This window comes from Arvicola amphibius, chromosome 10, assembly GCF_903992535.2.
Source record: "Arvicola amphibius chromosome 10, mArvAmp1.2, whole genome shotgun sequence".
Lineage (NCBI taxonomy): Eukaryota > Metazoa > Chordata > Mammalia > Rodentia > Cricetidae > Arvicola > Arvicola amphibius.
This window is the reverse complement of record NC_052056.1, coordinates 2370200-2514378: the sequence shown is the minus strand read 5'-3', so window position 1 is coordinate 2514378 and position 144179 is coordinate 2370200. Positions and strand designations below refer to the sequence as shown.

The 144179-nt window shown below is 43.8% G+C and overlaps 2 protein-coding genes across 2 annotated transcripts; both read right to left on the bottom strand.

The window, feature by feature from the left end:
- Positions 1 to 39368: 39368 nt before the first annotated feature.
- On the bottom strand, positions 39369 to 51848 carry Psmg1 (proteasome assembly chaperone 1). Its single transcript, XM_038346256.1, has 7 exons — positions 51678 to 51848; positions 50364 to 50470; positions 48285 to 48436; positions 47635 to 47697; positions 43741 to 43939; positions 42074 to 42210; positions 39369 to 39576 (listed from the first exon to the last, which is right to left on the bottom strand). Exons 1-7 carry the CDS (start codon positions 51806 to 51808, stop codon positions 39502 to 39504), a joined length of 864 nt encoding a protein of 287 aa, XP_038202184.1. The 5' UTR covers positions 51809 to 51848; the 3' UTR covers positions 39369 to 39501.
- A 6703-nt stretch (positions 51849 to 58551) lies between these two features.
- Brwd1 (bromodomain and WD repeat domain containing 1) lies at positions 58552 to 142440 on the bottom strand. Its single transcript, XM_038344584.2, has 40 exons — positions 142237 to 142440; positions 142103 to 142161; positions 141982 to 142011; positions 141822 to 141881; positions 126745 to 126895; positions 124824 to 124922; positions 124406 to 124566; positions 123134 to 123355; positions 113590 to 113690; positions 111667 to 111737; positions 110772 to 110872; positions 108721 to 108761; positions 107158 to 107256; positions 104135 to 104285; positions 103366 to 103500; positions 101560 to 101688; positions 101180 to 101405; positions 100458 to 100646; positions 97291 to 97474; positions 95412 to 95505; positions 94145 to 94276; positions 89786 to 89880; positions 87831 to 88020; positions 86026 to 86151; positions 85828 to 85935; positions 85165 to 85289; positions 84370 to 84452; positions 80900 to 81011; positions 79945 to 80006; positions 78918 to 79073; positions 78693 to 78813; positions 76491 to 76616; positions 74638 to 74710; positions 72191 to 72337; positions 70383 to 70535; positions 68353 to 68519; positions 66957 to 67183; positions 64725 to 64883; positions 63621 to 64463; positions 58552 to 63133 (listed from the first exon to the last, which is right to left on the bottom strand). The coding sequence occupies exons 1-40, from the start codon at positions 142283 to 142285 to the stop codon at positions 62001 to 62003; spliced, it is 6690 nt and encodes a 2229-aa protein (XP_038200512.1). The 5' UTR covers positions 142286 to 142440; the 3' UTR covers positions 58552 to 62000.
- Positions 142441 to 144179: the final 1739 nt, after the last annotated feature.

Here is a 144179-nt window from a genome sequence, read left to right as displayed (position 1 = left end):
TGCAAGCTCAAGAACCTGAGTTCGATCCCCAGAACCCACATAAAAGGCCAAGCAAATTGGTGTGTGTGTCTATAACCCTGACACTTAGCGGTGAGGCTAAGCAGACCTTGGGAGCCCAGTGGTCAATCAGTCTGGCTGAACGGTGAATTCCAGGACAGACCCTGTTATCAAAACTTCAGGGGTGGGTGCTGGAGAGATGGCCCAGCGCATTTGCTGCCCCTCCAGAGGCCACAACGTAGCCAATGACTGTCTGCAATGCCAGTTTCGGGAGGACCAGCGCCCTCTTCTGGCATCAGACGCATGTGGTATGCAATCAAACACATACACATGAAATAAAAATAAATAAACCTTTACAAAAAAATGAGGTGGTGGAGTGACATAACCCAGACCCAGAAAGACAAATATCATCGTAATCACTCATAAGTGGTGTTTAGACATAAAGCACAGAAAACCAGACTACAATTCACAATCCCAGAGAACCTAGACAGCAAAGAGGACCCTAAGAGAGACATACATGGATTTAATCTACATGGGAAGTAGAAAAAGACAAGATCTCCTGAGTAAATTGGGAGCATGGGAATCATGGAAGAGGGCAGAAGGGGAGGGGTGAGCATAGAAAATATATAGCTCAATAAAAACAACAAAAATAGATAAAATTTAAAAATTAAAAAAAGAAAACACTACCTAAATAATGAGGTGGAGAGTGACTAAGGAAGACACTCAACATCAATCTCTGGACCTCTCTCTCTCCTCCCTCCCTGCATGCACGCACACACACACACACACACACACACACACACACACACACACACACAATCTGCAGGGCAAATTCAACCCCAGACCCCCACGTGTGCACAGCAAGTACTCCGGTGACTGAGATGTCTCCCTTGCCCCTGTCTTACCCATCAAGAATGTCTTCAACTTTGCAGTACAAGAAAGTGACTTCTATTCTAAGGGACAGACAGTCACACAGGTTTACAGTGCTTTCTTGCCCATCTGTCCACATACATGCACATATAACACACACACAGAGAGAGAGAGAGAGGGGGGGGGGGAGGGAGAGACTCTAGCACAAAGAAGTGAACTTTTTGTTGAATTTAAGGAAAAACTGTATTACCTGAAATATCAGAGAAAATGAATTCCAAATATTATCAGCAGCCCCTTCCTTACAGCATTTCTGTCCAGACACTACACATATGCACTCTCTGATACTCACACCGTGTCCGGAAACAGGTAAGGATGTCCCTTTACAGATGGGGGAAATGAGGCTTCTGAGGTCCCCATAGGGGAAGCAGGGCCAAAACCAAGTCCTGTAGGAGTGCTGTGGATGTTTCCCAGCCTTAGAATGTGCTACCTTGGAAGGCAAGGAACCGGCTCCACATCAAACCCATGCTCATGCAAGTGCCCGTGGACTTAGAGGCATACGGCTCAGCTGACACAGAACCCATTCTGTGTGACTCTGAACTTCCAGAGAAGGATGGCCGGTGGGCAGTTCCCCTCCAGGTGGCCATACTGAACTGAGGGAAGTTCAGAGTCTGCAAGAACAGAAAACAGAGGCTGCTGCTCAGGGCTAGAGTGTGCAGTCAGCATGCACGAGGCCCTGAACCAGAATCAAAAACAGCAGAAGACTAAGGTATCACTCAGACGAGAATAGGTGTCAGCATGTGAGTCTTAATTTTCTTAGTCTACTCCTTACTCATTAAATCTTGGTCTGCTTTCTACTGCCAGGCTCTGGTTCTATCCCAGCACCACAACAAACCGTACTATTAATGATCAACACTCTAGCTGAGAAAGGCACTGCAGAGCACCACAGACAGTAACCTCGGGTACAGGCTAGCACAATGCATCTTCCAGGGATTGACTCTCCGTGGAGACAAAGGCACCTTAGGTGTTCACTCTTTTGAGTTGACCCCCAACTCCAAGCAATGCAACCCCTCTCTCAGAGCCACCAGGTATGTGTGCCTCGGGGCCAGACATCCAGGAGTTTACATTCCTATCCAGAACACAAGAGCCAAACTGGCCACTTTGCTTCCCTTCGAAAGAATGTTGTCATTTAGCGCCATGTATGCATGTGCACAGGCAGATACACACACACATACCCCCGCATGTGCATACGTGTGCATGCACACACAGTGTGCACTTAAAGGGTAAGCATTTAAGGAATGAATGAATACCTTGTTTTCTGGGGGTTCTGTCAGTGAAAAATAGACCTTCACTCTTCTGAAGGGATTGATCAACCTCCAAATAACACAGGAGAGCCAAAGAGCCACAGCCAGCTCCCAAGACAAGACGCCTCTGCCAGGGCTGCTCACTTCTCTAAATTCCACATCTGCAGAGACCCGGGTGTCTGGCTGCTCAGACAGAGAGAGCAAGCTGCCCACCAGGGCATGGTGTCCTTCAGCAGGAATGTTATTCCTAACTCCACTCCACTAGGAGGGGTATGTTCTACCCCTCGAAGGCAAGAGAGCTCAGGAATGCCCAGGCTCTGGGGAGCTGGGCGGGTCTCTGGACCTCTCTGGGCTTTATACTGCAGCTGAAAAGTGTGTGTGTGTCCCCAGAAGATGCCGTAGGTGACATCAATGTGAACTTCCCCGGGAATCTTCGTCTGGTTTCTACTGCTACAGAGGATATCTGAGAATGAAAGAAGAATGCTGGATGGGTGCGGTGGCTCACATCCATAATCTCAGCACGGGAAAGACACAGGCAGGAAGATTCCAAGTTCAAGGCTTGCATGGGCTATGCTGTGGGAACTCCTTCAGCCAATAACCTTTAAGATACTGGCCCACTTTGGGCGTGGTCTTATGTACTGTAAATACAGATGAAAAATGTGTGCGGGCCTCTGGGCTGCTAGATTCTGGTCCAATCCCCAGCGCTTGCAGAGGAATGCGGATTGCTACTCTTTCTGTGAGTTTATACCTAGATAAATAAACCTTTGTTATACTCCATTCTGGGTTATTGTGGAACTCTTTTGTACGCCAACAAATTGGCGCCTACGTGGTCCGAATCCACGCCACTGCCAGGCCCTGACCAGGCTGGCACAGCCTTCTAACACCCCATGCAACTGAGCTACCCCTCTGGGCAGTTGCACAAGGTTTGGCTCTACCGACGCACCATGGCAATTTGGCAATTTCCCGCCGGCCCGCCCATGTGGTTTGGTCTGGCCTGATGATACTGCTGCCTGCTGCTTTCTGCCACAACTCCTCTGTGGCTTCTCTGGCTTCTGCCAGGCCTGCCCTGATCCGATCAGGCTCGGACTCCAGAAGCAGGGGCTCCAAGTCTGCACCTAAAACACAGGCTCGCGTTCCCAGTTTGGATCCCCAGATGCCTGGCTTGAGCTTCCGCTAGTAACCTCGTGACTCACGACTGCCTGCAAGCTCTGGGTTCCTGGATAGTCTCCGTCTGCGGATGTGCTGCTCATAAGTAATTAACTAAATTTGTTAGTAATTAAGTCTCGGGCAATTCAGGTCCTGATCAAGGACCTGCCTTTCTGCCACAACTAAGACACCTGCTGGCCAATCAAGATTATTACTCCTACAATAATTTTCTAAAAATTATAATGGAGGTAAGTTAATATGATTAATAAATAAATAAATTTGAAAATAGTAAACCAACCCCAAGATAATTGCAGGCAATATCACCATCTAGGAATTTAACAACCTTTTTTGTTTCTACTATGGATGGAATTCTGCAAGAGCTATCTGAGCTAATTTGTACATATATTTTTGTGATCATGGCGGCTATTGGCTTTGTTCTAACTATATCCTTAAAGAAATGATTTGCAGCTGGCACCCCACTCTCTAGGCCCTCAATACCAGGGCATAACCCCGGCCCCTCCCCCACCCACCTCAGCTTCACTAACCAGCCATCAGGTTAAGTTTCCTGCAGGTAGGCTGCCCCAACACCCCCCCCCCATCAATAGGATCTTGTAAGCTACAAGGCCCACTCTACCCCCAAACCCACCCTTCCCCTGTGATCTCAGAGGACTCTGAAGCTCAGGCTGCAACTGCACAGAGTGAACCAAGAGCAGCTCCCTAAGACACAGACAGCAATTGCACAGCATAGACCAAGAGCAGCTCCCTGAGACACAGACAGCAACTGCACAGCATAGACCAAGAGCAGCTCCCTGAGACACAGACAGCAACTGCACAGCATAGACCAAGAGCAGCTCCCTGAGACACAGACAGCAACTGCACAGCATAGACCAAGAGCAGCTCCCTGAGACACAGACAGCAACTGCACAGCATAAACCAAGAGCAGCTCCCTAAGACACAGACAGCAACCACAAGGATTGGATCAAGATGCAAAGACACTGCCATCACCAATTGGAGGAAGAGACAGGTAGATGCCAATTCAAAAATTCATTGTACAACCTAAAAAGCAACATGGTAACCCCAGATCCCAGTGGTCATACAACAGGAAAACCTGATCATCTTAACCCAGAAGGAGAAAATGATCTTAAATATAATTTTATGAAGATGATAGAGACCCTTAAAGAGGAAATGAAAAAATCCCTTAAATAAATGGAGGAAAAGACAAACAAAAAAATTGGAAGATATCAATAAATCTCTTAAAGAAACTCAAGAAAACCAGGAAAATACAGTCAAGCGGGTGATGCAAACAGTCTAAGACTTAAAAGCCGAAACAGAGGCAATAAAGAAAACACAAACTGAAGAAATTCTAGAAATGGAAAATCTGGGTAAGTGAACAGGAACTACCAATGCAAGCATAACCAACAGAATACAAGAGATAAAAGAGAGAATGTCAAATGTTGAAGATAATATAGAGGAAATAGATTCCTCAGTCAAAGAAAATGATAAATCAACCAAATTCTTAACCCAAAACATCCAGGAAATCTAGGATACCATGAAAAGGCCAAACCTAAGAATAATAGGAATAGAAGAAGGAGAAGAACTCCAACTCAAAGGCACGGAAAATATATTCAACAAAATATAAAAGAAAACTTTCCCAACTTAAAGAAAGATATGTACATGAAGATAGAAGAAGCCTACAGAATACCAAATAGACTTCATCAAAAAATGATTCCAGTCACCACACAATAATCAACACACTAAACATACAGAATAAAAAATATTAAGAGCTGCTAAGAAAAAATGGCCAAGTAACATATAAAGGCAGACCTATCAGTATTACACCTGACTTCTCAATTGAAACCATAAAAGCCAGAGGATCCTGGATAGATGTTCTGCAGACAATAAGAGACCATGGATGCAAGCCCAGACTACTATACTCAGCAAAGCTTTCAATCACCATTGATGGAAAAAACAAGATGTTCCATGACAAAACCAAATCTAAACAATACCTATTCACAAACCCAGCCTTACAGCAAGTTCTTGAAGGAAAACTCCAACTCAAGGAAGCTAACTGCACCAAAAAAAAAAAAAAAAACCCATAGGCAACAGATAACCTCATACCAGCAAACCCCAAAGAAGGGAAACACACAAACATTACCACCAAAAAATAACAGGAATTAACAATCACTGGTCATTAATATGTCTCAATATCAATGGTCTCAATTCACCTATAAAAAGACACAGGCTAAGAGAAGGGATATGAAAGCAGGAGCCATCCTTCTGTTGTATACAAGAAACACACCTCAACCTCAAAGACAGACATTACCTCAGGGTAAAGGGACGGGAAAAGACTTTCCAACCAAATGGACCCAAGAAACAAGTGAGTGTAGCTATCCTAATAGCTAACAAAATAGACTTCAAACTAAAATCAATCAGAAGAGATGGAGGAGGACATTTCATATTCATCATAGAAAAAAAAATCCATCAAGAAGAATTCTCAATCCTGAACATTTATGCCCCAAATACAAAATCACACAGTAAAATAAACATTACTAAAGCTTAAATCACACATCAGACCCCACACACTTCAACACCCCACTCTCCCCAATGGACAGTTCAACCAGACAGAAACGTAACAGAAATAAAGAACTAAAAGATGTCATGACTCAAAATGGACTTAAGGGACATCTATCAAACATTTCACCCACATTAAAGAAGATCCCTTCTTCTCAGCACCTCATGGAACCCTTCTAAAATTGATCATATACTCAGTAACAAAGCAAACCTCAACAAATACAAAAACATTTGCAATAACCTCCAGTATCAGATCAGAATTCAATAATAATACTAATTGCAGAAGTGCTACAGACTCATGGAAATTGAACAGCGCTCAATTGAACCACCCCTGGGTCAAGGAAGAAATAAAGGCTACAATTCAATGAAAACGAACAGCATTACCCAAACCTATGGGACACTAGGAAAGCAGTGCTAAGAAGAAAGTTCACATCACTAAGCGCCTACATAAAGACAGGGGAGAAATTTCACACTAGTGACTTAACAGCACACCTGAAAATTCTAGAACAGAAAGAAGCAGACTCACTCGGGAGGAGCAGACAATAGGAAATAACCAAATCGAGGGCAAAAATCAATAAAATAGAAACAAAGAAAATAATACAAAGAATCAATGAAACAAAGAGCTGGTTCTTTAAGAAAATCAACGAGACTGACAAACCCTTATCCAAACTAACCAAAAGGCAGAGAGAAAGAACATAACAAAACCAGAAATGAAAAAAGGGGGCATCACAGATACCAAGGGAATCCAGAGAATCATTGGGTCATACTGCAAAAACTTATACTCTACAAAATTAGAAAATGTAAAAGACATGGACAATTTCCTGGATAGGTACCGTATACCAAAATTAAATCAAGACCAGGTGAACATTTAAATAGACCTATAACCTACAAAGAAGTAAAAGTTTTCATCAAAAGCCTCCCAACCAAAAAAGTCCAGGGCGCAATGGTTTTAGTGTAGAATTATACCAGAACTTCCAAGAAGAGCTAATAACTATACTCCTCAAAGTGTTCTACGTAATAGAAACAGAAGGAACAATGCCAAAACATATGAGGCTACAGTTACCCTGATACTGAAACCACATACTCAACCAAGAAAGAGAATTACAGACTAATATCCCTCATGAACACTGATGCAAAAATACTCAATAAAATACTGGCAAATCAAATCCAAGAACATCAAAAATCATCCACCATAATCAAGTCAGCTTCATTCCAAAGATGCAGGGATGGTTCAACATACAAAAATCTATAAATGTAATTCACTATATAAATAAACTGAAAGAAAAAAACATATGATCATCTCATTAGATACTGAAAAAGCATTTGACAAAATCCAACATCCCTTCATGATAAAGGTCTTGAAGAGAACAGGGAAACAAGGAACATATCTAAACATAATAAAAGCAACATACAGCAAGCTGACAGCCAACATCAAAAAAAATGGAGAGAATCTCAAAGTGATTCCACTAGAATCAGGAATAAGACAAGGCTGCCCACTCTTTCCTTATCTATTCAACATAGTTCCTGAAGTTCTAGCTAGAGCAATAAGACAACAAAAGGAGATCAAGGGGATACATATTGGAAAGGAAGAAGTCCAACTTTCACTATTCGCAGATGATATGATAGTATACATCAGTGACCCCAAGAATTCTACCAGGGATCTCCTATAGCTGATAAACACCTTCAGTAATGTGACAGAATACAAGATCAACTCAAAAAGATCAGTATTCTCCTATATACAAATGATAAAGAAGCTGAGAAAGAAATAATGAGAAATATCATTATTCATAATACTAACAAATAACATAAAATATCTTGGGGTAACACTAACTAAAGAGGTGAAAGGCATTTTTGGCAAGAACTTTAAGTCTTTGAAGAAAGAAATTGAAGAAGATACCAGAAAATGGAAAGATTTCCCATGCTCTTATATAGGTTGTATCAACATAGTAAAAATGGCAATCCTACCGAAAATAATCTACAGAATCAATGCAAACCCCATCAAAATCCCAACACAATTCTTCACAGACCTTGAAAGAAAAATATTCAACTTCATATAGAAAAACAAAAATAACCAGGATAGTCAAAACAATCAAGTTCTATTATAGCGCTACAATAATGAAAACAGTTTGGTATTGGCATAAAAACTGACAGGTGGACCAATAGAATTGAATCGAAAACTGAGATATTAATCCACACCTATAAACACCTCATTTTGACCAAAAAAAAAGCTAAAATTATACAATGGAAAAAAAGAAAGCATCTTCAACAAACAGTGCTGCCATAACTGGATGTCAACATTTAGAAGAATGAAAATAGAGCCATATCTATCCCCATGCACAAAACTCAAGTCCAAATGACCAAAAGACCTCAATATAAATCTGACCACACTGAATCTGATAGAAGACAAAGGGAGAAGTATCCTTCAATGCATGGACACAGGAGAAAACTTCCTAAATATAACACCAGTAGCACAGACACTGAGAGCAACAATGAATAAATGGAACCTCCTGAAACTGAGAAGCTTCTTTAAGGCAAAGGATGCAATCAATAAAGCAAAAACACAGTCTAATGAATGGGAAAAAAAAAGATCTATAACAACCCTACTTCAGACAGAAGACTAATCTCCAAAATATAAAAAAGACCTCAAGAAATTAAACATCAAAATGTCAAATAATCCAATTAAAAGTTGGGTTACAGATCTAAACAGAGAATTTTCAACAGAAGAATTTCAAATGGCTGAAAGACACTTAAGGAAATGTTCAACATTCTTAGCCATCAGAGAAATGCAAGTCAAAACAACTCTGAGATACCTTCTTATATCTGTAAGAATGGCTAAGATCAAAAACACCAATAATGACTTATGTGGGAGAGGATAAAGAATAAGGGAACACTCCTCCATTGCTGGTGGGAATGCAAACTTGTACAATCACTCTGGAAATCAGTATGGCAGTTTCTCAAAAAAAAAATTGGAAATCAACCTACCTCAAGACCCAGCAATACCACTCTTGGGCATATACTCAAAAAATTCTCAACCATACTACAAGAACATTTGTTCAGCTATGTTCATAGCAGCATTATTCATAATAGCCAGAACCCGGAAACAACCTAGAAGCCCCTCAACTGAAGAATGGATAAAGAGAATGTGGTATTTTATATAATGTAGTACTACTCAGTGTTAAAAAACAATGACATCTTGAAATTTGCATGCAAATTGATGGAGATAAAAGAAACAATACTGAGTGAGGCAACTCAGACCCAGAAAGATAAGCATGGTATGTACCCGCTCATGAGTGAATACTAGATGTAAAGCAAAGGATAAGGAGCCTATAGTCCAGGACCCCAGAGAAGTTAAGTAACAAGGACAACCTTAAGAGAAACATACATAGATCCCCCCCCCCCTGGGAAGGGGAAATAGACAAGATCTCCTGAGAAAATCGGAAGCATGGGGGTGGAGAGGGAAGGGAAGGTGGAAGTTGGGGAGGAGGAAGAACTAGAGGGAAAGGAATGGTTGAGATGGGGGAAGGACAGAGACAGAGAACAAGGAAAGAGATACCTCGATTGAGGGAGCCATTATGGGGCTAGCAGGAAACCTGGCACTAGAGAAATTCTGAGGAATCCACAAGGGTGGCCTCAGCTAAGACCCTAATCAATAGTGAAAAGGATGCCCGAACTGGCCTTGCCCTATAGTCAGATTGATGACTACTTTAAATGTCATCATAGAACCGATATCTAGCAACTGATGAAGCAGATGCAGATAACCAGATGAAGCACTGGGCTGAGTTCCCAAAGTCCAGTTGAAGAGTGAGAGAAGTGAGAATATGGGCCACTGGCCACTGGAGTTGGACAGTGGCTATCCTTCTCTAAATCCAAGCATGTTGTTAACAGAAAAAGTCAGAATTTCTGTCTCAAATCAGGAGCCTCCTGGCATGGAATTGAATGAAGATAAGATTTAGTGACTACCATTATCAAGCTCTGCTTTCAGAAAATTTTACTTCTCCCCATACCTATTTTTTCTTGTCTCTATGGCACCTTTTGTTAAATATGTCTATATGAATAATGTTTAAGTTTTCCACAATGAACAATAAATTTTCCTGCAGTAATCTTTGAAGTTTTCAGGAAGATGGGATAGGGTACATTGTATTCTAGAATTATTTCCAGCTGTCAACAACAACTCCACCTGGCTGATATGATGTCATTATGCTGACAGCACTACTTTAAGATTGGTTTGGGATTACAAACTGTTCAAGATGATTCTAACTTGGCTAGCTGAGATGGTGCACCTTCTTACAACATTCTGGCCAGAACTCCAATTAAGAACTTCAGAAAAACCCTACCGACTACCCAGAGACTATCTACAATTGTACCAGATAGTAATCTTGAAACTTAACCATTATTTTAGTTTTCACGGGATCCCATAGAAATAACATTGCCCCCATGACAGCTGGAAGTAATTCTAGAATACGATGTACCCTATCCCAACAAAGTTTGTCGTCAGGGATAGGAACATTATTAGGGATTGATTATAACTGGTATAGGATTTGGGGGTGGAAAAGAAGTAGGCTCAGGAATCTCTCTTGAAAATAAAAAAAAGGAATGGATGGGATGAGATAATAGGAAGATTAGTGTAAACTTACTCACACTAATAACAATAATAAATAATAGTGAGATTACTTGTAAGCTACAATTTATAGATAATTTACATTGGCATAGATTATTGTATATTGATTCAAATTCAAATCACATTTCTTATATCGAATATGCTCCTATTTCTGTTTACAATATTTGTGCACCTATGCAAAGTTATTTTGTCAGATTGTATGCATGCATGTCCCTACCTCTATTTAAGGCATTTTGTATATTGATACAATTTTAGGATATATTTATCATATTGCACTATACGTTTCTACCTCTGATCAAGATACTTATACATTGTTTACATTTTGAGGTTGTTGTCCTCATTTGCTGCACATTTATTTAAGATTATTTATTTTTTTAATATGAAGCCTTAGTCTTTAAGCTATCTAGGTATTAAGAATTACAGGTCAATAGTCATTTATGTTTGCCACACTTATAGTTAGACTACTCATGTTCTTTAGATGCATAGAAATTGTATTCTGCATAGGTAAGTAATCTTCAAACACTTCAAAGAGCTGTAGAATATGGCATTTAAATAGCATAGGGTTTTGTTGGCATGAGACACTATTGCTCCTGGCAGCACTGATCTATTCCTGAGAGAATGTTGGGCACCAAGGACACTCTACTTGGAGCTTGTTTCTTCTTGACAAAACTGGCTTTGGGGTGAAGAAATGTCCATGCCTCGACCACTGGCAAAATGCACGGTGTCCAGACTGGACAAGCAGGATACAAACAAACAGGCTGTCAAATCTTGCTAAGACAGGATAAGAAAGATTTGAAAAAACTTCCTGCCTCTGAAAATGGTCTGTCAGTTACTCTAGTTATTAGCCAAAGTTGGTTGCCCCAATATTGCAAATGAGACTTTGGGTGATTGCCCAGGTAACCAGTTGTCTCTGACATTTGTTGCACATTTTAGAAGTTGTTTGATTGCACTTCCTGCCTACTCAAGTAATACTATCTCCCTTCTCAAGTATTCAATGGGGTTGAAGACTAGATAGTCATAGTTACTTTTCTCTCATGACTTAGCCAAGCCATTTTTATTATAAGACTCAGAATACTTAGGATAGGATCACTATTGAAACATTTAGCACATATTTCTTGTTTGATGTTGCTCATGCTGGTTGTAATTCTAATTTTTATGTATGTTTTTGCCTCTTCTTTTCCCTGGACAATACTTAATATTCGTTCATATTGTATATAGTTTTGTATTAGGCTTAGAACTCTCTTACTTAGACAAAAGGGGGAGGTGCTGTGGAAACTCCTTCAGCCAATAGCCTTTAAGATACTGTCACACTTTGAATGTGGTCTATTGTACTATAAATGTAGACAAAATGCTTGCATGGGTCTCTTACCTGCTGGAGTCGGCTCCAGTTCCCAGCACTCACAGAGAAATGCAAATGATTACTCTTTCTTTGAGTTTATCCCTAGATAAATAAACCTATGTTGTACTCCATTCCAAACTATTGTGGAACTCTTTTGTATGCCAACAGGGTCACAAGAAACAACAACGTGGTGAATAAAGACGGAGGGAAGACAATGAATTTTAAACCTTGCAGAAGGAACCATAGATTACCAACATACCCATCACCTAGGGTCATCCACAAAGTATCAGAAACAGACAGCTTGAAGGTGGAGTGTCCCATCTGTCCCAGAAGTTGTAGAGGGCAGAAGTCAAAGGCACGGTGTCAGCAGAACAAGTCAGGGCCAGCGGCAATGCATCTGGAGTCACAAGCCATCTCTGGCCTGTAGATGCCTCATGCTGACACCATTGTCTCCTGGGTATTCTCCCCGTGTCACCAGACATAATGCACGAGATACTGCTCCGCAGTGCCCTCATCTTAACTGGTCTCATCAACAGCAATGCTATTTCCAATAAGGTACTGGCTCAGGTGCTAGAGACTAACGCTTCAACATATGCCCTTGAGAGGCTGCTGTGCTGGTAGGTAGCCCTCTGCCCATGCATGCACTGGCAGCACTACATGGACTCTGTGGGAAAGAAGGAGGGAAGGGAGGGGATGAAACTGGGAAGAAGAGAAGGAAGAGATATGAAATTGGGAAGGAACCGTGTTGGGGTATAGAGGAGGGGAACAGAAGGGAGGGGATGGAGAAAGAGGGGAGGAAATAGGCTTGATCAAAATGCATATATGTACATATAAAATTCTCAATAAGTAGAATTTGGGGAGCTTCAACACAGCCTTTCAAAGGAACTCAATTTAGCCCACATCACCTACAAAAAGGTGAAAATGAGATTTTCACTGAACCTCTCAGTGGCAACAGGATGTAAAAAAAAACTATAAAGAAATACATATTTTGAAAGAAAAGCATTTTGATCTAAAAGAGGCATAAATCAAATTATTTCACACAGTGGAGTAATAGTGCCATTCTCACACATTTACCATTTCAGAGAATTTGTTCCACAACGCTCTTCTGAGAAAATCTTTGTAAGGCTTAATGTGGCCAGAAGAAAAAGAAAATGAATCCAAGGAAGAGATTAAATAAGCAAGGCTCTGTATACATTTCACCCAAAAATATGTTTTTAAAGTTAACAAGTCAAAAATATCAGATTTTCAGACTGCAAATACATCTCAGTTGGCAGACGGGCATGCCTGAAGCCCTAGGCTCAAACCCTAGCATACGCCAACTGGGCGTGGTAGCTTACGCCAACTGGGCGTGGTAGCATACGCCAACTGGGCGTGGTAGCATACGCCAACTGGGCGTGGTAGCATACGCCTGTAAACCCAGCACCTGGAAGGTGAGGGCGGGAAGAACAGAAATTCGGCTACATGAGAGTCTCTCTCAAAGAAGAAAATATTAGGTTTTTGCTGCCTTGGGTCAGGCAGAGGTTTGTAAGAGAGGGAGGTTCACGGGGGTTGAGGGAGAAGGGCCTGCTGCTGGAAATCAGCTCAAGCAAAGGTCTTGTGGGCAGGTAAGCAGCGAGATGGGAAGCAAAGAGGGAAAAATGCCAGTGCTGGGATTCTTGCGTCATTTGGGGAAAAAGAAAGAAGGAATGAGCTTCAAACAGTAAAATACAACACTAGGGTGTGGAAGCAGGGACTTAGTGAGTTAGGGTGACAGGCAAAGTCAGACAGGAGTGTCCACCTCCAGCGTGAATGTAGCTGGGGATGGCTGTGGATATGACCCAGCATGAAGTCATAACCTACTCAAACATTAGGAGGGGTTTATGGTGTCTTTGTTACGTACATTTGTGGTGTTCAGTTATGGTTCTGTAGACAACAACATCGGGAATGTTGGACATGTCTCGCTGACATTCCAAGAAGCTGGACCCTGTGTAACCCTTTCAGTTTAAGTCAGGTCCAGCAGGGCTGTGTCCAGGAAAGAGTGAAGGTCACATGCTTTGTAGGAGAGAGCCCACCACCGGTGGTCTGTAGTGGCATTTCAACTGTATTTTAGTAAATGAAGACTGCCTGAAGATCTGAAGGTGAAACAGTCCCACTGGTCAGCCTTACAGACCAGGTGGTGGTAACACACACCTTTAATCCCGGTTGTCTTTAAACCCTAGTTGTCATAGAAATTGGGTGGTGCGTGCTGTTAATCCCAGTGGTGCACGCCTTTAATCCAAGCCCTAGAGAGGAATATAAGACTAGGGGTGGTGTTGGGAGAGGCAGCTCTCAGACACAGCCTCATTCTGAGATTCCGGGAGGTAGGATCGCCATTTTCGGACTGTGGTTGAGGTAAGAGCCAGTGGCTGGCTGTTTTGATTTTTGGATCTTCAGGTTGAACCCCAGTTTCTGACCCTGAGTTTTTATTAATCATGCTTCAGTGACCCACACGTCTTGTGGACTCCAGGGAAGATGCTTCCTACTCTGCCCCGATCCACCTCTGTCTACCAACTTCCCATCCCAAGGGACAGGTTACCCGAGGCTCGTGCACACTGAGTTGACTGCTCCTCGTGATCCTCTGTTTTTTAATCCCAAGCCTTATGTGTATTCACGGTCTTTGACTCAATGTTTCCACTTCCAGAAACTTCTCCCAAAGAAACGGCACTCTAGCCTTTAATGACAACTTTCCCAGAGTCACTTCCCAAGCAGAACCAGGCCTCGCTGAGCACACACTCCTGACTTGTGACTGTACAAGGACGCTCTTCCGAGGATTAGGCTTGAATCTATAAATAGCCCTGGAACGAATGCCAAAGGAAAGAGTCATGTGTGCCCAAGACCAGGACCACTGACCTTCTAGAATGTTCTTGATTTATTGGCAGCAAGATGGCATCTCTAACATAAGGGAACTGCAGAACTGGCAGGAGTCCACACAGCCCAGGACTCCCCCAAGCCCTCGTCTACGGCATGCTTTCTCCAATAAGTCTGCTCCTCCTAGATCTACCCAAACACTACCACCAGCTGGGGACTAAGCATACAAACACCTGAATCTATGTTGGACATTCACACCACCAAGGTGCTGAATTTGTTTTTTGACCATTTGAATAATAATGTTGGAGAAGCCAGTCTTATTTATGTATAGAAGCATCAGTAGTATGAACATGATATGCGCACACATCCACATATGCGCGCATACACCAACATAACCATGGGATACACTCCAAGTAGAAAAATCTTTGGCTCAACGGTATAATCATATAAAACATCAGATAACCTGCTTTTTAAATAAAAGTTTACTGTAACAAAATTTAAACATCCAAGAAAATCATTAAATGAAAAGTAAAAACACCACCCGAGGCCCTGACATTCTACTCACAGGTTAAGAGATGTAATCTGCTGACTTCTGGGTGTAGAGGTGACTATTCATATTCTCTAATTACGGTTCTATTGCTGTGAAGAGAGACAGTGACCAAGGCAGCATATAAAAGAAAGCATTTGATTGGGGCCTGTGGTGGTGTGAATGAAAATGGCCCCATAGGCTCCTAGGCAGTAGCCTTGTTGTGGCCTTGCTGGAGTAGGTGTGGCCTTGTTAGAGGAAGTCTGTCACTGCGGTGGACTTTGAGGTTCAGAAGCTCAAGCTTGGCCCAGTGCCTCACTCTCTCTTCTTGCTGTCTGCTGATGCAGATATAGAATCTCAGAACAGAACTGTGGGAGAAAGAAAGCAGAGTCAGGCAGACAATTCAGGCAGACGCCATAGCTCTCCTCTCTGAGATGGACACAGGCTAAGATCCTTCCCGGTAAGACACCACCTCGTGGTGCTACACAGATTACTAAATATGGGTTAAAGCAAGATGTGAGAATTAGCCAATAAGAGGCTGAACCTAATGAGCCAAGCAGTGTTTAAAAGAATACAGTTTCCGTGTAATTGTTTTGGGTAAAGCTAGCCAGGCGGGACGAAAAGCAGGCCTGCTCGTCTCCTCTCCAGCACCATGTCTGCCTGTACATGGCCAGGTCTCACCATGATGATAATGGACTGAACCTCTGAACTGTAATCTGCCACCTCAATTAAATGTTTTCCTTTGTAAGAGTTGCTGTGGCCACGATATCTCTCCACAGCAATAGAAACATTATCATAGCAGGGAGCATAATGGCGCTCATGGTGCTACAGAAGTAGCTGAGGGCTACATCCTAATCCACAGGCAAAGTGAGAGACACCAGCCCTGGACATGGCCTTTTGAAACCTCAAAGCCAACCCACAGTGACACACTTTCTCCAACAAGGCCACACTTCCTAATCCTTATAATCCTATCAAAGAGTTCCACTCCCTGGTAACTAAGCCATTCTCACTAAAACCACCATGCAAGCCCTTGGAGGACTAGTGCTTTGTTGATGGGCAGCAGCAGCGCTTTAAAAACAGTCTTCTGAGCAGATCTCAGCAGTGGTCTTAAAGTGCGTACGCTGCCACTTGAGGAGCAAGGCATGTTAGTGCTGAAGGTCCTGGAATATTCGGAATGTGAAGCTCAGCTTCAATTCGAAGTCAGTGCCTTCGCTTCCAACAAGACATGCATTTAGCTGCTGTGAGCCCACGGGCTGGCGTCTTCCCTCTGTGCTCTGACAGCCCTAGATCCCCTTTACTCCCAACCGAAGGCTCCTTCATCACTCAGTGTAGCCGCCTTCTCCGTACAGAATTTGTGCAGCCCACACGGGCCGCTCCTTCTGTTCCGTGGGGATTCATATTATTGATGTGATTAGAGTTAGGATTACCAAGGGGACATATACTGAGGCACATCTACGGGGGAGTCCCGGAGAGGAGGGAAGACCCACCCTGCATGTGGACAGCATCATTCATGGGTTGGGGGTCCTAGACTTAACAAAAAGAAAGTGGGCTGAGCAGCAACTGCCTTCATGTCTTTCTGCTTCCTGGCTGTGACACAGTGTGACCAGCTGCCTCACGCTCCTGTCGCCATAGCTACAGCCTTCCTGCCACCCTGCTTTCCCCACCATGATAGAGACTTGAAGTGTGAGCTTGGGGATGCTCGGGTCATATTCTCCCTGCAGCAGCCTCTCCTCTCCACCCTCATAGCCGACTTTGGAGATTCCACTGCTGCAGGGGAAAGACAGGTGCTCACGAGGGCATCTGACAATGATTCTGAATTTTTTCCATTCCCACGAGAAATATTCCTAAGCAATTGGAGGCTACAGGTGCCACATCTCACACGACAGGCACTTCCGTTCCCTCCCATGCTGCTTGGAATTCAGAAGCAATCTGACTTCAAGTATATACGATGGGCTCATCATCACATGGTGGAGGATCTCTCTCTCTCTCTCTCCCCCTCTCTCCCTCTCTCTCTCCCCCCCTCTCTCTCTCTCTCTCTCTCTGTGTGTGTGTGTGTGTGTGTGTGTGTGTGTGTGTGTGTGTGTAAGAGGATCCGTCACCTCGCCCCACGGCCCCGCACTCTGCTCAGAGCTCCCACCAGGATACTCTACTTCTGTAGCATTTATAATTCTCTTGATAAATCTCTGACCCAAAAGGACACTCTGCCTCAGTGTCCCCTTGAGACCCTAATCTGAGAACTCATAATTCACAGTTTGGCTAACTGGCACAAGTCCAGCTTTCCATTCTTCTTCAGTCTTCAACCTGCCTTTCTTGTTAAGGTTCATCATTTGGCTTTTAATTTAAATAAGACTCATAAGATCCCTTCACTTGCAGCTTTGTTTAGAAGCCATGGTAGGGATAATTAATTAGCCTAGTTTCAACATTACCTATCTCAGGAAATGGGTAAATCCTAAAATGAGAAGAGATGAAATGTGGCACCAACTGGAGTACACATCCATTAAGTTCGTCACCTGGGTCATGGCAATGCCATCCTCAGACCTCCAGTCTGGGAGTCATAGTCGCCCTGAGATATAACACAGGTCCCAGCCAAGGGGAGGATCCCTCTGCACATCCCACCATGGCATAGTCGCCCTGAGGTATAACACAAGTCCCAGCCAAGGGGGGGAGGGATCCCTCTGCACATCCCACCTTGCCTAGATGCTGCAGGGTGCAAGTAAATCCACCACCCACAAACACTCAAGGAGAGGAGAAAGCGTGGGTGGGCATGAGGAGGTGGAGCTTACAGGCCCACGGGAGGTCCACCTCAGACCCCTTAGAAATCCACCACAATTGAGAATGCAAGGTTGCAGCCAGGCGGTGGTAGCACACACCTTTAATTCCAGCACTCAGGAGGCAGAGGCAGGCGGATGTCTGTGAGTCTGAGACCAGACTGGTCTACAAGAGTGAGTTCCAGGACAGGCTCCAAAGCTACAGAGAAACCCTGTACCCTCCTCCCTCCCCCCCCCCAAAAAAAGAAGAAGAACGCAGGATGGCAAGGAGAGCTGGCTTCCAGCTGCCACTGCAGTGCGCTTTGGCTATCTCTCTTAGCAGCGGGAAGTTACTAGACTGAAGATTGGCTTTGTATCTTAATTCAATGGGCTATTGCACAGTTGGCTTTTAAAATTTGCTTAATAGTATACTTGACATATGGAAGCCTTTAATTTGTGTCAAGCTTATCAATATTTCCCGTTAGCCTCTTGTTTTGTTACGCTCTTGAAATTTGGGGCACGGCATGAGAGAATGCTGTCCTCCTCGATTAGCTAATATCTCATCCCCACTGCCTCCTAAGATAACCGTATTTTTACGGTCACATGTCCCATTTTTTAGAACGCTTCACCGCTGCCAGGGTAATTTGTTTATATAAACTGTGCTGCTGCTGACTGGCTAGAAAGCAATTTGTTTACCGTTTTTGCTAATCAGTGACCTTTTAAGGGGAAGAAGTGAGATTTCAGCAAATTATTTCACCCTTTAATATGCAGTTCATCGCGCAGCCCTGAGATAAGCAATGAAATTCCACAGGAAGCTGCTTTTTGACGCCACATCAGCACGATTCATGTGCACACAACACACTGCATTCAGGTTCTAGCCGCTTTCTTGACTCGGAGAACTCCTTTAGTGACCCCAGGTGTGAACTCCGAGGCCACTCTGACGCTGACCATCTGCTTTCTTTGAAATAGAAAGCTATGATTGGCCAGGTGGTGGTGGCGCACGCCTTTAATCCCAGCACTCGGGAGGCGGAGGCAGGCGGATCTCTGAGTTCGAGGCCAGCCTGGTCTACAAGAGCTAGCTCCAGGACAGGCTCTAGAAACTACAGGGAAACCCTGTCTTGAAAAACCAAAAAAAAAAAAAAAAAGCAAGCTATGATTGTGCCAACAATATCCAGTCACAGCCTGCTCACCACAAAAAGGGGGGTCAAAGTCACTGGGAAATCCCAGCGATGCCCACACTGCCTCTTCCTTCCGCACAGTCAAGATGGTCCACACCCTGACCGTAACACTCTGCAAAGCGGGGGGAGGGGGGGGGCTGTGAGCCAACACCACAACCAGCACCGTAAAGGCCTCCGTGTTATTTCCACATTTGTGGTGACAGCACCTTACTCTAGTGTCCATCAAACGGCCAGCATTGAGACTTTCAAACAAGGCCACCTAGGGCCCTCATTGCCAGAAGGAGGGACACCTATGCATCTTCATACCAGCAAGTTCTCCTGCATCTGCCATGCCTGGTACTTTACCCACCCAGCCTTGACGCCCACTCACACCTGCAGTGGACACAAACCTCTGAGGAAATGTGATATGTACAAAATGAATCCTGGTGCCTCCTCTGCCGCTTCTCCTCACGTCCACCAAGAGCCTAGCCCTGCCGTGTTGTAACTCCTAACATAAGATGCTATGAAGCCTGGGTGGCCCGTGGCTTAGACTGGTATTTCTGCCGACTGGTGTGAAAGCAAGGGTTCACAACTTTGCTGGCCAGTGACGTTTTAAGGGGAAGAGGTGTTTCCGTCAACCTTGAGTCCCCACTTTGGCCTGAGTTGCAAGAGAGCTCCAGGGGACTTACAGGCCCTTAGTGCTGGGAGGAGAGAAGAGACCTGAGCGGCCTCTAAGTCAAGCCCTCTGAGGGACCTCACTCCCTTCATTACCGATTCCTGCCTCCCCGGATAGGGGTCTGTGCTTGCCCACTACCCCTAAAGGTTGGGCTTTTGAAAGTCAAAGCCCAAAACTGACCAGTTTCTTCTCTCTCTCTCTCTCTCCTCTCTCTCTCTCTCTCTCTCTCTCTCTCTCTCTCTCTCTCTCTCTCTCTCACACACACACACACACACAGAGAGAGAGAGAGAGAGAGAGAATTGCCTGTAAGCAAGGATGTCAGGGTAGCATCTGGGAGATTCAGATTAGAGAACAAGCCCGACTGTCAATCAATCCTGGTGCAGGAAAAGAGGCTGAAAAATTAGGATGCACTGGCCTAGGTGCAAATGACTTGAGTAGCTTTAGGCTCTGCTGGAAGCTTATTCTTTTAATTGTAATATAGACTCATAATAACAAAACTATAGCCAAAATAAGACTGGGTTCGACTAGAAAGTCTTCATTTCTTTGACCTAACATCTGGGTTCTGTTTCCTTCCTTCAATTTCATCATACCACAAGTCTTAGGACACTGCTTCCCACCCCCAGGGTGCTGAAGGAAAAGAGAGCTATACCTTCCATACTCTATAGACACTTCCCCTCCTCTGGCTCTGCTCTGTGCCTAGCTGCAAGGGATGCTAGGAAAGGCAGCCTCAATCAATCCAGAACTGAGGCTGCAGTTACTATGGATGATGGAACAAGGGACTTTAAAAGACAGCTAGCACTGTTTGACGCTCTCATGAAATAGCATAGGTTCTCTCTCTCTCTCTCTCTCTCTCTCTCTCTCTCTCTCTCTGCCTCTTTTCTCTTTTCCCCTCCTCCCTTCCCCCTCCATAACCCACTAAATAAATGTCCAACCTCACTCTGAAAATAAAAATAAAAATAAATCCTACCTACTCCCTGTAGACCAAGTGCCAGACACTTCTTCAGTGATCAGAATACCCAATGGTGTCTCCCCCTCCAAATCACCCACTGGAAAGTAATCTTATCTGACTGGCCTCCCAAAACGGACCCCTGAATCTCTTCTCTATCCTCATATGGCTATACACTCTTCTGCTTCCACACTGGTGGGTCTACACTCCTGACCAGCTCACTATGTTTCTTGCCATTAAAAAAAAATGTATTTGCCTTGACTTTGCCTGCAGATTCCCTCCTCCTTCCTGCATCTTTATTCCACCAACCCAAGTCCTTCTCAGGCTGGAGATCTAGGAAGCAATCCCCTGAGTCCGCACACCCATGCCCACTGCCTTGTAGTCTCAGACAGACTCGACTTCTCTGGAGTTAGGAACCAGGTGGCTCTGATGCAGCAGGAACAGAGTTCTCTGTGTCCCTATGAGCCTGGGGCCACACAGAATTCATTTCTCTCCAGGTCCAGCCTTCTCCGACCAAATCCAAACAAGGTTAGTTGTGGTCAGGCGGGTCCCAGAATGCAGGGCGAGAGCTGCCTAGACTGCTGTGGAGCATCAGAGAACCTCCCAAGAATTTCCACGCGCACTTATTCAAAGGAAATACCAAGAAAACACAAGGCTCTCTGGCCTGCCTCTATGTTTGGCGGCTACCTCAGTTTTCAGCTGGCTTTTCACCAAGACTATATACAAAATCTGCTGGAATTGAGCTTCCACCAAAGAAGGGACACTGGAGAGAGAGAGAGAGAGAGAGAGAGAGAGAGAGAGAGAGAGAGAGAGAGAGAGAGAGAGAGAGAGAGAGAGAGAGAGAGAGAGAGAGAGAGAGAGAGAGAGACAGACAGACAGAGACACAGAGAGAGAGAGAGAGCCCAGCCCCATGACTACCGTGCTGCGAAGATAGTCTTCCTGGGTGGGCCAGGGACCAACGGTCCTGGGTGACAGCCCTGGAAAGCTTTTGTACTCTTGGGCAGTCTTGGTGCCTGGGATCCAGAGCCAGGCAAGTCACTGTTTGTCACGGGGAGGGCATAGAGGCTAGGATCCTCACAGGACCCCAGGGTTCAGTGTCACATCCATTTCCAGGCAGGGGAAGCAGAAGCCTGGTAGTGAGGCAGGTCAGGGTGGCTTAGCCATTAACACAGACATGAAGCCTCCTTGTGAATCCACAACAGACCACATTCAAGGAGGAAGGAAAAGCCAACACTGCCATGGCTGGAAGGAAAGACATTTTAAAGAGAGACCACACAGACATCCAACCAGGGTGTATAACCTAAGAGCCTTCTGGGAGTCCTCTAACAGGGGAAACCAAGGCAGCAACCCTGCCTTTTCCCCACAGAGCAGCTGCCGCTCAGAGAGCAAGCCTCCTGTTGTGCCTGTCTCCAGGGCAGTGTGTTCCAACTGTGCTGGCAAAGTACTACATCTTCCAGGAAAAGATCACTTTCCTATCTATAGAAACAGCCATCCCCCACCCCATTAAAACTGGGGGGGGGGGCGGTGGACATTTTATTTTTCAAAGTCAACATTCTTTTATAACATTGTTTGTTTATGGGGGTATGCGTGCAAAGACCACAGAATGTCTTTCTGGAGTCCATTCTCCATCCCCACCACATGGGTTCCAGGGATCAAACTTGGGTCAAAAGCCTTCTCAGAAAGCACCCTTAGCCCCTGAACCGTCTTATTAGCCCTCAACAGACAGTCTTAAAAGTCTAGTACATACAGATGCCTTGCTGTGTTTTTAATTGTTTGTGGGTGGCTGTGGAGTATTAATAGAGTCAGACATTTAGGGAGACGGGCTATATCCTCAGATTAGACAGGCCCTGAGGAAAACCTTTGTTGAGCAATACTGCCCCCTTGTGACCAATCTTTACTCACACTGTCTACAGGTTAGGGAGGGCTGCTGGTGGCCCACAGTAACATATGACTTGTTCGCTTGCACCTTTTAACACTCGTGTATGCCTGAAGGGGACATTTATATGAAATATCACTCCTGAATGGGAGAGAGTTTGATTTAAGAATACTTGTCATCAATACCCACCACAGAGTCCACAGCAGCTCTCAGCAAACGTGGGCTGCTGACGTGACGACAGCTTCACCCTGTCCCAGCTCTCACAGCGGCCCCCGGAGCCAGAGCGTGGCAGTGTCCAAGGGATTGCATGTGTGAATTCCTTCCAGCCTGGGAATCCCACCTGACGGATTTGTTCTGCAGTAACAAGAGACGGCTACTTGAAGCGTTTGTGGGAACTCTAAAAACAGCCCATGGGGGAAATGGACACATAACTCGGGGTAGGATGTGTCTTCTTGGCCTGAATCCTCACGTTCACCATAGATCACCCAACCCAACAGTACCTCATCTCCTATATAGGCCATGGGTAGGTCCGGGACTCCAGCCTCTGGCCACACACCTGAGGTCTTTGTCCAGGCAGCCACAGTCACAGCTGGGACTTTCTCAGTCCTGCTCCAGATGTGAGTTTAACTCTCTAGTTTATGGCGGTCCCACATGATGCACACTAAAGTGGCCTCAGACTCACCTGGAGGGTGCGTGAAGGCACGGCTTGTGAGATGCCAGCCGGCGTGTGAATCCCCGGTTCCAAGCCGAGACTTGAGTACGTGGACTTCTAACAAGCTGATTCTCAAACTTGGCATGACCAGAGGGCTGGAGTAATGCTGGGTCCCACCTCCAGATATGGCATGTGTGTGGGGCACTGAGCATCTGAATGCTCCCCAGAGTTCTAATACCCAGCAAAGTTTGGGACCACCATCTCTGAGAAGCAGAGAGGGGGGGGGTGGAGAGAGGGAGAGAGAGAGAGAGAGAGAGAGAGAGAGAGAGAGAGAGAGAGAGGAGAATGAGAGACCCTTTATCAAAGAGTCTCAGTAAGCTGTGTGACCACTTGATGTAGATATTTTGATCTACATTTTGGGGTGGCTCTGTGGAAGCCTCCATGTGCTGAGAGACTGCATTAAACAAGACACTAATAGAAGATACTGGGGCATGTCCAATGGGGAGGAACAATCGGATTCTCCAAGATCGCTGAGAACTTGCATTGGCTGAGGTTGCCTTTCAGCCTGGATCCAAAGCTGGTTGGGATGCCCTGGGGCAATGAGTAGGCTGACTTCGAGACTCCTTTAAGCCCTCTCAGCCAGGAGTTTGAGAGAGCCATTGAAAGACCCATGGTCATTGCCTGGAAACTGCAGTGAAAATCTCTACTCTGGACACTGTCTTCCGAACATTAGCAAGTTGTGGTTCTTGTCCTTTCAGGTAACCACATGTTCAGCCAAGGACAGAGCATCAGGCTTTCCTAGTGAGCCTCACACAATGCAACAATTCTTACTTAAAAGGTAAAGATCCAGGCTGGAAAGATGACTTAGTGGTTAAGAGCATGTATGAGGCTGGGCTAATCCCAACACTTGAGAGGCAGAGGCAGGTGGATCTCTGTGAGTTTCTGGCCAGCATGGTCTATATAGCAAGTTCCAGACCAGCTGAGATATATACTAAGACTTGGTCTCAGAAAAATAAAATAAAATAGAAAGAGTGTATACTTCTCTTCCAGAGGACCTGAGTTCAGCTTCCAGCACCAGTTTGGAGTGGCTAACAACCAAGGAATAACATCCTCTTCTGGCCTCCGTGGGTCCCTGTGCCCATGTTCACCACAGACATACACTCATGCACATAAATAAACCCTTATTCTTAAAAAGGCAGAGATTGGATTATTTGGAGTCATGCTGCATGCTGTTTACAAGACACAGAGGAGATAACAGTCAATTCAGCCCAGGATGAGCAGAGAGCTGCTATCTGCAGAGACCATCGCTGGCCTTTCTCTGGTGCTCTTCTCTCCCACAGCTGTGTGGCAGCTCTGAGGGGAAGGCTTCCCCAGTGCAGTGTCACAGCTCTGAGGGGAAGGCTTCCCCAGGGCAAGTGTCACAGCTCTGAGGGGAAGGCTTCCCCAGGGCAAGCGTCACAGCTCTGAGGGGAAGGCTTCCCCAGGGCAAGCATCACAGCTCCTCACCATCATCTGTAACAGAATCTGATGCCCTCTTCTGGCCTGCATACATGTAGACAGAGCACTCATACATTTAAAAAAATTAATTAAAAAAGAAGTATGGTGTGTTCATGCTTGTTTTCTGTGGAGTGCCATCCTCTCTAGGGACTGAGGTCCTCTTATCTGTTGAAGTACAGAACAGAAAGCTACTCAAGTACTCAGGCTAAGCAGTGGGTGAGTGAGTCAGCTCTGACTGCTGTGTGGGAAACCATGGAGATTTCTCGGTAGGGTGCTTTTTGTAACAGATCCCAGCAAACAGAATGAGTCCCAGAAGACAAGAAACAGTCTTTCTCATCAGGGAACTGGAACACAACAGGCAGCTTAGGCAGGTTTGCTCGTCTCCAAGACTGTAGAACTGAGGTGCTCCAGCCATGGCAGTGGGATGGATGGCTGTCACCAGAACCCGTGCTCCAGGCATCCTCACTAGCTGTGGCAGTGGGATGGCTGTCACCAGAACCCGTGCTCCAGCCGTCCTCACTAGCCGTGGCAGTGGGATGGCTGTCACCAGTACCCGTGCTCCAGGCGTCCTCACTAGCCGTGGCAGTGGGATGGCTGTCACCAGAACCCGTGCTCCAGGCGTCCTCAGGAGCCGTGGCAGTGGGAGGGATGGCTGTCACCAGAACCCGTGCTCCAGGCGTCCTCACTAGCCGTGGCAGTGGGATAGATGGCTGTCACCAGAACCCGTGCTCAAGGCGTCCTCAGGAGCCGTGGCAATGGGATGGCTGTCACCAGAACCCATGCTCCAGCTGTCCTCACTCACACCTACAGAAAACACAGTGGTTGCTTTTCTGCCACAGGACGCCTGATGCATTTACTTGGGCTCATGGCTTGGTCCAGTCCACCATGATGGGGAAGGAAGGGCAACCGACCAAGCGTGAAGCACTGGCCACGTTGCATCTGCAGTCAGCAAGCAGAGGGAAGTGAGAACCTGCCTTAGAATGACCGCTGCTGTGATGAAACGCCTTGACCAAAAGCCAGGTTGGGAAGAAAAGCGTTTATCGGGCTCACACTTCACAGCACTGCTCACCACTGAAGGAAGCCAGGGCACGATCCTGGAGGCAGGAGCTGACGCAGAGGCCATGGAGGAGGCTGCTCACTGGCTTGCTCAACCTGCTTTCTTATGGAATCCAGAACCACCAGCCCAGGGATAGTGTCACCAACCGTGGACTAGGCCCTCCCCCATCACTCACCAATTAGGAAAATGCCCTACATGTTTGCTGCAGCCTGGTCTTACAGAGGCATTTTGTCATTGACGCTTCCTTCTCTCAAAGTCTGTGTCGTGCTGACATGAAAGTAGCCAGCACAGCAGTGAAGCTCTACGTTCTTCTTTTATTCAGTCTAAGGCCTTCCCCACAGGATAGCTCAAGCCACATTCAGAGTGGGTCTTCCCTCTTTGGTTAAAGCATTCTGAAAACAGCCTCACAGACACACCCTGAAATAAGTTCCTCCAAGGTCTGATGCAATCAAATTGATAATGAAGATTAATCACCACAGAGAAGAGCCTAGAGAATCTTCTATTCCTCAACCACTAGCACAAGCCTTGGGCTTCCTACTTTCTGGCCCAATATTCTAATATCTACAAAGAATTCAATGTATAGATGACTTGAATTGATTTGTATTGGTCCCATCCAACCCTATACCCCAGAATTTGTGGATCCTTTGAGAAAAGAGTAGAAAAGCAGATACTGGAAAACTTAAAACAGAGAACTAATACTAATGCTGAGATCCAATGGTAGACTATCTATATATTTCCCACAAAAGGAAGGAAGATAGAATCACTGCTTCAGTTCAGAAGGTAGACATCCAAGGTCCAGACATAGGTAAGACTGGCTTCTAGTGTGGGACATCTCTGTGTCCTAACATGGCCTTTGCTCTATGTGTGGAGAGGTCAGATGGGTTTCACTCTTGAAAAAAACCCCAGACCCACTGCATCAAGGGCCCACTATTCCAGCCTCATTTGACCTTAATTATACCTTGTCTTCAAGTCCAGTCACATTGGAGGTTAGGAGTTTCAAACTAAGAATGTTAACCTGCCACCACAACAGATGGTGGGTTGGGGCCACCACCTCCTTGCAGGGCTCTACAGAGCCCTCATTGCTGCAAGGCTCAAGGCTGACCCTCAGGTTTTGCAATGGATTCCCAGCTAGCTTGGTAGAGAAAGCAAAGCTGCAAAACCCAGAAGTTCTGTAAATCCCCTACCAAAGATAGGAGACTTGGAAAAGTCAGTGCCTCGTTGGTAATGAAGGGATAAGGCCAGAGATTGGTACCTGTGACCCGGGTGCAGTGGCCACATCCCAAGAATTGTCCTTCTAAGATCTAAAACATCCATGCATGAGAATGTGATCGCTGGAAATTATAAGAAAACCGTATCTATGACTACAGGAGGAGACTTGTTAGAAAGACGGGGTTCAGCAGGAGTGGGGGGGATGAGAGAAGGGAATGGGAACTCCAAATGACCATAATACATTCTATCCATGAAAATGGCAAAGAATAAAAATTATTTAATTAATTTTCAAAAAGAAAAATATGTCTAAAATGACCCCAATGTTCAATAATAGAAGAAGGAGCTATAAATAAGATTGGACTTCCTGCCCATAAAATGCAAGTGTAGTACCCACCAAAATGCATCCCCTACTACAGACACTTGGGTTGGTCTCTCACAGTCAAGGCTTGCCCTTCTGCACCTTTATGTTTCCTCAAACACTGCATGATCATTAACAGTCATGCAGCACAATCAGTATTAGGCTATCTTAAATATCTCTTTATTTTTCTTTTGTTTGTTGTTTGTTTGTTTTACAAGACACGGTTTCTCAGTAGCCAGTCCTGGAACTTGCTTTGTAGACCAGGCTGGCCTCGAACTCATAGAGATCCACCTGCCTCTGCTTCCTGAGTGCTGGGATTAAAGGCATGAGCCACCATTACCCAGCTAAAATCTCTTCTGCTAATGATATTAATCTAAAAGTCTTCAATTTAGTGTAGAAGGAACGGCGGGGCTGCATCCCGCCACCCGGCTAGCTTTACCCAAAATAATTACACGGAAACTGTATTCTTTTAAACACTGCCTGGCCCGTTAGTTTTAGCCTCTTATTGGTTAATTTTCATATATTGCTTTAACCCATATTTAGTAATCTGTGTAGCACCATGAGGTGGTTGCTTACCAGGAGAGATCTTAACCTGCGTCCATCTCGGAGAGGAGAGGCATGGCGACTGCTTATGGCAACTGCCTGAAGCGTCTGCCTCACTCCCAGCATCCTGTTCTGTCTACTCCACCCACCTATGTTCTGACCTATTGGGCCAAGCAGTTTCTTTATTAATTAACCAATGAAAGTCCTCCATCATTTCCCCTTTTTCTGTTTAAACAAAGAAAGGCTTTAACTTTAACATAGCAAAATTGCATATAACAAAACAGTTATCAAGCAAGAATTACAGTTACAATTATGTATATATATTTTATCTTTTATCATAACTAAAGACAATTATAACTATCCATTCTTCAACTCCATCAAAGACTCCAGAAGGATATATTACCTAAGTAAACAAGAAATATGCAACTTTCAAACTCCAGAAATGACAGAGACAACTTGCTGCCTGGACAGTCACCCAAAGTTCCTCTGTACCATTGGGGCATCCATCTTTGGCCTACAGGCCCATAGTATCCAGCAGACTTTTTCATGAAGCAGGAAATTTCAAAGACAGTTCAGTCACTTTCTGCTGTGTCCTGCAGAATGTCTCGCAGACTCTTTCACGAATCAGGAACCCCGAAAGACCATCTCACCTTTAGGCAAGTTCAGCAGTCCTCTCTCTGCGGGTTCTTTGTGTCCAGTTTATGCAACAGTCCAGGCAAGAACAGCTTCTTGCCCAAATGGCTATCAAACTCCGTAAGGAGCCTCTTCGATGCCCATCTTCCTCTTGAAGTAGATTGGTGGTGCCAGGAGCAGATGTGTCTCATTGTCATGAAAAACCCTAAGTTATTAAAACATTAAATGCCATGTTCTGTAGTCTTTGAAAGATATGAAGAATGCCTATTTAACTAAAATACATCTTTATATATCTAGAAAATCTAACCAACATGACTACAAGCTTGACTATTATCGATGATTATAAAGCCTTTCTTTTTTGTTTAAACAGAAAAAAGGGGAAATGATGGAGGAATGTCTGTGTGTTACTTTCATTGATTAATAAAGAAACTGCCTTGGCCCTTTAATAGAACAGAAAATTAGGTGGGTGGAATAGACAGAACAGGATGCTGGGATAGAGAAGGCAGATGCCTCAGACAGTCGCCATGCTTCTCCTCTCTGAGTTGGATGCAGGTTAAGAACTCTCCTGGTAAGCAACCACCTCGTAGTGCTACACACATTACTAAATATGGGTTAATTAACCAATAAGAGGCTGAAACTAAAGGGCCAGGCAATGTTTAAAAGAATACAGTTTCTATGTAATTATTTTGGGTAAAGCTAGCCGGGTGGGGGGATGCAGCCCTGCCATTCCTTCTACAATTAGCTTTAAGATCTCCCTGGGAAGGAGAAATAGAATATATTTTCTGGGTGGAGTAGGGCCAGGTGGGGTAGGGAATAGGAGAGATCAAGGTTGGGGTGGATACTGGCTTAAATGACTAGAACTGGGGAACAAGTTTGGGAACAAGGTGGAAACCTCATGCAAGGGAAACTCCGTGGAATCTACAGGAGTAACCCTAGCACAGACTGATAGTAATGGGGGATACCGAGCCTGACCAGCCATCTTCTATATTCAGGCAAGGCCTCAAGGGAAGGAGCTGGGACCCCCAACCCAGCCACAAAGCCTTCAACCTACAGCTAGTTCTACCCGCAAAGTGTTCTGGAATACGAGCTTAGCAGAATCCTCATCAAAGAGACCAAAGAGACTTCATCCAGCAACTGATGGGAGCAGATATAGAGTCCCACAGCCAACATTAGGGGGAGCTCAAGGAGTCCTGCAATGGGGTGGGGGATCAGAGGAACCAGAAAGATCAGGGGCACTAAGAGAACATATACCACAGAATCAATTGACTGGGATTCATGGGGGCTCACAGAGATCAGGGAGTCTGTAGGAGCCTGACCTAGGTCCTTTGCATAAATATTATGGCTTGGTGTTCTTGTGGGATCTCTAACAGTGGGAGCAGAGGAAGTCCCTAACTCTTTTGCCTATTTGCGGGACCCTTTTCCTCCTACTAGGTCGCCGCATTCAGCCTTGGTGTGATGGTACCTGGTCTTATTATGCTGTGTTTGGTTGATGTCCCAGGGGAGATGGAGGGATAGGGGGTGGATCTGGAGAGATGGGGAAGAGAGACTGAGCAGAGGTGAGGAAGGAGAAATTGCAGTTGGAATGTTATATATGAGAGAAGAATTTTTCAAAACAGTAACCAGGCAAGCCCAGGGGAAGGAATAAGCAGCCTTCTTCCATGGCATCCGCTTCAAACTCCTGCCTTGACTTCTTACCTTGGTATTCCCTATGATGGATGGTGACCCGAAATGTATGCCAAATAAATCTTGTCCTCTCCCAAGCTGCTTTTGTTCATGGTGTTAATCACAGCAACGAAAACCAAACTAGTACAGAAATGCATAAGATTCAGCAGCTTCAATTGTTTCGATTTAGTAAATTGTCAGATAGCTCACCTACCCCAAGAACTTTGCCAAGGCAGATACAGGTTTTTTTTTATTCCCCTCTTAATTAGTAATATTAACTCATAGCATCAGTCAATATAATATACAAAACACATAAGCATATCTGTATGCGTATATGTGGTTTACAGAATGAGTATCAGTTAAAAAGGCTGTAGCAGAGTTTAAAACATTTCAGAAGAAGAGGGGCTGAAAGTCATCTGTATTGATAAGATAATGAACCAAGCCCGTGATGGGAGGGGCTGCTGTGGGTCTGAGACTAGGAAATAGCAGGTTCACATCCAGGTCCAAACAGGCAAACAGCCAGGCATCTGGGCAGTCAGGCATCTGCCACATCAACAGCTGGGGCCAGATTTGAGCTGAATCCAAGGAGAGTCAGGAGTTTCCTGCCTGTCTGTCTGTCCCTGACACACACTGGGTGTCAGGTAGGTGGGGGTATGCCATCCTTCTGCTAGATGTCCATCTTTGTATGGGGTTCAGTCAAGAGAGTTGTACTCCTTTTTTTCTGTCTGGCATGTCTAATAAGTTCTTTTTCTTGATATGATTTTGATATTACCCCCCCCACACACACACACACTGTGTCCCTACAGTCTTACCTCACCCAATATACCCAACAGAAAAGCTGACTCCCTTTCTAGTCTCAGGAATATGTCATTTATCCGTCCATGATATACAGGTAGTGCCTTGCAGATGGCGCAGTTTGTGGTCCAGGAGCTGCAGTCATCATCCTCCTCAAAATGGAGTCAGAGCTGCTTGTGAAATGCAGTCTCCCAGGGCAGCCTGAAAAACACTGCTTTATACAATCTGGACTCAGAGTAGGGCACAGCCTGATCTCAGCAGGTCCCCTAATTATACTAGTAATTTAGGCTCAGCATCAAAAACTTTGAAAGTAAAGGCTGGAGTGTGGCCCTTCCCTGACCCTGAAGAGTCTGGGTTTTGAGGATGCTGGAGATGATGATCAGAGACAGCCCAGCAACTTCAAAGAGTCGCAGCAGAGCAAGTAGGTAGAGGTTCCTAGAACAGGAGAAGAGAACGTGTTGGTTGATTAAGCACAGAAAGGCAGAACGGAGATTTAGCCAAAGCTACCATCCTTGGGCATTCAGATATATGTTACTTTAACTCCTTTGAAAGATTTCAAGTCTTGGTATCAGACATGCTCAGTATTGGTCTCACTGTGTACCGCCATAGATACCTGAACAATCTCACCATTTCATTGTGAAGAGCCTGGACAGACATGGGGCTAACACCCAGTCTTCTCACCACTGGAGAACGTGCATCAGAATTCCTGAGTGTTCTCTAGACCTACGCAGCATCTGGTAGCCACATGGCAACAGGAGAAGCAGGTAGTTTTTCAGTAACATTAAAGCCCCACTTTGGCTACACAGAAACAATGTAACTCAAAGCACTTGCCAAGTCAGCCCACCCACCGTGAGGGAACTCGGCACCCAACATGAGCTAACCTATGAGAGGATACAGAGATGTGGCATGCCATGCTTCACCTGGACCATGGTCCTTCTGGGAACTAGTTCAGGCATAGTACCCGGGGCTAGTACTTGGTAGACAGAATGGGCCAGATGCCTGCTTAATCCAGGTCCTTTGTCAAGGCCCATGTCTTCTGAACCCAGGGCATTCTGGACTGAAAACAGAAATCTAACCTCTGCTAGGCCAGCCCACCAGAGAGCAGTTCTTCCTAGCTGTGTAGACACATAGTGTTGTTAAATGTGTCAACCAGGCCTGGCCTTTGAACCCACTGGATTCTAACTTGCTATGGAGGGCAGAAACTAACACACCCTGGGCCTCCCTCAGTGGCCCTTCAGAAATTTCTGGCCACACCTCTAAGACTGTCAGGCAGGCTGAGCTCCCAAAAGGCAGGTTTTCAAGTACCATTTTTACCTCAAACATGAGACTCTGCTGCCAACTCCCTGGTGTTCAGTTTGTCTAACTCTTCAGGACACATCCGCCAGGAGCATTCACCTGACCTGACCTGCTTCCGGGCCAGGGACCTGAGATTTCCTTCCCAGGAAGGCTGGAGGCTGGAACTTTGTTTTTTTGGGTTTTTTTTTTGTTGTTGTTGTTTGTTTTTTTTGAGACAGAGTTTCTCTGTGGCTTTGGAGCCTGTCCTGGAACTAGCTCTTGTAGACCAGGCTGGTCTCGAACTCACAGAGATCCATCTGCCTCTGCCTCCCGAGTGCTGGGATTAAAGGCGTGCGCCACCACCGCCCGGCGAGGCTGGAACTTTGAACTAACTCTGCAGCGCCTTCTGCCACAGACTTGAAGTTAGCACAGCAGAAGACCAATTCTGGAAACTTCTGAACTCAGGGGAGAACTTGTGTCCAGGGGGCCAAAGACATACTATGGTACCGGAATGTCTGCACTCATATACATGCATATAAACACAGTCACATACATCAAGGAGAGAGAGAGAGTTTTTTTTTTTTTAAAGAAAAAAAAATATCCAGGTCCAGCTAGTAGTCCTACGAGGAGAGGCAGTTTTGCTTGCTTTGCAATCCGACAGATCTTACTAAGCACCTACATACGCCATCCACTCCAGTACATAGGCATTTAGAAAGTGTCGGCTCCCTTCTCCCTGGACTTCATAGTAGTTCCGTCTATGATGGATGAAGAAGTTGCAGAGAAAAGAACATTATTTGTTCTTTTTCAATTAACTAAAGCTGACACTTCTGGCATGGAAAGCCAGGGTTTCCCACAAGTATTGTGCTGAGCTGAAAAAGCCAGGGTTTCCCACAAGTATTGTGCTGAGCTGAAAAAGCCAGGGTTTCCCACAAGTAACAAAGTAACAAATAACTATGCTGAGCTTCTTCATTCAACATTTTCTTCTGCCCTCTCACAACCTGTTGGGAGTCAAAAGCAGCATACAGGTCAGCCTGCAGATGGCTCCAGACTGCTTTCATGAAATGCATGACTGCAATCAAAATGTTCCCACTTGCATCTTCTGTGTCAAGGAGTGCCATTTCCCTGGAATTTCACTAAAAACAAAACACAACTTGTGGGAAACGTTGGACAAGGCTTTAACTTGCAGTCATGGTTGTTTATTTAAGCAAAACCAGAGAGTTCTTAGATTAACTAAGTCACCAGAGAGAATGTTGACATGTCTCACAAGCAAAGCATGTGTGGTAACTATAGTCAGTATGACAGAAATAGGCCCCAACACGAAGACCTAATACCAAGGCATTCTAAAGTTGCATTATTGAAAGACTGCACAGAATCAAGTGGGTGGCATGCAAATGAATCCTTTCTGATATGGAAAGCTCCTCACGCCATTCATCTGATCTCTTCTGAAAGCCTGGTTCATCAAGGGAACCCCAGCTGAAAATCCACGCCTTCTCCACAAAGCCAGAATGCCACGGAGGCATCCGTGTTCTGCTTCACTTTCTGCTTTCAATTTTCTACACATCTACTCTTCTTCTTGCAAAAGCAAGGCTGTCTGACTTGAACATAGCTTAGAAATGAGTCTCCATTGGCATAGGAGAGAGAATCAAAATTTAAATGTCAATGCTTGTCTTGCTCTGTTTACATTGCTGTAACAAAATACCTGAGACTGGGTAATTTACAGCAAACAGAAACTTACCTGCCTTGACACTGAGTGTATCATTCAGACTGGAGGAACACCACCTCTCCACACAGCAGAGAAGGGGATAGTCAAGAGAGATCAAGAGGGGACCGAGCTCTACACACCAGGCCCACCCTCAAGGATGGAGCCTTCAGGGCTGAGTGGATTCATCATCACAATAGCAATTAAATGTTGAGAGATTTCTGTCCCACCTGGTCCTGCAGTCATTCCGTGTCCCCCCCCCAAAAATACACAGAGGTCTACATTAATTATAAACTGGTTGGCCTAGTAGCTCAAGCCTCTTATTAACTCTTACATCCTACATCTTAACCCATAATTCTTGTCTGTGTTAGCCATATGGCTTGGTGTTTATTATCAGCAAGGCATTCTCATCTTGCTTCCTCTGCACCTAGGTGATGGCTGCAGACTGCATCTTTCTTCTTCCCTGAATTCTCCTGTTCTTGTTGCCCTGCCTCTACTTCCTGCCTGGTAGCCCCACCTATACTTCCTTCCTGGCCACTAGTCAATCAGCATTTTATTAAACAAGTACAAGAAACAAATTTTTACAGGGTAAAACCATTGTCCCACAGCACTCCCTGTCTCTTTTTTTTTCAAAACAAGAACTCTGAATTGAATCCTCCCTATTTAGCTGTCTTCCTGACCATTATCCATAATACCTTGTAACCAACACTCTAAACAAAGATAAATATTCATAATCCATTTTTTGGAATGTGGGCATAGTTTTCCAGCTATGGTTGGGGGTGCTGATAATCTTATGGGGACCTAAGGAAAATTTAGAAATATGATCAAGTCCTGACTGGAATATCCTGTGAGTCTTGATCACCTCAGGCAGCAGTCTTGAATCTGTTCTGGATGTAGAACTCTGACATCTGGGCCATCTGTTCCTACCAGAGATTTCTTAGGTGGTCTTCTTTGATCAAACCTGATTTTTCTTAACTCAGATTGAATCTACAGCTTCACATTTCCTGTGGAAACAAAAGCAAAACCTCTTCTCCACAGTAACATACCTTTTGACTTATATTTAAAGTAAAAGTATTTTCAAAATATATAAATCCAGCAGCATTTACAATCAAATATCTTTTAGCAGCTTTTGTTCCTTCCTCAGCCATCAAACAATTTAAAGACAACACAATAGCATACAGTATCCAGACTCTCTGTGTATTTTTCATCTTTATGTGGCTTTATTTTAAATTCATTTCTTGTAGAGGGAAGGGCGGGCTGCGTCCCGCCATCCGGCTCCTGCACGGCTAGCTTTACACCTGAAATAATTACACGGAAACTGTATTCTTTTAAACACTGCTTGTCCCATTAGTTCCAGCCTCTTATTGGCTAACTCTTACATCTTGCTTAACTCATATTTAGTAATCTGTGTAGCACCACGAGGTGGTGTCTTACTGGGAAAGATCTTAACCTGTGTCCGTCTCAGAGAGGAGAGGCATGGTGACTGCCTCACTGCCTTCTTCCTCCCAGCATTCTGTTCTGTCTACTCCACCCACCTATTTTTCTGTCCTATTAAAAGGCCAAGGCAGTCTCTTTATTAACCAATGAAAGTAACACATAAACAGATGACCCTCCTCCATCAATTTCTTTTATTTTTAATTTTTGACTTTTTGAGACAGGGTTTCTCTGTATCTTTTGCTGTCCTGGAACTCCCTCTGTAGACCAGGCTGTCCTTGAACTTACAGAGATCTGCCTGCCTCTGCCTCCCAAGTGTTGGGGTTAAAGGTGTGTGCCACAACACCCAACTATTCTCTTTCTTATTTTAAGGACTTTATTTTTCTTTTCTACACATATTTTTAAACACACTGTAAACTATTTAGAGGCTTTTTTGTTTGAAACTATCTTTACTGTATCTCTCTTTTTCTGACCATGAGTCTTTAATTTGCCCAATGATACGGCTAGCATTAAAGCTGTGGCTTTGATGACTGGATCCAGCCCATTGCTTAGCTTTTTTTCTGAGAATCTAGCCTCATGGGAGAGGCACTGGCCAGAGTCGTGTTTATTGCCACAACTCTATGGAGTTTCAAGGTCCCTGCCACCACCAATAAGCATGAAGTCAGCTTTTCATCAACACCATTTAGGTGTTTCATAGCAAGACCTCTTAAAAGAGCTGCAAGGTTTTGCAGCTAAAGCTGAGTCAGGAAGCCTCTCTTAAATGACAGCACTTGCCTCTAGCAAGCAGAGCCCACCTGAGAAGATGTTGCTATCAAGAAGCCATGCTTAACTCTATTCTTTTCTATCTAGAATAACTTCTCAAGCTCTCTCAGGCTTTTAAGTGGATTTGGTCAGCCCCCACATTGGCAAGATTTCTGTCCTGCCTGGTCCTGCAGTCATTCAGTCCCCCCCAAAATACACAGAGGTCTACATTAATTATAAACTGGATGGCCTAGTAGCTTAGGCTCCTTATTAGCTCTTACATCCTACATCTCAACCCATAATTCTTGTCTTTATTATCCATGTGGTTTGATACCCATTATCAGAGAGGCATTCTCATCTTGCTTCTCATCACCTGGGTGATGGCTGCAGACTGCATCTTTCCTCTTCCCAGAATTCTCCTGTTCTCATCACCTCAGCTCTACTTCCTGCCTGGCTACCAGTCAATCAGCATTGTATTAAACAAGTACAAGAGACACTTCTTCACAAGGTACACACGGTCTCGCAGCTAAGGACATATTCTACAACTGTATTTCAGTTCATTCTGCTTCCTTTCCATCATAAATCACCAGCATTCAAATTAGTAATTTACACCATCCCAGCACTCAGGAGGCAGAGGCAGGTGGGTCTCTGTGAGTTTGGGATCAGCCTGGTCTTCAGAGCGAGTTCCAGGACAGCCAGGGCTACACAGTAAGACCCTATCTTCAGGGTAGCACTGGGATGGGAGTGGTAGATCCAACAAATTAGTAACTTAGTAGCAAAATGATGTCAAATCCTATACTATCAAATAATTGCTGACCTGACACCCTCATCCTCAGTTAAAAGGAAGAATTGAATCAATCAATCAATCAACCAATCAATCTGCTTGGTGCAGAGCAGTCATCAGTCCTCACTGTTGCTGGAGCTTTGGTCACACTACTTTTGCTCCAGAAGCTCATTACCTGGTCCTTTTTCCTGTCCATACTCATTGCCTGGGGCATCACCCACACTCACTGCTCAAAGCAGTCCCTCTGCAGATGCCCTGTGTATTAACCTGCAGCTGTGACCTCCTACCACCCTGGACTCTGCACACACCCACCTAGAGCAGACATCTCAAGCTTGACAAAGCCTGAAGCATGTTCCAACTCCCCTCTAGCTGCTCATCACCTGAACCTACCTCTTTCATTTTTATGTTGAAAATGCTAGAAAATCCTACTGGTCAGATGAGTGGCTGATGGAACAATGAAGACACAGGGTGAGGATTACCAGGGACAATGTAATCAACCTAGGAGGTCACTGGCTGGCCACAGTGGGGATCTGGCACTCAGCAACAGCTATAGCCAGGTCCAAGGTGGTGCCCAGTATCCCTGGTACTGTGGTCACTTTATTCATGAACTGGAGTAGCTGGACCAAGACACTGGCCGCTGCACAGAAGGCATCCTCCAAACCCACATAACTATTCAATGTCTCTGTTGAGATCATCTCTGTTTACCAGTCTGGTCTACAGAGTGAGATCCAAGACAGCCAGGGCTGCATAGAGAAACCCTGCCTTGAAAGAAGAAGGAGGGAGGGAGGGAGGAAGAGAGGGACGGAGGGAAGAAAGAGATCACCTCTGGTTACTAACAATTTCAAACCACATTCCTTCTAATTCTCTTACCATCCAGTCAAGCTACTGGAGGAAGCCTGTGAACTGATACCAGACATTCACCCAAGTATATCACCCCAGATTCTTCCCGCAAGGACAGTCACCATCCTTCAAAGATGTCCCAGCAAGGGGCCGTGGTGCTACAGTATCTGATTTGATATGATAACTGTGTGTCACACTGAGCCAGGTCTCTTCTTCATTGTCAATTGATGGTAGGGAACTTGCAAGTGGCCATGCCCACCACACTCTGTACTGTGACATACCACTTAACTAGTCCTTAGGAACTGAGAGGACACATCTGTCAGCTGCACTGACTGAGAGGACACATCTGCTGGCTGCACTGAGAGGACACATCTGTCAGCTGCACTGACTGAAGAGGACACATCTGTCAGCTGCACTGACTGAAGAGGACACATCTGTCAGCTGCACTGACTGAGAGGACACATCTGTCAGCTGCACTGACTGAAGAGGACACATCTGTCAGCCGCACTGACTGAGACGACACATCTGTCAGCTGCACTGACTTAAGAGGACACATCTCTCAGCTGCACTGAGAGGACACATCTGTCAGCTGCACTGAGAGGACACATCTGTCAGCTACACTGAGAGGACACATCTGTCAGGTGCACTGACTGAGAGGACACATCTGTCAGCTGCACTGACTGAAGAGGACACATCTGTCGGCTGCACTGACTGAGAGGACACATCTGTCAGCTGCACTGACTTAAGAGGACACATCTGTCAGCTGCACTGAGAGGACACATCTGTCAGCTGCACTGAGAGGACACATCTGTCAGCTACACTGACTGAGAGGACACATCTGTCAGCTGCACTGACTGAGAGGACACATCTGCTGGCTGCACTGAGAGGACACATCTGTCAGCTGCACTGACTGAAGAGGACACATCTGTCAGCTGCACTGACTGAAGAGGACACATCTGTCAGCTGCACTGACTGAGAGGACACATCTGTCAGCTGCACTGACTGAGAGGACACATCTGTCAGCTGCACTGACTTAAGAGGACACATCTCTCAGCTGCACTGAGAGGACACATCTGTCAGCTGCACTGAGAGGACACATCTGTCAGCTGCACTGACTGAAGAGGACACATCTGTCAGCTGCACTGACTGAAGAGGACACATCTGTCAGCTGCACTGACTGAGAGGACACATCTGTCGGCTGCACTGACTGAGGACACATCTGTCAGCTGCACTGACTGAGAGGGTGAGAGGGAAGGAGGAAAAGAGGTTGGGAGGGTGGCTGGAGAGAAGACTTGGCAGTTAAAGCACTGGGGGCTCTTGCAGAAGACCAGGGATCATTTCTGGCACCCACAAAGTGGCTCACAACCATCAGTAACTCCAGTTTCATGGGTCTGACCTTCAGGCTTCTGTGGACACCGCATACATAGTACACAGACATACATGCAGAAGAAATACTCACATGCATAAAATAAGAATAAATGCTTAAAATTTTTTTAAAGAAAGAAAATGATCAAACAATAGTCCACTTAATAAAAAAGTACTGGCTCGTTAATATTTCAGTTGTAGACATATCACCATTAAGAAAAAATAAAATTACAGTCAAATTTTTTAATTTTTATTGTGTTTATCACTATCAAAACACCCCCAACCCAGAATAAAGTACAAAACAGTAGTGGCTGCCCTCTGGAATGGGCAGGTTGTGGTCATGGCTCACTGCCTGTGGGGGTCACGTGTAAATGTTGCTCTGAATCTCATTTGTTGTCATCAATTTCTTCAGTATTTCTGTGCTTTCAGGAATGTTCTGGAAAGAGAAAAAAGGCTATCACAAATACACCCAAAACCCCATACTCACAACAGAGGAGGACGGTACCAGGCATGAGCTGCCTTTCACCTTGTTCAAAGAAAAGGTAAACAGTCCAGTGGTTCAGAGCCCCACCGGGCTGGACAGCTGAGTTTCAACTGAAGGTTGCCCAGATCGACTGGGTATGTCTGTGGGGGATCGTCCTGACTGGCAGTGGTATGGGAAAGTCCAGCTTACTGTGGTGGCACCATCCCCAGGGCAGCTGAGCACGAGCCTGTGCGTGAGACAACAGCCGCCATCCTCCACGGTTTCTGCTCAGAGTCTGCAAAGCTCTTGCCCTGACTTCCCTCTGCTGACTGTCGGCAGCCATCTCTCACCCTCCACAGCCCTCACACAGGGCTCGCGTTCTCCTCACTCTGCACACTGCCCTCGCCCACTTCTCACCAAATCACCACCACCTTCTGGAGCCATCACCCGACCCTCTCTCAGGTGCCTCTCCTAAGGCTGACTTCTTGCTCCCACCAAGTGGGCCACCCTATGTGCTTCCCAGCATGTGCCTGCCACCACCCAGAGCTTCCCTATCTGTGGGGCTGCCCCAGGTGAGAACCCAAGGTAACTCCTGCATGCCATGCGTTAACTCAGGCCCAGTGTGTCCTATAAGCCATGCGCTAACTCAGGCCCAGTGTGTCCTATAAGTTATGCGCTAACTCAGGCCCAGTGTGTCCTATAAGCTATGTGCTAACTCGGGCCCACTGTATTTAGTCTTTAAGATGACGGCTGAGGTCAGGGAGACAGATGGCTCGGCTGTAGTGTCACAAGACAGATGGCTGGGCTGTAGTGTTACAAGACCGTGAGGACCTGAGCTGAGATGCCCCAGAGCCACACTGACAAGCACCTGTAATCCCAGTGCTGAGAACGGGACAGGAAGTCTCCTGGGACCCACAGGCCAGTCAGCCTGGCCTAATCCAAAATGCCAGATCTCAAAGAACTAGAGGGGGACACCGGCCGCTGACCCACACCTCACACCCACACTGCCACACACACAGTGCCCCTCCACACACTAATTTTGGGGGGGGGGGGTGCGGTGGTTTTTTAGACACGGTTTCTCTGCAGCTCTGGAGCCTGTCCTGGAACTAGCTCTTGTAGACCAGGCTGGCCTCAAACTCACAGAGATCCACCTGCCTCTGCCTCCTGAGTGCTGGGATTAAAGGTGTGCACCACCAATGCCTGGCCACACCAATTTATTTTTTCAAAAAGAAAACAGTGCTCAACAGGGCATATTAGCACACGTCTCTAATCCCAACACTTGGGAGAGGACAATCTGGGCAACATGGTGAAACACCAAGTCAAACAAAACATTCCCCAGAACGATCATTCTACCGAACAAGTCATTACCTTAAGGGCAGGAACTGGAAACGCTAAAAAGTGATTTAAACTAAATGTTCATTTCAAGTTGATATGACAAATGACTTTTAATCTCTAAACAAGTAAGTCTAGATGTTTCCTGAGAACACCATCCACAGCTGAAACAAACAGCCCTGCCTGCCCTCAGGGACACAGCCCTCAACTAAATGTGAAAAGGCAGCCAGTTGAATGGCAAACCCAATGAAAGAGAAGCTAAATTTGAAACAACTTAACAGCACTTACTGCCCCTGCAGAGGACCTGGGTTCATTTCCCAGCACCCAGATCAGTGGCTCACAACTTCAGCTCCAGGATCCAATGCACTCTGGCCTCCACGGGCACTTGCATGCCTGTGGTGCACATAAACTCTCACAAGCACACATGTAAATAAGAAAAACAGTAAATCCATCTTTTAAGAAATAATTATAAATTTCCAAATAAATTAATTGCAGGAACTTGCTACAGAATATTATTCTAGGATGAATTACATTGTTTATGCTGTGGAACATTTGTTTAAGAGGCAAAGATGTGTTGCATTCTTTTATGTTGCATTTGTTTAACTCTGTGAAGCTGTGTTACTTTACCTGTCTGAAACACCTGATTGGTCTAATAAAGAGCTAAACAGCCAACAGCAAGGCAGGAGAAAGGATAGGAGGGGCTGGCAGGCAAAGAGAATAAAAAAGGAGAAGTCTGGGAAGAAGGGGCAAGAAAAGGGGCCAGGCACACAGTCAGCCACAGAGTAAGAGCAAAGTAACAATACAGAAGAAACGAAGAAGAGGAAGCCCAGAGGCTAAAGGTAGATGGATCGTTTAAGGAAAGCTGGCTGGAAACAAGCCAAGTGAAGGCCGGGTACTTATAAGCAGAAATAAGACTCCGTGTGTGATTTATTAGGGAGCTGGGTGACAGGCCCCGCAGGAGTAAAGAGTAGAAACAGCCAACAACAGGACAGTGTCAAGCAGTCCATCTCTCTCCATAAGCACACGTAGGATGTGACCGCGGTACAAAGCAGTCACATCACAGAACACCTGGGGCACAGGTAAGTGCCGCACGGGGAAGCTCCTCGGCATGGCTATGGGGGAAGCACTGCAATCTTACCTTCGCCAAGCACTTCAAGCCACTGGAAGAAAGTACAGGCTTAAAAGCTTCCACAGTGACAAGGTCCAACTTCATCACATCGGTGTAGCACAGATACAGAACTGCGGGGATTTTCCACACTTGGCAGTAGCTCAGAACTTCAAACACAGAGGAAAAATGCTTGTTTTCTATGACATGATTTTTAAGTGGGACACTTTTAAATAATAAAAGCTGCTTTGGAAAAGTCTACTTTCTGCATCTTTTAATCAAGGCACCTACTGCCATGTTAATCCATTTATGGGTATCTTCTCTAAATTCATCATAACTGTAAGAACAAATGTATCAGGATAATGGCCACTTGCAGGAGGCACACGTGAAGGGTAACATATATAACGCATCCTAGTAACTGTAACACAAAAGGGAAAGCATTGGGCTTAAAAATGCATCTAACAAAAAGCTACATACTATCAAATACCGATGTGGGATTCCCCTCTGCATGCTCTCAATACCACTGGTGAATAAAGAAGCTGCCTTGGCCTGTGATAGGGCAGGGTAGAGCTAGGCAGAGAAAACTAAACTGAATGCTGGGAGAAAGAAGGCGGAGTCAAGGAGAAGCCATGGAGCACTGGAGACAGACCCGACAGAACCTTGCCAGTAGGCCACAAGCCTCATGATAAAATATAAAATACTGGAAATGGGTTAATACTAGATGTAAGAGCTAGCTAGCAATACACTTAAGTGATTGGCCAAGCAGTGATTTAAATAATATAGTTTCTGTGTGATTATTTCAGGAGTCTGGGCCAGGAAAACAAACAAGTGGCTTCCTACTACAAAATACGAACCACTGAAAACAAATGTCAGCTTATCCTTACATAATATGTGTGCCCAGCAGTATGATGGTTAGTAGAGACAAGCCTCTAGACTATCGAAATCAGGTTAACTGAGGTGGCAGACCCACCTCAACTGTGGGTGCCACAGCTCCAAAGGCTGGTGTCTGGACCACATATAGAGGAGAGACGGAGAGCTGAGCATGAGCATTCACTTTGTTCTACTTCCTAACGGCTGACGTAACGTGGCCTCAGCTCCTGCTGCCACGCTTTCCCCACCATGATGGGATATGCTGCCTTCCACTGTAAGCCACAACAATCCTTCCTCCCATAAACCACTTCTGCTAGTGGCCATTTTGTCACAAGAGAAGTAACTCATATGTAAAACAGCATGATAAAAACATTAAGAGTTAACAACCAAGCCAGGCAGTGATGGCGCACACCTTTAACCCCAGCACTAGGGAGGAAGAGACAGGCAGATCTCTGAGTTCTAGGACAGCCAGGTCTACACAGAGAAACCCTGTCTCTAAAAACCAGATAAATAAATGTAAAAGCCAAGCTTCAACATCCAAAACTTACTTTGATAATTAAAATTCCCAATTTTCACATGCCAAAAATCTGTATCTAACATTGAGTTCCACTTTGAGATTGCAGAACCAAAACAGAAAAGAACCGTGGAAGCACAGAGCCAAGATTCTAAGCTGCTGTCCCAACCGCAATGCAGGGAAATCTAACGTTAAGCCGAGTATCCCACATGCAAGTACCTTCCACATGACTACAACTACTTCAGAAAGGTTACTAGTAAGAGCAAAAGTCATCAGCACAGCCTGACAAAGAGCAAAGGCTGCGTGTTTAGCCCACCTGCTGCAGGCAGATCATGCACAATGTTCGGCTGTTCCAGCAGTGGGCAGCAGGCAGAATCTTTGAATTTCTGAGTTTTTAGGGCTCTCAGGAAAGGAGAAGGAAGGCTGCAGGTGGACTCTGAGGTTTTATACTCTGTGACGTGTCGGCATGTGAGAACTGTTACCTGCATGTTCTTCCTGGGTCGAGAGCCAAAAACCTATGAGAACAGTGATGATGTTAGACCTCATATTTGCCATAGTGACTCCCTCCAGGCAGCAGTGGAGGAGACTGCAGTGCTGCCCTGCCTGTGACTCTGAGGACCAGCTAAATGACCTTCCACGTCATTTTCTTTCTCTGAGCTGAGAGTGGCACAGCCCAAGAGCCATGTGATGTAAACTGGTGCAGAGATCACAGGTCAGAACAACAGTGGCCCTAGGACGGCCACCCTGAATAAAGTCACAAGAGCAGACGCAACATCCCTTCCCTCACCTGCCACTGAGGACACCTGAGCAATGGTTCTTATGGAATTCAGTTTTGGTTACTGCAGCTGTAGAATCTCAAATTCCCACTGCAGTGTGTGGGTCTGACAGGTCATTAAGGGTCCTTCTACCTTTTACTTAAATTCATGGCAAAAAGAAAAAAAAAATCAATGAAAACAGCTATTTTTTAAAAAGGATTTCTAAGATAGTATATTTCGCCGAATTTTCTTTTGTTTGTCTGTTTGTTTTCCTCTATTTTTATCTGTCTGCCTGCCTCGTAAGTAGCCAATGCTGGCCTCAAGCTCACAGCCCTCCTATGCTGACCTCCCAAAGTAGATCTAAAACAAGAGCAGTGTTTTAGATCAGCAGTGCGCTCCATGGCCTCACGGTCTTCAGCTGGCAGTGCTGTTGGGGAGGCTTCAGAACATTAAGGAGGCGCAGCCTCAGGGGAAGTGTGTCACTGGGGCAGGCTCTGATGGTCTATGATTGGCCGCACACTGATTCACTGCCATCCTCCTGTGTGAGGATAAAAACGTGACAGCCAATGTCCTGCTCCTCCACCATGCCTCTCTACCACCACGTTTTTTCACCACGAGAGACTTTATTTCTGAAAGTGTAAACCAAAATAAGCCATGTTCTCCTCCACTTTGATTTTTGTTGGTTATTTTTTTCACACATACACAAAGTGACTAACAACAAGTGTGTGCTATCATGTCTAACTTGTCTGAAATACTTTATGAAATGAGAAAAGGGTGAGTGCCAATAACAGGAATGCCAAAAGTTTCCATAAATGATTTACACTATTAATTTCACTACAAATTTTTGTAAATAAATACTAAAAACGTTACCTCTTGCAAGCCTGTTATTGTGCATATCCATTTAAGAGAGAAAAATCACAGCAGCATAGTTTAACTTCCTACCTGTCACAGTCTGGTCTGAGCCTACAGCACTCGACAGCTGAGGTTGTGTCACTAGGAGGTCCCGTCACTAACAGAGCAAGTGTCTACAGAGAACATTCCTAAGGAGCACAACACTGTTAAAAGAAACTCTGCTTTAACCCTCAAATGGCAGCAGATGCCCATAATCTCAGTACTGAGGAGGTTAAAGCAGAAGAATTTTAGGTCAAGGTCAGCCTAGGCTACTGAGCAAGAATCTAAAAAAAAGCAAATAAATAAAGTAAAAAAGGAAGGGAGGGAGGGAGGCGGGAAGAAAAACAGAAAGAAAGAAAGAAAGAAAGAAAGAAAGAAAGAAAGAAAGAAAGAAAGAGGGAGGGAGGGAGGGAGGGAGGGAGGGAGGGAGGGAGGAAAGAAGGAAGGAAAAGAAAAGCAATACTTTGCTTTGAAAATGTGCAACCTGAGGGCCAGAGAGAGAGCTGGGAAGTTCAGAGCACTTGTTCTTGCCAAGGATGTGGGTTTGGTTCCCAGGACCTAGACAGCAGCCCCAACCATTAGTGACTACAGTTCCAGGGGACCCGATGCCCCTACTGACCTTGAAGGGCACCAGGCATGCATATACATACAGTACATAGACATGCATACAGGCAAAGCACTCATACAAATAAAATAAGTTTATTTAAAAGTGACTAATTTTATGTCACTTCAAGTCTAGAATATGGTCATTTTTTCTATACTACAAAGGTAGTATTTTTATATAACCAGCATCCTGCACAATTTAAAAGTAAAATCAAACATTTTGATCTTCTACCCTAGAAAAAAATATACCAAGTACCCTGAGTATACGCATATATAATCAAAGACTAGCATGCAGAACTTTGCAAACAACCCTTTACTTAATGCAGTACACTTAATGAATGTCCAATTGCTTTAAAATAGGTACACACCAAAATTCTTATTTCCAGTGAGTTATCTTAGCATCTTTGTTCAAGTGCACAGGATGTTTTTAGAGCACCTCCTCCCAGCACAGGTGAACTAAACAGTAACTGCTCAAGGTTCTGCGTCAGTCACCTCTGACGCTGCACACTATGTGCATGTAAATATGTACACCTTGCTTCTATTGAAAATAAGTATATGCCAACGTAGTAACATCTGCACTGTGTGACTACAGACAGGGAGAGTGTTCCTAACCCAAATCCAAAGCCTTTCGCCTGTCTAATGACACGTGGAGAATCTCATATCATGAAACCTCACTTCACAAATTTAAAATGTAAAACCATAACTTGTGTTTAAACTTGAGTCTTACCCCCAAGACATTGTCATATTGTACATGCAAATATTTCAAAACTTTAAAAAAAAATAAAACATTTCTAGTTTCAAACATTCTTGAGAAGGCATATTCAATATGCAATCAATGTACAACTGCCCAAATTACAGTTTTTCTCTGAAGTCCTTGAGTTCAATTTTCCAAAATGAGGATTTTTTTGTTGTTGTTGTTTTTGTTTTTCAAGACAGGGTTTCTCTGTAGCTTTGGTGCCTGTCCTGGAACTCGCTCAGTAGACCAGGCTGGCCTTGAACTCACAGAGATCTGCCTGCCTCTGCCTCCAGAGTGCTGGGATTCGAGGAGTGCACCACCACTGCCCCCAAAATAAGGACTTACAACCACACCTAATGCTAATACAGATGTGGTACTTGGGAGTGCAGTGGTGACTGGTGGCCTCTCCAAGGCACTAGGCAACTGCAGTCTTACTCAAGGATCAACAACCCTGAGTGCACTCCCGGGTACATTGCTAGGCTGGTCTTTTGCTTGTCTGTTTGTTTGGTTTGGTTTTTTGAGACAGAGTTTCTCTGTGTAGCCTTGGCTAGACTGGAACTCACTCTGTAGATCAGGCTGGCCTTGAACTCACAGAGATCTGCTTGTTTCTGCTTCCCACATGCTGGAATTAAAGGCATGTGCCACCACTGCCCAATGTAGACTGTTCATTTAAAAATAAATAAATAAACACTCCGTGCTGGTTAGTCTTGTGCCCGCTTGACATACAAGTGAGTCATCTGAAAGGAGGGAACCTCAGTTGAGTGTAAGATCTGGTTGTAGAGCATTTCCTTAAATAGTGACTGATGGGGAGGGCCCAGCCCACTGTGGTTAGTGTCATCCCTGGGCGGTGGTCCTAGGATCTTCAGGAAAGAAGCCTGAGCAAGCCATGGGGAGCAAGCCAGTAAGCAGCCCCCCTCTGTGACCTCTGCATCAGCTCCTGCCTCCAGGTTCCTGCCCTGTTTGAGTTCCTGTCCTGACCTCCTCCAGTGATGGACAGTGATGTGGAAGTGTAAGCCAGGTAAACCTCCCCAGGATGTTTCATCGCTGCAACAGAAACTCTAAGACATACTCCATAACAACTCTTAGGGAAACTCTTTCTTAGGGAAACTCTTTCTTAGGGAAACAAACTCTTTCTCATCTAATATTTGACTGCAAAAGTCTAAGAGACAACCAAGCCCTTGAGCCCACACACACAACTAACCAGCCAGGGCTTTCTTCCTCTTACCTTTTCCAGCCACTGGAACTGTTGATCCTCAGCAATGTAGCAACTACACTGACAAAGGAAAACCTGGAAAGGGAATTTCAAGCGTTCTCAAGTGAAAGCAGACACATCTGGCCCTGTCATGAATAAGCACCACGTAAATACCAGTAACTCACATTGCTCTATGGAGCCAGAATCCCCCAAAGGCCCACGTGTTGACTCACAGTGCTCAGAATCTGCAGGTTATTAGCAATATGCCCTTGAAGGAGACTGTGGTACTCTCCTCCTCTTTTGCCTTCTGGCCTGGTACTCAGTGTGCTGCTCCTGTGCAATCCCGCCATAGAGTACCAGGCCTCCCCACCCAGCAGGACTAAAAGCAAAGGGTCTGCCCAATCACACATTGGAACTTCAGAATTTCCAAGCCCAAATCAACCTCTTCTCCATGTAAGCTGAGTATTCTAGGCATTTACTCGGCAACAGATGACAGCACAGCAGTTTACCCAGAGTCAGGCCTACAATCCAGTTAGACCATTAGAAATTTTACAACACAAGCATACACTGAGTGGCTAAGGAGAGCCCTGGATCTCATGCATATGAGATCCTGAAGTGTTTACGATCTGGATCTCATGCATAAATGACTATGCTTTGAGACTACTTAGTGAAGGTCCACATACCGAGGGGTCTGATTTCAGCTGATAGAACACACAGAAAGCATCTGTAGGGGACAGATGGACAGTGTCCGTTGTTCTGCACCATTCGTTCCAGAGCTTGGCACAACCAACTTCTTTCCAGACTCCTGAATTCATAACAAATGCTGACAAAAATGCTGTGGGGGGAAAAGTTCCCATGAACTGGTGTCTGGCTATGCAAACTGCACTTCCTACTCATTGCCCCACAATCATTCAGCACCACCTAGCTGGGGAGTGGAGAGACGGAGCAGATCAAGTACTGCTCTTGTCAAGCCTCTGCCTGGTTCCCAGCACCCACCGCTGGGGACACACAACTGTCTATAAGTCCAGCCCTAGGGGATCTGATGCCTTCCTCTAGCCTGTACTCTTGAACAAACCCACACGTAGACATATATACATAATTGAATTTCTTTTGAAAACCTCTTAAACAACATTTAAAGACTGTCTAATTCAGTGTCTCTCAACCTTCATAATGCTGCAACCCTTTAATACGGTTTCTTCATGTTATAGTGACACCCCAACATAAAATTATTTCGTTGCTACTTCATAACTGTTTTTTTTGCTACTGCTATGAATTGTAATGCAAATATCTGATATGCAACCCAGTGAAAGGGTTATTTGACCCCTAAAGGGGGTGTGATCCACATTTTGAAAACCACTGGTCTAATTGGTCCATTTTGGAACAAAGAAAAATTGAGGCCAAGGAGTGAAATCCTACATCTTCCAGACATGACAACCAGGAACAGGAAAGACAGCCTTGTGCACAGAATCTATGCCAATCCCACATCCTAACACTGTTCTAATACATTTGGGCCTCAAAAAACAAAAAACAAAAAAACTGGGCAGTAGTGATGCACACCTTTCTTTAATCCCAGCACTCGGGAGGCAGAGGCAGGCAGATCTCTGTGAGTTTAAGACCAACTTGGTCTACAGAGAGAGTTCCAGGTCAGCCAGGGCTAAACAGAGAAATCCGCCTCAAAAAATAAATAAATAAATAAATAAATAAATAAATAAATGGATAATTAAAACTTAGGCCAGCAGACTTTTACATAATGGTAAACAGCTACCCACTGCTTACTTACACAACTTCTAAGTACAATGGCTTACCTTTACAAAGGCAAAGGCTCTTAACTATAGCTCACAAAGCCATTGAAAATATAAAGAAAAAAAAAATATAAAGGTCTCCACGTGTACCGATATACAATGCTGTTGCGTCTAAACTCACATTGCTCTACAGTGAATCTACCAGGTCAATAAATGCACTCAAACACCTTAGAACTGAAGTGCTCCAAAGTGTCTGCAATGATTGATAGACCACTGGACACCCCCTCAGACTGAACTCTAATTCTGAAGCTAAACATACTTCCTTCAAACCTCATTTTTTATGTTTATTACAAAGATGGAAGGAGCAGGCAATCTACTTTACTTGAAATACATTACTGTGACTGTTTACGACAGGGCTTCAGGTAGCCCAGGTTGGCCTTGAAACGTCTTCATGCTCCTCTCTACTGCCTCTGCCTCCTGAGTGCTCAGACTGTATCATGCCCAGCTTATATGGTGCTGGGTACCGAATGCACTTTACCACCTGAGCTGCATGCCCAGCACCTGCTGTGACTTTTTCATTTTTTCATTCCTTTGACTTTTCGAGACAGGGTTTCTCACTTTGTAGACTAGGCTGGACGCGAGCTCAGAGCGATCTGCCAGGCTGGAGAGATGGCTCTGAGGTTAAGAGCACTGGCTGTTTTTCCAGAGGTCCTGCGTTCAATTCCCAGAAACCACATGGTGGCTCACAACTCTCTATAATAAGATCTGGTGACCTCTCCTGGTATGCAGGTAGAACACAGTATACGTAGTAAATAAATCTTTAAAATAAATAAATAAAAAGCGATCCACCTGCCTCTGCCGCTGGGATTAATCTGCTGCTTTAATCTGCTGGGATTAAAGGTGTGCGCCACCACCACCGCCCGGAATGTTGTGACCTTTCTTAGGTATCAGCATGTGGCGTTTATGCTGCCCTCTACTCCATTCTTCCAACAGCACGTCTGTCTTGGTACTGGCACTTACCTGTTGCATTACTTCCTACTGCGATTATGAACTTGGAGCAGGGATGCTTTTCTAGCAGTGCAACCTCCAGAGATGTTTTTGTCTGTCTTTGGAGAAGCCGCACCTCCCTAACAACAAGAGACGAGAGTAAAGTCAACAAGTATTATTATGCTGCGGGAGATGAGTGACAGACTGACGAAGAATAAATGGCATTCTATATAGAGATGGATGGATGGAGGATAGACAGATGAGAAACAGATGGGCCGCAGACATGTTATTTACGTGGACAGGTGACAGGCAGGTGCCGCATACATATAAACATGTATGGATGGGTAAATGGATGGGCGATAGGAGATACAGGCAGATGAATGTGGGGAGATGCATAGATGAATGGGTATAAGGTGTTAGATGAGAGTGTCCTTACAAATGGGAAAGGTACACACTGTCCTTTTATAAAATACATACTACAGTCCTAAAGGAAGAGATTTGGGCGATGACTGCTCAATAGCAGACTCAATCAGCAGGTAAAACTACTGCAAACTTCATACTGTCCCCGTAACACGCCCATGCCAGCACCCCTAAGAGCCAGAGCCCCCAAAAAGACTAAAAACAGTTTAAACACTCCTGCCAGCAAAACTCTGTGTGTGACCAAGACTCCAAACAAACGTCCAGACATTTAGTTGTGGCAAATGCAGATGAGGAGTGTACATGGTAAATAACTGCATGGGGACACCATGGGACAAATCAGGGCTCACAGGAGTAAAAAACGAGAGGGCGCTGAAGAAATGAACTATTGAAAGGGTTTATAGTTGGTGCAAGCCGCTGGAAAATAGAATATTTGGAAAAACGAGGTGAATTTGATGTTGAAAATTTGTGATTAGCATACTTAGGGTTGGGAAGGTCCTAGGTGGCCAAAAAAAGCATGACGACCCAAGTTCTGGACCCACCTAAAAGCGCAATGGTTCTGGGGAAACGAGACTCCCTAGGGCTTGAGGTCCAGTCAGTGCAGAATAACAGTGAGCTCTGCGTTCAATGAGACTCGTCCCAGAAAGAAGGTGGAAAGAGCCACAGGGCACCCAACTTCAACCTCTGGCCCCAAACACACACACAAAATACATGTGTAGGAATAAAAACAGCATGCTTCGGGGGGGCAGCGGGAGAGCCGTGACTGGAGCTGCGTAGCAGACCTGGCGTCTGTGTGTTTAAATACAGAGCCTCCCGCTGACACACGGTGTGAGCTCAAGCGTGGGGTGGGTGGAGGAAGAACGGCAGGAGGGAGTCGGTGTCCCGCGTGACGCTCGCCCGCCCGGCGGAGTGGGCCTCCCGGAGCCTGACCTCTTCCGCGCCAGCTGCCGCCGGACCTCCCGGTCCTCCGGCGTGTCCCGCCTGCTCTGCTCCTCTTCCTCCTCCTCAGTCCCAGCTCGGCACGGCGCCTTCACCACCTCACCGAAGAACGTGGCCGCCATGGCCACTCAGCACCACGCCGCCCGACGGCGCCTGCGCGCCCGCGTCTGGCCACGCCCCCTACAGTCACGCCCCCGCTTCGCTTCCGGGCAGGGCCACGCCCCCGGGCCTGGAACTTCCGGTCCGCGGCGGAGCTCCGGGCCCCCGAGCTAGAAGGAGCGGAAGCCGGCTCGGAAGGCCTCCTGCCCGGCGGGCCCGACCTCCCGGCGCCGCCCTCGGCTTCCCTCCCCAAACCCACGGCCCGCTGGAGGAAACGGCGCCGCGGGCGGAGAGCAGACCGCTTCAGGGGTGGTGACCGTCCCGCGGATCCAAAGAACAGGAGTGAGAACGCTAGGCTACGCCTTTAATGGCCGTTTTAAAGAATATACAATGTTTTCTATTTTAATGACCTTTCATTGACAAGCAGAATGTGCGATTCTGGTTTGTGTGCTGGAAGACGAAGCTCCGCCGAACACTGCACCCACAAGATAAGAGCAGACAACCGCGAGGGGAAAGGAATTTCCATCAGTAAGAAACACACATTGTAAATTTACCTGCGAGGAAAATGGGGAGGGGTAACTGTCTGCATTGCCCACCCAGCCTTTGGGTAAATACTTGGAAACCAAAGGGACCTTTTTAAAACAATCAAAATTCTCAGGAAGTTGCTTAAAACCTCTCACAGTGTAGAAAAACAAAGTTACTGCAAAAAAAAAAAAATAGTGTGTCAATTTTAACATATAACTATGTATAGCGATAGCTCACAAACGATTCCCTCTATGGTGTCTGAAGATTCGAAGACTCCAGGGTTAGCGCAGAAGTGAGCTACTGAATAAAAAGTAAACGGGTACGCACGCCTTTAATCCCAGCACTCGGGAGGCAGAGGCAGGCGGATCTCTGTGAGTTCGAGACCAGCCTGGTCTACAAGAGCTAGTTCCAGGACAGGCTCTAAAGCTGCAGAGAAACCCTGTCTCGGAGAAAAAAAAAAAAAAAAAAAAAAAAAAAGTAAACGGGTGACCGTCGCATTTCTCTTTGTATTGTTCTTAAGCTGTTATTTCGCCAGTGAGATATTCAGTTTCTCAATCACATCATGAAGATCACATCATCACAGAAATCTGAAACATGATTGTAAGCTGTAGAGAAGTGGGGGCTTCTCGACCATACTCTCAATTCTGCACATTCTTCCAAGAGCAATTTTACAAGAGTGCTAGTTTTAAAAAGCTTACTCCATACAATCACAAACACACAAAAAAACCAAACACTTTAAAGGGTAAATAAAAATATGTTGCAATTAAACAAATGCTAAACTCGAGAGGGATCCATTACGTTACGGAAAGCTGAACAGGATCAGATGGTGACAGAAAATTCGTCCCTACCAGAGCAAATTTCAAATCAAAACCTTTGAGCCACAGCCAAAATGCATGTCTTCACAACTGAAGATTTTCATTTCATAGCATCTCTTGAGGATATAATAAACCCAGTATGTAATTTCTATGACATTTGTGACCGAACATCTAAACATTTCATTAAAGCTCAAAAAAAACAAAAAAAAATCAAAACCAAGCACCTAAAAATAGCAGTTCTCACCTGTGCTGGATACAACATACTGAAGATTATGTCAAATTAAGATACAAAAAGAACAAAGCCTACACACTATAGGTTAGAATGCTCCAACTTATGTTTTAAGCAAACATGCAACCACAAAAGTTTCTCAAGTAATCTAGTCACTTAGGCCATATATGTAACCAGAAAATGTGCATCGTTCTTAATGAAAAAAACACCCCTAGGTTCCATTTTGGTTGTTTTTTTTTTTTTTTTTTGGTGTGTGTGTGCACGCGTGTGTGGATGTACACATGCGAATTATGTCTAATGTTATAGCTGTTTTTAATTGAAAAAATGAACTGAGAACAGTTTCTCCAGTAATGTGTTAAAAAGACTTAACGGCATATTCACAGGTCACATCTGGTGACCTAATGTCAACAAACTGAAGTCCACACTCAGTAGGGAAAGCATCTGTAGCACAGGGACCAGATTCTGCACCACTAACTAGTAAAGGCCACACGGAGGCAGAGCACTGGCTTGCTGGTGGACTGCAATGAACTCGCAGGGCTCCAGTTCCTAACTTCATCTTAACTTATTTTTGGCTTTTTTAGGACAGGGTTTCCATGGTTCAAATTTCTAACTCGTAAGGTGCAGTAGAGAAATGTAATAAATAGGATTTAACTGCATCCTAAAGAAATGGCTGTTTGGATCTTGTTCTATTTTCTGACTTGTAAGTCTGGCCTCTTTATCTTTGCTGCTACATGGAAGAAATAAAAAGGTGTAATACTCACTTTCAGAACTTAGAGAAACATATTCCCTGAATTAATTATACCAGATGGTTATCATTCAGGTGAATTCCAATGCTATAAATAAGACACTAATGACTGTCTTCCCAACACTCCTTTTCAGAAGTCAATAACATCCTGCTCCCCAAGTCCTGTGTTTGGTCCCCAGGGATGTACCTTACAAGAATTAGATCCAGTTAATCAGGACTCAAATAGGCCCACTGACACCTCCTTTGGAAATAGCCTCATTTTCAAAGTGTGAGGGAAACCTTTAAGATTAGCATCCAGTTCAGATTTGGACAGTTAATCAGTTTCCCCCACATATCCCATACACTTCCTGTTTCCTCTAAAGAATCAAGCCTTTGCTTTACAGAAAGTGGACCGTTCTGCCTCCTGACTACTCAGTCCACATCCTCCTCCCACTAACACTGTGCTGTGCTGCTAGGGCTTACTGGAAGCCTTCTTCCCACTTTGACCCAGGGCTGGGAGCAGACTGAAGCTGCAGGTGTTGGAGGTGCGGCCATTTCTAGGTATCCTTTCTATCTCAGTCAGGGCTGGACTTTCCTTTCCAGAATCTGAACCGCCTAAGATAAAAACACTTGGCTACTATCTTCTAGCTCCTTTTTGTTCTCTGAGTGTATGGTCGCATCATCCTCTTTATAAACACTCAGTAACTCTTCCTTAGCCACAGCAGAAGCTTGTCGATGGGGTGGTTTCCGAATCCAGACATTCTCTGGTCCTGAGACTGTTTTAGATTGCTCAGTATCTTTATTTTGTTTGTAGCAACGGCAGCACATCTGCGGGGACTTTCTCGGGCACCGTTGTCTCAGAGTGACACTAGGCATCTACACTGCGTCCTTCTTGTTATGCATACATGGTCTCATTTTTGTATTGGGCTCTGTTTTTATGAACAGATTCTGAAAAAATGAGTGAAAATTTGCATGAACACAAAAATCTCATCACAAGAATGTACTATGTGCATTTCTCAAAAACAGCCCTGAATGATCTCAGAATTATGCATAACTAAAAAGCTCATTTGACAGGTGACTTCCATTTGCTTCCCTGAGGACCGTGGCCATTCCCAGTAACAGTCTGCAAAAATGAGAGGAGTACCTTTGCTTCACAAAGCTGCTCACCTAGCAGCACCATTTCCAAACGTCTAGATTTAAAGAGTAAAGCATGTGTTTCAATTTCCGGGCTTCGTTTCTAACTCTCCTTCAAACCATTTTTGAAATATTAATACCTCTGACACAACTCCCCACCCTAGGAGAGAACCAAAGTTCTGATATCTGACTTCAAGGGCTCAAGGTACACTCCCTAGACGAGGGTTTCCTTTATTCAAGTATTTAAGTTGCTAAGTTAGTAACAAAAACAACTGCACTTGACTCTATGAAGTTTAGCATGGCCTTGATGCTAATTTCTTTCCAATAATAAATAGAGAAAGTTGGGCAGACTGAAGCTCATACTTCTGAACCAGTTTATGACAGATACAATGGAATCCTTCCAACCATGTGTGCATGACTCTCTTAACAACTGACAAGCACCAACTAGCACCTGCTCTGGAGTCAGGGAAGGATTCTTTTGAGAAAGTGCATTTTGATGAGCTAAATATTGTGAAGGGGTTTATCAGCACCTGAGTGAGGCAGAAAGTCCACTGAAGAGGCAGATCCTTTCACAGAGCTGTCTGCCAAGCAGGTAAGTCAAGTGTTAGGCTGCCACTCGATCAGTGCATCAGTACCAATGGATCAATGCCTGTCTGTCCCTGGTGGTCTGCCGCACTAACATTCAGGACCACCTCAGAGTACCACGAGACATTACTTCCTTCTCAATCTCTGTCAGCAGTTTCAAGCTCACATTTGTAGTGCCTCCCCCTTATGACTGCTGACCCAAGACCTGTGCTCTGAGAAGCAAAGGATATAGACAGGGCTGTTCTGGCTTAAACATTACTCCGTCTCCACAATGCTAGGAGTGAGGAGAAAAATATTCTGACTTCTCTTCCTAAATCCAAAGTAAAAGTCATTACTGTGGAAGCATTTGAAAATGTTCATCTGGCCAGCATCTCTTAGTTCAAGTATTTAAATCAAATCTGACAAGAGAGGTCCAACCTAAAATGGTATGTTCCTGGTATTACTGGTGGCAGTGCGTGGTGAACACTGAATCCAGTGAGCACCCTACAGTTAGTTGTAAACTTTAACCAGAACCCACTACAGTCGCAGACTGTCTGCACTTCCTTCCACCCTTCCAGAAACATCCCGAAAACTGCCATCCCTCTAGATAATGAAATACCTCTATATAAAGTGTCCGTCCTGTGATTAGGGTCCACTTCCTGTTCTGCAGCAGGACAGGAGAGGTGGCCTGAAACCACTGAGCTCATCTAGCAGTCCAGTGGTCATCAGTGACCAACGCGGCTTTTCTTTGCAACTATGTCTAAGCTCATTATTACACAGCTGTGCGAGATGAAAAGTTGGTGGCTATTCTTTCAAAAATTTCTCAGCATTACAAACTACGGGTTTGGAGGATCAAGTGTCAAAGATAAAGGACTTTCACGAAAAGCAAGGCCGTTTCCAGCACAAGTCACTTCGGGCCCCTTGCTCACTAGTGGCACTGCAGGCCATGGCTCTGTCTGCAGGGGTGGGACCCACTGACGGAGGTCAGGGTTCTGCAGGGGTGGGACAACTGACAGAGGTCAGGGTTCTGCAGGGGTGGGACAACTGACAGAGGTCAGGGTTCTGCAGGGGTGGGGACACTAACAAAGGTCAAGGTTCTGCAGGGGTGAGGCCACTGACGGAGGCCAGGATTCTTCAGGGGTGGGACCCACTGATAGAGGCCAGAGTTCTGCAGGGGTGGAACCCACTGATGGAGGTCAGGGTTCTGCAGGGGTGGGACAACTGACAGATCAGGGTTCTGCAGGGGTGGGGCCAACTGACAAAGGTCAGGGTTCTGCAGGGGTGAGGCCACTGACAGAGGCCAGGGTTCTGCAGGGGTGGGGCCACTGACAGAGGCCAAGATTCTTTAGGGGTGGGGCCACTGACAGAGGCCAGGGTTCTGCAGGGGTGGGGCCACTGACAGAGGCCAGGGTTCGGGGGAGGGCGTACAACTGACAGAGGCCAGGGTTCTGCAGGGGTGGGACCCTCTAACAAAGGTCAGGGACCTGTGGGGTGGTGTCACTGACAGAGGTCAGGGATCTGCAGGGGTGGGGTCACTGACAGGGGTCAGGGATCTGCAGGGGTGGGGTCACTGACAGAGGTCAGGGATCTGCAGGGGTGGTGTCACTGACAGAGGTCAAGGATCTGCAGGGGTGGGGTCACTGACAGAAATTAGGGTTCTGCAGGTTGGGACCCACTGACGGAGGCCAGGGAAGCGCCCTGAGTGCTGAAAGACCTTTAGCTTGCTCCTAGTATAGCAGTCACACTCCCCGTGACTTTAGTTTGTGAAAATGTTTAATCTCCATGTACCGTGACCAAGGCCCGAGGTGCATCCCATACACTGTTTTGGTTTTGTTGTTGTTGTTTGTTTTTAATATATGGGAGAAAATTTAAAGATCTGCCCATTAGAATTCAACCACATAACAAGCCCATGATGACTGGTAGGAGTACTGCAGATGAAGCATAGCACAAAATCCAATTTTATACTTAGAAATTATACTTAGAATTACACGATTTATACTTAGAAATTAAAAATACTTTCAACTTTTCCAACACTGATGAAAACAGAAGTCCAAACTACTACATAGGGGATGGAGGTGGGGCAGTCTGCAACTGATCCTGCTAAAATCAGGACGGTTAATGTTGCCACTTCTTGGCCAATTCAGATACTTTGATAAACTTGATCCCAGCACTGGGGAGACAAAGGCAAATGGATGTCTGTGTTCCAGGCCGGTCAACACCACACATTCTCTTGAAACCGTGTCTCAAAAAATAAAGGGCTGGAGAAAAGGCTGAGCACTGAGGAGCAAATAGAAATGATTCCCAGAACACACGGAGTGGCTCACAACCCTCTGTAGTAACTCCAGTCCCTAGAAATAATCCCCAGAACACACAAGGTCACTCACAATCCTCTGTAGTAAATCCAGTCCCTGGGGAACTGATACCCACTCTTTTCTGGTCTCTGTGGGCAGGGCACACACATAGTGCAGAAACACATGCAGGCAAAACACATACATATAAAATTAATGAAAAATTAAAATATAAAAAGTAAAGGCCTTACTAATAAACTTATCTTTAACATATGCAGTGTAGCAAGCACACATTAAAATTTCAGTGGAGTCTATCAAGTCTTGCCACATTATTTACACATGGACAACAGGAACCAAAATGCCGGGACTCTGACCAACAAATTCACAAGACGACACTGGTTAAGAAGGTAATTTTCCTAGCAATGTGGTAGTATACTAGACACAAGCTTTGCAGATAATACAGAAATTGTTTAAAGCACACAAAGAAAAAAAAACCAACTCTTTTATTTTGAAAATTCCCAGGTATCCTCAGGGACACTTAAAAAGAATCCTAGAATGTTAAAATGTAAGAAAAGACAACACAGCCTCCAGCACTAATTCTTTACTCTCCCGTCCTAGTAATGACAACAGACCCTACATGGAGGACTCACACTCACTAACTAGAGTGCACACTGCCTCGTCCCACTGCATCAACAAATCTGGGTTGGACCACGTGAAAGCACTGAGAGGCCAGATTTAACTGGATCCTGTGCCAAATGGTGTCTTCTGCTTCTTTACTACTTCCTGATCTCCACAGCCAAAGGTGAGGGTCTAACCCCAGTAGTCAGCAGAAGGCAGGCTTTGCCAGGCTCCTGTACATCCTGTACATCCTGCACACTAGAGGAAAAACTCAAGGATTTGGTAACACACTGGCTGATGAAAGAATGGAGCTGGTTACTTCAACCATTAAAGGAGAAGACCACCATTTTGAGCCTGTGAATGTTGCTAACAGAATCAATACAATGGACTGAAGATGAAAACAAAAACAATCACGTTTTTTAATGTTTTGCATTCTACTGATTCACAAACCTCGTAAGTCTTTCAGCTGACACAATCAACTTCAACTTGTAGAAGAGACTAAGACCCAATTCAATTTTTATACCATACAGTACAGTGATTTAGGGAAAAACTACCACAGAAACTGGGAGAGTAGTGTGAGCCCATCACTACCCTAAGAAGGCATCAAGGAGGGCAAAGGTTTAGTGACACACCTTGCTGTCTGGGCAGCACACTCTTCTGGTGGTATGGCTGGACCTGTTTATAACCTTTTTGCACTGCTCTCCCAGGGCGTGAAGTGCTTTTTAAAAACGTGTTGTATTCAAACCCAACTTCCCCTTAGGTGAAGCCTCATTACACAAAAGAAGCCTTTGTGTTGTTACCCCTTAGAGCTAGCCACAACTGTGGTACCGCAGTTCCCAGGGTCACACTAACCTCAGGCATTATCTGATCAGAAGTTTTCCATCTTAAAAAATAAAAACAATGACCACCCTAGGATTACCTGATAATGGGACACATTTTCTTTATTCATAAATTACCGCACATTGTCAGGACACCTTTTTAAAATAGATATTGAGGGGATCCTTTTAAATCTTTCTTTCTTAATATGCTTGGAAATATTAAAATTTCAAAAGAAGTAAAAATCAAACCTAAATACTTTAAAAAATCATAAATGAATAAAATCATAGACTTTGGACATACAAAACTTGAGTGGGGAGAAGTCTACTTTTACATATACACCATTAATACTTCAAGTGCAACAGAAGCTGGAGCACTTGTCTCTGGACCAGTTCACATTCACCTTGTAACGCTCCCAAAAAGACCAACTGATCCTAAACATTAAAGTACATCTGTGCATTAAATCCCTGCGCATTTAAACACCTAGTGCTCAATGTAAACATTTTAACTATTATTTATTAATCATCCTTAATCTTTAATGGTACTTAGGAGTGTGTCACATATTCAAAGTTCATGTTAGAAATAGCACCATAACCAAAAAGAAAAAAACGAAAAACAAAACCCCACAAAAACACTTCCTCAAAACCCCTCGTCTTGACTTCACAAGTTGAGAGTCACTGTCAATCACAACCAAGGTCACCAGACTCACGTCTCTGATGAACCCGAAATACTGCTTCTACACAATTGGACCAAAGAGAAGGGGGGGAGGGGGAGTTTTAGAAAGGGCTGTATGACTAATCAATTATCAGTTAAAACTTAGTCTGAGAACCATTCTGCATATGAAACCCAAACTCACTCATGAGTGCACTTCATATTCATTTTTGGTGCCTTTTTGCAGATAATGGTAAACGTGGAGTTAAAGTCCTGAGGGACGTGACAGGAATCAAATGTATTTCTGGTCAATAGCCAAAGACCACAGGACTTCCCATCTACTCTACGGTAAGCATCTAACCTCCCAATGTGTGGTGGGGAGAGATCACTGCCCTGAGAAACTCCCAAAGCCAACCCCATCTCTTGCATGAGAACAGAGGAGTGCCGCCTGCCAAATGGAATTGTGACACCAAAGAACATAAGATGCTCTTCCTGATCTGCCACCTCAGGAAAAGAGGAGGAAAAGGGGGAAGTTTACATATAAAAGCAAACACAACTATGGTCAAAAATCACTTGAAGGTGTGTAAACCACATATCCCTATCGCTCACAGAAACTCAAGGGGAAACCTACCGGGAAGAGCTACCTACAGTAGACCAAAAATAATCAACTCAACAAAGAAATGAACCTGGCTCAAAAATAAGTGTACTATAGTACTCAGGGTGATGTGAATGTTCACTTCAAATGATTTCAAAAATCACTGTGCCTCAAACATGAATTTCTTACACTAGAGGTCACTGGTAAAGATCCACTCGGTTGTCCAGCAAAGGATGCTGACGTGGCAGCAGTAAGTTCAAGGATGGAGAAGGACTCAGGTAGGATTCAGAACTGTACTCTGAACTCTACAGTTCTGACAGAGAAAATCTACACAGAACTGAAATACCCTCTTATTAAAGAACACTTTCCCTAAATCTAAGGCACACAAACTTCTCTACTTCAGAGTAAGATTATGGAAGAGCAAGAATTTAGTAAATCCTAATGGAAAGTAAATCTTGGACAAAAAAAAATAGGAAACAATTTGTCAGTGAACAATCTAAAAGAAAATATTCTAACTATTCTCTCAACCTAGACCTTTAAATTATGCACTCCAAACATGTAAAATCATTTACCAGCACTTTATAAATTCAAGTTTATAAACATTAAAGTCATCAGGTTTTCCTTAAAAAGATAAGAGTAAGACCCAACAAGCATTTGGGGAAAAAAAAGTGGAAGCCATGTTAATAAAGATGACCAGATGTGGGTATAATGTATCCTACTCAAGTCTCCAGGGAAAATGATTAAAAAAAAAAAAAAAAAAAGTTAAAAAAAAAAAAGTGGTAGGTGCCTTGCCTACTAATCATGGTTACACTCGCCATGATTATAATGTCAGTATGCACATAATATTTATCAAGATTCTGTAAACATAGGTCACGAGGATTTTTCTCCTACTTTAACTACATGGCAGAGGTTTAGAAACTACCACTTCTGGACAAATTCAGAAAATAACTGCGTGACACTGCTGTTACAAAGTAATGCTCACTGGTTTGGGTAACCAAGTTGTCTAGTGTTTAACGTGTCTCGAACTCTTGCTGTCTGTACTCAATACTGTCAAAGTAGATCTGCCCCCAAAATGAAGCATATTTTGGCACCTGTGCTGAATGCTGCTTCAAAAACCAGCAAGTGCAAATAAAAATAACAGTCATGATTTAGTCACATTCACAAACTTCTCATAGAAAAATATAAATATATTCCCTGAATTGTAAGCCAGCTTTCACAATACATTCCAGTCGCTGTGAGCACGCTGGCTCTTACGGTCACAAGGTGCAGTCACTGAGCTCCAATGCATTTTCTATGCTTCGGTCATCTTCCCCATCATGGTACCTCACCGTTCTCCTACCCTGGTTTCTTGTTTTTATTTTTGAGCGCCGAACAACTCTTTTAGCTTTTGCACAGTCCAAGTCCTCCCAATCGTTGTCATCCACACTCAGCCTGGGACATTTACTCTGTCTTCGATGTCTCGCAGTCTTAGATGGGTGCGAGGGAGGGGCTTTGCCTTTTCTAACCATCTTTGCTTTTCCTTTCCTTTTCTCCTTCCTCGGGGTTTTTGTGTTATCAGTGCACTCGGCATCAGATTCAGTCACTGACCCCGAATCTGATGACTTAGGGCTGGTGTCAGGTACACACGCTGAGGTCTCCGTCTGCCCAGGCGTGTCCACACTGTCTAACTCAGAACGCAGTCTCCTCTTCCCTCCAACATCTGCCGATGCCTGCAGACAGTGAGTTACTTGTGCTGTCCTATCAAAAGGGGCTTTTCCATATGTCCTGAGTCTTCTGCCATTCCACCTCCGTAACCCATAATTCAGGTCTTCTTCAAAGTTATTCTCTGTGGTAGCTTTTTGGGCCAAAACTGACTCAGAAGACAAGTTAATCTCACTATCTGGGGCGTGGCTTTTGGGATCTTCCTGAGAAGGTCCAGCAGAAGAGCTTCGAGTTTTAGGAGGCATTCTTATGTCCGTATGCCTCTTCTGTATGCTTCCTGTGTGCTCAAAACTGGAAGCCCCTTCAGAATCCAAGTCTGCATTTACAGACTCACTGGCATTTTTTGCACTACCTTGGGATTCAGACTCGGGGAGGTTGCTACTGCAGGCACGCTGTGCCTCTGGCACTTCACAGTGTGCGTGTGTCTCACCACCACTCAGTATCTTCTTTGCTGGGGTACAAGCCAATCGGATGGGCTTTTTCCTTCTCCTTCTGCCTCGAGTACACACCCTTTCTAAGGTGACATTTTCTGCGTCACTTGTGAGCTTGGTTTTATCAGCAGCCACAGTAGCACTTCGAGTAATCCTGGATGACTTCTTCATAACCTGGAGATTGCTTTCTGAGTCACTGGAACAGACCCTTTTCCGGGAGCTTTTTCTACTTTGTCCATTCTCTCGAGACAGAGAATCTAAAAATTAAAGAGTATTTGTTTAATCTTTTATATGAGTAACTACTTCTAAAGTAATCAAATGCTTAACATAAGATAATGTAAATGCTGAATTCTTACTAACACAGTATGTCAGATGGTAGGACATGGCTGCTCCTTACCAGTAGTCCCCTACCAGTGACTCTCCCAACTCCTGACACTGAGTGCAGCAGAGCCCACCTGATGACAACGTGAACAAGTTTCTTTCTCAAGCAGTCACCACCACATTCCTATCTCTAATACAATGCCAATATTCAAAGTAAAATCTTTAATAGTTAAAGCCAAGACTAAATGTTCAGTGACTAACAGTGATTGTGCATAGCATGACAACAGAGAGATGAACAAAGGACCAGCACACAATCAGAAAAACACCTAATGAAAAGAAATCTAGAAGAGGGGAAACAGTCTTTTACCCAATAGAAAGAGGAGGAAGGGGTAAATTAGTGAATGGGTGAGTGTCTAGAATTACCATTCATATCACTGTGCAATTTATCTTTGGCTGTGCCGACATCGGAATCCACATCAGTCTCAGACCCAGGACCCGAGGGGCCCTGCGGCACAGAAGCAGCTTCACTCCTCAAGGCCTCGGGGGCTGGGTCTCCTTCCACCGGGCTACGCCTCTTGCTCTCTCGTCCTTGTTCTTCACAGTCTTCTGAATCGCTCAAGACAGTCGCCTTCTTAAACAAATGTGCATTCTTGCATAATTTACTGCTTCCTGGTTCAGAGTCAACTTCCTCAGAGATGTTCTCTGTCCCAAGTTTGTGCGCAGATGTTGAAGGGGCAGCAGTGCTGCTGAGTCCATCATCTGATTCGTGACATCTGGAGTCTTCCTCAGAAGACTCTATTGGAAGGAACTTTGTTTTGCCTGTTGCTGGAGTGTGGGATGTGCAGCCGTTCGCATGCCAGTTCTTCCGGGCTACTCTCAAGTCACTGTCTGAGTCACTGACACTGTCCTGGGCCGAGTGAGGACCAGACGGCAGCCGTGCTCGGCTCTGGTCTTTCAGTTCTTCTGTCTCTGACTTAAGATCGTCAGAATTGTGTAGTAACTTTCTCCGAGCTGCAGCTGAGGCACTGCGATGTGGCAGCTTACGGCCAGAGCAGAGGCTCTCGGAGCTCGAGTCTTCTTCCACATCACTCATCAACTTTATCTTGTTGGCAGCGACAGCAGCACACTTCCGGAGGACTTTCCGGGCGTTTCCAGCCTTGCCCTTCAGATCGTCATCTGTCTCCTCGGAGTTGTTATCAGAATCACTTAGGTAGGCTCTCTTCCGAGTAGCTTTTCTGCCACATCCATTTTCTAGAGAAACAGAACCTGAAAATAAAGCGATGGGGTTAGGGAACTGTTTCCTTATTCTGGACAGTCATACTACGCAGCCACACAGGCCAGGCTGGCCGCTTTCCCAATGCCCTGCCTTAGCTTGCTAAGGTGACACTAGACACTAATTCTTCCGATGTTTCTACAAGGACTGACTGAACATGTTGATGACTGTCCTTTCCAGATTAAAAAGACTGAGACATCTCGTCACATCTAGATGAGTTCAATTACACCAATCAACACTCATTAGTCACTGACCAGCTTTTCTCTGAGCAGCTCTTGTTCTCGTCACCCTGAGATTGCTGCTTCTCAAGAAGCCACTGCGCAGGGAGCTCTCTGCAGCTCTGGAGCTCTCTTTGCTGTCCTCAGAACTATGCGAAGATGAAGAGGTAGCTATGAAGTCTTCCATTTCACTTTCTAAAACAAAACAAAAATGATAAGGTCTCCACAACAAGTATGTGTTTCATAACTCAAATATTTCATAGTCTAACTTATACTAAAACCAGATTCTTGGGGTTGCACAGATGGCTCAACAGTAAGAGCACTTGTTGCTCTTGCAGAAGACACAAGTTCAGCCCCAGCACCTGTATGACAGTTGCTCACAAGTGCCTGTAGCTCTAGTTCCAGGGGATTGGATACCCTCTTCTGGCCTTAGCGGGCACCAGGCACATGAATAAATACAGAGAAAATAAGCTGAAATTTAAAACAAAAAAATTAAAAATACTCTAAAAATGCTTTGAATGTTTGCAAATAATGAAGAAAGTGACTTAAAAAGAGGTACTTAAAAACAAGTCCACTTCAATGTTCTACATTAAGTTATGCCTGTATTTTCAAAGACTGACCACCACACACTGGGCAAGATTTAGAAAACAATTTAAAACCAAACTTCCCAAAGTTACAGAGAAACCCTGTCTCGAAAAACAAAAATAAAAAGAGCAAATTTTCATTTCAAACTTAATTAGCCCCACTAATTATTATGCTTTCTGTGACATCAAGATGTTTCTATGCTAGAAGATACAATCATTCAGGACCCTTTGACCTCAAAAGGAGGAGTTTCAGGTCTCCAGCAGCTCCTGACAATACAGTTGTAACACATGAACCTCACAGTCACACATGAGTGACATGAGCACGAGACAGTGTGCAAGCCTGTTTTATGTCAACCTGACACACAATTACCATTTGTGAAGAGCAGCTTTCAACTGAAAAACTGCTCCCACCAGATTGACCTGTGTGCAAGACTGTATGGAATTTTCTTAATTGATGACTGATGTGGGAGGCCAGAGGCTGTGGGGTGGTGCAACCCTGGGCTCATGGTCCTAGGAGCTACAAGAACACAGGCTGACATGCCTGCTTTGAAGATAGGAAGAGTCACTGAGAGCAGCTGAAGCTTGGCACTGAGAGGCCAGAGGTGAAAGTGCGCCTCAATCACAGCTGAGCCCCGGAGAGAAGTTGAGGCTTGGTACCATGTGGCAGTGACAGAGTCACTAAAGGGAGCCCAGGGAGGCTACTGGAAAAGTGTGGCCCAGCTGCAGTGTAGACCGCAGCATTTTAAAGATGCCAGGGGACCACCAAAACCAGCAGTAGCTGTGGAACGGACCTGCTCTGAACCTAGGAAGATAAGTTGCACATGCTTCAGACAATGAGTGCACCCCAGGCATACAGCACTAAACTTTTACACTGGGAATTTTGGTTTTGCTTTGGTCTGAATATGAAGGTATGTAACTTATTTTTGATTTTAAAGGATCCCACAGTTAAGAGAGTTTGGAATTCTAGAAGGACTTTGAACTTTGAAAGAGACTTTGGATGTTTTAAAAAAAGACTTAACTTTAGAATTTTTAAAAACTGTTGGGACTTTCAAAAAGTTGGGTTGTTTTATACTGTGACATTAATTTAACATGCCATCTTAGGGACAAATGAGAAAAAGGATCCAGTTGAACGGTGATGTGTTTGTGTGTCAAGTTGACATGGAGTCAGTGCTGGCTAAACACACGCTAGAATCATTTGGGAAGAGGGAACTTCACCTGAAAAACACCTCCATCAGATTGGCTGCATTATCACAGCAAAAGAAATCCCAAACAGATTGGGTATCCCAGTTTCCCGTTCTTACACACTTGTTGGTGTAGGTGTGGGTGTGGCCTTGCTGGAGGACGTGTGTCCTGCAGGCTCTAGGGTCTGACGTGTGCTCAAGTCACTTCCCATTGCCTGTTAGTCAGATATAAGAACTCTCAGCTCCTTTTCTAGCACTGTCTGTCTGCACACTGCCTTGCTTCCTGTCATGACAAGGGACTAAACCTCTGACGGGAAGCTGCCATCACAATTAAATGTTTTCCTTTAGAAGAGTTGCCATGGTCACAGGGTCTCTTCACAGCAATAGACCCTAACTAGGACAATAACCAAGACAATTTCATACTGGTGTCAAGGCTGTACACTGTACTGTTTCTAACCCACAGTAATAAGCAGCACAGCACACTACGATGTTCAACTCCTCACCCGACAGCTCAGAACCATTCCTTAGCATTTCAGATCTATGTCTTCTGGTTCTCCCTGGTGGCCCCGCTGAATCTTCAGAGTCCCCAGAGGTGAAGCCTGAAGAGGCTCCAGTGCTTGTCTTGCGGGCTGAGGACAAAGGTGCCCTACTTGAGGTAGACTGGGAGGGAGAACACATCAACTGTGGAATTACTTTTGTCTGAGATTTCATCTGCTTCTGTTTGATATTTCTGGTAAAAAGTATGGACAAGAGAAACAATTATTAATGAAACATAAATCACCAGAGAATACTCAAATAAAAGTATATTGCTTTTTAGCCTGCAAATATTCACATAAATAAAATATTCACTATTAATGGTTATTAAAGATGGATTAATAAGTATTTCCTTACTCTACATTTTACAGGTTTATTCAACTTTGGATAATGATCAGATGATCCAATTGAACAGACTATTTACCCCTAAGTATGCATTCTGTTAAGTTATAAATCAGGGTATTAGTCACATAGAAATTTTGGTAGTCCAAAGAGGGGAAAGAAGCAGGGAAAAAATATTTAAAGAAACAGTGAATAAAAACTTTTCAAATTTGACAAATTACACTTTATACCCACAGAACTGGATAAACACCCAAGTAATACAAAGCTACTCCTATGGTGGGTTAAAAAAAAAAGGAAGAAACCTTGGAAGCAGCAAGAGGAAAATAATGTATGCAACAAGGGAAGCTGGCAGGATACCAGCAGCTAATACGGTAGGTGAAGTGTCAAGATTCACTATGCATCCAAATTATTCTTCTGGGCTGGAGAGAGGGTCAGCAGCCACTCTCTCTTCCAGAGGACCCAGATTCAATTCTCAGCACCAGCACATGGTAGCTCACAAACCTCCATAACCCCAGTCTCAGGACACACATGTGATGTACACACTTACATGCAGACAAATAGCCATATACATAAAATAAAATAAAAATAAATAAAATTTCCAAACCAATTTTTGTTGGTTTTTCTCATTTTTCAAGACAGGGTTTCTCTGTAGCTTTGGAGCCAGTCCCGGCACTCACTCTGTAGACCAGGATGGCCTCAAACCGTTTTCCTTCCCCAAAACGTATTTTTAAAATTTACCTTCAAAATGAAGGTAGAATTGAAACACCAGCAAGAACACAAAAATAGAGACTACTGCAGGTTCTGCCTGCTTTGCAAAGCATTCTACAGAAATCTTCAGGCTGGAGAGATGGAAAAAGACAACAGCCGGGTAACACAAACCTACACTCTTACAACGGGACACTCAACTATGAGAGCCAAGTACTAAAAGGTTTCTTGATGCTAAAGCTAAAGAAGCCTAAATAATAAATGAGAGTGTACATCTTAAATTAAAAACCAATCATCTGCAACGCCATGCCCACTCACCTTACACTTCTGTCGGCCCGAACGGCACCATTACAACCTCGCCGTTGCTTAAATCTTTGGCTTCGCCGAAGTTTCTCCTTAAATTTTTGACCGATTTTAAAATCAAAGGAAATTTTCTTCATTTTTTCTTCAAACAAAGCAGACAATCTCAAGGTCATACTATAAATCTATACAGACACAAAAACAAAACCAGAATTACAAAGTAACTCTGTCCCAGGTCACTGTAGGTGGAGGAATACCTTCTTTCCTTCCCACCTGCCACACATCAGCAGCATCTGGAGACATCCACATGCACTGAGCACTGACGTTTCAGACTAGTGGTAAAGAGACAACTCTACACTCCACAACCCGAGACAACTCAGTGGATATCCTCAGGAGAACAAGTTAGTTTTTCCCCCACTTTAACATTGGTCCCAACCAGTCACAAAGTGCACATTTCTCCTTAACAAATTTCGAAGTTACTTCTAATACTGCTATTTGGTGTGTGTTTGGATCAAAGAAACAAAAGCATTTTTACAGCAATCATTTTGAAATTTGACTGGAATACCACCTAAATCTATATATGATACAGAACGTCTTTCATCACATACAAAGAAGACATCCAGTCACTTACAATGTAGGCATATTCCTGGTCCTCCTCAATCACTCTTGAACAACTGGGCGCCTGAGTGTGTGTCACTACCCAGCTCATGCAGCATGGAGACAGAGCCCAGGTTCTAACACATGCTAGGTAAGCACTCTATAACTGGGTCAAATCCCAAGCCCAACAAATTCAATAATTATCAAATCATTAAAATAACATCAAACTGGTCTAATTACTGGAGGAAGCCTGCACATACCCACATTAAATTCAGAAATAAGTGCACAGGTCTAATACTCAAAAGTTTACTATCAGGCTGAGAAATGGCTCAGCCAATAAAGAATGTCCTCTGAGAGCATAAGGACCTGAGTTCAAGCCCCATAATCCACATTTAAAAGGGGGAAGGGAGGGAGCAGATATAGAAGAACAGTCTTATGATCCCAGGGAGATAGGCATGAATCCTTGAGGCTAGTTAGCTAGCAAGTCAAGACTATCACTTGGCAAGTTACAAGCCAGTTAAAGACTCTTTTTTTTTTTTTTTGGTTTTTCGAGACAGGGTTTCTCTGCAGCTTTAGAGCCTGTCCTGGAGCTAGCTCTTGTAGACCAGGCTGGTCTCGAACTTACAGAGATCCGCCTGCCTCTGCCTCCCAAGTGCTGGGATTAAAGGCGTGCACCACCACCGCCCGGCTCAGTCAAAGACTCTTGTCTCAAAATTTTTCTTATCCTATTTTACATTTTTTAAATTCATGTTTGGACAGAAAAAAAATCAGAAGACAACCTGTAGGAGTTAAATTCACTCTTTCCATAATGTGGACTCTGAAAGTTAAATTCAGGCTGCTGGAGTTGACAGCCAACAAGCACCCCCTCCTGGCGAGCCACTCCTCAAGCATTGTCTCAAAAATGGTTTTTGTTTTTAAAGTGAGCAGCTCCTGGGTCTTTCTTAGTCAGGATCCAATTATATTAAGAGACATTTCCACAAATAAGCTACATCTAAAATTCTGAAATTCACACCATTCTGAGTAGCATGATAGAGTTTTATGCCATTCTGCAACTGATTTGGGACATGAATTATCTTTATGGCCATAGTATACAAACTGTATACATTATTCAGCTCATGGCAATTAAAACTATATTCATGTATCTTCTATTATATCACTATAAATGTGCTACTTACTGATAGATACAAGTTATCTCTTACCGTGTCTATTCATAAACTAATAAACTCCACCACTATCCTAACCAGCAATCTCTATCTATGTTCACATGTAACTTCATACTCACGAGAGGACCTTTAAGATTAAGAACTGTTCTTATGAGAGCTTTGGCAACAACTTGTCCAACACGGAGATCTTGTGTGTACCCAGTTATTGTACATACTCTAACCACTACTAACAAGTAGAAAGTACATGTCATGCACACTGTGTTAAAATAAAGCAAGGAAAAAAATTACCTTTGATCTTTTGTTGGGTGTATAGGCCTTTGCATTGCTAAATATCAATCGGATATCTTTGCAGAATTCCACAGGGCTATCGTAATTCCCAGCTTCTAGAGTTTCCCTTACCGTTCCAAAATCCATTGGAGTGTCTATAATATCTCGGTAATCCTGTTTTAAAAATGACAATTCACAGATGAACTTCGTGCCCTCAAAACGTAAGGGGCTAGGGGCTGCTCTTTCAGAGGACCTGAGCTCCCAGCACCCATAAAGTGGCACACAACCACCTGTAACTCCAGTCCTAGAGGATTCGACACCTCTTCCGGCTTCCCTGGGCAGTACAAACAAGGCACACTAATATACATGCAAATAAACACATTAAATACCCATACACACAGATTTTTTAAAAGGAAACATCGACACCTAGATCTCTAAAATATTCAAAATGATAGAAAGGGGAAAAGTAAAATATCGCAGAATTAGTACTTTAAGGTATATTCATTAAGATAAAAAGAAAGGTATGGTGCTGTGGGACAATGGTCTGTATCCTGTCAATTATATTTTCAATAAATGCTGATTGGCCAGTAGCCAGGCAGGAAGTATAGGCGGGACAACCAGACAGGAGGTAGAGGTGGAACAATGAGAATTCTGGGAAGAGGGAAGGAAGCTCTTTCCGCATTCCTGACCCATCCACAGAGCAAGCAAGATGTGACTGCCTCTCCGAAAAAGGTACCTAGCCACATGTAATGGGCTAATATAAGTTATAAGAGTTATTAAGAAGCCTGAGCTAATGGGCCAATCAGTTTATAACTAATGTAGACCTCTATGTGGTTTCTTTGGGACTCAACCATTGCAGGAACAGGGCAGGGCAGAAAACTCAGTCAACAGTATGGTAGAAACTATCAAATATTAAAGATTTTACTTTATCTCTATTTGGTTGGTTTTCCAAGGCATGGTTTCTCTGTTTCCTGGCTGTCCAAGAACTCTCTCTGTAGACCAGGCTGGCCCTGAGCTCACAGAAATCCATCTGCCTTTGCCTCCTGAGTGCTGAGATTAAGGGTGTGCCACACCAATGCCCGGCTTACTTTATCTTACTTTATGTTAGGATGTGCGTGCAGTGCTCAGAGAGGCCACAAGAGCATTTCAGACCCCTCTGAAGGACAGGTTATTTATGAGTTGCCTGACATGGTATGGGAAACTAAACTCTAGTCCTCTGCAAGCACTCTTAACTGCTGAGACATCTCTCCGGCGCCAACATATCGTTAAATGACAATTCATACTGGCCATGAAACAAGGGTATTTTAATGTTCTGCTTTACAGTCCTCAGTAATCCCAAGCTTGCTGTAGCAGGTGGTGTTTCGTGTTCGAGGTTCTGATCAATGTCCACATGTCCTGTTCGTTATCTCAGTCTTTGCTGTATAAAATGAGTGAGTATGCCTGTATGTAGGAATATGCACTGTGTGCACGTCTGCTGCCTGTGGAGGGCAGTGGATCCCATGGGACTGGAGTTAGAGATGGCTGTGAGCTGCTATGTGAGTGTCAGAAACTTCTGTAAAAGCAGCCAAGACCTCTTAACCTATGAGCCACCTCTAGCCCCAGTAAATTAATGTTTTGCCTACAGACAGCAAAGCCCACATACAGACCCCCCCCCCCATTTCAGTCAGTACACTGTGAAGCTATGTCTAGGTTCTTAAGTGAGTTACCATGCACAGAACTAACCTAGTGTAGAAAGAGAACATACCAACATGAATAAAGCCCGTCCTTTTACTCCTGGGTTTAATATAAATCTGCAGCCCCACTCTCTTCTCAACAACAAGGGAACTTACTGGGTACTCGACCAGGTCCACAGGCTGTCTGAAGGGCTCCGAGTCCTCGCACTGGAAGATCAAGATGAGCAAGGCTTTGCACTGCCTCCTCCAGTCGCTCTCAACACAGCTGGTGGCTCTGCTGCTCCTCTTTCTCCAGTTGTGGACCTGAAAACACACCTGCAGGTTATTTTAGCCTGGGTGGGAAATGTGAAGAGAGCACTTACACAGTATGATGTAAGATACTAGCTTAAAAAAATTTAGTGGGCTCTTCTACCTTCTGTATTGTATTAGAAGTTGTGGCTGTTTCCAACTTGTTATCTAGCTGGACAAAGCAGAGTGCTACAAACATCCAATCATGTTTCATAATGTTCTAAACACACTTTTCTAAAAGGAAAAAATTGAGGCAATCAAATATACTTTAAGAAAATATTAATGAGAGCCAGGCGGTGGTTGCATACCACTTTAATCCTAGCACTTGAGACGCAGAGGCAGGAGGATCTCCACGAGTTTCAGGCCAGCCTGGTCTACAAGAGCTAGTTCCAGGATAAACTCGAAAGCTACAGAGAAACCCTGTCTCAAAAAAACCAAAAAATAAATACATAAATAAAACAAAAAAGAGGATTAATGAGAAGAATTACAGTAACATTAAATGTGGAATGAGCACAGGGCATACAATCTAACAAGTGATTCTACCAATTCTCTCTCACCCATGCACCTTGTGTGTCACACTCATTTGAAAATGAGGTAGAAGAATAGCTCCTCACAGGGCGATGGATGGTGGTGCACGACTTTAATCCCAGCATTCAGGAGGCAAAAGCAGGTGGATCTCTGAGTTTGAGGCCAGCCTGGCCTGGACTAAAAGAGCTAGTTCCAGGACAGGCTACAAAGCTACAAAGCAACCCTGTCTCGAAAAAACAAACAAAACAGAAGGAAAGGAAGGAGAGAGAGAGAGAGAGAGAGAGAGAGAGAGAGAGAGAGAGAGAGAGAGAGAGAGAGAGAGAGAGAGAGAGAGAGAGAGAGAGAGAGAGAGAGAGGCTTCTCAACCAAAAAATGTCACAGAGCCTAGCTGTCACATGAGAAGAGATGCCTTATAGAGACCAATGTGACCACAAAGAAGACACAAAAGGTATTGTCTGGTTTGAATGAACTCAAACAGAAAGCACAGGAGTAGGGTGTGTGTCTGTGTGTGTGTGTGTGTCTGTGTGTGTGTGTACGTGAAAGAGAAAGAGAGAGACCATAATTTTAATGAGAGTCACATCAAACTTCTCCATGCTCACAGCAACATCTGGCTTGTGGAATAAAGTTTGTCATTTGCAACAGCAGATACAGCAAAGAAACGGACATAGGAAAACACTTGGCACTCCAGTTGGAAATGAAGCAACATGAAAATAAACAAGACAACTGCATGTCTAGCTCTTCCATGTTAATTAGGACAATCATTGCACAATAAAAGTGAGTATTCTATTTCTTTGGCTAGTTAATTTAAAAAAAGATAGGACCTTACTAACTGTAGTCCTGGCTGTCCTGGAACTCACTATGTAAACCAAGTTGTCCTCAAACTCAGATCTACCTGCCTCTCCCACCTGAGTACTGAGATTAAAAGGTGTGTGCCACCACACCCAAATACTTGATTTTTCTTTTTTTTTTTTGAACAGATCTCCTTACCAAATCCTAGCTAATCTACTTTTCCCCTTAAAAGAGCTTATTTTTTTTCCTCTCTATTCCAAGAAAACAACACTATCTGTACCTGAGCTTCACAATCATATGAAGAATACTCTTTCTTAGTCAAGCATTCAATCCACATTAAAATGCAACCATCAGAGATACCTTACCCGCCAAGCTGTATTCACCCACTACAGCTACAACTGCTGCTCCTACCTTACAGTCACATCAAATCCTTGGATTTGGTGCTCTATTCCCAAGAAAATGAACGGACACACAAGCCAGGCCAGTGTCCTGCAAAGCCCACAGACACAGATGCCCTACCTCCTTTCTCGTAGGAGTCCACATCTTACTCCATCTGAGAATTCAGTTCCAGAAGCAACGCTCAACTAGACATTCCTGAATTTAGTGATTTTCCCCTTTCTTTAATAAACCAAACTAAGTCATCTCATAAAATATGCAGTATCACCATATAACTTTAAGGCAGAAGCTGTAATCTATATGAATATTTGGCTTTGAACACAGAACACAAAAACCAGTTAGCCATGCAGAGGACCAGAAGATGTTTTAGGGAGATCACTATCGTCCTAGGATAACCCAGAGCACCTTACTATGGAGTTCTCACCAGAAATCATCATCTGAGCACAAGGTGTACCAGAGACATCACTTAACCATGAACATTCTCATCAAGCACCCTACTGCCATAGCTACCTGGAACATACCACAAAAGCTGGTATTAGATGACTACATTTTCTATTCTCGCTTTGAAATCAATGCATCATTATAAAGTGAAAATGTCATACCAATTCATCGGTATTCTGGTCATCATTTTCCGAAGTGTTAGACAGTTCTGATATATTTGTACAATCTTGATTCCTAAAAGTTAAATTTTCACAATTAGTCATATGAAGCGTAGTTTGTTCTCACAAGCACGCACTGCATGTGAAAATGCAGACAGTTCCCAGGCTAGACACACACAACTTTAAACACGATACACGGCTGTAACCAGTCCTCTATTTAAAAGATGGACTTTAATGTTCTAATTTAGAATAATGATAATTTAAGTGTTCAAAATCAGTTGGTAACACAGAAATAATGGTACTCTAAGTGGCCTTTTCAGGATGAACACAGCATGATTTCTCCTAGGTATTACCACAGTAACACTGATATAGCAAATACCATGAGAAAAAGAGATTTAAGACAGAAGAGAAAGGAAACAAACCAAACCAACCATCTAAATGTCAGTGAATAAACAAAGGAAAGAATGCTGAAGGGAAGCCCAAAAGAAATGACGACATGGGCACACTGACTCTGGCCAACATCAAAACCTTCACACTCGGGACAGGAACCGGGCATCCCTCCATCTCAGCTAACTGCTAACTGTGGCACTGTTATCTGCTCAATGCAACTTCTTTCCAACAATACAGAAAGTAGGGCATATGTGTTTGTGGGCTCTTTAGGACACTGTCCTGACTTGCATGTCCATTCATTTTCAGACAAGACCGGACATGTTCAGGGTTGGTACAGCCTTAGACTTAAGGAGTCTTTCAAAGAATTTGTAAAGACAAGACAGACACATGGGAAGGAAATTTATTCTCTCATGAGAAGTCTGAAGTTGGGTTATCTGTCCACACACAAAAATATGACATCTCTAAAGGAACTCAGGTCTTAATTCCCACGTCAGTATTCATAGAATTTCAAATAAGTTTGCAAAGAAAGTAAATTACAGACTATTTACACAAGTCTACTTTTACAGAGCACAATCAAAATGGATTCAAATTTAACCCAGATATTAAAAGATGCCTGGAAAACCTACAGTCTACAAAATTAAGTGACCAACATTTCAGAAAAATAAGAGTCAAGAAAACTTAGAAGACGATTAAAACAACAAAGCAAACCAGCACTGGAACGCCAGCGAGTCCAGATGTGACTCTGAGACACAAGGGCATCGGCGTACAAACTACTACAACACTGGAAACTGACACAACCTAACACTTTATACCACAGCTATTAGCCATACAGTAGTATAAAATACTTCACATTTGCTGAAGAGATGAAGCCTCAGTTTAAAGCACAGACTGCTCTTGCAGAAGAACTGGGTTCGATTTCCAGCAGCCACCTAACGGCTCACAACCGCCTCTAACTCCAGTTCCAAGGGAGTCAATGTCATCTTTCTGCTGACCTCATCAGACACCAGGCACACACGATTCGTGTGTGTGTTTGCACACACACACACACACACACACACACATATATACATACACATACACACATACAGGTTGGGGCTGGAGAGGCAGCTCAGTGGTAATAAACACTGGCTGTGCTTCCCCAGACCTGGGCTACACTTCCAGCACCAACATGGAGGTAACTAGCCTCTGGAACTCTAGTTACATGGAGATCCCACACCCTCTTCTGGCCTCCAAGGGCACCAGGCACACAAGTGCACATACATATAAGCTGGCAAAATACCCATACACTTAATGAAGTATTAAAAACTAAAACTAAATTGGTCACATTCCTTTATTGAAAGTATGCAAGGAAATGTTCCCTCAAGTAAAACCTCAGATGGGAAGAATTCAGGCAATAAACATGAGACGCTATAAAAACACAGTATATTGAAAAAAATCATTTTCCCACCACACATGAGATCACTTACTTAATAAATTTCAGAAGCTGGTCGGTTATTTTTTTAGCTGACCTTGCAATTACACTTTCCGGTTCATTAAATGTCCTTGCATTATGCTCTATATATCGGACTTCCCAAATCAATGCAGATAACCGCCTCGAAAAGAAAAGTAACATTACTTAAAAGGAAAGCAACCAAAACCTAGCAAAGTTAGCCTAGTAAATGAATGAGACGCTTCTTCAGACAGCACTAGTGAAAGGTCACTCTAAATAACCTCACGCTCTCAACTCAGTCATTAGAATCACAATAGACAACGAATTACAATTAAATCTAATTTAATTAAATTAAATCTAATTACAATTAAATCTAATTTAATTAAATTAAATCTAATTTAAATAAACCGCCTCAATCACTTTATCTCACAATGTGCGCACACACAGGCACATGCATGCATGCGTGCGTACACACACGTAGACACACAGTACACACGTGTACACACACACACACACAGCCTTTCCTTTCCACCACGCCTATGAGTACCTTTCGAAGCTGTCAAAACGAACAGTTTCATTACAAATTGGTTTCTAGCTTAAACACATGACTAGTTATAATTCCACTATAATTGTGGAATAATAATTATGTTCAACAGTATTTACATCAATGGGATCATAAAAATTTAAATAGTATCGATTACTATTAAAACAATGGGCTGGAGAGATGGCTCAGTACTTAAGAGCACGGCCTGCTCTTCCAAAGGTCCTGAGTTCAATTCCCAGCAACCACATGGTGGCTCACAACCATCTGTAATGAGATCTGCTGCCCTCTTCTGGCCTGCAGGCAGAGCACTGAGAATACTGTATACATAATAAATAAATCTTTAAAAAAATTACAAAGTGATTTTAAAATTAACAATGATTTTAAAAATCGACAACAAAAAGTTGCTATCTCTAAGAAATAAGCTTTGCTCAGACAAGTCGATTACTAACTCATGAAATGTACTACTTTTAAATGTAGGAGTTAATATTTACCTCCGTGAAAAGGGGGCAAAATTCAACGCAGTCCAGTTGGGGCTACCTCAAGACAAGCACTCTTACAGATCTTGTATTACTTTCCTTTTATTCCAGTGATGTGGGATTCCCATGTTTTATTACCTTTGGTTAATAAAGAAGCTGCTTTGGCCCACAGCAGGGCAGAATAGAGCCAGGTGGGAAAACTAAACTAAATGCAGAGAGAAGTGAGGCAGAGTCAGGAGACACCTTACAGCTGCCCAAAAACCAAGATGTGAGGGTAACCATGAGCCCATGGTAAAATAGAAAATATAGAAATGGGTTAATTTTAGATGTAAGAGCTAGCTAGGAATACACCTGAGCCACTGACCAAACAGTGCTGTAATTAATATAGTTTTTATGTGATTATTCAGGTCGGGTGGCCAGAAACGAAGCGTAGGCTCCATTTACATTTCCGTGCTCTGTCTGCATGTACACCTGCAGACCAGGAAAGGGCATCAGACTTCACTACAGGTGGTTGTGAGCCACCATGTGGCTGTTGGGAAGTGAACTCAGGACCTCTGAAAGCACAACCAGTGCTTTTAAACGCTGAGGCATCTCTCCAGTCCTTTCCTTTTATTTCAAAGTAGGCTTTGTATCACAAAGCAATATGTATCTAAATTTCTATCTACATTATCATGAAAATGTGAGTTACACTGTTTCATAAGCCTTTACCATCTTTAGTTCATGGTTATGAATGAAGCTGTGACTGAATTACAGAGTGGTTCAACAGTTAACAGCACTGGCTGTTCCTGCACTCATTATGTGGAAACAACCACCTTTAAATACAGCTCCAGGAGATGGAGCTCTCTCTTCTGGACTCCAAGGAAATGTGTATGCATAAGGACATACATACATGCGTATACACAGACAGACAGATAAAAATGATTAAAAAAATTAAAGTTCTAGTAACTCATGCATTTAAAAAGAATTTGACAGGCTGAAAAAAAAAAAACAGGATCTGATTTCTAACACACGCACACATGAATGAAGCTTGGTATATCATCTGATGCCTGACTACCCAACATATGTCATTCACCCCAAGACATAACAAGCAACAACAGGAAATCATGTTCACCAGCACTGAAAACTCATAGTAACCATCTGCAAGCTGTGCCTCTCATTCATGCTGGTTACCATGTCCTAAGAGCTCTTTATGATATTGTGAAAGGGGTGCTCTACTAACCTATAAAATCGATTAACAAGTCTCATTCGAATTGTGTAAAGATCAGTTGGATAAGCCACCACTGTACAGTACTTTGGATATGTACATAGATCCACCGGGCCTGCGAAAGCTGCTGCTATATCTGAAAAAGACAAAATTCTAAGCTTTTAAACAGTAAGTTCATTACCTATAGATGACAATTCCTAAGAGAGAGCTCCATCTCAGAGGGCACTGTGTGAGACTCACCGAGGCTCAGGAGCTGGTCCACACCACTGATGATACGCTCACACTCCTCATCTCTGGACTTCCGGCCCCATTCACCATCTTGGGGTTTGTAAAGCAATTTCTCTAGCTCATCTGAAGTGACAGAGATACTTGCTCCCAGTTCTTCTGGTGGATCAACTATGACAAATTCCATTTTAAAGAAAATTAAAGAGGAGGTATGGGGGATCAACCTCTAACATGCAATCTATACTATATACACAAGCTCAACTGGAAAAGATCATTAACTAAACTACTTCTTTGGGCAAAAGAAGAACTCAACCCTTCAACATTCTAAGTTGTTTACAGAGATTACAAGAACTGTTTGAATTGAGGTGGAAGCACTATGACCCGGATAAAGACTAAATAGAGAACATCTCCTTCCAAAAGTAATGTTCCAGGCACCACTGGGGCTGGAGAGATGGCTCAGCATTTACCAGCACTGGCTGCTCTTTCAAAGGTCCTGCGTTCAGTTCCCAGCAATCACATGGTGGGCTAGCAACCATAAATAGTGAGATTTAGTGCCCTTTTCTGGAATGCAGACATACATGGAGGCAGAACACTGTATACGTAATAAATAAATAAATCTTTAAAAAAAAATAAAAACTGAGCCAGGTGGGTGGTAGTGTATACCTTTAATCCCAGCACTCAGGAGGTAGTGGCAGGTGAATGGATCTCTGATTTCAAGGCCAGCCTGGTCTACAGAGCCAGTTCCAGGACAGCCAGGGCTACACAGAGAGACCCTGTCGGGACACCACCACTACCCCACCCCCCGTGGCCACGTGTGCTGGTGATAAAGTGGGTCATGTGGCAGATGAACTGCTAAGACACCTACAATAAATACGATCTCCAAGACCAAAAGAAAACAAACAGGTATCACACAGTTTTCTTCTAGCAAAGCTCTAAGACTGTGTTCAGGACATTCATGAGTAGACAAAAGCATGTCCCACTATGTGCATAACTGAGAAACATTGGAAGAAAAATAATCTCAGAACTTATGACAAATATGTACCATTGTCAGGAATTGGCTCCATGTCCCATGGGCTAAGCTTTTCAATTTCAGTATTGTCCCACCTGTTTAACAAACAGGAAGCATTAGTTACCTTCCCCCAAAACAAACTACAGCATAGCAAGACATTACAAAAAAAATACCAAAAATTAGCCTAACTGCAGGAATTACATTTCCAACATTAGTATTAAAAAATTGAGAAAGGCCAGGTGGCGGTGGATCTCTTAGTTTGAGTCCAGCCTGGTCTACAAAAGGGATTCCAGTACAGCCAGAGCTGTTTCAAAACAAAAGTTATAGCCAGGTATGGTGGTACATGTTATTAACTTCAGCACCTGGAAGGAAAAGGTAGGAGGATCTCGAATTCGAGGGCCAGCCTGGTCTACATAGCAAGTTCTAGAATAGGAAGGATGACACAGATAGACCCTATCTCACAAAAAAAAAAAAAAAAGTGTTTATGCGGGGGCTAAAGAGATAGCTCAGGGGTTGGGGCACTGGCTGCTCTAACAGAGTACAAATGTTCGATTCCTAGCTCCACTATCTGCAAATCCAATTCTGAAGGATCTGACTCCCTTTTCTGGCCTCTGAAGGCTACCAGTCATGTTATGGTACATGCAAGCAAATTATCCACATGGAAAAATAACTAAATTAAGGTTTACAAAAACATCAGAACTCCTAAGCAAACTGCCCTCAGAGTAAGGGAAGCACAGTCAGTGTTAAAGCTTGATCACCAGACTTTTTTATCCTATAGCCAGCTAGTGGGTGAGGTGAAGGTTTTTGTGACTATTAATACAGTATCAATGCTGACCTGTGTCTCAGAAATATTAGCAGCAACAGGTGTATTACAGGTCTCAGGGACATACTGGAGGTCACTGACCCAATGGCGCAAAATACACAGACCCTGATCATGTCAGTCACACGGTGACCTGACACAGCAAGCAGTTTCTCTCTGTATACAGACCTTACAACATAACACTGGAAATGACTGTCAGGATACTGCGGTTGATACGGCTCTTGACTCAGCACAGTTCCAAACCACCAAGCATCATCAATAATAGATCGAAATCTGTCACCTATAAGAGAAGTGATCAAGTCTGTGGTGTGCATCTGCTAGCATTATGGACACCTTCTACCTATAAAATACCATAATACATGAAAAACAGATCAAGTGCAAAGTTTAAGAAATTCAAAGTCCTTAGCCTTCTGGGTATATCACAGAGGGTGCTAAGGCCCTGTGCTCAACCAACATGATGAGAGAGAGACAGAGACAGAGAGACAGAGAGAGAGAAAGAAATTCTCTACTGGGTGCAACTAAAATACACTTGAGAAATTTATGAAATATTCTAAAAAAAATCTGCAGGAAAATTTTAACAGCTATGATTAGTCTTACGATTGCAGTTGTCACTATAAAATACAACTGGTGTGGGGTGTCCTTATGTAAATATGTTGCTTTCATTGGTTGATGAATAAAGTTGTTTTGGCCAATGGTTTAGCAGAGTAAAGCCAGGCAGAAAATCCAGAGATAGAAAGTAGGCGGAGACGAGATGTCATATAGCCACCCAAGAAGCAAGATATGAGGTAACAAACCATGAGCCTTGTAGTAAAATATAAAATATAAGATATAAGAGCTAGCTAGGAATACACCTGAGCCATTGGCCAAACAAAGTTGTAATTAATACAGTTTCTGTGTGATTATTTGGGTCTGGGTGGGCAGGAAATGAAAGCGCAGTCTCTGTCTACATACAACATGAACATACGCTGAAAATCCTTACAAATCTCATGAGTAACGGGGTCTGCAGCCAGTGAAATAGGTTAAGGAATAAAGACACAGGCCACTATGCCTGCCTGAGTTCTATCTTCAGGGACTCTTACGACAAAAGATCACAGCCTTCCCCAAGTCCTGACCTTCACACAAGCCACATGACATGCTCTCACTGACACATACACACTTAAAATGCACGAAATAAAGTTTAAAAGAAAAGGTTAAAAACCAGGTCTGAAAATACTCAAGCATTAAAAATGTATTATTGTTTAAAAGAACTACATAGCCACTAATCAATTCTACTGTCTTACAGTAATTCAACAGAAGAAAGTAGAGCTTTGTACAGGGATGTTGAGACGGCTCCTACAGAGCCCTGCAGATTCTACAATGTGTACTCGGGTAGAATGGGTCTGTGGCCTAGCATGAGCCCCCGCACTCCCCCTCCGACCCCAGTCACTATATATCAAAATTGTCCCTTGCAGTAGAGGCTCTAGACTATAAGGATTTTAAAGCGCCCTACAGCAACACTGAAGCCTGACTTCACTTCAGTAGATACCAGTCATTTCATACTATAAACTAACCCCGCATTTTTCAAACATCAAAGTCACCCATCCATCTATCTGACCCCTCTGTGAGTTCAAGGCCAGTTTGGTCTACAGTATATTCCAGGCTAGCCAGGGCCACAGTGAGAGACTGTCTCAAAAAAGTAACTCCTTAAAACAAATAATAATAGGATAATTGTAGAAGGAAGCGGCGGGCTGCGTTCCGCCGCCCAGTTCCCAGCAACCGGCTAGCTTTATCCGAAATAATTACACGGAAACTGTATTCTTTTAAACACTGCCTGGCCCATTATCTGTAGCCTCTTATTGGTTAATTCTCACATCTTCCTTTAACCCATATTTAGTAATCTGTGTAGCACCATGAGGTGTGGCTTACCAGGAGAGATCTTAACCTGCGTCCATCTCAGAGAGGAGAAGCATGGAGACTCACTATGGCGACTGCCTGAAGCTTCTCCCCAACTCTCCCAGAATTCTGTTCTGTCTATTCCGCCTACCTAATTTTCTGTTCTCTTAAAGGGCCAAGGCAGTTTTCTTTATTAATTAACCAATGAAAGTAACATAGATAACTCTCCTCCATCAGATAATGGCACAGTATAAAACTGAGATCAATCAACTTCCTGTATGCACATGAACTGCAGAACAAAACCACTAGATTATAAAGGAAAACAAACCATAAAGTAGCTTAAAAAGTTTTCCACTTCCATTCCTGCGTGTGTGTGTGTGTGTGTGTGTGTGTGTGTGTGTTGGGGTGGAGGACAACGTCCAGGAGTCACTCCATAGACCATGCTGATTCCAGGACCGGACTCTAGCTGGAAGGCTGGGATACAGAGGGAGAACCTTCACCACTCAGCCATCTTGCTGATCCAAATGCTTGTGTTTTTGTTTTTACGACTTTTTAAAAATGGGGTTGGGTAGGAAGAGGGCAGCACCCACACTCAAAGAACATGCATATAGGTGCCCAGTGGGAAGACGGGCATCAAACCCCAGAGACGGATATACTGGCAGTTATGAGCTGTCTGACATGGGTGCTTGGTATTGCACTCTGCTCCTCTCCAGAGGAACGAGTGTCCTTAGAGCTGAGCGACCTTCCCAGTCTACTTCCTAAAGGACTCGTCCCCTCAAGATGTATCACTTAACTAAAGTACTGTGGCATACCACAACATTATTTTCTTCTCTTTCTTTTTGGATACAGGCCTGCTATGTAGGCCTGACATCAAAGAACTTGCTTGCTCAGTAGACCAGGTTGGCCTCAAACTCAGAGATCTGCCTGCCTCTTCCTCCCGAGTGCTGGGATTAAAGGTGTGTGTTACAAGAACTCAGTTTACACAATATTTTGGATTTTTCTTTTTCCTTTTATTCTTTTTCTTTGAGACAGGGTCTCAATATGTATAGTCCTGGTTGTCCTGGAACTCACTCTGTAGACCAGGCTGGCTTTGTATTCACAGAGAACTACCTGCCTCTCTCTGAGTGCTGAAATTGTAGGCACACACCAACGTCCAGTCCTGAAATTATTTTTTAACTATTAGATTGTTTTAAGTCAGTGCTTCTCAACCTTCCTAATGTTGCGACCCTTTAATACAGTTACTTATATTGTGGTTACCCCAACCATAAAATTATTCTTGTTGTTACTTTTTAACTGTAATTTTGCTACTGTTAAGAATAGTGATGTGGTATCTGATATTCGGAATCTGTCAAGAGCCATTCGACCCTAAAGAGGCTGTGACCACAAGCTGAGAACCGCTGTTTTAACAACTTACACAAGCACTACATCAAGGACAATTACACACGACCCAGTGTGGTGCTGCACACCTTAATCACAGCACTCAAGAGCTCCAGGACAGCCAGAGCTCCAAAGACAGACCCTGTCTCTAAAATATCAGTATTATTAATACATAACAAAACAGTGATTCCCAAACACCGTAAGCAGAAGCAATATTGTAAGGATCGAAAGTCTACACAAAATAGGTACCGATCAGCACAAGTAATAAGCCAATATATTTAAAGGCCACTTACACTTCCAGAAATTGTATAAACTGTAGTTAAAAGTGCTCTATCTAAAGAGCAGCTCATGGTTTAGTACTATATAGAATTCAGTAAGGACAGACTTACAAGGCTGCCAGTTTCTCTGTCTTGCTTCATCATAAAATTGACGCAACACAAGAAAATCGATAACATCTGGCATATCATGATATCTAAAAGAAAATTGAAAATTACCACAGTAGAAAGCAACAGTGTTAAAAGGTATAGGCACTCTGTCATTTCAAGCTCCTGAGGACATGTGCACACAAGGGTGGAATGTCATCATCCCCAAATGCCACCCACCTGTCCTCCTGACAGGCTGTCACTGGCCTGCAGCTTGCCAGCAGGCTGGACTCGCTAACCAGTGAATACTAAGTACCTGTCTCTTTCTGCCCAGCACTGGGCCACCCTCCCAGGCACATCTAACACATTTAGAGAAGATAACAAGGGACTAGAGATGGCTCAGTTAGCAAACGTGCTTTCAGGGCAATGTAAGGATCTGAGTTCTGATGGCCTGTATCCATACATAAGCCAGTTGTGCCACGTGCCTATAAGGCAGAGATAGGCAGGTTCCTACCCAAATGGTGAGTTGTAGGTTTAGTGAGGACCCTGTCTTCTCTTTCAGTCTCCAAACAGCACAGTGCAGTGTGTCCTCAACTTAAACCAGTACATCTACTACCCCCGTGTAACCAATCCCTGCATAGGCTCTAATCTGCCTGGGTGAGCATCGTGGAAGTCACTCACACAGCAAACCCCTTGCTTAATTGCTCCCTGGCAAACCTGTCCACGGGTCTACATGCATGATGCAGCTAAAGGAGAATGGCCTACTAATCAGCAAGATGTAAAATCTACATTTAAGTAATTCCACAGAAATATAATACATACCTAATGGAGAAAGATTTATCTGTAAGTCTACCAGTTGCCGGATCTATAAATGCTAGTTTGAGGCAACAGAGCGTTGGTGGTCCAACCTCATATCTTATTCCAACTATTTTGACCAACTCTTGATCCTGTAATAAACATTTATTTAGAAATTTTATTTTCTTTTTTCTTTTTTAAACGTCAATTTATCACTCCTGTACTTCTCTATGTACTACTGCTAGACTAGCCAGCTCCTAACCTGGGATTACAGACACAGTGTAATTTGCCATTGACTGCAGTCATCCTTCCCCGCCCCAGATGACAGACACCTCACACAGAGACGCCCACGCAGGCAGTCTGTGTACTGACTACAAGTCTAAGGGATTCTGGAGTGGCTTGTGATCAGTACAAGATAACCAGTCAATAGTCTGACATTTTCTCGACTTATACTTTGAATTTCACTTTTCCTGCACTTATTGTATGTATTTATTACTTGTGCACAAGCATGTGCCATGGTGCCCATGTAGAGGTCAAAGCAATACATGTAGAAGTGCATTTTCTCATTCTACCATGAGGGACATGGAGACTCAACTCAGATCTTCGAGGTTGGCAATAAGCTCTCTCACCACCTGCCCCCTACATTAACATTTTATGGAAACTACGCACTAGGCTCTAACAATGACCTACCCTGAGATCCATTTTCCTCCACGGCTCCTTATTAGGGTTCAGTTCATAGATGTTATTTCTTCTGACAGCTTCAATGTAAGCTTCATGACCCTGACGGAAGTATATCACCTGCAAAGGGAAGTGTCTGTTTACTAGGAAGCCACGGAGCAGTAAGAGCTTGGCTTTCCTGCACACATTCTGGGCGGCTTCTGCTCTCACCTCGTCACCCATCTGAGGAACAAAGGGAGACCTGCGAAGTGTCGTGTCAGTTATCCAAACAGGAGGGTGAAACTCATACAAATGCTCCGCATCTGCCAGCTCTGTTGGAGTCGTCCTTCGCAAACTCTGCCAAGAGGAGACAATAAAGCCTGGTATGAAAGGGGCAAGATACGCTATTTAATTGAAAAACAAATACTTCACTATTCAAAGTCATTTTGTCTGGCTCAATACACAAGCATGTACTGCCTTTTAAAAAATTATGAAAGTGCCTGGCTCTAATCCTCCACTTCCCTGTAGCTTCTAAAATCACTGTGGAGCTACCTAAACCCAGCCTAGGGCTCCCTCATCCCCATGCCCTTATGTCACACTAAACACCTTCTAGGCACAAGCTATTCTACTGAGACTCCACTCGGAATTTGAACACAGCCTAGTAATAATTAAGAATCTCCTTTTGTATTTTAGAATTTTGAGATAAGTTTTATGTATACCAAAATGGACTCGGACTCAGTACATAGCTAAGGATGACCTTAAACTTCTCATCTTCCTGCGGAATGTCAACACTATACCTACCCTACGTGTGCTAGAGGTAGAACTAGGGGTTCAAGCATGACAGGTAAACAAGGGACCAACTGAACTTCTTCTCTTGGTGTCACTATTGGATAGCGGCTCAGGGGCAGGTCAGACAGCATGCTGTCAGGATATCCAAGCAGCTAGCTGAGGGGACTAGGTTCCTTTAACTCAGCAACCTGCATTCCGGACCCAAAGTAAGAAATAATCATTCTTGGGCTGGAGAGACGGCTCAGCAGTTAAGAGCATTGCCTGCTCTTCCAAAGGTCCTGAGTTCAATTCCCAGCAACCACATGGTGGCTCACAACCATCTGTAATGAGGTCTGGTGCCCTCTTCTAGCCTGCAGGCATACACACAGACAGAACACTATATATTAAATAAATAAATATTTTTAAAAATACTCATTCTTACACTTAAGTGAATCTTATACTTAAGGGGATCTGTTACACAGGAAGAGAAAACAAAAACAAAACTTGACATCTTTATGACAACGGCATGAGGCAGTACCTACTGGGCATGCACTAAAGAAATAAAGCATTATTACAGCCATAAGATGAAGACATGTATATAAAATAAAATGTGTCAAGAAGAGCTGGGCAGGGATGGCACACGGTGCACACCTTTACCCCAGCACTGGAGAGACAAAGGACATCAGATCTCGAGTCTGAGAGTTCCAGGACAGTCAGGACTACTACACACAGAAACCATTGTGGGGGAGGGGCACAGCAACAAAAAACTAAAACCAAACCAACAAATGCAACAAGAGGTAGGAGAAATGTATGTTCAAAACACATCACATTTATTCCTGGTAGCAAAGTCAGGATCCACTCTAAACTATATTGACACTACTCAGGACAGTAGAACTGTACTTCTTCCAACACATTTCTCTTCTTTGCAACAGACCCCAAGACTGTTATAAAACGAATAACCTTAAAAACATTTGTTTACAAAAATAAAGCTCAAGGAAAGGTGAACTAAGACAAGAGCCAGGCCGGAGCCGGGAAGCAGTGGAGACCTGTTTAAGGAGGCAGGCTCTGTGTAGAGAGCGACTCTGCACATGCTTCATTAATGCAGTGCAGAGTTCACCTCGGTGTGAGGCTTGAGGGCCTGGGTTCAATCCCAGCACCAAGAGAAAAGAGAACTATAGAAAAAGACAAGTAATGCAAACAAGCAAACCAGAAAGAAAACACAGCATATGAATAGAGGCACGCAGTATCTTTAGGTTTGTTTTTCCTACCTCCCTTTGAGGCTTGCTTTCTTTCCTTCTTTCCCGCCTTCTCTTTGGGGGAGACATATTCTCCGTAGACACCTCATCCTCTGAACTACTGCAGACCCGGGCTGCTCGGCGGCGACACGACATCCTTAATGGAGGCTGCAAGTTGATTCCTGTGTCAGCTGTCCAGTCCGAGTATCGGGACGAGGAGTCGCTGCAACATCAGGACGTTTTTCAATTGCACAGGACCAGAATGCAAGCATAACAGCAAGTTCAGAGCAGACCCAGAGGGAATGAAGGGTGAGCATCAGAGAGGAAAATGAAGGGCCTAGGTGAAATTTAAACACCCTGCTCACACTACCATTAAAGACCAACAGACCACAGATCACAACCAAGATGGAGAAAGAAATTTTCACCAGGGCTAAAGAGATGGTTCCACCGGATACTCTTCCAGGACCAGGGTTCAATTCCCAGCACCTACATGGTGGCTCACAGCTGTTAGGGACTTCGGTTCCTGGAGATTTAATGCCATCTTCTGGCCTCCTTAGGTAATAGACACACATAGTGCCCAAACACACATTCAGGGAAGAAACTTACACATAAAATGAAGAAAGGAAGTAGGGAAGGGAGGAAGGGAGGGAGGGAGGGAGGGAGGGAGGGGAAACGAAGAAAAAGACAGAAAAGAAAGACTGATTTACCAACAATGAGAAGAAGGTAAGCACTTGGAATTTGTTTTGTTTATTTTTGGTTTTTTGAGATAAGGTTTCTCTTATCTCTGGCTGTCCTGGAACTCAGGCTGACCTCAAACTCAGAGAGATTCGCCTGCCTCTGCCTCGGAGTACGGGGATTAAAATTGTGTGTCACCACTGCCTAGCATTAGAATATTTTTGTTGAACAGCAACCTAAGCTAACTCTTAAAGGAGCTTCTTATTTTTTGTGCTTTGCGCATGCCTGGCAATTACTCCACCATCAGAGCAACATCTCCAACCTTTTTCTTTTGTCAAGTACCCTCTAAATGAGAGCCAATGAAAAGTCAGGCCTACAGCCAAGTGATAACTTCCCTCTCAGAAAGCAAAGCAGTACTAAAATTAAAATGTATTACAGAGAACCAAGAGCCCCAGTGCCTCCAAGACGCTGTAGATACTGGTCCACAAATTCCACCCTGTGTTACAAACCAAAGGAGACACCAAGGGAAGCAACTTAATGCCAAAAAGAAAGTGATAGAGTCTTCCAAAAGGCTGACCCTCTGACATGCTATGAATGCAGCAAAGGGTTAGCAAGAACTGCACCCTGGGAGTACAAACAAGTCAGAGCAGAAAAGTAGGCCTGTAAGAGAAGCTTTCAGCCCATAGCACAATTTCACCACACAGCAAGAGATGAGGACTCTTCTGCATCTCAAGTGCTTCACAACGTAATTAGTTTTGTTTTTTTCTGAGATAGAGTTGTCTCTGTAACAATCCCTGCTGTCCTAGAACTCGCTTTGTAGACCAGCTTGGCCTCAAACTCAGAGATCTTCCTGTCTCTGCCTCCTGAGTACTGGGATTAAAGGTATGGTCCACCACCGCCTGGCTAATATTTGATGTTATGGATACTGCACAATTCCCAGAATGTTTTAAAGGAATAACGCACCATACAAAAGGACATGAAGGCTAGATGACCTGTATACTATGGGTATGGGAAAGCATCTGGGCATGGCTAAAAAGTTTGTGTAAAGTAATACGAGAAAAAATGGAGGCTTAAAATCATACTGAAACCTGAGTCCTAATTAAAGACGTTTTAAAACATTTAGTAATAAATACATAAGGTTGCACACACACTTGGATGGAACACTCATTTTAAATGTGGCCTAAGATTAAGTTAACATCTTCAGTATGCACTCACTCCAGAGCTAGTCTAGTGTTAACCAGAATCAGCAGAGTTCGGACCCAGGGCAACAACTCTGACTCCTGTGCGATGCAAAGGAGGGCGGAGGGCGGTACCTTGAGCTGTCGCTGTCGTCGCTGTCGCTCCCTCGGTCACTTCTCCACTCGTCTTCTGAAGAACCAGAGCCTTCACTCTGATCACAAGAAGTCTCCTAGATTGGGAAGGGAAAAGACAATTTTGATCCCATAGGCTATGTGTCATAAAACTGTTGACATCCCTACAAGACTAGTACACCTAAAAAACTCAAATTAGTAGGAATGTAACTAGATAAAACATGTAAGGTATGCCATTTTTACTAAACCACTGAAGGGCTTTTTGAGAGGAGGTCTGGTAGTTCAAACTGGCCTCCAACTCACTGAGTAGCAGAGAATGGTTTTAGACTCCTGACACTGCTGGAATCACGGGTATGCATTGCCAGGCATGGCTTCTATTTCTTTTTATTTTATGTGCACTAGTGTTTTGCCATGGATGTCAGGTCCCCTGAAAAGTTGTGAGCTGCTATGTGGGTTCTAGGAATTGAACCCAGGTCCTCTCGAAGAGAAGAGCAGTCAAGTGCTCTTAACCACTGAGCCATCTCTCCATCCCCAGGCCTAGCTTCTAAATCCTCATTTTTATCAAGGTATTTTCCAAAGAGGACTTGTGAGGTTGACAGCCACCACAGTCAAGGAAATGAGGGCCATGATCTGGGCTCTGTAGGTGGCTGAGGTCATCTGGGTGCTGTCTGACTTAACCCTCGGGACGAGGCGACCAGTAGTCTCCACACTCTGACTTCCCATACGTCTCCCTACTGATGAAGCGACTATTAGATGCTTTCCCACTTGAAAACTGTTTTCCCTACTGCTCTGCTTCAACAGCTCTTCATGTACACTGAATATTTTTCCCACTGTGTGGTTTTATCTTTTCATCTCATAAGTTACCCTTTATGGAGCAATTCTGAAATTTCAATTCAGTTGCAGTTACTAATTTGCAGACTGCTTGTAAAATAAGCTTCCTGTCTCTGAAGACACCTCTGTTATATCTTCAGTATCTACAAATTTTAAACTCTTTTTTTAAACTGACATTCAGAGCTTGTGACTGACAGAGCTGTTTCTTCTCCCCAGTCAGAGCCTGAGGATCAGCAATATAAACACCTACCACCAGACAGACTGAGTGAGCTCATGGGAAAGATTAGCTGCAGGGTGATTTTGTGGAATGCATATGTCCAGCTATTACACAGTATTCACCCGAACACTGAGTTGTCTGTGCTGGCAACCAGGTGACAAATGATTTGTTTGGGACCATGTTTCCCTGACTCTGTCTCTTCTTCCCCCAGCACCACTGTCTTGAAAACTATAACAAGTCACAATGACAGCCATGATTAGTCTTTAATTATGTTCTTCTGCAATTTTATGTTAGCTGTCCTGGATTTTCCTTCTTTCCATATAATTAAATTATTATAAAAAAAAGGCGGTTTGCCAGTATCTACAAAAGTAACTTGCTGGGATTTTGACTAGAATCATACTGAATATAAGACAACGACAGAAACATCTTGAAAAAGATGTGAGCCAACAGGAATGTTCCTTTGTTGCTGATGAGAAAACAAGTGTAGTCACTTTGCCTGGATTTCAGAGAAGCTCCTGAGGCAAGGTCTATAAAATTCCCAACAACTTGCACAAAGATGCTTGTGGTCTGCACACATAATTCTCAAAACTCATTCACCAAAGTGTTACCTTCAAACAAGGAGAATACTAAACTATCACAAAAAATAAATGAGCTATCAAGCCAGAAGAAGACAGAGAGAATGTGTCAATGTCTGCTACAAACGGCAAGAAGACAACTGAAATGAAAGACAATACAGCCTATGGTTCCAACTGATATCCTAAGAACGGCTTCAATGAAGAGAAACAGTATTTGTGATAACCAGATGGGGCACATGCTCTAAAGTTCCAGGTACTCGAGAGGCTGAAGCAGAAAGGAATACATGGCTGAAGTCAGTCTGGGCAGCTATGCTCTGGTTACTGCTGTTTTAACAGGCTGGGGATCTAACTCAGTTGGAAGAATGCTTGCCGAGAGCAGGAATCCCTGATAATATCCTCAACATCACTTAAGCCAGATGAGTTAGTAGCAAAGGGGCAGGCATGAAATGGTGTCCTGAGGCAAGGATGTCAAATGTCAGCATGAGATAAGCCTGGAACACAGCAGATGCTGTCTTTAAAAATCAAACCAACAGAAAAATTTCACAGGGCTGGCAAAATGGCTCAATGCATAAACACTTAACAAACCTGACATCCTTATTTTGAAGGCCAAGATACACACCCACTGGAAAAACAAAACCACAAACACCAAGAACGATTCTCAAGTAATGATTCTCATCTGGTAAAGGACATTCCTAGCCTATGTGAATAACACAGACAGAAGAAAAATCAATTTAAAAACAAGCTACAAATCAGACTCTCTCCAAAGACTGAGAAATACTATGTAAGTGAAGAAAAGTACCTTTAACTTTCTAGAGATTAGACAGATGAAAATGGAAACCACAACAGGCCACCCTCTGGCCGTGAGGGAGCCTAAGTAAAAGTTGATAGCGCAGGGTGTACGGACGCAGAGTTTGAGCTCATAACCAAGGATGGAACATCAAGGGGTTAGGCAATAGTCGTCCTAGAAATTTGCAGATGAACGCCAGTGATGAACATACGAATAGCTGGAGCGCAGACAACTCAAACATCCATCAGCTGAGAACGGAGAGACAAAATGAGGTGTACAGCCACACACTACTATATCTCCAATGTTTTATACATGCAAGTATTATGTTACATGCTAAAAGGCAGAAAAATCAGCACCAAAGTCACTGTTTGATTCCAGAATACCCAAATGCAGAAACAGGAAACAACAGGTAACGTAGCGCAGTCTGGAGAAAATGAATACATGGTACTTTAATGATAACAATGTTTAAATATTCTTTTTTTTTGTTTGTTTTTCGAGACAGGGTTTCTCTGCAGCTTTGGAGCATGTCCTGGAACTAGCTCTTGTAGACCAGGCTGGTCTCGAACTCACAGAGATCCGCCTGCCTCTGCCTCCCGAGTGCTGGGATTAAAGGCGTGCGCCACCACCGCCCAGCTGTTTAAATATTCTTATATCATGTGTACATATGATATGTGATTTGATAAAACTAATTATAAAATTCTCAGCCAAGAAATCAGGTGGTGGTAGCCTTTAATCTTAGTACTCTGGAGGCAGAGGCAGATGGATCTCTGTGAGTTTGAAGCCAGACTGGTCTAGAGAATGAGTTTCAGGACAGTCAGAGCTACACAGAGAAACCCTGTCTTGAAATACCAGAGAAGACAAGACTCTCAGCCAGACATGACAGAAAGTGCTTGTCATGTCAGCATGCAGAAAGGATAAAAGGCAAAGAATAGTAAGGCTAGCCTGGAAGCACATTGAGAGCCTACCTCAAACTACAACAGAAACACAAACAGAAAGCCAGGTCATCTCAGACACCTGGTAGAGAGTTACCTGACTTCACAAACTCTAGGCAGCCTCCAAGACTCGGCAAAACATGGTTCTTTTCTCTAACACCCAACCAAGGGTCAAAACCAAAACATGTGAAATGTAATCTTCATCTATGTGTCACTTTTAAATAAATGTGAATTAGATTCAAAGTAAAGAATTAATTCAGGCCAGGCAATGATGGCTTATGCCTTTAATCCCAGCAGCCAGAGACAGAGGAAGATGGGTTTCTGCAAGTCAAGGTCAATGTGGTCTACAAAGCTAGTTCCAGGACAGCCAGGGCCAAACAAAGATATCCTATCTTAAAACCATGCCACCAGGAAAAAAGGACTCAGGGAATAAAGTGTGCTTGCTGGGGCTGGAGAGAAGGCTCAGAGGTAAAAAGCACTGGCTCTTCTTCCAGAGGTCCTGAGTTCAATTCCCAGCAACCACATGGTGGCTCACAACCATCTGTAATAAGATCTGGTGCCCTCTTCTGGCCTGCAGGCATACATGCAGGAAGAACTCTGTAGACATAATAAAAATCTTTTAAGGAAAAAAAAAAGGCATGCTTGCCGTCAGGCCTGATGACCTGAGTTGGATCCCCAAAGCCACCTCGTGTAAGCAGAGTACGACCTGCTACAAGTCACAGCCTGACTTCTACAAGCACACCATGGCATACTTATACCTACCTATATACAAAATAAATGTTTAAAATTTATTATTTAAAAAAAAAACAGAATTAAAATAAACTCAGCAGAATCTGTTGGCACAGGCCTGCAAGCACAACCATGTGGTAGACAGGAGAGCTCCCTATGCAAGGCCTGCCTGTCAGACCACACTGAGCTGACCCCCAGTACACCTACCATGTCTACCATGCCTAGCTCAACACCTAACGCCAGAGCACAAGTGCACACGTGAGACAATCTTTACAAAGTGCTTCTACTCACATGTCTGAGAGAGCCTGAAGATTCATTTCCAGAAGATAATTCACACCGGCCCGCACTTCTTCCACCATAATTTGCATATTTACGCCTACAAGTTCGTTGTCTAGACTGGGACACTAAAACCACTGAATCTGACTAAAACAAAGAAACATGAGCATTATCAACAAAATGGGCATTGTATGGGGTTAACTACAAATGGCATGAAAGAAACAAAGATTAAAAATAATTTTGCTAAATATTGTTTACTCTCAGTTGTTATTTTTTACTTCTAATTCCTCAGAGAGCTTAAAAAAGCCAGTTACCTTCCATACACTAACTTGTAAGTTACCGTGTTACCATTAATGACATAAAGCAACAATGAACAGGGTTGCACAGGTTGGGGTGTAAGTTGGTAAATACTCACTTAGCAAGTACAACTCTCAGTAAGGTTCAATCCCCAGCGTCCCATATACCTGGGGGTGCTGGCACACACCTGTGTAATCCCAGCCCTCAAGAGACAGAGGGAGGAGAATTAACAGCTCACAGTATCTTTGGTTATGCAAGGATGAATATAAAACTCAAGAGGCTCAGTGGTTTTGAGCCTGGGCTGATGGGCCACAGCACTAGAGCTCGACTCCCAGCACCACGTAGGCATCAGTCCAGGCTACCCAACATCTTCTAGTCTCCACACCCATGCCAAGCGTCTTACCCTCCTAGAACTGCAGCTGGCAAAGACACACACAGTAAAATAAACTTTAAAAAAAGTTGTCAAAAATTTAAAGTCATCCTTGGCTATACAGCTTATTTGAGACAGAGTTTGGTTAACTGAGACACTATGACCCATCCAACCCACTACCACCACCACCAACCACCACCAACCACCACCACCACCACCAAAACCACCACCACCACCACCTAAAATAAGAAAAAAATTCCAGCAACTGAGTTTAGAGGGGCACGGACCAAAACAGTATGTGACTGAGACTGCTGGAGCTCCAAGAGCTCGCATGGCAGCTACACAAGCTGACAGGTGGCTGCGTCAGGAACAAAGCAGACAGCAGCTGGGAAGGGATAAGAAGGGATCCTGATGGAGGGTCATTGGACACTGTCAAAAGGGTGCTTTAATGCTGCAGAACCAACCGTATACTGAGAATGAACAGTTCTATAATGGCTTTAAGCACCCAACCACAGACCTCAAGCTATTAACACCATATTTTTAAAAAGCAACTGACATCTTTATACATCACAAAGAGCACTGAATGTTAGTTTTGTGGTAGGAGAGTCGAGGTACCTTTGGTGAGAGCTGGAAAGACTTCTTTTTCCTCCCTATCACATAAAGGTTTCTCTCCTCTTCGCCTTTCTCAATGCGAAAATCTTCCAACCGCCTACAAAATAAGTATGTGGTTACAGGCTCTGGGACTGATATAAATAGTAAATCACTACAGTTTTAAAAAACATTCATAAACCTTTAAAAGATACATGAAATGATTAAACTCAGAAACATTCAGCTGGCATAGTGAGTCTTTCCATCATGTGGAGGCCCTCAAAGTCAGGGCTCACTGAGGCTGTGGAAGTGAGGTCCTACCTGAGACATACCTCAAAAACAAACTGCCTAGAACTTTACATTATTTTTTTTTTTTACTTTTTAATATCACTAAAAACAAAATCTCAGTGAAACCTACTCACTAAATACAAAAACATTCATTAACTTGATGCGGTTGTATGAGGACCACTTCAACAGGACATCCTACCTACTTCAGTGCTCTCAAGTGTCTCCCACCGTTTTCAAGGCTCACACTTCCTTTCTACAAATAAAAGTGAAAGCAACATGCTCCTATGCAAATGATTCACCTTCATGCTCTGCACCCCACATTAACACGGCACTGCTGCTCACTTTTGTGTGCACATCACTCACACTGCACGGGACATGACTGGAGTAGGGGAGCGTTAAACTGGGGAGCACACGTTACCATCAAGTTAAAAACAGCATGTGTCTTCTCTGTGGAACAGACTCTTAAGGTACCGTGATTCTAATCTGAACACTACCGAAATATCTGGCTTGATGTTTGTAATGTCTCAGTGTAGAAAGGCGGTGTCCTAACCGTGCTGCCTATGTAACAATAGACAAGGAACAAACCCTGACTTTGAAGGACACTAAAGTAAAATGGGGGAAGGCATGAGTGTCTTGCCTGCAGTTGTGCATGTGCACCACATCTGAGTCTCTGGAACTAGCGTTACAGAGGGCTGTGAGCCAGTATGAGATGCTGGGTCCCTCTAGAAGAGCAGACAGTGCTCTTGCCAATGAGCCACCACTCCAGCCTGGACTTTTATATTATTTAAAAATCTAAATTAAAACAAAACTGAAAGAAGAAGAAAATGAATTTTTATTTTAATGGAAAAAAAAAACAAGAACATGTCCAGTTTTCCGCAGATCTGTTACAACTGCATGATCAAGACTATTAAGAGGAAACCTCTCTTTTAAGAGTACCCATGACAGCCAGGCAGTGGTGGCGCATGCCTTTAAGCCCAGCACTCAGGAGGCAGAGGCAGGTGAACCTCTGAGTTCAAGGCCAGCCTGGTCTACAGAGCTAGTTCCAGGGCAGGCTCCAAAGCTATACAAAGAAACCACATCTTGAAAAGCCAAAACAAAGGAGTACCCATGACAAACTAAACAAAAAGATCCTGATTGCATTATTACCTAACCAATGAATCTAGCATTCATAGGTGCTGACATAATAAAAACAGATGTCACACGTGCCTTATGACGTATTACACCAGCCTTGCAAAAAAGAAAACATTACATTTGATACCGCTGGTGACTTCAATACTGACTAAACCTTTGGTTATATGGAAAAACTGAATATGTTTAATGATGTGGTAGAGAAAATAATGTTGACTTTTTAGGAACACATGCTAAATTACCGAAGAAGACATTATGTGTCTTTATTTCTAAATGACACTGAAGGAGAAACAGCGACTTCAGAGATGAAACAAAACTGGCAATGACATAGTTCACTATATAACAATGCTGGGAAACTAGATTCTGAATCCTCTCCACAATTAAAATACATCTCATGCATTACTGAAATACACTTAAATGGCTGTATCTACTACAAGGTGTGTAGACAACGACGTGAAAACATCCGACAGCTAAGAGATATCCTTCAGACCTGAACAGGCCTGGTGGTGCCTCTGGAACAACCACTCTCCGCTTCCAAGCCTGCAGGTCACGCTCTGTGGCAATCTGACTCCGGGGAGCATTCTGATGCATCTGACGAACACCTTCAACCTGTCCACTCCGGCGGAGACCGATGTTTGGAGGAGACTGAATGTCTAAACTCGGTCTTCTAAAACCTAGAAAAAATTATCAGGAAATTAGTTTGAAAATATTTCAAAATTATTATTCACTTAACATGTGGTGATCTGAAAGAAAATGGCCCCACAAGAGAGTGGCACTTTTAGGAGGTCTGACTTTGCTGGAGGAAGTGTGTCACTGCCGGGTGGGCGCTGAGGTCTCCTTTACTCAAGCTATGTGCTGCATGGTACACAGTTCACTTGTGTTGCTTGCAGGTCAAAACATAGGACTCCTCTCCTTCTCTAGCACCATTTTTGCCTTCACACTACCATGTCCAACATGATAATGGACTAAACCTCTGACAATGTAGGCCACTCAATCAAATGCTTTCCTATAAAAGCTGTCATGGTTTTGGCGTCTCTTCACATCAATAGAAACCTTAAGACAATACAACAAAAATGCATTCTTCCACCAGGTGGCAGTGTGATGTGGGAGAGTCTTCTGTTTGTGTTAATTTCATTGGTTAATTAATAAAGAAAACTGCTTGGCCTGATAGGTCAGAACATAGGTGGGTGGAGTAGACAGAACAGGATGCTGGGAAGAAGGGAAGTGAGTCAGATGCAATGAAGCTCCGACCCAAAATGGACATAGGCTAGAATCTTCCCGGTAAGCCACCCCTCGTGGTGCTATACACATTACTAAATATAGGTTAATAAAAATGTGAGAGTTAGCCAGTAAGAGGCTGAAGCTAATGGGCCAAGCAGTGTTTAAGTGAATACAGTCTGTGTGTTGTTATTTCGGGTGTAAAGCTAGCCGTGCGGGAGCCGGGCAGGACGAAAAGCAGGCCTGCCCACAGCTCCTCACTACAGAGGTGGCGGTGCAACACCTGTAATCCCAGCACTCAAAGGTAGAGGCTGTGAGTTCAAGGTCAGCCTGGTCTACAGAGCAAGAGTGAAACCCTGTCTCAAAACAGACAGAGAGAGACAGGAAGGAAGGGAGAGAGGGAGAAAGGGAGGGTGGGAGGGAGAGGAAATTCTTCTTAGGAAATTCTTAGGACACATACTCCAAATCAGGGAAAGTAAACATACTAAAAGTAACTTGCAAGAAGAAAAATTTTAACACACTAAAGAATACTTAACATTAATTGATAAACTTCAGTTTGAACTTTAGGAAAAGCCTTTGTAAGGATGTACGCCGCCCCCTAAGTTGGCATGACTACACAAAACAATGCTATGACCTGGGCAGTCAGGCAGGCAGGCAGGCAGATGTCAACAACCTCAACTCCACCTTCCTGGGGTCTCGGCCTCCATGAGACACATACACACACACACCACAGCACAAACACATTCTCACACAGACATACATACATACAAGTTAGTATAATTTCAACAATATTTTTTATTTAATTCCCACAAAGGGCTAAAGACGGCCCAGCAGTTAAGAGCATTTAGTGCTCGTTGAGAGGCCCTGAGTTTAATTCCTAGCACCCATGTCAAGTGGCTCGAACTGCCTTGAATTCTAGCTCTTGGTAAATAACCCTCTTCTGGTTCCCACAAGCACTTAAACACAAAAGGCCAACACTCAAACAGGCCAACACACACACACACACACGAGAGAGAGAGAGAGAGATGTGCTCCGAGAGAACCTAAAATTCAGATCCCAGCACCTGGATCAGCAGCTCACAACTAACTCTAACTCCGACCCTCTTGTGGCCTCCATGGGTACTCACACACATGCATAAACATACATGCACAAGAGCGTGGCATGGCATGCATTCAACACAGACATGTCTGTAATAAATAGGGATAAACTTTACACATATGAAATTCTATGGCAATGCCTGGACACTGGGAGTGGAACGAGACAGGTGATGGCACCGATTGCAGTGAAACGTTCAGCTAGAGGCCAAAGACAGGGCAGCCCACTGTGAGCTAAAAGCACTTTGTTGCCTTAAGTAGCCTAAACTGCCCCAAAGAACACACCTTACATATTAATAGCTATATTAAATATTAAAGATGTAACACACATCTTTAATCCCAGTACTGGAAGGAAGAGACAGGTGGATCTCTGAGTTCGAAGCCAATGTGGTCTACAGAGTGAGTTTTAGAACAGCCAAGACTACATAGAGAAACCCTGTCTTGGAAAAGAAAAAAACAAAAGCAAAAAACCAAAACCAACTCATTGGTATGCAGTGATTCCTAGATTAGGACAGAAGGCAAGGTGCAAAAAAATGTGGACTTGCAACTATGATTGTTAAGACAGCGTCCTAATGGACATATCAACACTGGAATGGAGACTCACTTCCAGCTCATCCTAATGGACACATCAACACTGGAGTGGAGGCTCACTTCCAGGACACATCAACACCAGAGTGGAGACTCACTTCCAGCTCGTCCTAATGGACACATCAACACTGGAGTGGAGGCTCACTTCCAGGACACATCAACACCAGAGTGGAGACTCACTTCCAGCTCGTCCTAATGGACACATCAACACTGGAGTGGAGGCTCACTTCCAGGACACATCAACACCAGAGTGGAGACTCACTTCCAGCTCGTCCTAATGGACACATCAACACTGGAGTGGAGGCTCACTTCCAGGACACATCAACACCAGGGTGGAGACTCACTTCCAGCTCAACCTAATGGACACATCAACACCAGAGTGGAGACTTACTTCCAGCTCGTCCTTAAACACAGATTTAGAAGAAAGTAAGTCTCCACTCTGGTAAGTTTCCGGAAAGACGAGAATGTCAAAACAAGGAAAGACTGAACATACTTTTCCCTTAAAAATACGGTTTGCTCTCATGTCATACATTTTTTAAAAAACTCCACCTTAGAGCTGAGAAGGCTGAAAGCCTTTCAGAGTTTGAAAAATCTCAAATCCACTATCATTCCATTTTTTGAGTTAACAATTTTTCAGAACACCAGATGCAAAAATACACTGCTCATTGGTTTCTGCAATGCATGTACCTAGCAAAGACGTCACCTCTCTTTGCTGCAGTACTACCATGTTCAAGTGGAATATCTCACTGGCACTCACCCCCTCTTCGGGGAGTCTCCTCCCCATGTGAAACTCCGTTTGCAGTCGCATCCTGATCCAGTCCCAGTCTCTGGTCCTGCTGCTGCTGCAACTGCCGGATCATCCCATCAAGAATGCTGGATTCGGGGCTGGCTTCAGCAACGTCATTGGTCTGTAGGCTTATGATCTGTTCAATCACCTCTCCATCACCTACAAAGTCATCCACCACTCTGTAATCGTGATATGTGGGAGCAGAGAAACTAAAATCTTCACTAAAACACATCAACAGAGCTGGGCATGAAGCTCAGTGGTGGAGCACCTGCCCAGCATGAACAAGACCCTGTATTCCAGGTACCCTGAACTAAGGAAAACAAAAACACAGTACTACAATGAATTTCTTTTCAAAAAATAACCTAGTAGGAAAATACCCTACATACAACATATTAACAAAAGGATTAAAAGCAAAAAGACTGGAATACTAAGTCCAGAAAGCAAGCTGCCTGTGGAGTTCCTCTAACTCGGCAGCACACACTGTGCTGCACAGAAACTGCTGTTCAGACTTGAGGTCTGGGACAACCCACGGCCGGCCTGGGTGGTGGCCCAGAGACCAGGTATAGACGTACTGCCTACTGAAGCAGGACAGCCTACTCTACATAGAAAATTACAGACAAGCCAGAGATAAATAGAGAAACCAGAGAGACAGACAAGACAGACACAAAGACAAAGATGGAATTTGCACTTACTTGTGGCCACATAGCCTAGCTGTGGAACCAAGTGCTCGTCTGCTGAGTTTTCTCGACCTGGCACTAATCTCTGGTACTTGGTTGGATGAGGGTTTCCATCTACATCTACCAAGAATGGTGGGGGCATAAGATGAGGTGCCTGTTGTGTCTGCTCATCTAAGACATAGTTATTGGAATCTCGTATCAGTGGTCGGTAGTCAGTATGGAAAAACATCTGATCAGGAATCTAGCAAAGTAAAGATCATGAATAACATTTTTTTAGATATTTGTTACAAAAAATATTAAATAAAGGTATGTAAAATTAAAAACAGGAAATTAAATAACTATTTCCAAACTACCTCTCCCAACTATTCATACGCTATAAGAAACATAAGAATGACCTTTTCATATGGTTTGCTGCATCCAAAACCAAATATCAGAAGATGCCCATGAGAGTCTGTACAGGCAAAATGCTGTCCGTCCTGCGAGAACTTACAGTCAAACACGGCTCCATGCCCTTGTCCTTCGATCTAGGAAAGCCCAGAAGAAAGAACATTAGGCACATTAACAAGTTCTATGACTGTCTGCTTAAATTTATGCCACATGCTCATGGGGGCCTACACAGGCCAGAGGGGCCTAGGACCATCTACAACAGGGTGGGACAATTGTCTGTATTCTGTCAAATAGTTTCAAATAGACGCTGATTGGTCAGTAGCTAGGTAGGAAGTATAAGCAGGACAACCAGACAGGAAGTAGAGGCGGGTCAATGAGAACAGGAGAATTATGGGAAGAAGGAAGTCCTAGTCTGCAGTCCTGTCCCAGCCACAGGGGAAGCAAGATGTGACTGCTCTTCCAAATAAGGTACCAAGCCACATGGCTAACACAGATAAGAATAATCGGTTAATATAAGTTATAAGAGTTATATAAGCCTGAGCTAATGGGCCAATCAGTTTATAACTAATGTAGACCTCTGTGTGATTTCTTTGCGGGAACCTCGGTCAACAGAACAGGAGGAACAGCTCGGTCAACAGAACAGGAGGAACAGGCAGGTGTCAGCACAGGTCGAGTACTAAAAAAACACCAAACTCAGTTCTTGTGCAACAGCATTGGGTGAGCTGTCTCTCCAGCTACTATGCAAGCACTATGAAAAGTTTTAGATTTACTTTATTTTGGATGTGTGGGTGGTTTACCTACATGTGTGTATGTGCTCCAAGTTCATGCCTAATGTGTCAGGTCAGAAGACACCAAATCCATGAAGCTCAAGTTAACTGATTCCTCTGGTGAACCGACAAAGCTCTCGATAGCTGAGCCATCTATCCAGCCCTGAGTAAACAACTTTGCTATGGAAAGTTCTTGAACATGGATAACAATCTCCAATATATTCAATTAATATCTTGAAAAAAACAAAAACCCTAGGCCTCTCAAATGGGCAGTGAGGTAAGGAGGCCTTATCATACAAGGTCAATTATTCTTTGTTTAGAGATTAAATATATTCCACTTAGTTTGAATTAACATAGTTTGTTTAAATTCAAACTACAACATCCTGGAGCCAACCACAGCAGCACACACCTTTAACTGTAACACGTAAGATGCAGTCAGGAGCGCAGAGAGTACTAGACAGCTCAGCCATTTAATACAGGAAAGGCACTGGGGCAGCCAATCTAGACCCAGATCAAACACTGCCTTTTTCTCATGTTATGAGCATGTCAGTGAGTTCTTCAATAGAATCCTCATTTGGTTCTAGAGTCTTAACTACTGACTTAGTTTTATACTGAGATATATACTGACTGACAGGGCTGGAGAAGGGGCTCAGCAGTTAAGAGCACAGGCACCTCTTCTAGGGGATCTGGGGCTCAATTTTCAGCAGCACCCACAATGTGGCTCAGAACGATCTTTATCTCTAGTTTCAGACAATCTGCAGCTGTCTTCTGGCCAACTGGGCATTGCACACACATTATACACATGCCAAACACCCGCACACATAAAATAAATACACTGACAGGCATACACATAGAAATAAAAAGCTATCTAAGTAAAACTTACGAATATCTGTAAGTTTACAGAATGCCATGAACATATGTGTATGAAGCTATCAGACTAAGCTTCTACTACTTTGATTTGTATAAAAGTTGCCACTGCCTGTCAATCAACTTCTAACTAACTCTCATAACCCATAAAAGCACAAATAAAAAACTCGCTTCACTTACCATATTAAAATAATGTTTCATCTTGGTGCCTTTTGTAATATCCCATATAAATATGCTGCCATCGTGTCCTGCAGATAACATAATTCTGCAATCAAAGGGATGTGTCTCCAAAACAAACACTTCATCAGCATGTCCCTTTATTCAACAAAGTCATAATATTAAGGATAGTTTGCAACTTACATGTTGAAATTAATAAAGTCATATATAAGGGCTTTAAAATATACTATCAACAATTATACATGCATATAAATATTCCTAGTCATTTGAATCATTTAAATAAAAATGACTTATTCAGTATATTCATAACATCAATGTTATGGTTAAAAAAGGGGGGCTTTAAAAAAGGGGGGGTTCAGGGTCACTGACCCTGTGAGTTTGAGGCCAGGCTGTTTTATATAGGGAGTTCCAAGACAATCAGGGCTACAAAGAGATCCCCTACCTCAAAACACAAAACCACAGGTTCAAGGTCTTTCTGACATATATACCAAGTTGAAAGTTAACCCAGACTTCTCTCAAAGACTAAAAAAAAAAAATCTGAGTTTGGCATGGTGGCAAACACCTTTGATCCAGCACAAGGGAGGCAAAGACAGGCAGGTCTGAGTTCAAGGTCAGCCTGGTCTACATAGGGAGTTCCAGGACAGTCAGGGCTACACAGAGAAACTCTGTCTCCAATCAATCAACCGATCAATCAGTAAACTTAAAAAGTAAATAAAAATTATTAAAGTAAATTAAAAATTCTGAATTATCATACCCTATTGGAACTACCTACCAGTAAGTTATGAAGCAGCTGTCCAGTGTAGGAATTCCACACTTTGAGGACATGGTCATTCACAGCTGTGACTACAATGCTGTCATCCTGATTCCAAGCTATCATTGTAACTTTGGGTTTCATAAACCTCTCCTCTTCAGAAGACGTGTCTCTAACAAAGCAAAGACACTGTGTAAACTCACTTGGAAAGCACACCACACAAGGTACAGTCCCTCATTAATACAAATGTTAATAAAGAAATCTAAGATGAAGCTCAGTTGGTGAACTGCTTGATCCCCAGTACAAAGGTATAACACCAAGTAAGGCAGTAAAAGCCTGTCATTCCAGTAGGTGGGAAGTGGAAAAAGGAGAATCATAAAATCAAGGTCATCCTCAACTATTTGAGTTCAAGGCCAGTCCACGTTACACGAGAGAAGAAAAAGGAAAGATGGCTGGGAGGAATCTAATTCATGTGTCTATTAACAAATAATTATCTTTAAGAAGGTCAGAGAAAAGCCAGAGGAGCAGAGGATAACTAACAAATAATGCAGTCAGGGCGGGCTTTAGGACACCAGGATACTTACAACAACTATCCTGCTCACGTTTTTGTTTTGGAGACAAGGTTTTTCTGTGGCTTTGGAGTCTGTCCTGGAACTAGCTCTGTAAACCAGGCTCTAGCCTTGAACTCAGAGATCCACCTGTCTCTGACTCCTGAATGCTCCTAAATGCTGGGATTAAAGGCGTGTGCCACTAACTAACACCCAGCCTTTCTGGGTTGATTTTGTTTTTAGAGTAGCCCTGACTGTCCTAGAACTCATTCTGTAGGCCAGGCTGGCCTCAAATTCAAGAGATGCTCCTGCCTCTGCCTGGATTAAAGGCGTGCGCCAGCACTGCCTTTCTACCCAGAGGATCTTAGACTGGAAGAGTGTGTGTAGACAGCGAGGTGAGTCCTAGTATGCATACATTGAAGCACTCTTCTCTGCTCCACTATGAAGGTAGGTCATGCCTACCTGTTTCACGCCTCTGCATCGTAGACTACAACCTGGACTTGTGTAGCAGATAAACCTGTCTCACTGGTGGTTGTGGTCAGGGTGTGTGTGTCAGTGACACAAAGGAAACTAAGACATGGTGCGTGTTTTACAACACACTGAGAACAAAGCACAAAACTAACCAGACAAAGAATAGCATATGCCTTTCAAAAGACACCGTGCTTGTTTTTGTTTTGTTTGAAGTGGAAAGTAAGACAGGGTCTTCTCTCTATGCAACCATAAGCTGCCCTGGAACTTGGCTACATAGACCAGGTTGACCTCAAACTCACAAAGATTTGCCTGCCTCCTCAAGTGCAAGGCCTTACGCGCTCACCCCCATTAGATGACCCCACACTCAGCAGCAAAGCACTTTATAATCAACAATTTTAGCATGCAAAACTTTCCAGGTTATCCAGTTTTAGTTCGAAGAAAGCATATATATATATGCTTTATACACACACACACAGCAGCAGCAGCAGCAAGGACCACCTCGTGTACTATGTGGATTAGATTGTCTGCCTGGCAATCTGGAAGCACCTGTGAAGAGTCTCAGTGAGGGCCTACCTAGATCAGGTGGGCATGAAAGCATGAGGGAGAGGAATTATCTCTGTTATCTTAATTGAGTGAACATCTGCCCAATGTGGGCAGCACCATTCCTTAGGCAGGGGACCCTGAGCTCTGTAAGCTGATAGAGGATTCTGAGTTTGAGATTCATGCCTGCATGCATTCATTCATTCTCCCTTGCTCTTGATAGTGGATGTGAATACCTGGTTAGAGTTCCTGCCATCACTTTCCTGCAATGGACCATAAATTATAAGCCAAATAGATCCTTTATCTTCTAAGCTGCTTTGTGTCAGGGTATTTTATCCAGCAAAACAAAGGAAGACAGGACAGAAATATAGAATACAGAAATAGAATTCTCGCCAGGCAGCAGAGGTAGTCCTATAAACCCAGCATCAGGGAGTTGGCAATAAGAAGATGAGGAATTCAAGGCCAGCCTTGGCTACTAGACATGCCGCCTCAAAAAAAGGGGGGGGGGGGTGACGAGATGGCTCAACAGTTAAGAATTCTTGCTTCTCTTATAGAGGGGATCATCTCAAGTCTGTTCCAAGCACTCATAACAAGCAGTTCACAACTTCTAACTCCAACTCCAGATCTCTGGCCTCCACAGGCATGCACAAAGACATTCTCCCCCCACCTATGCCAACTCCACCTACAAACAAGTTTCTTTTAAAATTCTTTTATTTTGCTTGTTTTTGGAGACAGGGTTTCTCTGTGTAGCTCTGACTGTCCTGGGACTCACTCTTTAGATCAGGTTGACCCTGAACTCACCGAGATCTGCCAACAGCAAGCACCACCAATGCTGGCCCTTAAAATCCTATCTTTAAAATGCAAATTTGCAACACTGAAAATACTTAATTTGGTTGGGGGTTTTTTCCCTCTAAACTGTAGGTTTTAAATGTAAATGTAAAAAACAATGTAACAATAAAAGTACAAAGTAAAGAAGAATTCTGCTGACTGGAGTGAAGGACATTTCTATGTGTCATATTTTAAAAGGCAAGAAGGAGGACACCAGAAGGACTCTAGCCTACCCACGATGGTTAACCACAGGATGGATTCATATGATGAAACTGGAGGTGGGGACGGGTGGCAGGTGGGCCTAATGGGAGGCAGTAGGTCACTGGGTGCATGACATAGGGCCTGTATCGTCCTAGCCTGTTCCCTTGTCCCTCTGTTCTCGGCTTCCTGACCCAACACAGCACATATTGTTCTGCTGTCACATCCTTGTTCCATGACAGACCCAAGCCCCTCAAAATATGAACCATAATAAATCCTTTCTCCTTTATTTTCCGGAAATATACATGTGCACTTTCTTGCATTAATTTGGTTACAAGGTTGAAGAGTTTTATTCATACTACGTATGAGGGAGTTAAAATTCTCCCAACAAAACTAACCACATGCAGAAGAAACACATCACCAGTTCACCTATGGTAATAAACAATCCCAAAGACTTACCCTGAGATTCTGGTAGCCATATCCAGCAGGATGCTTCTCCATTCCAACTGTTCAAACCTCCAAATGCGTGCTGTTCCATCTCTGCTACCACTTAAGAACCTTGAAACATTCAGAAAACTCATCTACTCAACGGCTATCACAACAGTTACAATTAACATTGGTAAGTGATCTCAAGTGTTAGTCAAGGTCAGATCACTCAAGGCAAAGCTCCATAGGGAAAACCCTGGTTCACTATTGGTTTCCTTGCCCTACAAAGCATAACACATTATAAACTCAGTTGTACCACAAATACACTGAGTTTCAGGGAGACAATAAAATACAAGAGGGGGAAAATGTACCAAGAAAGAGTTAAAAAAAAAAAAGATGTAGGAAGATAAACAGCACCAGAAACTCCATCTTAAGCATGTCAGTTTTAAATTCTAACTCATAGCAAACTCTGAAATATAAACTTAAAATTTTAAGTACACTTTGGGGCTGGGCATGGTAGCGCATGTTAGTCCCAGCACTAGGGGGGCAAAGACAGTCGGATCTCTTGAGTTCCAGGACAGGCAGGGGCTGTTACAGAGAAATCCTGTCTTGAAAAACCAAAAATCAAACAAGTAAAAAAATAAAAAGGGGGTGGGGGGTCAGAGAAATGGCTCAGAGGCTAAGAGCATTGGCTGCTCTTCCATAGGTCCAGAGGTCAATTCCCAGCAACCGTATGGTAACTCACAACCATCTATAATGGGATCTGATACATTCTTCTGGTGTGCAGGCAAACATGGAAGTAAAACACTGTATACTACACATAATAAATCTTTAAAAAAACAAAAAGAAAGGAAAAAAAGCTGGCGATGGTGGTGCACACCTTTAATCCCAGAACTCGGGAGGAAGAGGCAGGCAGATCCTTGTGAGTTCGTGGCCAGCCTGTCTACAGAGCTAGGTCCAGAACAGCTAGCGTTTTACACAGAAAAACCCTGTCTCAAAAAAAAAAAAAAAAAAAAAATCAAACACAAAACTGCACTTTGGGAAAGGAACCAGCCATATCTTATAGGACAGAAGGCAGCTGTAATATGGGTAATCAAATGCTTTTTCATGAGGGCTTTAAGATTTTTCTTAACCTACTCAGAAAAAAAAGTCATTCTTGGACTTAATTTTTTCAGGAATCAACCTTTGGCCAAAGCAGCAGCAAGGAACACACCATGCTCTCTCTATTCAATCACTCTGTCTACTGAAAGCACCCGCAATGCACAGACAGCAGGAGGGTGTGATGTTTTCAAAATCGAGTAATTTCAAAGTCAGAGAAAGTACAGGATAACATTAGGGCTCAATGGAAGATACTCATTCGTCTACCATGCACAGGGTCAAGCTCAATTCCCAGAACTGATCACCATCAACCAGCTCATAGGCGGGACGTCCATTAGATTGAGTCTATCATTCCAAGTGTCAAGCTGTGTCACTAGACTCACAAACAAAAATGAAATTGTACATAACAATATGAAGTAGAAATTATTTAGCAGCTAGAGCAATAAGGAGTGTATTTTCTTTGCCTGAAGACATACAAAAATGCAAGCACACACTTACCGGTCACCATTGTTACAAAACTGGATACTATCAACCTTGTCCTAAAGAGGAAAAAGCAAATATGAAAACTATTATCATCCACATTACTCAACGAACAAATTTATATGCTAAAAATACACTGGGGGCCAGGTGTCAGCACATGCCTTTAATCTCAGCAGCCAGGAGACAGAGGCATGTGGATTTCTGTGAGCTCAGGGCTACACAGAGTCCCTTTCTCAAAAGAGAGAGAGGAAGAAAAAAGAAAGAAACTCAATGGTTTAATAGCAAGAAACGGACATGGCCAGTCACTATACATGTGTCACACCTATGGAAAGGCTTTAGGGGTTCACCAAGACTACTGAAACCTTTCCACGAGAAACAAGACGGGCATACAAACTACAACTGTGCTGACTCTTGACTACAGTGAGAGATCCAAATAGACTCCAGCGAAGCCAAAGGGTGCAGCACTTTCTTATTTATTACAAAACATGTTCTCTCTTAGCACAACCTAAATCCATTCATTAAATAAGCTCTGAATATGGACTGCTTTCCATAAGACTGCACAGTATGGGGGACTAGAGACGGCTCAATGGGCAAGAGCAGAAGCTCACTTCTCTTGGGTGCACAGTGTCTCACAACCATGTGACAAGATCACTCCAGGAAACCTGACGCCCTCCTTTGTCTCAGAGAACACTAGGTAACAAGTGATTCATAACACACACTTAAACTGGGTGGTGGTGGCACACTCCATTAATCCCAGCATTCCAGAGGCAGAGACTGGTAGATCTCTGAGTTCAAGGCCATCCTGGTCTACAAGAAGCTAGTTCAGGACCAAAGGCACCAAAGCTACACGGAGAAACACTATCTCTAAAAGAAAAAAACAAAAACCAATAACCAAAATGAAGAACAACAACAACAACAAAAACACTTGAATTTATAAAATTAATTTTTCTTTTTCTTTTTTTTTTTGAGACAGGGTTTCTCTGTAGAGTCCTAGCTGTCCTAGAACTAGCTCTGTAGACCAGGCTGGCCTTGAACTCCAATATCCACCAACCTCTGACTCCAAGTGCTGAGATTAACGGTGTATGCCACCACTGCCCAGCATAAAAATTCATTTTTAAGTTAAAAAGTGGTTTTTTTTAATTGTGTGTGTGGCTTGTGTAAATGTGTGTCCATATTTGTCCTTATGCACATGTATGTGAAGGTCAGGGTCTTTCATGAACCTGAGGCTCACCAACTGGTTAGCCTACTGTCCTCCAGGTTCCAAGCTCAGCGCGCCACGCTCACACAACAGCACTTTACCCGGTGAGCTCCCCACAGTCTCACCCTAGCAGAGGAGCTGTGCACAACAACTGACTAAAGGATAAAAGGTCAGTTTTCTCTATGAGAGTAAAGCTGACCATGCACCAGCCTAAGGTCATACATCCAAGAATACTTGAGCAGACAAACTGGCTGTGTGGATACGCAGAGTTGGAGGGGGGTGTGGTAGGGTGAATATCATCAAAATATATACAAATTCTCATAGAAGACAGACAGACAGAACTAATCAAATTATCGACATCATGTCTCTACAAATAAGCAGGGCAGGTCTGGAAGGACAGCTTATCAGTTAAGAGCACGTACTGTTCTTTGAGAAGACCTGAGAACAGTTCCCAGCACCCACCCAATGTGGAGTGGGCTCACAATTGCAACTCCAGCTCCAGGGGACCTAATGCCCTTCCTTCTGGCCTCCTCTGGCTTGCCCTCAAGGGGATATACCAACCCATCCTAACAGATCCACATGTATATACACAATACTTTTAAAAATAAAGAAAAGTAAGTGAGCAAAATGGCATACACCTATAAACCTTGCACTAAATAGGCTTTGGCAAGAAACTGGAGAGTTTGGCACAACAAAGGAAGACCAGATCCTGTCTCAAAAGGCCTAATGGGTAAAAAACAGTTTTTAAAATAAAAGTTATGTGTTAAACAGGAGGAAAAAAACAAAAACCCTCAGATAAATTAGTAAAACTGGCCTCTGCAGTGAAAGAATGATTAACACATTTACAGAATTTTAAAAAATGAATGCTTACAGTATGGCTTTCAAGTTCAGCAATTTTTTCAGGTGCTTCAAACCCCAAAAAGTACATTCTAATCACATGATCAGTACTTCCCGTGGCTAAAAACATACCACCTGGAATAAAAAATGTTAAGAGTTTAAATGTGTAGCTTCTAACAAACACACCAACAAAACACACTTCTCCTCCACATCAGGACCATAGCTACAAGCCCGTCCTCCGGCTCTTTAAACACGCCTACAAAGCTCGACTCTCAGCTTTGGTGGAAAACCTAATCCAACTGGGAACGTTCCCTTATCTCACTCAGCTTTAATTCCAACCAGGTAAACCACCCCGAGCATCAGTCCCCAACAGGCTCTGTCTCCTGATCAAATAGACACTTCCACAACCAGAGTTCATTAGGACAGTGTCCTATCTTAAGGGAAATGGAGTGGGCCTAGTCTACACAATTTGTCATAAGTCTGCTGTATAAGGAAAGAATGAGGGGAATAATATCTCCAAGATTCTGTCACATTTAAACAAAAATACATATCTAAGCAGGTTATCAGAGAATAATATCCTACACATGGCCACATGACCTCAGAACAACTTAACTTACATGATACCATGAGCTTCCCTGCTGAGAGTTCTCTTACATATTAGTGACTGAACAGTGTTAGTCAACAAAGAGCAAAAAGAGGTAGTGGGCTGAACCTTGCTGACATCTCTCTCCTTTGACAAGCCCACACCCATGTTCTCAGGTTTGTCTTTGTTCCACTGAACCCAGTACTTAAAAATCACGTAGTGAACTCTAGAAATTATCAATGCAAATTTAGCTAATATAGAGAGAATAGAATTCATGGGATACTTTTCTGACTGACGTGATGAACTCTGCTTTAAACTGAGAGAAAAGCATCAAGTGTTATCTTACCAACACTAAATGAGGAGCACAGCATCTGAACACCAGGTCTCGGCTTTTCTGTGAACTTCAGGGGGCGTGGACTTTAAAAGAGATGATATGCTTTTAGAATACATGCTAACATATTTAATCATAGCACTGGGGAGTTTTATCTATTACTACTAAGTATGCATGATGTGTGTACATTGAGTGCACACATGCCATGGCGCACTACCAGAGGCAAAAGGACAGTTGTCAGTAGTAAACACCATGGGCTCTGGGAATGTAACTCAAGTCATCAGATTTCCACAACAAGAGCTACTACCCCACGAGCCATCTCAGTGGCCCTAAAATACTGCCTTAAACATAGCCTAATTAACATTACTATTATCTCCTTGTGCTGGGGATACAGCTCAACTAGTAGACTACCTACCTGTTTGCCTAAACAAGTTTGGATTTGGTCAACATAAAAATGGGACAAACCCAAGTGTACCATATCAACATATTCCTATGTTGATATAACTTCAATGAAAGGCTTTTAGAGTCTTTAGTTCTTGTACAACAAAATATATCTCAATATCAATCTTTAATTTTTATCAAAAAAATACTTAAGTTGGGGCTGGGGTATATTATAAATTCAGATATACCAACATAGAAACTGTTGTGGGATAATGCCCTTGTACACTGTAAAAAAAAAAATTGTCACTCATATTGGTTTAATAAATGTTGACTGGCCAGTAGCCAGGCAGGAAGTATAGGCAGGGCAACCATACTAAGAATTCTGGGAAGAGGAACAGCAGAGAGCCAGTCAAAGCCAGATGCAGAGGAGGCAAGATGAGAATGCCTTACTGAGAAAAAGTACCAAGTCACGTGGCTAAACAAAGACAAAAATTATGGGTTAATTTAAGCTGTAAGAGCTAGTTGATAATAAGCCTGAGCTAACAGGCCAAACAGTTTTTAACTAATATACACCTCTATGTGTTTCTTTGGGATTGAACGGCTACAGGACCAGGCTGGACAGAAACTTTTGTCTACAAGCAACAATAACAATAACAAAATGTGTGTACGTAGGTATAAAATATCTCAGACTAGAGAGATGGTTCAGTGGTTAAGAGCACTAGCTACTCTTTCAGAGGTCCTGTGTTCAAATTCCCAGCACCCCCGTCATGGCTCACAGCCATCTTTAATGGGGGTTTGACCCCCTCTTCTGGCCCAAAGATGTACATGCAGATAGAACACATATATAAAACAAATAAATCTTATAAACAAATTAACATATAAAGGGCTGGAGAGATGGCTCAGAGGTTAAGAGCGCTGACTGCTCTTCCAGAGGTCCTGAGTTCAATTCCCAGCAACCACATGGTGGTTCACAACCATCTGTAATGAGATTTGGTGTCCTCTTCTGACCTGCAGGCATACATGACATGCCAGAACACTGTATATATAATAAATAAATCTTAAAAAAAAAAAAAGTTTTGCTTCTTTTTCCTTTTCTCAAGACAGAGTTTCTCTGTGTAGCCCTAGCTGTCCTGGATGGAACTCAACTCTGTAGACCAGGATGGTCTTGAACTCAAAGAGACTCACCTATACAGATCCACCTGTTTTTGCCTGCTGGGATTAGAGGCATTCATACAATTTAAATGAGTTTCAGTTCTTCAAGTGCATTAGAAACACTGAATACTCAGTGGTCACAGGTGGCTTTGTAGCCACTGCTCTCTAACAGCAAAGTCCCTGAGCCCAGTGCTCCTGTCAACGCTTCTGATTACACACCTAACTCTCCATGTCTGTCTCTTCTAAATATCTGTTGTTTGATTTTGCTTACGAACATGAGCAATGAAAAAGTTCTTTTAAGCTTTCCTGTTCCAGTGAAGCTGATGTAGTGACAAACTGAGCTCAGGAGAATATTTTCCTTTTATACTGTCCCCATCACATTAAAACATCATGTAAGTCACTCACCTGAATTTCAAGGACTCCAAATCCCACTGCCAAAAGCAAACAGTGCCGTCAGCACCAGTGGAGACCATGTATCTCTGAGGTCCTTTGGCCATTGGGCTAAACTGAAAGTCAACGACACACATGAGTCTCTGTCTAGTCTCTCCTCAGTTACAGTTTAGCAGTTCCCAAGTTCACGTCAGCTGACACGCTGGCGAGGTGACGTCAGCACAGTGAGAGCTCTAAGACTGCACACTAACTCACACATGACTCTGATCAATTCTCACAACAGCAAACAAGAGCAAGAGTAAAACTCTGACAAGGTCAAGATCTAGTTTTCAGACACTAAAGCACGCCAAACCTGAGCCTCAGTAACTAGCACTATTCAGTGTAACAAGGACAAGGGTAGAATTACAAATGGAAAAACCAAAATTAGACTAAAGTGCAAGGCGTATTTTTTTTGGAGGGGGGAATCTATCCTGAAATTCACTCTGTAGCCCAGGCTGGCCTGAAACTCAGAGATTTGCCTGCCTCTGCCTCCCAAGTGTTGGGATTCAAGTCATCACTGCCAGACTAGTACAAGACATCTTCCATGTGGGAAACTATGGATGGTACAGGAGATGGGGTCATGTTTGAGAATACAGTAATACATTTCAAACTCAGTGACGTACACATCTTACAAAATAAAACTAAAGAAAACAAAGTGCTACTGTAGCATCTGAATAAGAAAGACATTTGTGGGCCGGCAGCTAAGGAAAGCAGAGGCAGGCAGATCTCTTGTGAGTTCAAGGCCAGTGAGAGCAAGTTCCAGGACAGCCAGAGCTGTTATATATAGATATCATCTCTCAAAAACAAATTTTTTGACTCAAGTCATATATATGTGTTCTGCAGAAAACCTCCAAACACACATGTGTCTGCTGCTCCATTTGACTCCACTCTAGCTTCCAATTCCTGCCTGGACTAATACACTGATTCCTAACACTTCTATGGCAGTACTGCTGCCACAGGGTCTCGACTTAACTCTTACGTCACTGTTTCTGATTTACAGTAATCCTCTGTCTCAGCCACTTGTATACTGGTATTGGCAAGCCCACCGCACCACCCAATCTGTACTTTCTAATATTTAATCTGTGTATGTGCATAATCCACACATTTAATACTTTATGTGTATAATCCACACATTTTAATATTTACTGTGTATGTGCATAATCCACACACTTTTTAAAATGTGTTTTTTGCTTCATTCTGTGCTTCCCCTGGAGGAATAGAGTACCTAACAGTCAGCCTACCTCTTATGCTATCTTTTTTCTCTTCTGACCTTTAACTCACTAATTCTTTCTCCAATTTATTGTTGTGTCCATATTCTGTTAAATTTATCCACTGCAGTCCTTTTGAGAGTTGGAGTTCTGATTTTTTAAGAAACAGTTCCTGCTATACAGCCCAGGCTTGTTTTGAACCCATGACTCTCCCGCTGGAGATTAAAGGCCTGAGTCACTACACTGAGCTTCAGCCACTAGGTTCTTAAAAGTCAGTTATAGATTTTAATTGTAGAGTTTGCTTTTGTGCTTCTGGCTCACTGGTGGATTGATTCTACTTATTCATATGGCTAACTGTATTCAGGCACAAGCAGTCCCAACTCAGACCTGTAGATCTCCATTCTATCTTATTATTTACCACTGCAATTCTCCTGTCCAGTAAAGCTCGGCTCTTATTACTTATTTGCATTTTTCTTTAATATTCCTTTTTTTATGCCTTATGTTTGCTTGTCTCTATATGAAGCAACTTATGCTTTTAGCCTGCACCATATTGGTGGTTTCTGGGCAGGTACATTTAGTTCTAGATCATCTTTATTTCTAGGATGAAACTCTTCTGGTTACAACAGGGCCATTCTTATTTTAAAAACCCTCTACAACAGACCCTAGTTTTTATTCACTTCCTCCCTTAACCCATGATTCCTGTCATATGTTCTGCTAAACATCCCAGGTAAGCCCCTTTAAAGTACCAAACACCTCTTAATATAAGTTCTCTTCTCTGGGCTTTCCTTATTTGTCACATAGTGACAACTTGATTTCCCACTACAAAGCCTCACCTGTCTCATCTGTGTGGTGCTTCTACAAGTCTTAAAGTAAGTCCAGTCTTGGGGGCTGGAGGAGCAGCTCAGCAGTTAAGAGCACTAATTGCTTTCTCAGATTCTGGGTTCACTTTCCAGTACCCATAGACACCTCACAACTGTCTAGAACTGCAGTACCATGGGAACTGATGCCCTCTACTGGTGTGCAGAAATACATGCAGGCAAAACACCCACACTCATAAAATTAAAAAAAAAATCTTTAAAATAAAAAGAAGTCCAGGAAACTTTGAACATTCCATTCCTAGAGAATACTCTGCCTCTGGTGGTAACTACACCTTAATACTTATATTTTTCAGAATGTAAATTATATTAAATGAAAATAGACTATGGAGTTCTTTAAAAGGCAAATACTAAACCTGTCATTAGTCTTAGCTAAAACAGGCTTGTCATCCTTTGTGTTCTGATCCCTCTACCTAACCTTCCTATAGGCAATACCATAAACAACGCCTTTAATCTCAAACAGACAGGCAGGACTCAGTAAGTCACATGCCAGCCAGGGCTATACAAAGTGCCTAAATACTGGTCACAATCTCAACAAACTGAATGATGCTGTCACTGAATTTTAAGGATCCTCTTAAAGGACCAATAACAGGAAGCACAGAACTCAAGGAAATCACGAGCCCAACCCCCCAGTGCTCTGGTAGGAGGTATAGTCAGTCCTGAGGCCTGCCCAGCAGACTGCAAGCACGTGTGGCCAGCCCCACGTAACTAACAGAATGGCTCCAGGCAAAGCTAGTACTACTCCGTGTTCCAGCACTGCTCAAATGTGTTTTATCAAAGAGCACAAGGCTCCTCCATAGCTGCTCTACTTCCTGGAGGTCCATCAGAACATAATAACGACAAAACATGCTAGTTTTGATTAATTTTAAAGCGGAAAAGACTTCTCAGGGTGAAGAATGTATTTCAGGAGTACTTGCCACATGTACCTGAAGTCTGTGCTTCTAGCGCTAGTAATTCAATAGGTATAGCAATACACACCTGTAATTCCAGTTCTGGAACCCCAGAAGTAGAGGCTGGGGATGATAAAGTCAGGGCCACCCTGGGCAACAAACCAGGTTGAAGATCAACCAAAGCTACAGGAGACTGTCTCAAAACTTAAAAAAAAAAAAAAAAAAAAAAGCTTTTCCAAAAAATAATCTATTGCCTAGAAATAATGGGCACCTAAAAACCTTTATGAATTTCAAGCTGAAACATTATCTTCACATGAGAATGAATAGCTTTATTGTACATCATGGCACACGGGTAGAGACCAGAAGTCAATTTGTAAGACTCAGTTCTTTCCTTCCAGGGCTCAAACTCAGGTTATCAGACGTGGCAGAAATTGCCTTTACGCAGTGAGCCATCTCTCCAGGCCAAGAATAACATTTTAAGCATTGTGTTTGTGAAAACACTCAGCAGAAGCATCAAGTCACTCTGATCACAGAACTCTACACCAAAGCTGCCTAAGAAAATGGAACCCTCTCTGCACATGTTAACGGCAACAACATGTAGTTAAAAGCCTCATAAATCTAACAGTTTAACTCAGTCTAAGAGATGTGCGTGAAAGAGGAATAATAACAATCAAAGGTCGGGTGCAGTGCACACCCTTGCTCTCAGCACTCAACAGGCAAAGGCAAGTGGCTCTCTGAGTTCCAAGACAGCCAGGGCTACACACAGAAACCACCTCAAAAACAAAAGCAGCTACATTTCCAGTTCCCGCTGAGCCGGTGGTCCTAAGGCAGCAGTCAATAGGTTCTAACAGAGGACAGCGGCAGCTCCAACAGGAGAGCTCATGTTTCCAGGCAACAGCACTGTGAGAAATTTTCTTCTAACCAAGAATTCTCAAGCACTGCCACAAGCATATTAAAGCATAATCCTCACACATGGTGTTTAGCAAGATAAGCCAGGCCTGCAGGTCGATTCATGAACACCAAAGAGTACCACTGCTCTGAGACAGCCAACCAGGTTGTAGGCAGGAACCAGAGACCTCTGCAGGTCCGGGTGAGAGCAGCGAGTAGACCTGAGCCAGGACCACTATAGGATTCATCACCAGAGTCACAGACAGCCCCAGCAACACAAACTAGAGGAAAAGATGTGTAGACAAGTTAAGAACACTTGCAACACCACAAAGAGCAACATGACACCAGTAAAATCTAGTGACTCTCTAATAGCAAGACTTGAACAACCAAATACAGATGAAGCAGAAGAAAATGACCTAAAAAATAGCTTTAGGAGAATGTCTGAAACAAAGAGAAAATGAGAAATCCCTCCCCCCACCCAAAAAAAAATGGAGGAAAAGACAAACAAAAAATTGGAAGACATCAACAAATCCCTTAGGAAAAAAAAAATCAAGAAAAAGCAATCAAACATATAAAAGAAACTATTCAAGACTTGAAAACTGAAATAGAGACAATAAAAACACAAGCCGAGGGAATTCTAGAAACAGAAATCACGAGAAAATGATCAAGAACTACAAATGCAAGCATAAACAGCAGAATACAAGAGATGGAAGACAGAATCTCAAGCACTGAAGATACAATAGAGGAAATGGACTCATCAGTCAAAGAAAAATTTAAATCCAACAAAATCTTAAAACAAAATATCCAGGAAATCTGGAACACCATGAAAAGACCAAACCTAAGAATAATAGGAATAAGAAGAAGGTCAACTCAAAAGCACAGAACATATATTTAACAAAATCACAGAAGAAAACTTTCCCAACCTAAAGACAAACATGCCTATGAAGATACAAAAAGCGTACAGAACGCCAAAATAGACTGGATAAAAAATTTAAAAAGTCCCCTCACCACATAATAATCAAAACACTAAACATACAGAATAAAGAAAGAATATTAAGAGCTGAAAAGGAAAAAGGCCAAGAAACATATAAAGGCAGACCTATCAGAATTACACCTGACTTCTCATTAGAAACTACGAAAGCCAGAAAGTCGTGGTCAAGCCTTATGCAGACATTAAGAGATCACGGATGCCAGACCAGACTACTATATCCAGCAAAACTTTCAATCACCACAAAAGGACAAAACAAGATATTCCCACACACTAATAGTGGGAGACTTCAACACTCCCCTCTCACCACTGGACAGGTCTGCCTGACAAAAATGAACAGAGAAATGAGAGAACAGAAGTTATGACTCAAATGGACTTAACAGACAGCTATAGAATATTCCATCCAAACATAAAAGAATATACCTTCTTCTCAGCACCTCATGGAACCTTCTCAAAAACTGACCACATGCTCAGTAACAAAACAAACCTCAACAGATAGAAAAAAATAGAATAACCCCATGTATCTTATCAGATCACCATGGCTTAAAACTAGAATACAACAGCAACACTAATTTCAGAAAGCCCACAAACACATGAAAATTAAACAATGCTCACTTGAATCATCAATGGGTCAAGGAAGAAATAAAGGGAGAAATTAAAGACTTCCTAAAAGTCAATGAAAATGACCTCACAACATACCCAAATTTATGGGACACAATGAGAGCAGTGTTAAGAGGAACGCTCATAACACTAAATGCCTACATAAAGAAGCTGGTAAATTCCCACACTAGTGAATTAACAGAACATTTGAAAACTTTAGAACAGAAAGGAAAAAACTCACCCAAGAGAACTAGACAGCAGGAAAATAATCAAATTGAAACTTGAAATCAACAAAATAGAAACAAAGAAAATACAAAGAATCAATGAGACAAAGAGTTCATTCTTTGAGAAAAATCAGCAAAATAGACAAACCTTTATCCAAACTAACCAAAAGGCAGAGAAAAAACATCCAAATTAACAAAATCAGAAATGAAAAGGGGGACATAACAGACACTGAGGAAATACAGAGAATCATCAGGTCATATTTTGAAAACCTGTACTCCACAAAATTGGGAAACTTAAAGAAAATGGATAACTTTCTGGATAAATATCACTTACCAAAATTAAATCATGATCAGATGAGCAAATTAAACAGACCTATACCTGCTGAAGAAACAGAAATAGTCATCAAAAGTCTCCCAACCAAAAAAAGCAAAGGACCAAATGGTTTCAGCTCAGAATTCTACAAGATTTTCAAAGAACTAATACCAATACTCCTCAAATTGTTTCACACAATAGGAACAGAGGGAACAATGCCAAACACTTTTTATGAGGCTACAATTACCCTGATATCCAAACCACAGAAAGACATTACTAAGAATTGCAGAACAATCTCACTCATAAACATTGATGCAAAAATACAAATAAAATTCTGGCAAATCGTATACAAGAATAATCAGAATCATAATCCATGATCAAGTCGGCTTCATCCCAGAGATTCAGGGATGTTCAACATACAAAAATCTGTCAACATAATCCACCATATAAACAAACTGGAAAAAAAAAAGGCACGATCATCTCATTAGGTGCTGAAAAAGCCTTCAATAAAATACAACAGCTCTTTATGATGAAGGTCTTGGAGAAAGCAGGGATACAAGGAACTTACATAAACATAATTAAGGCAATATACAGCAAGTCAACATCCAACATCAACCTAAATGGAGAGAAACTCACAGCGATCCCACTGAAATCAGGAACAAGACAAGGTTGTCTACTCTCTCCATATCTGTTCAAAATAGTTCTTGAGGTCCTGCTAGAGCAATAAGACACTAAAAGGAGATCAAGGGGATACAAATTGGAAAAGAAGAAGTCAAACTCTCACTATTTGCTGATGATATGATAGTTTACATAAGCAATCCCAAAAAATCTACCAAGGAACTTCTACAACTCAAACACTTTCAGTAATGTAGCAGAATACAAGATTAAATCAAAAAGATCAGTAGCCCTCTTGTACACAGATGATAAATGGGCTGAGAAAGAAATTAGAGAAACATCACCCTTCAAAATAGCCATAAACAACATAAAATATCTCGGAGTAACTCTAACCAAACAAGTGGAAAACTCGTATGACAAGAACTGTAGTAAATCTTTGAAGAAAGAAATTGAAGAAGACACCAGAAAGTGGAAAGATCTCCCATGCTCTTGGGTAGTTAGAATGAACTTAGTGAAAATGGCAATCTTACCAAAAGCAATCTACAGATTTAACACAATGCCCATCAAAATCCCAGCAAAATTCTTCACAGACGTCGAAAGAATGGTACTCAACTTCATATGGAAAAGCAAAAAACACAGGATAGCCAAAACAATCCTGTACTGTTGGGGCAGCTGGCCCAATCCCTGCGTTCAGGGGCGTGGCTGCTCCAGCGGGATAGCCATTCCCCTTAAATAGGATGGGGGAGCCGGAAGGTGCCCGGTTCATTTGCCCCGCGCTCACTCGGCTGGACCCTTGGTTCTGTAAGTTCCCTTATCTCCCTTTGTATTAAAATTGAATAATTATAAAAGGACTATTTTTGGTTATTTCCAATCTTCGCCGCTTCACTGTACAATAAAGAAACTTCTGGAAGCATCACAACCCCTGACTTCAAACTCTACTACAGAGCTACAGTACTGAAAACAGCCTGGTATTGGCATAAAAACAGACAGGAGGACCAAATGGAACCAAATCCAAGACCTGGACATTAATCCACACAACTATGAACACTTGATTTTTGACAAAGAAGCAAAAAATATCAAATGGAAAAAAGAAAGCATATTTAACAAGTGGTGCTGGCATAACTGGATATCAACATGTAGAAGAATGAAAATAGACCCATATCTATCACCATGCACAAAACTCAAATCCAAATGGATCAAAGACCTCAACATAAAGCCAGACACACTGAACCTTATAGAAGAGAAAGTGGGAAGTACACTTAAACGCATTGGCACAGGGAACCACTTCCTAAATACAACCCCAGCAGCATAGACGCTGAGAGAAACAATTATAAATGGACTTCCTGAAACTGAAAAGCTCCTGTAAAGCAAAGGACATGGTCAACAAGACAAAACGACAGCCTCCAAAATGGCAAAAGATCTTCACTAACCCCACATCAGACAGAGGTCTGATTTCCAAAATATACTAAGAACTCAAGAAATTGGATACCAAAAGAACAATCCAATTTAAAAAATGGAGTACTGGCCTAAACAAAGAACTCTCAACAGAGGAATCTAAAATGGCTGAAAGACACTTAAGGAAATGCTCAACATTCACAGTCAGAGAAATGCAAATCAAAACAACTCTGAGATTCCATCTTACACCTGTTAAGAATGGCCAAGATCAAAAACACTGATGACAACTTATGCTGGAGAGGTTGTGGGGTAAAGGGAACATTTCTGCAATGCTGGTGGGAATGCAAGCTGGTACAGCCCCTTTGGATATCAGTGTGGCGATTTCTCAGAAAAATTAGGAAACAACCTTAAGACCCAGCAATATCACTTTTGGGTATACATCGAAGGATGCTCAATCGTGCCACAAGGACACATGCTCAACTCTGTTCATAGCAGCTTTGTTTGTCATACCCAGAACCTGCAAACACCCTCAATGCCCCTTGGCCGAAGAATGGATAAGGAAAATGTGGTACATTTACATTTGCAGTAAGTACTACACAGCAGAAAAAAATTAGAGCATCTTGAAATTTGCAGGAAAATGGATGGAGCTAGAAAACATCATATTGAGTGAGATAACCCAGACCCAGGAAGACAAATATCATATATACTCACTCATAAGTGGTTTTTTAAACATACAGCAAAGAAAACCAGCCTATAAATCACAATCCCAGAGAACCTAGACAACAAAGAGGACCCTAAGAGAGACATACATGGATCTAATCTACATGAGAAGTAGAAAAAGACAAGATCTCCTGAGTAAATTAGGAATATGTTAACCATGGGAGAGGGTTGAAGGGGAAGGGAGAGGCGGGGAGGGGAGCAGAGAAAAACGTAGACCTCAAAATAATCTATTTAAAAAAAAAGTAAATTAAAATAAAAGTTAAGCTGACAGGCCACAGAGACCCACTACATTTTTCTACACTTCATGTATATATTGAAAACGACTTCCCACTTATTGTAGGAAGATTTTATCTAATTTAATCAACTCATCAAAATGCACCAGTTTTAAACAGAAAAATAATCCATTGTAACAGGTTTTCGTGCAATTCAACCATAAGCTTCAAAGCGGTCAGTACGTCACTCTGAAAGCTCTGCATCCTTACACATTATTCTTCCATAATCTGTAGAAAGACATTATCAGCTGAGCTGGAGATATCTCAGCTGTCAAGCACTCTCAAGTGACTCAGCGCTCTTACAGACATGGGTTCAATTCTCAGTACACACATGGCAGCTCACAAGCAACCCCTGATGGCTTCCCAGATTTCTGCACACACATGGTGCAGATGTAGATGCAAGCCAAACACCCATACACAAAATAAAAATCAATTTTAAAAAAGAATCAAGCTTTTAAAACGTCATATAATCACATCACCTTACTATTTCATTCCAAAAGTTGAACTGTGGTGTCAGTGGGCTAGAAGTTACCTGCAAAGATGTAATTGACCCCGTGTGTCCTTGCAGCACAGCAACTGGGGCACAGGTCCTCAAGCACCACACCCTGATGATCTTATCACAGCTTCCTGCTGCAATCAGTGTGTTCTCGTAGTTCACAGCCATGTCTGAAATTTCTGCAGAATGGCCTCTTAACGTAGACAACAAGCGGCCATTATGTGTTGACCAAATCTTTACCAAACAATCATCTGACCCCTAAGAAAAAGCAACACCCCAATACAAATGTTAACACAGCATCCACTAAACTGAAATAGGAATGATACCACCCTTACTATTATTCCTCTCCTTTCCAGCCAAACACTGTAATTACTACTGCTATCACCAGAACACACAGACTTAGCATTTCTCTTCAAAGCAGAAAGCTTACACAAAATCTACGAGTCAGATTCTCCCATATACTACTGTTTTCACCAAGTTCTCTCCCAAGAATGTAGTGGGCCCAACCCTAAGTTCCCACTCCCCAATACCAGTTACAGGAGCAAGTTAGTTCACCAAGCTACAAATCAAAATTGGGACAGGCCTAAATTCCTGGGACCAGACTACACACTGCAGTGGGGAAAGTACCCTCTTTTGAAATAAACAAGTCTCAAATTTACAATCCCAAACCAGATACTGTTTATAAATCAACACAGCTGAGTATGTTTTCAATCCACTTTAAAAATTATTTTAGTCTTAAAAACATTGGAACAGTCATACTCTTAATTTTCAAATAATCCCTTGAATACAGGAATGAATATAATGAATACAGAAATGAATATAATGAATTAGTGACTGATTAATCCATGTAAGTATGAGCCATCACTAATGATCTGGGATTTTTCTGAGTAATAAGGTGAGCTTTTTACTGATAAATGTAGGGTTAATCTCAATGTAACTTAATTCCTTTAGTCTCAAATGTCCTTGAAGTTTTAGTTATGTACTTTCTATTATTTGAAAACGAAGAGTGCATGGCAACAGAGTGAGAGAGAGAGCACCGTTACTCTGAAGCAGCCTCTGCTCATCATCACCTCCAGGAGTTATACAGGACTCCTCAAGGTTTTGGAACCTCCACTCTCAACAGCCCAGACCTGACTGTGTTGCCCAATCACTTGAAGTAATACTTAAGAAACTACAAAATTGAAGACCCTGCACCACATCTCCATGATCAAAATGTCTATGGATGGGAAATAAGAGCCTCTCCATGCTCCTTGTCAAGGATGCTACAGCACTCCAGGCAGTACCAAATTGAGTAAGACGTTCACTCACTGTAAAGATTCTATGTCCTGTCCTATCAAATGCTACACAGTACACAGCAGACAGATGTCCGAGAATCCTCCTGTGCATCTTTATATGCTGGTACATAGTTCCTGGGAACGCTGTGCTAAAAGTGGAACACCCTGTGAGCTGTTTTCCTCGATGTATCTCCACTAGGAAATAAAAACAACGGAAATGGTTAAGGGGGAGCCAGCATGTAAAAATTAAAAAAGATCCCAAAACAATTTCCAGAGTTTGAGAAATCCAAATGACTCATATGTTGTCCTAATTGTACTGTACTGTAACATAAACATTTTTAATGACTTTAAGTCAACAAGAAATTTGAAATTTGGTACTTTTTGCTACTGTGATCACACTATACCGGGACTTCCACTGCATCTATAAAGTCTCACAGGCCAACCGCACTCACCAAGACTTGGTGGGGAGCCGTAATTCACGGGCATTTCAGGAGGTCTTCCTCTGTGAAGAGCAGCAAAGGCAGAGCCCTTCCACACTGTGTGCCTGCAGTCTTTAAAATGAAGGTTAGATACACATAAAATCTTGAAAGTTAATCCAAAGAAAGATCTTATAGAATACTTACGTACATTGTAATAAACTGTTTATTCAAAGTTTTACCAACTACTGTACTTTAACAGAAAAGCCTGAAGGTTTATTGTGCTATTCTGGAGACATCTCAGATACAGCAGCAGTAACACTGACAGCACAGCACTTTACAATCCACCAAGTGCTTTCCATACATCAGCTCATGGAGTCCTCACAACAACCCTGTGAGGTAGGTGTTCCCACTAATTACAAATGAGGTGACTGCGGCTCAAAGGTTCCAGGACCTTTAAAGAGATCCACTGTAGATGATTAGTGAGAGGGAATGGAATACCACGTTAGCTGTTTATTTGTCAATGCAAATTACCATACAACATTTAAAATGAGCAGTCTTATCACAACTGACCCCAGTTTTCAAAAGGAGAATTTTAAGAAGATATTTAACTTATCTGATATATCTAAACATCTTTGACTTGACTCATTCAGTTAAAGATTCATTCGGCCAGTACAATTACCTTGAACTCATCAGGAAGAATTAGCGAGTTAAGTTAATTCAGCTTCCCACATTAGGGTGGAAGGCAGCTCTCCAGAGAAGAGCACACACAGTGTGTGAGTGAGCCTTCTAAAGCCACATCCCACCCAGGTCTGAAGAAGACACAGAAGTACACAGGCCGACACAGGCCTCGTGCCCCACTCCTGCTGACTACAAAGAGCTGCTTCACAGCTGCCAACAGGGGAGAGGCACCGTACTGAACCAGCTCCACTGAGGCCTCCTCTGGCACTAGCACAAAACACAAGCAGAAACAGGGTCCCTCGCTGAAGTCTCGTCTAAGTCTGCCATTCCTCACACGAGCCTCATCACAAAACAACATTGAGCTTGACACAAGGAAAAAGAAAATGTGCTACCCCAGCCACTGCTGTAAAACAACTAGTGATGAAAATAATTACCAAGTCAACAGGGTGCGAAAAGGAGGATGGGACCGTTTTCTGATTAGAGCCACAGTGCAGCACGATTATAGGGCACTAAGAAACAACTAAGGCTGGCAAGCTGGTCTGGCATGAAACCAAGAAGCAGGGTACTCTTTCTCAGTCAAGCTTTGTCCTAGTGGAGCATCTAAGAGGTAGCATTACATCAGCTTGTAACAAAATAATCACAATGAAATTCAAGTCTGCTGAGATCAGAACCAACACACTTGCCATTAGCAGTTTAGCCACATATATACATAGAGCATATCACACACAGGTACTTAGTCTAAGTCAATTATACGAAGCTAACAGAAAAAGTGTAGCAATTCCAAACATTTTGCTAACACATAACTTAGCAAAAAAAAATTGTTAGTAAAAAATAAAAGGAATCATGCAAGTTTACATTTTTGGTGCATGTTTTTCGAGCTGCTACCATTGTTTTTAATCACTTTTCCTTATTACAATGGACTTTCAGAATCTAAATATCAAAAGTAATAATTCTAGTATTTAAAGAGTTTATTAGACACATACAATTACATCCATTGAAGTTATGAGAGCTACAAAACGGAAAAATTAAGAACATTGATAAAACCCTCAAACACATCTTAAATTCAAGCTTTTAGCTTAACATCTATGTCTTTGTCAATTCTGAAATGCAGAAGGATCCATTAAACACATGATAAAATTCAAAGATCTACACTAATTGCAGAGAATTTATAGTCCATGGCATTAGTTACATTGTTACCTTCCACAACTCTTACACAACTTCACAATTATAACAGAGCTACTAATACAAAGCAGAACACTTCTTCAAATTAAGGTACCTTTTGCTGTACGTAGCAAAGACTGCCTTCCCGCACCAAGCAAAGAAGTGACTCTTGAAATACTGGGTGGGATTTCTTTATCCAGCATCGGGCCGATGCGCTGGCAGATCTGTAACAGGTGGTCAGGAGCCACATGCTTATTGGACAAGACCTGGTTGGAAAGGCAGGTTTTAGTAACAGCACTGCATATAGGAATACGCAAACATTTTTTTAATTCACAGTAGTCTGTTAAATGTGAAGATCACAATGAAAACTACAGAACATAGTAAGAAAAATTAGACACTTTACACAGGAAACTCTGTAGACTCACACTCTATAAAATTCCAAGATTTTCCTTTATAGAAATTGACAATTTGGTTCTAAAATTCCAAATGCAAATGACACAGAAAAAAATTAAATCAACTTTGAAAAGGTACAAACAACACTTCATCTCAAGACTAGTAATAGAGGTATAATCTATAAAAAGGATGGTGTCAGAACCGATCCATCATAGGATGAACTGGGCAGAAAGAGACGGACATGTTTCTAACGCAATCATTTCTGACAAAGGTACAAATGCTACTCGGTGCAGCAAACATTTCCCCAATAACTGGTACTGGGACAACGATGTGCACAATGTACACAATGTCTGCCTCTGTTGTGCCTACACGTGGGGATGCACAGTCTGCCTCTGTTGTGCCTACACGTGGGGATGCACAGTCTGCTTCTGTTGTGCCTACACGTGGGAATGCACGTGGGTTTCCTCAGCATCTCAGCACTGACCATGTTAGAACAAAACGTAAACAGCAGACACGATATCATATATAATAAAATTGTTACTTTGTAAGTTACAGCTATAGAAACAGAAAAGAAATCCTTTGGTGGTGGGGGGTGTCAGAGATTTCTAATGACTGCAGAACAACAAATCAGAGACAACTGCTATTCTTCAAACAGTGTTTCCCTAAAAAGACACTGTTGAGTGAGTCAAGAGGCCAAAAAGCAAAAAAATACTGCACACATCTGATGAGAAACTTGCATCTAGAACCAATGAGAAAGGCCAGAGTTCTCAGCAGTACCCAACAACTCAAACACTACCTAGCACTCACCTGTCAGGACCCAGTTCTGACCTAACTGTTTGAGCCAAGAATGTGAGCCCGGTGGCAAACGGGCATAAAGACCAGAGAGCAGAGCAGTGACAGACTCGGACCACCAGGAGCCCCTGCTGCATCAAGCAGACTAGCCTGGCTGCTATTAAAGACTGGCCATGGCCAGGTGGAGAAACTAACCAAACACTTAAGTCCAGCACTTGGGAGGCAGAGGCAGAATGCTAGTCTCTGCTACTCAGTTCAACATCACCTTGAGCTATATGACACCCCATCTCTAAGGACAGAGGAAAAAAAACAATGAGAAAAAGAGAACAGGAAGCAACGTCTGACAGGTATATAGGTACTAGAGCTTTTTAAAACAGTTCTGCCACTCCACTCCTAAGTAACAGCACACATACTCATAAATAGGCACATACATGTTTTTGAAAGTATCTGTGTATAACCACTTTGTCTGCACATCTATCTGTGGAGTCAGACTGCCCCAGAACTGGAGAAGGACAACTGTAAGTCAGCATGTGGATGCTGGGAACCAAACCCTAGCCCTCTGCAAAATCATCAGGCACTCTCAGTCACTGAGTCATCTCTCCAGGCCCTATGAGTGCTAACAACTTCAATTATTTAAAAACCAATTTCCAGCAACAAGTTAATAAGTAAATATGCTATACAACGCTATTATAATATGTAGCAATAAAAAGAAATTAAGCCAAGCACAGTAGCTCAGAACTATAATTCCATTGCTTGGAAGAAGGAAAGGCGTAATGACGGTAATAGAGGAAGCACTGGAGAAGGAAATCGAGGGAGCTGGGACAGTGTACACATGCATTTAAGTACCAAAGGACAAAGAAACTCAAATTATATGATACGACAATTATGCTTAAGAAGACAGAGACCACCTACTGCCATCAGAGAACATCAGAAAATGCATGAAGGGGTACCAGGAGAACCCTTCACTGTTCATTATGGTGACAACACTTAGCTTTTACCAAAGTCCACATTTGGAGTAAGAAAATTAGACAGAATGTTAATTACACCTCATTAAGGACAAGAGCAAGCACAAAGAGAATTGGAGTTTTTAACTCATGAAGTTACACACTGTTAAAAGACATGAATGCATGTGGAATAAAAACAAATGCTGTCTGCCTAGGGTTTCATTTTTTATTTTTTTAAGACAGCTTCCCTTTGTATCCCTCCCTAGCAGCCTGGAACTTGTTCGCCCAATCAGGCTGGCTTTGAACTTGCATCAATCCACCACCTTAGCCTCCAGGGAGCTCGGATTATAGTGTAAACCACCACAATCAACTTCACTCTCACTGACTTCCTGAATTGTAATGCCCAGCACTTTCGGGATGACAAATGCCATTGGGGCAGGCACTACTGTGACATCGACCTTTTCAAACTCTGGGGCATACTCCTCCAGAGAAACTCTGACACGACACGTGTGATTACAGATCTACACTGACCTCAACTATTAATGTTTGATCCAGAAAGCCCCACTCCTCTCTCCAAACCCCACCCACTCAGAAGTCTCTTAACAAAGCTATCAAAAAGCCCAGCAGTCCAAGACCCCACCTAAACATCCAGCTTTTGTCCATACTTGGGCACAAACCCAGCCTGTTGTGGACAGCTCATCACCCCTCGCCTACAGGTATATAAGCTCCCTGATTTAGTTTGGGAGTTTGACCTCTCCTGCCTCCATCTCTGGAGCTGGAGAACTCATCCGGGAGTTGCTTTGCTCAAATAAACCTGTTCTTTTACTTTTTAAATTCGGTCTGATGTGGCTTACTGCATCACAGACAAACCTATGAGGGTACAAAAAACCTATTAGTTAACAGACTTCTGCTCTTAACTGTCCTGGAACTCACTCTGTAGACCAGGTTGGCCTCGAATGCACTGAGGTCAACCTGCCTCTGTCTCCCGAGTGCTGGGATTAGAGGCGTGCACAACTACCACCCGGCCAGGTAGCACACACCTTTAATCCCAACAGTCAGGTAGCAGAGGAAGGCAGGAGGCCAGCCTGAGCTATAGTGAGATCTTCTCAACACACACACACACACACACACACCAATGACAACAACAAATAGAACCTAAACAGACTCCAGTAAAACACACCAAAGATCTTTCAGAAAATGATTCTCAACAGTCAGCAATGAACTTGGCAGTCCTGCAGCAGACTTGTGTCCATCCGCTTCAGAGGTGGTAGGTTTGACTTACTTGCTTGGGGTGGGTGTAGTTTTATAGATCTGGAGAGTAACCCAGAGCTTCATACATGAACAGGAAGCAATCTACAACCAAGCTCCATCACTAGTACCATGACGATGCAGGTTTTGTTTTTGAGACAGGGTTACGCTGTGAATAGAAATATAAGTTGCCTCCACTTGAGATCCCATGCCTCAGCTGTCTGAGGTGCGAGTGCAGGCACCTTCCTCTCTTCACCGATGTGTAATTTCACATGTCTCTAAGAGCTAGCTAGATTAAGGAGCTGAAGAAATGAAGACCAGCTCCTACTTCTCTCGCAGCCACTCCACTGAGGATATACAGACACCAAACACTCTGAAAGTCAATACACATCTGAGAGGCTTCACACTAGGCTGCACACCAGTAACAGCGGTTCTTCAAAGTGGAAATGTCTATTGTACTGGATACACCTTAACAAATGTGATTATGTTACCCGGGATTTTAACAAATACTTCTCAAGGTTTTTGTTAATGACTTATTACTTGCTATTTTATATTTGCTTTATGACACAGAAATGAGGTTAGACAAAAGTGAAGTTCAGCCGGTCATCTTGAGAACAAAATGGGCTGGGAAGCAAAGACAACAACCTAACATCAACAGCACACTTGGAGCAGAAACTGCTAAGAATGCAGTGCAGTAGGCAGCAGGGGTGGAGAAGCTTTGCAGGTGGTTGGGTCAGCAGCAGGAAGAGCACTCACTGACTGCTCTTGTAGAGGACCTGGATTCAGTTCCCAGCACACAAGATACTCAACTCAAGCATTTCCAACTCCAGTTCCAAGGAATCTGACACACTGCTGACTTGTAAAGATACCAGGGATTCTTATGCTATCCATACATTCATTCAGGCAAATCACTAGTACACAAAATAAAAATACTAATAAAACATGATGATGAAGTGTAATCTAATTAATCTTACCAAAAACCAGGAGTCAGATCAGGGTAAAACCTGAAAGATCAGAAGAGGAGCAGCCACCAGTGACCTCCTTCCTCTTCCATTCCTCCAGTCCAAAAGGCTGAGACCCTGTCTCCATCCCTCTTTATCCCTTCCCGTCTCCGTTCCACATGGTCAGTTCCTGTATCCTCTCTGTACTGACCTCCAGACAGCTATAGCTAACTAGTGGCTAGCTCCGCCCTCTGACCTCCTGGAAAGCTCTGTCACAACACAAACAAAATATCAAACACGATATGTTGTTTTGCAAAGTAAGCAAGAACCTTCACCCTCAGCTTTGAAGATGAGAAGCACAGAGGTTGGCCTTTAAGTTGATATAACCGACCAAAGCAATCACAATAGCATCACACTTTAAACCACAACCGCAGTTAGCAAAGAATTCTATAGGCATCCAGGTGTTGGTAGCACAGCACTCAGGAAGCAGAAGCAGGCAGATCTCCGAATTCGAGGTCAGCCTGATTTACAGAGTGTTTTTCAGGACAGCTAGTGCTACACAGAGAAACCCTATCTTAAAAAAAAAGTAACAACAAAAAAACCCTCTATAGGGTCCTTCAAAAGACATTCAGCATTTAATGTTGGAAAAGTGAAAATGTTCCTTTGAACTGCTGTCCTTATCCTGAGTACAAATGACCCGTTTCTCAAATGATCTGTGACATACAACAGAAAGTGGACCGGTGGTAACCAGCTCACTGGACACGTAAAGACACGTCCAAGCCAAACCTGCACAGAAAGGTCACATTCAATTGGGTGGTCTGCTGACAAACTTAGACATCTGAGAAGCCCAGAAAATACACGTGATGCACGAAAACTCAATGTCTCAACTGACACAGACCAACAGAAAGGTGCCGACTCTCCATGACAATGAACGACCTCACAGCTACAGTAGCACCTTGTGAACAAACCTGGCTGTGAGTTTAGCCTTTTCAACTCAACTTCACAAGCAAGTACCACTTTTCCAAACATCTTAACTCTGCAATAAAGAGCACTGGTTGCTCTCCTAGGGGTCCCAGGTTCAATGTCCTGCACCCACAATTATCCTTAACTACAGTCCCAGGGCATTTGACATCATCTTCTGGACTCTGTGGGCACCAAGCCACCTGTAGTACAGATAAAACACCCATAACACATAAAACAGAGTGAGTAAATCTAGCTAAGAATGATGGCACACACCTTTTAATCCCAGCACTCAGAGGCTGAGGCAGGAAAATCTGAGAGTTTCAGCCTGGTCTACATGGCAAGACTTTGTCTCAAAAGTAAATCTAAAAATGTTTGGTATTTTTGGGTTTTTTAGATGTGCACTGGTGTTTTGCCTGCACGCATGTCTGTGTGAGGGTCAGATTTTGGAGTTACAGTGGGCTGGAATTTTTATTTTTTGTTATTTTGTTCTGTTTTTCGAGACAGAGTTTCTCTGTGTTACTTTGGAGCCTGTCCTGGAACTCGCTTGTAGAACAGGCTGGCCTCACAGAGATCCACGTGCCTCTGCCTCCCAAAGTACTGGGATTAAAGGTGTGCACCACCACCGGCAGGCTTAGAGTTATAGGGGGTTTTTGTTTGTTGGGGGGGTGGGGGGGGTTGCTGTAGTTATCAAGCCTGTCCTGGAACTAGCTCTTGTAGACCAGGCTGGCCTCGAACTCAAGAGATCTGCCTGCCTCTGCCTCCTGAATGCTGGGATTAAAGGTGTATGCCACCACCACCCAGCTGGATGGAGTTAGTTTTAAACTGCCATGTGGGTGCTGGAAATTGAGCCCAGGTTCACTGGAAGACCAGGCTGGCCTCGAACTCAAGAGATCTGCCTGCCTCTGCCTCCTGAATGCTGGGATTAAAGGTGTATGCCACCACCACCCAGCTGGATGGAGTTAGTTTTAAACTGCCATGTGGGTGCTGGAAATTGAGCCCAGGTTCACTGGAAGAGCAATCAGTGCTCTTAACTGCTGAATCTCTCTAACCACCTAAAAATGTTTTTAATGTTTTAATAATGGTTCATAAACTAATAAAGGCAATAAGATACATCTGAATATATTTATAATGAACAGAAATGACCCACATATACCTTAGTAATATCTGACTCAGGAGATCACCAAGAGGCCTGAGTTTGACCCCAATCATCACAGAATACACGGCCATCAGCAATTAAAAGGCACAGCAGACAGGCTCAAAAGTGGGAGGTCATCCTCAGTCAGAGTCAGTCTTGATGTCAGCTTGGTTTACCTGAGACCTTGTCTCAAAAATAAAAGTAAGGGTCTGGGTGGTGGTGGCACACAGGCAGATTTCTGGGAGTTTGAGGTCAGCCTGGTCTACAGAGCAAGTTCCAGGACAGCGAGAGCTACACAGAGAAACCTGTTGGAGGGAGGCCATGTTTGTCTCGGCTACCCAGACCGAAATAATCTCACAGATACTGTATTAATTAAATCACTGCTTGGCCCATTAGCTCTAGCTTCTTATTGGCTAACTTATATATTAATTTAACCCATCTCCATTAATCTGTGTATCGCCACGTGGCTGTGGCTTACCGGATAAAGTTTCGTCGGGCGTCTGTCTCCAGCAGGGCTACGTGGCTTCTCTCCAACTCCTCCTCCTTTCTCCCAGTATTTAGCTTAGTTTTCCCCACCTAGCTCTGTTCCCTATAGCTCGGCTACAAGCCCAAAGCAGTTCCTTTATTAACCAGTGATATTCACAGCATACAGAGGGAAATCTCAAATCAGAAATCCTGTCACAAAAAAAAACCCAAAAAGACACACCACTAGCAGTTAAGCACTTGGGGCTCTTGCAGAGAAACCGGGTTTGGTTCCAAGATCACAATCATCTTTGACTCCAGTGCCTTCTTCCAGCCTTTGTGGTACATGTGGTGCACAGTTAATAACATAGAAATACGTAGGTCTAAAGTTTTTTTTTAACGTTGTTTTAAAATATAAACTGAAAGGGAGGTTGGAGAGATGCTCAGCAGTTAGCCTAACATGCTGAGTTCGATCCTGGATCCCATATAGTGAAAGAAAATACTAATATTTACAAGTTGTCCGCTACACACACACACACACACACATATATATACACACACAATAGTGCTTAAATGCATGCATATAGGTCAGGTATAGTGGCACACATCTTTAATCCAAGCATTTGGGAGGCATCAGGAAAATCTCCGAGTTCAAGGCCAACCTGGTCCACATGAGATCCAGAACAGCAAAGCTACACAGTGAAACTCTGTCTCACGCATGTGGAACTACACTAGGAAGTTTACTAATGCCCAGATCCTGAGCTCTGTGGAAGAAGTCTTGACTTTACCGTCTAAGCATATCAATGCCCAGGGACTTCAACTACTAACTACAAAGGTCCAGCCACTACACTGACAGCCTGTGAGGAAACGTCCTGTCTTTACCGGGGTGAACTTTCACTGGACCACTTGTCCCTTTATACAACAAATTTCAGTGCAGAGTCAAATGCAGATGCAGCCAAACTATGTTCAACACAGTACTAGGCTGGCTGACTGATTAGAACATGTGGGATAGTAAAGATCCAGACCAAATTATCTTGGGCTGTCTTTGGGCCCCGAAATAGCCATTTATTATTGTTGCCACCTGTGTTTCACTTAAGGTCTTCATGGCTAGAAGTCTCTCTGGAATGTTCTAACAGATCCCACCTTTTTGTTGTTGTGGGTTTGATTTTTTCCCCCTCAGAAACAAGGTTTCTCTGTGTAGCCCTGGATGTCCCTGACCAGGCTGCCCTTGAACTCAGAGACTCACCTACCTGTGCCTCCCAGTGCTGGGTTAAAGCAAACAACACTAACACCCAGCACTGTTGTTTTTGTTTTGTTTTCCAAAACGGGGTCTCTCTGTAGTCCTGGCTGTTCTAAAACTAGCTCTGTAGATCAGATGACAATAACTCAGAAATCCACCTGCCTCTGCCTCCTGAGTGCTGGAATTATAAACAATGTAAGTGTGCCATCAGATAACATCAAGCTATAGCAGAGACTATAATCAACCCCCGTGCTGTAATCACCTGACATTTCCTGACATGGAATAGTTTTTTTGAATACTGTGAAGTAGTGTTGCTCTGATTTGAAGACAGAGCTAAGGGCCAATAAAAAGGAAGAAGTAAATTAGGTGGGGCGAAGAAGGATGGAGTCTCAGGAGACTGGAAGATGACCATGCTCATGATGAAAATGGTAGAGCACAGATAAATACGGGTTAAACTGAAAGATGCAGTAGTAACAAGTCTAAGCTACCGGCCAACCATTTATAATTAATAAGTCTCTGTGTGATTGGGGAGCTGGCTGAACAGAAACATCAGCCAGTTTCTACACATATCAGAAAACTGCCTTATTACTTTATTCTGTTGCAACAAAAATTTCACGCAACTGCTGCCACAGTGGGAACATGGTATTTAGGGAAATTTAAATCTGTATTCCCAAACCATGGTTACTCCTATTTGGCAACAGGATGAAAGCTTCTATTTCCTTTACAGAAAGTGCTGTGTTTCTGCATCTACGCCAGCACACACTTCAAGAGCTGGTACACCAACCTCTTCATGCTGCCCACGGTTTAGACTCGGAATGAACTGGGGCTGAAGGTCAGTGGGAGGACACTGCCTAGCATACACAAGGTTCAACATAAACAGACTTAGATACTACGCTGCTACAAAGTGTCTCCATTTGGGGCTGAAGAGAAGGCTCAAAGGTTAAGGGCACTTGCTACTCTTACAGAGGACCTGGATTCAGTTTCTAGACACCAAATGGTGGCTTACAATGACTGTTACTCCAGTTCCAAAGAATTCCGTGTCCTCTTCCGACCTCCATGGGTTAACAAGTACTCAAACACATGAAAATAAATTTTAATGATTTTTTTAAGTGTCACCTAAATGAGGGTCATTTCCCAGTTTTAAAATATTAGGTCAATTCAACAGGAAGACAAGAAATCATAATGTGTCTTACACTTAAGAACTAAGAAAATCCAACAACAACAACAAAAGAGACAAAAGCAGGGCAGTGGTGGCACATGCCTTAATTCCAGCACTAGGGAGGCAGAGGCAGGCGGATCTCTGTGAGTTCAAGGCCAGCCTGGTCTACAAGAGCTAGTTCCAGGACAGGCTCCAAAGCTACAAAAAACCCTGTCTTGAACCAAAAAGACAACGACGACAAATTTATACTTATATAAAAAGCAACAGAACAAAAATCCATACATAAAGAATCAAGGGCACTTTACCAATAACCAGGTGAGCCTATGGACACAGCAAAGCCATGGGGAAGTGACAATGTCACTCCCAGTTGGCAGCACTAAGCACAAAGGCAGCCTGCTGCTTATCCTACTTTATTGTCATTAAGTAGGTCCTATCAGCTGCTCCTGATTCATAAAGACTTGTTGTCCTAAGACCCTACAATGGAAATTAATTAAAAAGATGCCTTTTCTACCTGCCATCTTACAGATCTCAGCATTCATTAGGCAGACACATCTCCAAGTTCCATGCTGGCCAGAGCTACACAGTCTCAAAACAAACAAAATAGCAAATACTGTCTACCACATACACGTGATGTTTTTTATTATCTATTTTTTTATGTGCCCAATGCATGTCTGTGTGAAGGTGTCAGATCCCCTGGAACTGAAGCCACAGGCAGTTGTGATGTCACGTGAGCGCTGGGAATTAAACCCACATCCTTTGGAAGAGCAGTCAGTGCTCCCAAACCCAAGCCATCTTCCCAGCCCCTACATGCACATCTTAAAGCCATCTCTTTAGGAAAAATTACTAGACCTATTATATGTACACAACAAAAAGCTGTGGTAGAAGCCTGGCAAAATGGCACACCACCAAAACGCCAGCAAGCACTAAAGGGACAGAAGCAGGGGCTGGATGAAAGCTCAAGGCTCGTCGGGTCTACCTCAAGACCCAGGGCTAGCCTGGTCTACATCAAGCTCCACATCAGCCAGGGCTAACAGAACAAGTCCCTGGGTTACAGGAAGAAGGAAATGGGAGACGAAAACAGGAAGGAGAGGCAAAGCAGAGATTAGGACAGAGACGAAGTAATTTGCCAAAGAATAAGAAAGCTCTTAAGAGATCTGGAAAGAGGGCTCGCTGGTTCAGAGTCAGTGCTACTCTGCAGAGGACAGAGCTGGACTCTCGGGACCATGTCAGACGGGCTCTACAAGCCAGCACTCCACCCAGATCTAGTCTGCCTGAGAGCACCTCTGTCCTCATGTGCACATACACACACAAACAATTAAAATAATAAAACCATGCTTAAAAATTCTGCTTAGGTGTTTTGCCTGCATGTACATCTGTGCATCACATGTCTTGCACTCTTGGAAGTCAAAAGACAGCACTGGATCCCTAAGATCCCAGCTGGAAAGGTCCTAATGAAAGAGCAGACAGTGCTCTTAACCACTGAGCCATATCCCACAAATACGATCGATAGATAGATAGATAGATAGATAGATAGATAGATAGATAGATAGATATAGATACTTACTAGCTGGGCAGTGGTGATGCACACCTTTAATTTCAAAATTTGGGAGGCAGAGGAAGGCAGATCAGAGTTTGAGACCAGCCTGGTCTACAAGAGCAAGTTCCAGGACAGCTAGGACTGTAACACAGAGAAACCCAGTCTTAAAAAAAAAACACACACAAACAAAAAAAGAAAACGAAAAAAAAAAAAATTCCTCAACAGATTTCTAATTTAAGGTCCACCACGGCAGCACACTCTTTAACTGAAGTTTAGGTAAACATTCAAAATCATGATCTCCTAATGCTAATACAACGTAAGGATGAACTGATCTCTCTTTCTAGCTATAAAAATGCTGCTCAAATACCCATGTGACAGCTTTCTTGGAACTCACACTGTAGGAGAAAACTGACCTGCACGGGCACACTGTGGTAGACATGCACATACACAAAATAAACGAAAAATTTTTAATGTCATCCAGCCAAGACTCAATCCCGGGGGCTAGAGAGGTGGCTCAGTGCTTAAAAGCACTGACTGCTTCTTCCAGACATTCTGAGTTCAATTCCCAAGCACCACATAGTGGCTCACAACCATCTATGATGAGTTCTGATGCTTCTTCTGGCCTGCAGGGACACATGCAGGCAGAACACTGTATACATAATAAACAAACCTTTAAAAAATTATTTTAAAAAAAATCTAAAAAAAAAAAAAAAAAAAAACTCAATCCCAATCTGTAGCACAGTGATATGGGAGACCTCTAAGGCTAGGCTTTGGTCCTGGACAGTGTCTCTATATAGCCCAAGTTGGCCAATCAATGCCTTTACTTCAGCATCTTTTTGGTTTTTTTTGAGACAGGGTTTCCTTATGTAATTGGCCTAGCTATTCTGGAACTAGTTCTGTAGACCAGGCTGCCCCCAACTCACAGAGATCTGCCTGCCTCTGCCTTCCAAGTGCTGGGATTAAAGGTATGCACCACCACCGTCCAGCTGGTCTCAATTCTTAATAGGTAAAGGTACTCTTGTTCTTAAATACAAGTCAGACTAACAGTATCATCACAAATTAAAATAAAGCATAACTTTGCAGAAGCTTATAAAATTACTAGTGCCCAGACAAACCATAGTAAGATTCCCAGTTGACTGATTTGGTACCACTGTGGACATTCAGAATGTGTAAATTCCAAATATTTTTTAAATCTTATTTGTATTAGTGTTTGCCTGTATGTGTGAGGGTGTCAGATCTTAGGAGTTGCAGACAATTGTTAGCTGCCATGTGGGTGCTGGGAATTGAACCCGTGTCCCTCTGGAAGAGCAAGCAGCCAGGGCTCTTGACCACTGAGCCTTCTCTTCAATCCCCAACAAATCATTCTTTCTGCTTTTCTTTTTTTGTTTTTCAAGACAGGGTTTCTCAGTGTAACAGCCCTGGCTGTCCTGAAACTCACTCTGTAGACCAGGCTGACAAAGATCCACCTGCCTCTGCCTCCCAAGTGTTGGAATTTAAAGATGTGCACACCACCACCTACTGGTCCACCAAATGATTTTTATCAAAGGACTGGAACCACTGAAAAAATAAACATGGGAAATACTATAACAAATCTCTTGGTCTTCTTCAGTAAAATGACAGCACAGGAAATAAACTATTAAAGTTTTTAAAATTATATTTACAAACTTATAAGCCCAACAAGATCAGGATCCTCAGCTACAGACCTCAAGGCCAGATAGCCTGGGCTACATCAGACCCAGCCTTATCCCACCCACCCTTCAAAATACGTTATAAAAGTATTAAGGAATCAGAAAACAACACACAATCTGTGATGGGAAGTTCCATGTTGGCTGTACCCCTCAGGAAGAAACGGTTCTTTAGCCAGGAGTTGTGCAGGCCTTGAAGTGAGAGGCTCAGCAGGCAAACCACGGGTGCCCCCGACTCGGGTGAGATGAAGAGAAAGGATACTCTGATAGGAATCAGTCAGGTGCGACAAGTGCCACAGCGCAGGCTATTCAGCCACAGGAAGTAGATACCAGCACCTGAAGTAGGGTTCAAGCAATTCTTACCAGCAAGCAAAAGTCAAAGAAAGAAAATTCCTCTCCGGAGTTTTACAACGTAGCTTCTCCCCAGTAGGAAGGCAGTGTCAACAATGGGTCTGGGTTGTTGCCACCCCCCTTCAAAGACTTACATTAACAGGAGTAAAACTGTGAGACAAACTACTTAAACGTTCCCTAGACTTTCAAAAAGAACACCTGATGCCAGACTGTGGCGGTGCACACCTTTAGTCCCAGCACTTGGAAGCCAGGGCAGGTGGATCTCTGAGTTCAAGGCCAGCCTGGTCTACAGAGCAAGTTCCAGGACAATCAAGGCTACACAGGAAAAAGATGGGTGCATATTATAGGACACCTGGAGATAGCTAGGAAGGGGGGGAGGTGGTTCCCAAGTAATTCTCTGTCTGGCTGGAGCTGTAAATCAAAATCCCAGCACTTGCCTGGTGGGAAGGAGGGTGATAAAACCCTGCCTGTGGGCCGGGCGGTGGTGGCGCACGCCTTTAATCCCGGCACTCGGGAGGCAGAGGCAGGCGGATCTCTGTGGGTTCGAGGCCAGCCTGGTCTACAAGAGCTAGCTCCAGGACAGGCTCCAAAACTACAGAGAAACCCTGGGGCGGGGGGGGGGGGGCAAAAAAAAAACCCTGCCTGTGGGTATAACACAGGAGAGGCCTTGGATTCACACCCCAGCATGCACACACCCACAAGCCTTAGAATATCAAACCTAGGAAAACAAATTTGGTCCAATATTCACTAATATCCACTTTTTAACGTTTATTAAACGTACATACATATGTGCACATATATGCTTGACAGTGGATGGCAGAGACCCACCCAGGAAGCAGGTTCTCTCCTTACTCCACAGGGGTCCCCGGGATTAAATCCTGTGATTGCCAGGAAGAGCTTTTAAATAAAAAGCCATCTCAGTCTGAAGCATTTGCTTTTTAAAAATAATCCTAAAAAGACAACCCAGCAACGCTGTTCTATTCAGCAGCTCCCAATGCGATGGTTAACACCTGGCTAAGCACAGAACACAACCCAGCAACGCTGTTCTATTCAGCAGCTCCCAATGCAATGGCGTAACACAGAACAGGAGCTGAGCCTCTGCAGCACCTGACCAGCACTACTGAGCATTCTGGGTTAAATCCCTATCCCTGAAAATCCCAACTGTTAAGTGCTCACAAGCGACAAATGCCCTGGCTGACTTCTTGCTAACACCTCTAGGACTATGACTGCTTACAGGTGTGGGGTGGCTCTCTTTTGGAGTAATCCTGGCCCAGGACTGAGGTTCAATGACACAGGACTGCGAGCCGAGGCCAAATGGCCCTATGTAGCCAAAAATCAACAGTGAAGATTCAGAGACCGTTTACATCTTCTGTGTTCAACATGCTCAACGTGGGCTAGCAAAACAAATTTTAGTTAAGACAAATTTTTCATCTTAAATTGTCAAAAATATTTTCCTGGAACGTTTCTGTTCCACTACCGATAAACACCCCCCCCCCAAAAAAAAACTTCCGTTAACTGGATAAAACTCAATTACCCATCACAGAACGTCTAAGCAAGTGTAGGGAGGATAATGGAAAGCACATTAGCACTCCTCAAGAAAACCAAGAAAGCCAGGCACGAAGGCTTTTTAGTCCCAGATCTTGGAGGAAAAGCGCAGGGGCGTCCGAGTTCAAGGCCAACCTGGTCTACACTGTGAGTTCAAGACCAGCCAGAGGTACGTGACGACACCCAGTCTCATAAAAAAATAGCTGGTCGGATGAAATGTCAACTTGAAAGCCTGTACCACTCACTACATACAGCAAGTCCTAGCGTGAGCCAACTTCCTAAGGCCTGGCTGGGAGAAGCAAAGACACTACGCTGGCCGTACATCACGTCGCGGCGGAAAAAGTGGCCGGGAAGAACATAGCAAGGGGCCATTTCTCCACCTAATGACTATTCCTAGGGAACAAGTGGTCTGAAGACCTGGGCGGGGCAGGAGAGGGGAGGCCAATGAGAGCTCGAGTTACAAGTCAGAACGGAGGGCGACGAGAGCGCCCCTCTGAGTGGCTGGAGGCGCACCTGGAGACCCAGCCGGGCCGCGAGCCAGGGACGCCCCCGCCGGTGCCCGCGCCGCCCCCCAGGACCGTTTTCTGCCAAATCTTCCCCCTGGCCCCAACCGCGAGCCTTGGGGGGAGGGGGGCAGGGGGAGGAGGAATCGGGCCGGTCGCCCCGGGCAACCGTGGACCCCTCGAGAGCGTCCCCGCGGGGCCCGCACGGGAGCAGAGACCCGGCCGGGGACGCGGGCGGGCGGGCGGGCGAGCAAGGGAGCGAGCGCGCGGAGGACGCGGGCGGACGGTGCTCACCAATTCCTCGTAGCTCCTGTTGTGCTCGTTGCCCTCCCAATCCAACCTCTTCGGCAACAGCTGGAAAGAGACACGAGAGGCGTCCGGGTGACCACCGCGGCCGGGAGGCCGGGCGGGACGGGGACGCGGGGACGGGGGGACGCGGGGGCGGATGACCGACCTGGTACTGCTCCAGCTCCTGCACCAGCACCTGCGGCAGAGACGCACGGTCAGACCCGGGCGGCTGCGGCTGCGCCCGCCGGTCCACCCGCTCGCCCTCCCGCCCGCCCGCCCGCACTCACCTGCGCCGCTCGGCGACACGGGCCAGCCGAGAGGTAGCGGGCGATGAGGAAGTACAGCTCTGCGGGGAGAAGACAGGGACGGTCAGCGGCGGCCGCGCGGCGCCGGGCGGAGGGGACGCGCGGCCGCGTCTTACCCGACTCGATGAGAGGCACCGGACGTCGGGCCGGCGAAGGCTCCGCCATGGCGGGGCGCGGGACGGACGGGGACGGGCGAGCGGGAGCGAGCGAGCGAGCCGAGCGGAGCGTCTAGGCCGCGCCGAGGCCTGAGCGGACCGGCGGACCGCCCCCACCCCCCACCCCGACACAGCTCCTCAGGCGCGCGCCGCAGCCGCCGCCATGCCGTGCGCGCCGCTCGCCGACGCGTCCGCGGCAGGAAGTAGCGCGGGGCGAGGAGTCGGGCCGCGAAGTAGTCCCTCGGCGGGGAGCCGCGCGGCGTGGCGGGGCGCGCGCGGACTGGGGCGCCCTGGCTCGGGAGGCGGGCCTCGTCTCCGCGTCCTGCGTGTCGGGAGCGTGAAGCGCGAGGGGGCGGCGGAGCCAACGAGGCCCTGCGTCCTTGGAGCGGGGCGGGGCGGGGCGGGGCGGGGGAGCGCGCGTGGCCCGGATCCCTGCGCGCGGTGAGGCGGCCGCCGGCCTTTGTGCGGCGGAGTCCAGCCGAGCCCGTGCGGGGAGGCCGGCGGGGGTGGGGCGGGGGCGGAGACCCGGAGGGCGGTCACCTGGGCCCGGCCCGGAGACCCCGGGGCTGGGGAGGAGCCGTGCGGGAGGACGGCCGGCCTGCGGAGCGTTGAGAGATGCCGTGTGCTGTGCGGATGACGGAGTCTGCGGACTGGGGATGACTTGGCCGGTGGGAAGGGGGCTGGGACCGCCGGTGTCGATCCTGATGGGACCCGAAGTTGGGAGCGGTGGAAGAGTTCCAGACCATTCCCGTAATTACCACGCCAGGCTCCTGACCTAACCGGATCCGTTTCACCACGGCCAGTGTACGCTGACTTTGAGCTCTGACGTAGAGGGGTGAACAGAACTAAACATGGCCATTGTTAAGATTTCTTAGGCAGCGAGCAGAAAGACTAGAGCCTGACCCCAATCGACCGGACGGTTGATTCCAAAATAGCGAAGGACGGACGCTCTTCCCACGGGAAAGGCTGCGGTGACTCTTTAACGGGGGTGTTTGCTTCCGTAAAGGGTCTAGGGTGGTTTCGCCGGGCGTCTCTTCCCCAGCTTAGGATGCAGCTACAGGGTGGGGGGGGGGGGGGGGGCGGGTCTGCTGTCTTTTCTCCCTCCCTCTCTGCGACGACCCGCCGACCGATCAAGGTCATTTGTAGGAATCGTGTCTTGTGACCACTGCATTCTATCAGCCATTCTCGTACCTACCCACAAGCACAGCCTCCGCCACTCACGGAGGAGGCAGGCAGAGAACTGTGTGTCCTTGTCGCGCCCGGGCAGGATTCACGGCCTGGACCTTGGACTGGCTCCAACTATCAGGTGGTTGATCTTAAGCACATCACTTAACCCCTGAGTCTCAAATGGCCTTACCTGTAAACTGCAGCCAACAGTGCACCTACCTCCTAGCGTGAGGATTTAATGAGCTATTAGCGTTTCCAGCATCTGTGTTGACTTTCTTTAATTACATGGAATACTGAAAGTATACATAAGTACATAGATGACCCGCACCTGTTTAGCGTACTGCTGACTCAACAAACACCAAGTGATAAGATAAAATGTTGAACAGTAAGCTTCAGTGTCCCCATCAGGACAGTGTGGTGCTCTTTAGGGGAAATGTGAACTCTAATGATAAGATTTAGGGCACAGTTTAAAGAGCAACTTGCCTGAGGGAAAGGCAGGAAAGTTTCATTGTTCCAGGGACTTCGTGCATAAGACCCTGGAAGCCAGAGAACTCAGGTTTCTGGCTGAGGACGTCGCCCGCACCCCTGCACCACGTAAACCGAACACCAGATGATCCCAGCTCAGGCAGACGCGAGAGGTTCAGAAGTTCAAGGATATGCTTAGCTACACAACAGATTTGAAGACAGCCCCAGGGTACATGAGATCCTTAAAAACGAGTTTTGTCCGAGTATCCTGG

Excerpts from the sequence above, each read along its gene's own strand:
- Psmg1 (XM_038346256.1), bottom strand. The coding sequence starts at position 51,808 with ATGGCGGCCACGTTCTTCGGTGAGGTGGTGAAGGCGCCGTGCCGAGCT. Across the intron at positions 50,471-51,677 it reads CGGCAGCTGGCGCGGAAGAG|GGAGGTGCGGCTTCTCCAAA; the intron begins GTCAGGCTCCGG and ends TCTTGTTGTTAG. Across the intron at positions 48,437-50,363 it reads AGTAGGAAGTAATGCAACAG|CATTTTTGTCAGCATTTGTT; the intron begins GTAAGTGCCAGT and ends TTCCCCCCACAG.
- Brwd1 (XM_038344584.2), bottom strand. The coding sequence starts at position 142,285 with ATGGCGGAGCCTTCGCCGGCCCGACGTCCGGTGCCTCTCATCGAGTCG. Across the intron at positions 124,923-126,744 it reads TTTGCTACGTACAGCAAAAG|ACTGCAGGCACACAGTGTGG; the intron begins GTACCTTAATTT and ends TTCATTTTAAAG. Across the intron at positions 64,464-64,724 it reads AGCTGCTCAGAGAAAAGCTG|GTTCTGTTTCTCTAGAAAAT; the intron begins GTCAGTGACTAA and ends CTTTATTTTCAG.